Genomic DNA, 144,179 nt, shown 5'->3' on the forward strand with positions numbered 1-144,179 from the left:
TAATGGCACCACCTGAAACACGGAGGAAGGACGTTTGATACCTTCCTTGCGGTCCTTTCGTTCGAAGAACGAATACCGCCCTGAAGAGTCACAATTGTATCACGTTGTGAGGAAACACGTGTAGGATGTTTTTTTCATCTGTTTTGTTCAGGTTTGATATATAAATATCTTCACAAAGACTCTTCTTATGTAAACTTTCATATTTTCAGAACAACAAGTACTTTAATAGCAATTTATACTCTTAAACCATCTATTTTTAATGTGTGCACAGGACATGGTTCTAATCTCTACAGTGTGGGTCCTACCTACACATTCGCAGGGGTTGTTTTCTGTTTGGGTTTGTTTCACCTGACCTGGCAGCACCGTACTCATTTGTCACTTCTACAGACTCGATTGCGTACCTGCTTGAGTGCCATTTCTTCCTGTCCTTAACTAAAACCCTCCTCCAAACCTCAACTAATGATCATGTCAAAAGTGGTAATTATTTTGAGGATTCCAACTTCAGTCTACTGATCAAAAAAGGATCAACATTCCCAGAAAATTGGATTTGGTGTCCAGTGAAATGTTGTGCTAGGTTGTAACCAGTGGTGTCATGGTGCAGTGTCTGGGGCTCAAACTAGCTTGAAAATCTTTTGGGTGTCTAACTGCTTCGAGATTTGGAATTCTAGTACAATATATGGCTTTTAGATGACCCGTGGCATATGGTTATGGGGCAGCAATTATTAAGGATGCAGGGGTAAAGGATAGCTGTTTTTCGTGGGGGAGTGATGCAGACTTTTTGCATGATGCCAGAATGAAAAGCAGAGCTTATTTTTTTTATTGGAAAAGTCCCAATTGTATCATTCTCTATCCAAGTTATATTTGATGATTTTAACAGGGAGCTGGAGTTAATTCATTAGGAAGTCTTGTGTTGGGGTGGTGGTAGCGGGAGTGTGTCTGATTTAGGTGTTAATGAAGTGAGTGCAGTAGGGTAGTACAAAGGTAAATTAAGTATTCATTAATTCTTTTAGTTTATAAGACTTTGTCTATAAAGAAATTATTGAGTTTGAAGCAAAGATCTCGGGAGGTGGAATAATGGATCTCAGGCATCAGTGTTTCAGGAACCTCGTGCCATGAAAAGGAGCAGTACTTTTTCTTTGATCAATCTATCAAGCAATGAACTAACCAATTTAGGAAATGGTCAAAACACTGAAAACCAGTGAGGGAACCACAGTGAACTGACTCTAACTAAGAAGCTGAATGCATACATGCAAAACATTTGAGTTTGTATCTCTTTCCTGTAAGCAGGAAGTTGATTGTATAGTTAATCTCCTAAAAAAGGCAGCTTGGTTAGGAAGGGGCAACTTTTGTGACTCTTCTACCAACTAACATTTTTGTGAAACTTTCAGGTGAGCTTTAAATAATATGGGACATTACCAATAAATAACTTATGTGTAAATGTGAGACACTTAACTTGAATCCTAAATGCCATATAGAGTCAGCGGAATTTCTTAAGGGTGGGGGAGATATGAAAATGCCTTGCTAAATTGGAGATAGCTGCAGCATTCTGTGAGGCTTATAAGGTACCTATATTTGACATAGAGATCCCAGAAAGAAGAGAATTCCTATCTATTTTGGTCCTTTTGAAAGCCCTAGTAAATGCAGCCCTATCAATCTGTGAGAGCAGATGACATATACTACACAGAATCTTTAGATGGTACTTAGAGGCTATTTTGTTCTTCACCTTGTTGCACATGGACAGCTGGGAGTCAAGAATGGCTTTAAGTATATTTTCTTTGTTCTTTACTACCATCTTTGAATGTTCTCATTAAAAAGACCCATGCATAGATCTCATTTTTAAGGGTGTCCTATGCCTATTCAGCTCAGTTTCATCCAATTTTGAATCTCAAAAAATACATCTGCTTGTTCTTTGTGGTCTTTAGTTTGGTCTGATGAGAGGTGAAATTCACAAAAAACATTTATGTGTAAAGGTAGTAAAACTAAAGAAGTACTCTTTTCAGACTCTGACATGCCTTTGTGAATCAGTCATGAAACAAATATTCAATTACCATTTAGGAAAAGTGCTAAGAGTGCATAATATTTTCTCTATGTAATAAATGAATATGAATAGTTTCTGAATCTACCCATTTCATTCCAATTTTAGATGTTTTCGGCCCAAGTCACAAAGGCATGCAAGAGTATGTAAAAAATACTACAGGTGTACTACTTCAAATAATTCTAAATGCCTTGCGCATTGGACCTTATCTCTGCATTATCTACATAATTCTGAAAATCAACATCGAGCTATAATTGACGTTCATGTAAAGGTCTTTGAACGACAGGTACCTCCTGATGTTTTAAAACTTGAGATTTCTAATTAGAAAGAAAGTACTCAAGCCAGCATCAACAATCAACTAACACTCCTGCTATCTCCTCCACTATGCTCAAGAGTGTGGGTTAATCGAGGGGATTGAAAGCAGCAGATAGATCAAGGAGCATCAGTAGTGCTTGAGTACCCTTTATCAACTGACTGTTGATGTTTCCATTTCTACCAGGGCTGACTATGGGCCCTCGTGAGGGTGAACCATTAATGTTCTATCTCCCAAGTTCTTATTTTCCATCATAACATTTTCTAGGTGAATGGAACTGCCATTTAGACTGGTTGAATGCTTAATATCATTAGCAAAAATATGTTCTTACATAAACGCTGTGCACTAAATAGAACTTACACAAATATATCCCATTGCTCTAGAATACCTATTATTAACTCTAATGCCGTTATGATTTCTAAACAATATTTAGTACACTGTCTTTTTGTCACACAATATTTTACTTGAGATATTCTGATATCATACCATTTTGTTCAATTTCTGCAAGCAGTCAATATTAGTTTTTCAGTTAGAAAGCATCTCAAAAGGGCATTTTTAGAAGAGGAGGAACCAAAGTTTGTTTAAGCACATAAAATATACCCTCAGTTCTGAATGAGCCATTAATAATTTCACTAATAAACAGGGCTAACTCTTTTGGCCTGTCTATTTATATGCTAACAGTGCAAGATACACCTAGACAATTGACTTAATTAGTGCAATAAGCCTGACTAAGCTAATCCTAAGAGCAGATCTAAGTTGAGGATTTTCTTTTGCCAATAGTCCTTCAACACAGTACACCAGTCTTTATATAGATCATCAGTCTTATTAATGGTTGTTAGGCTAGTTAACTCCTTTACCACATTAAATACATATTTTTGTAGAATTAGTTCACTATTAATACTGCAAAAAAACACTCTCTCTTATTTTTAGTTATACCTTTTAAAAAACGTTTTTCTGGCTTCTTGCAGCTTCAGTAGGTATAAACTTAAAATCATTTTGAGATTATGCATTCCAAGCTGTTGCTTTCTCTGTCCATCTGTGAAATAGGCAGGACATATGTTAATTCCCTCCCTCTGGAGTTTTATAAATTCAGTAGAAAAGGGAAGACAGTGTCCTGTTTTAACAGTCCACTATAATATTAAAATTCCCATCACCAGGTCATTTACATTGTTCCTTGGGTAAGGTCATCCGTATCATATCTAGGGGAAGGGTTTTTGAGTGGCATTGTCTACTTACACCTGCTCTTTCTTAATTCTTTCTTAAACAACAGCGAATACTAATAGTCTGACCAAGCAACCCAAAAGGTGGTAAGATAGCAGATATGACTGTAGGTGAATACAAATGACCTGATTTAAAGTTTGGAAGGAACTTGAAACCATTCTGTTTTTGGAGGAATCTCTGAATACGGAGTATAATCCATCAGCTCTATTTCCTCTACTATAGATTTATTATTATGGAGAACATTTGGCTAGTGGATTCTCTCTATTTACAGTTTCTTGGAGAAGTTGGAGTATATTCGGTCCCCTCTATACTCTAAATGAGTCCCTCTATGTAATATGTGGCCTTTCATGGGTAATACTGTTTTTGTTCAAAACGCAATATCACCAAAGTAGGTTAGAGTCAAATCTTCCATGAAATTAATTTTTGCAGTTGGTTTACAATATTATCCAGTAATCCCTTCAAATTCAAATAAGGTATTTGAGGGACAGATTCACATTCGATTTACTGTTACAGGTTTGCATGCATAAAGACAAGGACAAGTTGGTATTATTGAAATATTTCTTGAATTCCAGTGGAAAAGATTGGTAGTATCAAAGGTTGTATTTCATTTGTCTTTATTTTCTGTAGTAAGCCAGAACTCCATTGTGATTCTTTAAGGTCGGAATCACAAGTTCTAAAAGCACAGCCCACACTTCTTTTGCCCACTAATTGGTGCTTTTTTAAGCTGTTATGAACCAAACCAGGAAATTGGACTAGTTGCTGGTAGGCTCATTAGTCTGAAGTGTGAAAGCACAGCATGTAGTATCCTTCGGTGGGCGCCAAAGAATTCTGAATGGTCCAGAGGATCAGTATAACATGCTGTCCGTATTCAGTGTGGGTCCACTGATTGTTACAGGATTGCACTTTTAATCTACTGTCAACAATAGCTGTACCCCTCCCCCACGACCTGTCACATTCACTTGTCAGCTCTCAATATATCATAAAATTCAGGTAATATTCAATCTAATAAAGGTGGTTTTGGTCTTCGAGTCTAGTAACACTTTTCTGGCTCTAAAATGACCCTGCAGCAGGTGCAGCGGGGAGACATTGGGTTAGGATAAAGACTTTCACCAGGCCACACTGAGTCAATTTCAGATTTGTTTATTCTGGCTAAAAGAGGGTGGAACCAGTAGAGTTGAAGTCTATTAAGTTTGTGATGCAGTTATCAGTCATGTTATAGCCCAGGTTACTGGTGGTCATGGTAGGAAGAGTAATGCATTAGCAGGTTGCAGACCTTTCTCTGTGGAAGGCTAGAGCCAGGGAATGTGCTTGATGTGTCAGAGAATGGAGAAGTGAAGGTTAAGGTCATATGCTACAATGGTGTCTTGAAACTTGGATGCTCCCAAAATCAGGTGATGTGCAGAGGCAAAAGTCTAGGTACTCATCAGGTTTGCAAGTGAGATGAGGAAAAGGTGTGACTGTAATATGCCATGCCATCTGTGACATTGTGTGTGAGGTAATGTGTAGTTTACTTGGGTAGTTATAGGTGCTCAGCTCTCCATAACTGACAAATTCAAAGGTTTGTAGGATTTGGATTGAAGTAATAACAGTACTTGAACTGAAGTTATCAAAGGGAATGTTAATGTTTTTATATAATGTTGTTACAATTCTGATCTCACTACTTGATTATAAGGGTTGTTGCCACAGTTTTTTTAAGTTGATATTACTGGGCATTATTGTGATATGCTTAAGCAAATTCTTCGAATTGGGTAGAATGAGTTCCCACCATGTTCCTTTGGCCGTGTTCAGTGTGCTTTGGGTCTCCGGCCCTGCATTGTGCTTGGCATCCATGCTTGCAAGGCGAGCCTAGGTCCATTTAGTTCAGGCATAGGCCCTCCTGGTGTCGGAGCACGCAGGACATGGCCATTGGCTGTGCTGTGTGGGCTCCAGGTGCAAGGCATATAATTTGGGAAAGCCCTCTGCTCGGTTTACCTGACGCAAGAACTTCATGGATATGAATAGTAGGCTTTAGGAGTAGAGCAATGGAAGGTTAGTGTAATGCTGTAGTGTAGTTCCTATTATCCCAATAGGCTCTGCGTATTGGAATAATATCTTCAATAGTATAGATCTAGGGCAGAGGTTAACTAGGTCTTTTACTGACGATATTAGACTTAAAGTTTTTGGTTTTGCCAGCTAGCTCAGAGTTCACTAGAAACTTTCTCGAATAGACAAGGAGGAGTTTAACTTCCCTGGATAGACAAGAAGGGATTTAGTTTCTGACAACCATAGAACATGACAACTTTGCTCTCCCCCAATCAAGAGTGTATCTCTAGAGTCGTGTGAAAACAAAAGACAACTTATTTTACTCAGTCAGTACGTGCATTCTTAGTTTCACCAGTTTGTAGAGAAAAGGAAGAGACGGGCGTGTTCAATAAAAGATGTTATTTATTGATCAGTCTCTTTTCTCGTACAAGAGAAATGAATCGATATTATTGCGATACTTATGGTTAAGTAAAGTGCATACAATAAAAGCAGAAGTATAAAATAATACTGCAGAAGCATTGATATGGTTTCTAAGCCATATGATAGTTAAAATTGATAAAATAGATACATACATATATACATTTGACTAACCGTACTCAACTGGTGCTTCTAACCACGCCTACCCCAGTGTACCTGACCTAAGCCTAATACGTGGGCGGGAGTAGATAAGTAGCAGTTTAAGTTAAGTTTGTTTTGCCAAGTGACTGACTCAAGAATTCTCTGCAAGGGGTTGTTCAGTTCTGTACCTGAGATCTAGAATGGTTGAGGGCTGGTATCTCTCGTCTCTGGTCTTGATATTCCAGCTGCCTGCGAGGGCTGCTTGGAAGCGCCGGAGCTGGATTTCTCGGCAGGAGAAAAAACAGCTTCTCGTTCTCAGCGCGTCAGGAAGGCGGGGCAGTGCGCGTGGGCTTCGCTCTCTGCTGGGCTCCTCAGCGCGTCTCGCTGCTCCGATCTCGTCACCACCGCGTGTGTTTGCTTAAGGCAATGTCGGTAATATTTATACCTGTAAGGTGTCGAGATTGACGTAAGGATGGACATGGATACGTCAATAAGGATGTCATACGAACGGGCTTGTTCGCACATTCTTTTGCTGAAGTTCTCGGTGAAATCAAAACAATGGCCGCAGGGATTTTCCCAAGTTGTCATAGGTTTGATTTGTTTTGAGAACTCCGTATGCCTTATCAGGGGCTGGAGGAATAGTGCTTGTCTAATTAGATGGCATGCGTTACTACCTAATCAGATAACACGTTTCTGTGCCGTGGTGTGGCTTAATCAGATAACGGTTTTTGCACCGTGGGTCGGCTGCTAGTTAAGTATTAACCAGAACAGGGCCGGGAATAGGGGAATCGATACAGAACCTATAGGAATACATCACTCCCACTCCACGCTGACTATGTCCATATTTACAAGATCTAGGCATAGCAAATACACTAGTAGAGCATGTGTATACCGTACCACCCCAAAATACATCCATATGCATTTTGAAACATGAAATATACGAAACGATATATATATACATTATATGCACTCAAGCAGTATATTAATGCTAAATATCACGCATATTCCTACATCATAACTAATAAAATATGAAAATTACACATGAAATGGCTCTTAAGACAGAAGAAAAAAATGCGAGACCATTTCATCACAAAATAAAATATTTATGAACAGGCTAGAGGGCAGCTAATGATTCTAAAGTTCCTAAAATAGAAATATAGTTCTCTAAGAATAGTTTCTACTTTAAGCAGAAGATAAGTGTCCCGAAAAATTGTAAAATATTTTTGGGGCCGCTGAAAAATAATGTTCCGCTGTCCGTAAACTGGAGAAAATTGTTCATGATACTTTATTTTCAAAGTTGAAGGCCAAATTCATGGTGTTGGGAACGCCTTGTGTTAGCTTGTTCAAAAGTCATTATTTCTGCTCTGGTGAGAACATCATATCATTTAGACTCTCGAAAAAGCTGTCAACAGCTTCCTGTGAAAGTTCCATTAACTCGGAAAAAGATGTTACCATGCATTCGTGAGCATGATTGCCTTCATTTATGTTTGGATCAGCATAGCTGACAGAAGGTCGTACCTGATCGATGCTGCTTTCATCTTGAACCTCACTACCCCTTAATCGTAGTGGTGAAGTCTCCACGAATGCCGTCATCAGGATTGGTAGCCGCTGGGGACAGCACAATGCATGAGCCGTGACCGGACCCAACAAAGTTTCTGCATCCATTGGCGCATCCGATTGTAGCGTCAGACAGGTGTCTAACACGCATTCTTCTCCGCATAGCAAGCACCTTAGTACAGGTAAAACACAGCTTTGCCACATAGGTCTAAACGAAAGAAACCAAGTCATGTTCAGGTCTCTAAGCCGGGACAGTCCAAGGATTCTAGATATCTGGTCCCGGTATCCAATGGCTAGGATTGTTTCTTCCCTTGTCGCAGGTGTCTTGTCTGTGACACGGTTTGCCATAGCGAAATAACAGGATCAAAAATAGGATTCCTGCCACTAGTCCCAAAAGGAGAGGAAGTCCACCAAAGACGGAATGGACAAAGTCTGGAAAAATACCCAGAATGGCTTTAAATGGTGTTAGAGCCCCTGAAAACACTGTCTTAAATACATTTGAGACCCCACTGGTATCAGAAATATTTAAGATTTCGTTCAGGATTTCTGCGAAATGTATGGGGGAATTAGTTGGTAACAATGAATGAATCTCTGCCGTTGTCCTTGCAACTTGGAGATCATACGTTTCTTTTGATGACGTGAGCCTGGTTGGCGTCTGAAGGAGCACTGTTTTCATTCTGCTTAAAGTATCAACTCTAATGGAAGAAATTTTCAAATTCGGCCATAACCTTGCCTCCCTGTCTGGCATTGCGCTGGGGAACAATACTCGTTCACAGCACATGACCTTCGCAGTCGTACTTATGAGATAAGCTACTCCGGGCACCAAGCTACAACATCTGCGGTCTACGATTATAATGTAACTCCCGTTCGATAGTCTCCTAAAGAATGGTTCTATTTGTGTCGCAGGTGTGCCTAGCTGGTGACATGAAAGGTTATTTGAGGACCCTTCACAGGCTCCGTGTAAACTAATACCATTACACAGAAGTGTACCGCTTAGTGACATGGCACAATTATTGCCACTAAGAAACACTTTCCGGCCTTTATTACTGACACAAGCATGTGAATAGGGCAAGTTCCATGTTGACTTAATGTACCCTTTACCCAATTTTTCGTACATGCCAGCCTGTATATATTTTTGGCAGTATTGAAACCTGAAAGTAGATATTGGAATATTAATTATTCCATGTATTATCCAGTCACTGACAGGTCGTTCTGACATTGTCAATGGTAATCTCTCGAGTTTCTCAATGCTCAGGATTGTATAATCAGCACCCTTCTGTGCCATACTGATTTGTTTATCAGTAAGGTTAAAGATATTGAACAGTGACGTTTTGTTGATTAAACGCCAAGGCACATAGCCTGAACGCAGATTTTGTAACGTCCAGCCAAGTTGTACAATAGAACGCAATTGGGACTGACCATGTTGTAACAACAGTAAGTCTTGCGATATTATGTCGATTGCTGAAGACACAATGCTGTCCAAAGAGTATATTCTGGAGGACAGAGTCATTAACCCATTGTCCACTACAGAAAGTGATTTTTCCAAATTAATACGGTCAATTTCCCGTATTCTCTCTGATGTTTCAATTTGAGTTATTTTCCAGGCTTCATTATAAGCTGCATATACAGAGGCTGCTATGAAGCGTTTTTGACGCTGTTTGCGTGGTCCCATAATGAAATCACGCAAGTCAGCACCATCAGTAAGTAAAGTTAGGTGTTGCTTAATTTCTGCCAGTGTGGATGTTTGTAGCCATTGAAGGCAGAGCTTGCCCACACTGTACGTGGTAATTATCCCTGGGTGTTGTCTTTGGGAATATCTAGGGTCTGGCCTGGTCAATTTGAACCCCTGGATTTTGTTCAGGAATCTGTCTTGACAGTTATTAGTATCTGTGGGCCAGATCAACCACTTTTTCCAATCTGGATGTGTTCTGTTTTGGCTTAATATATGGTTTACGTCTATCTCCTCATCTGTCGAGCTATTACTGTTTATCGTTGGCTTTGGAATAGACGGTTTGTTTAAATCTTTGATTTTGGCTAGGCCAAGACAGGTAGTTTGTTGAATAGTGTCATTCAAAAATATCATTTGTTCTGGGATCATGCAGGCTCTAAACAATGATTCTATACCTTGTACTTGCCATTCCTTTGTACCCCAAACACTTTTTACTTCAACATTTTTGTCCCAGTATTCAAAACCAAACGTACTCATTTGTTCAAAAAACGAGTCTGAATATATCAATTTAGTGTTTGTAAGCATGGTTTTTGTACCTGTCTTGTTTGATAATTTGAAATAAAACGTTTCTGCATTACTTGTGTTGAACCCTGAAAAATATGAATATTTGTCATAAAACGTTCTTGAGCTACCTTTTGGAGGGGTTGCACAGTGTTCCCATTGATTATAATTTAAAACATTTCTAGGTTGTGCAGATTTATGCAGATAATGATTACTATAGTGATTATAGCAGAGCATTTTATCATAATTAGACGAACCCTGCAAATAATCATGTTTTGTAAATTTAGCAGACATCACTAGGTCAGACATCATATTATTAATGCTTTCCACGTCCCAATCATCAGCAACTGAGCTTGGTTTTACAAAGTCACTCAATGAGATCTTGATTTGGTGTGGATATTTCAGGATTTCAACCGGACCATAGATTTCATAATCAGTATTGTCCCATGCTACCCCACCGGGTATAGGATTGGCTGTGAAGTTGACTGAAGAAAGTTCCCTTTTCTCGATGTGTGAAGATGTGTGTGGTTTGAGGACCAAGTTGATTTTCTGGCTTGCTGTGTCCATTTTAGCATATTTTCCCTCAATGAAGTGTCCCAAACATAGTACCATGATGAGCCAAAGTATGAGGATAAGTGCACCTAAGGCCACCCAGAATTCAATCCATGGAGAAATCAGATAGGTTTCTTTCAGTTGTTGAAAAAGTTCCTTAGCTTTGTCTTTAAAGGTTTTTGTTGATGTTTGTTCCTTTGATTCACTCAGGTTTTCAGATGAATCGCTGAAGTTGATGAAGTAACCGGATGCCGTTCTGTCTATTGTTCCAATAGTTTCAGGATTGATATTTGCTTTATCCGTGTGTTTTGTTGCAGCAGCATAGTCATTTATTACTTCATTGTAGATTGGTGTGTCTCTGCTAAATGTTTTTATTTGGGTTTGTAGAGGTTTAAGTTCCATAGCATTGTTGCATAGACCTTGTTGTTGTTCTTTTGGCATTTCAAACGTGAGTAGATTCTTAGATTGAACCTCTGTGTTTGTAGCAAACCTTGGTGTTCTACTACTTATCGGGAGTCCACTTGGCCTACTGTTTGTTATCGGCCACATGATTGTGGTTTAACCAGGTCGATGGATACAACTCAGTTCTCCTTTTTACCAGCAAGGGGCGGTAGTACTACTGATCTTGTCCCGTTGATAGACAAGACAGGAACTGCTTTTCTGTAAGAAGGCCCAAATTCCTTCTTTACCGCGATCTTTTCTCTGACTAGATCCCCGACTTTTGGAATCCAGACAGGTCTTGCTGGGACAGGTGGTATTTCTTCAGTGGTCGTTGGCTGTTGTTTCAACTTTATGTTGCTCAGGTCTTTCCTTGTTTCGTTTAAGTCCTGTAAAATAGCCAAACGATCTTTGATATCAAAGCTTTTTTCTTTAACCACTGAAGTCTGACTGTCAAGATCTAAGACCATCATTCTAGTTCCAAACAATAGTTCGTACGGACTGAATCCCCTCAGAGAATTTCTTGGCAGGTTATTTAGACTACGTTGGACACTTATTAGATGTTTGACCCACCCAGCTCCCGAACCTAATACCTTCGCTGTTATAGATTGCTTAATGCCTTTGGTTTTTTCTTTACACCATCCCGTTCCCTCAGGTAGGAAGTGAGAAGAGTCCCGCTATGCTATGCTCATTTGGCAATGTTTTTCATACGCTTTAGGGCAAGAAGAAAAAACATTCAGCCAAACGTAGTATGCTTCTAGCGTATATGCCATTATAGACTCGCAAATCTTTTTCTAACAGTCCAGACGTCAGCCGAGTGCTGGGGTCTACATCACAAGTGGAAACTAGTCTTTATATGTTAATTGGACGCATTAGTTTTTATTGTTGATCAATTCTGGAGTGAAACGCCATGCTAATATACCGTTTCTCTCGCCACTGCGATCTCTATTGCAGTCTGGGCAGTCCTTTACAAAGATGTGATGATGCAGGCTCATACCTGGTCACCAGTACACTGATTGTAATTCTTCCTGAGAATCTTTTTGTTTAAGGTGTCTGAGACCCTCACCCATATGTGCGTCTGCTATTAACAAACCTCTCCTGTCCATGTTTGGAATCACTCTGTCCCCCACTCCAGGGATTTGAGCAAAAGGAACGGAGTTTGCATCGATTATGTATGTATAATTGAGTGGATAGTTGATCGGTAGTGCTGAGCAGTCGCCTTTTGATGACGTTTTCACCGCCAGCATAGTTTCACCGTCAATGTGTTTTACTGTACGCTTTTTCTTGACTACGGAAGTCGATTCAGTTGCTGCCGTTGTGGCTTTCTCAGCCAATGAATTCCCTCCAACGTGAACGCCATCACGCTGATGACTCACTGAATGTATCACGTGAGTTTTTGGTAGTTCTTTCTGTAAAAGAGCTACTTGTTCCCAAAGCACTTTTTGCTTTATTGTTGCACCTGTGTCATCTTTGTAACCGTTTTGAATCCATTTCTGTAAATCGTTATTGTATGATTTGACGCAGTAATACGAATCGCACACAATAAGTGTCGGGAATTCGCGATCGGCATTATCTAGCGCCATTTTTAACGCTATTATTTCAGTTTGTTGTTCTGAATTATTTTCCACTGAGTGTGTTTTTGTAAGTAGAGGTCTTAATTTACCTCCGCGCCACACTTCTTTTACAATTTCGCATGTGGCCTTGTAAGCCAGCTCTCCCCAAACTGAGGGTTGAGCATGCCCGTCTGTATGTATTACACAGGCGTACTGTCGTAAAGGCAGAATGTCGATTGGCAGAGGGTATATTATTTCATATTCTAGATATTTTAATTCCTTTAATTCTGGATCAAAGTAGTATTTTACTTTGTCCGTTGCAATTGAATTCACCCATTGTATCCATTCTGGATTCAACGCTGTTTTTGGTAAATTACATGGGGTTGTTAATGCCTCAAAGGCTGACTCCGCTGTTCTGACTGTGATATGTCTACCGTCGGCGTTGTCTTTTTCTCTTGCTATAGCCGTTTGAACTGCATGAACAATGTTGTCTTTAATACTGAACTTCTTTTCAGCTTCTGTGTACAAGTGTGATTTGTATGCAATTGGTACCTTATCTCCCTCATTAGAGGTCAGGTATGTGAATCCGCATCTTCCTGGGATGACTCGAATCACAAGATTGCGTGAGTTATCACGTGTTTCTAATTTTGTTTTAATTAGCATGTCTGTTTGTAAAGATCTCAAAATTTCTGTGTGTTTTTGAGTCCAACTGATTCTTTTAAAATCTGGTTTTATTAGATCATAAAGGGGTTTGATCCTTTCTGCGTAATTTGCAATGTATGTTCTTCCGAAATTTAGGAAGCCTAGAATTGATTGTAAGTTTTTTAGTGTTCTAGGAGCTTGGAGTACTGTACATTTCTCTAGGAAATTGTCAGCCAGGCTTTTGCCTTCACTTGATAATTCATATCCTAAAAACAGGACTGTTAGATGGGCAATTCTTGATTTTTTAAAGTTGAATTTGTAACCCTCTGCTGCGAACCCAAGTATTATGGTGTTCACTCTCTTCAAGTGAGTATCCAAGTCATCATCTGTTAGGTAAATGTCGTCGACATATGATAATGCCTCGTCATCGTATGTTTGTAGTAATTCTGTTACTCTCTTTGAGAATAATCCTGGGCTATTCTTGTGCCCCTGGGGTAAACGGCAGAAACTTTTTTGTGAGCCATTTACCGAGAACGCAGTCAAATATCTGCTCTCTGGTGCTATATTTTGACAAAAGAATCCATTAGAGATGTCTAATGTTGTTTTGTATTTTTTGCGTACTATGTTATTCATTAGTGCAGCACTATGTGAGTTTTGTACTGCAAAAGTTTTGCAACATGAGTTAAGGTGTCTGTAATCCAAAACTAGACGATATGAGTTGTCTGGTTTGGAGACAGGAAACAAAGGATTGTTCATTTGTGAGGTGCAAGTTTCAATCACCCCCTGGTATTCAAGTTGATATAGGATTTCTTTTACCGTTTTTTAGCTTCTTGCTTAATTGGGTACTGCCTCTGTGCAGTAGGTTGTGATTTTAACTGGATTTTGTGAGGAGGAGAGTCCTCATCCCATCCTACATGATTTTTATATAAAGCAGGAGCTTGAGCTACTGCCCACTTTCTAGCAAGTGTATATTTTTTATGAATTGGAATGTGATTTGAGAAGGCAGGCATAATTATTTCTTCGCCATGAGGGCACTCTCTGACGAACTCGGGTGGCCAGTCTTTTTCAGCTAGAAGGATGTCATAGCCCTGGGAGAGATTATCCCAAAATAGTCCCCTTATTTTTCTAGTCTTACCCCCCTCTATACGCAATGTAATTTCATATATTTTGTGAGGTTTGCTAACTCTGGTGTCGGCAGTTTCCACTTGAATATATTCATTCGTGTCCACTGTCTCCAGATGATTCATAAGGGCTTTGCGAGCTATGCTCACTTCTGCTGCGCTGTCTAGCATTGTCTGAGCCCATTCTCCGTTTTTCAGCTGTGTCCTCAGTATTCTCGGCATCTTTGATTACTTTAATACTGGCTACCTTTTTTTTTGGAAATTGTAACTTTTTATTCGGATGAGCAGGTTCCTTGTCTTTGGACTTGACGTGCTCTTCCCTGTGTTCTGATCGTCCTCTTCTTTCCGATTTCTGCGAGGAAGTCTGAAAAGATTGAGAGGGACGTGTATCATTATCTTGATATCTATCAGGTTTCTTTATATTATCCCTATTTCTAAGGTTGTATTTTTTCCCAGAGGGCTCACTTTGGGGAGACCTGCGTCCTTGGTTCGGAGATCTTTCTCTCCGCCGAGGAGACCTTCCTCTGGACTGGAATCTTTTTTCTTTAGGATTGGATTGTTTGTTTCCATCCCAGCTCTTTTTTTGAGTGTTTAAATTATTTTTAATAAATATCTTTTCAGGACTTTCAATCAGTTGAGGTTTTACCGGTATTCCACCCAGACTATCTCTTCCTAGTTCTTCATAGGATTTCTCTATGATTCTGGCAATTTCAGTTGGTTGGTCTGCTATATCTGTCTCTTTTAACCTTTGGCGGATCGCCACGTTTGCTGCTTCTCCCTTTATGTTGGCTAATAATATAGCCGAGACCTGCTTAAAGTCCTTCAGTAATTTCATACCGAGAGTTAAAGCGGGTTCTGGACCATATTCATCTTGAATTTGTTTTAGCACATCTGGTATTACTGACATGGATGGTACACCATGTGTTTTTGTGTATATGGAAGCAAAGACTGTACCCCAAGTGTCACAGTCCTCCACGTGTGGTGCGATTCCCATTGGAAGACAGATAGTCAGAATCCTGTGTTTTTCTACCGGGGTGGTGTCTGGAAACACCGCCTCTATTTGAGTGATTTTTTGTGCTAGCCAGAAGTACTTTACCCAGACAGGACTGTATGTTCTGTGGTGTAATTTTATTTGTGTTACCCTGATGAGGGGTCAGCTGTGGAATTTTATTTGCTGGTTGGATTGTTGAAGTCCGCATTACATATTGGACTAATTGTCTATGTATTTTGATTAGTTGTTTTAGCTGTGCTAAAAGATCTGGTGCAGACATTTCTTCAATGTCTGGATGTGGTGTATATCCGGCTAGGACCGGCCACGTTGCTCCTGGTCTACCTAGTGGACCGAGCCTGGTGATGTGATTATTATGTTTTAGGGCGCCATTAAACAAGAGCAGGTGCTCTTGGAATTTGAGTGGTACTTCCACCTCCTCGAAAGGAGTGTAGGTATCCGGTGGTTCCTCTATTTTATAATAGTGGAACTCTTTTGTTACAGCGTTTGCTGCTGGAAAGTTTATCCATGAATAGAAAACCTCTGTCTGCCGATATTCGTGTGCCTCAATTACGAATATGACTGTACCACCTCTCGATGTCAGTCCATTTTCTATAAGTTTTAAAGTTATAGATTTTCTTATGTTGACCGGGATGAGTTTTGCATCCGGGTCATTTTCCAGCAGAGTATTGTCTGCTACTAGGAGTTCAGCTGCTATTCTAGCTGTCTCCCTTTCTTCATCACTGTCTATCATTTTACCGACAGGAAGGTTATTCTGTTTGTTTGCAGATCAGGTTTCTATGGAAACAAAGATTAGATGCACAATATTTTGGAACAGTGTATCCTTCAACGTTGAATAAACCAAGAACCATACATAGGAGTCTCCTCCTGCGAGGTTTGGCGGATATGACCTTTTACCCACTCCAGACGTCTTTGGAGTATTATGGGAAAAAAAGGGGTTCTGTGTGAAAAAGCACGACTGAGTTACTCTAATGTCTTGCGTTAGTTTTATCGCCTATCCAAACGTTTGGGCGCCATGTAGTGTAGTTCCTATTATCCCAATAGGCTCTGCGCATTGGAATAATATCTTCAATAGTATAGATCTAGGGCAGAGGTTAACTAGGTCTTCTACTGACGATATTAGACTTAAAGTTTTTGGTTTTGCCAGCTAGCTCAGAGTTCACTAGAAACTTTCTCGAATAGACAAGGAGGAGTTTAACTTCCCTGGATAGACAAGAAGGGATTTAGTTTCTGACAACCATAGAACATGACAACTTTGCTCTCCCCAATCAAGAGTGTATCTCTAGAGTCGTGTGAAAACAAAAGACAACTTATTTTACTCAGTCAGTACGTGCATTCTTAGTTTCACCAGTTTGTAGAGAAAAGGAAGAGACGGGCGTGTTCAATAAAAGATGTTATTTATTGATCAGTCTCTTTTCTCGTACAAGAGAAATGAATCGATATTATTGCGATACTTATGGTTAAGTAAAGTGCATACAATAAAAGCAGAAGTATAAAATAATACTGCAGAAGCATTGATATGGTTTCTAAGCCATATGATAGTTAAAATTGATAAAATAGATACATACATATATACATTTGACTAACCGTACTCAACTGGTGCTTCTAACCACGCCTACCCCAGTGTACCTGACCTAAGCCTAATACGTGGGCGGGAGTAGATAAGTAGCAGTTTAAGTTAAGTTTGTTTTGCCAAGTGACTGACTCAAGAATTCTCTGCAAGGGGTTGTTCAGTTCTGTACCTGAGATCTAGAATGGTTGAGGGCTGGTATCTCTCGTCTCTGGTCTTGATATTCCAGCTGCCTGCGAGGGCTGCTTGGAAGCGCCGGAGCTGGATTTCTCGGCAGGAGAAAAAACAGCTTCTCGTTCTCAGCGCGTCAGGAAGGCGGGGCAGCGCGTGTGGGCTTCGCTCTCTGCTGGGCTCCTCAGCGCGTCTCGCTGCTCCGATCTCGTCACCACCGCGTGTGTTTGCTTAAGGCAATGTCGGTAATATTTATACCTGTAAGGTGTCGAGATTGACGTAAGGATGGACATGGATACGTCAATAAGGATGTCATACGAACGGGCTTGTTCGCACATTCTTTTGCTGAAGTTCTCGGTGAAATCAAAACAATGGCCGCAGGGGTTTTTCCCAGGTTGTCATAGGTTTGATTTGTTTTGAGAACTCCGTATGCCTTATCAGGGGCTGGAGGAATAGTGCTTGTCTAATTAGATGGCATGCGTTATTACCTAATCAGATAACACGTTTCTGTGCCGTGGTGTGGCTTAATCAGATAGCGGTTTTTGCACCGTGGGTCGGCTGCTAGTTAAGTATTAACCAGAACAGGGCCGGGAATAGGGGAATCGATACAGAACCTATAGGAATACATCACAATGCCATTGCCAGCAAAAAGATGTGTTACCAAAAATGTCATTGCTGATGCCATTACAGGCAGCATCCATGTATAAAGAAATGCAAAACGTTTATGGATATCTTTTTGCAAATGCACTCACAACTAATGAATATACTCATAGGTAGAAGGATGCAAGACCACTTTCAACAACTAGGCATCCATGCAATGTTAAAATATACAAGAACTCGCAGAACAAGTCACACATCCAACTGACACAATGGTATTTTTTAAGCAAAATTTGATCTGGGAGTTTGAAAGGGATTGCCCATTTTGGGATTTGCTCCCATTACCCCGCAAACAATCTGAAAAAAATGTGCCAGGACAAACGTAAGAGCACATCTTCTCAATTTTGAAAGTTTTGTCAAAAGTGATTTTCAAGGTAAAGTGTAGGATAACTATAGCTATCCCACCGCTGCCGTCACTTGTGGAAGGGGTAACTGCGATGGCAATTACAGACTGAAGGCCCAATTTATGAAGGCACTAATGTGTATTAAAGTTACAATTTAGGAGTCTCCGTACTAGTGGTAGAGTTTCCACACCTGGGCGTAATCTCCGCACTGAGAAATACAGTGCGGAGTTTCCATCCACAGAGCGGAAATTCTGCCATAATTGAGGAGGCTCTGAACTCGTAACTTTACTACATGTAAGTACCATCATGAATCAGACCCTCTATAATTATTTTTTGGGTGTTTGAGGAGTTGAATGATGTTGCAATTGAGCGAGTGGAGTCAGATAGAATCGAAATGATGACTGCACATTCTTATACATTCTTTAAGGTGTTAGTATTTTGTGAAGTGTGTGTTTTTTATGCAATTCTGCCTGCCATAAACAACAATTTCCTGCCTAAAAATCCAGTTTTCTGCCTCTCCCTCTGCAGTTCCCCTCTTCCTACCTGCTCTGCAGACACAGCTTGTGGATTAGGGAGTAGTACAAACCCCTCCTCCAGGTGAACTCACTTTCCTGTTGTTAGGCGACCACTTGGCTGTGCCTGCAGCTGAGCGTAAGAGGCTGAGAGAGAGTCAGCTGACCTCACCAACAGCTTTTACAAGCCCTCCTCCTGGAGCATCTCAGGCTGGGTGTCGGGGCTAAGGGTGAAGAGGAGAAGGACATTGTCTGTTTGGGTCTGTTCAGGCTGCGTTAGACCTAGGACCAGAAATGCTGTTATTTTTTCAGAGGTACGGTATGCTTATAGACTACAGCTGTAAATCTGTCAGGCCTTGGTGCCTTCCCCGGTTTGAAGTGTGTCATTCCGTGTAGCACTTCTGACATTATGATGGGTTCATCAAGGGTGTCTCTGTCCTCTTGGGTAAGTCATGGCGTGCCTGTAGATACGCACGCTGTGGTCCCGCATCCGGAATGTCTGCCTCGTACAAGGTGCTGTTGAACTCATGAAACGCCTCTGCATTATGGTCCTCAGAGGTGCACAAGTCCCAAGCTGAGGTCTTTACTTCCCAAATTTATTGCCTGGTATGTTGGCCTCAGAGTTTGCTGGTGAAGAGGTACCAACTTTGTTGCCCCCCTTGCAGATTCTATCCCCCATGTGTGCCAGTATATAGCTGGTTCTATCTCCCCAGTGTGATTGTGTCATAGATATTCCTGGACAGCAGTCGTTACTTCATGCCATACCACAGGGTCTCGGAGGAGGGGGTCATTCAGTCTCTAAGACCCTTGCTTGTGCTCCAGGTCAGGGGACGGCCAGGCTAGGGCAATCTGCACTGGGCCATGATCTGAGATACTCATTAGCCACTGGGAGATGTCCTCCACCAGAGAGAGCAGCCAGTGATAGATCAGGTGGTAGTCAATCCTGGCATCTGTGTTATGTGCTGCCGAAAAGTGGGAGTAATCTATCAATAACGGGTGGCGATGGCCCCATGCATCCACATGACCTAAGTCTGTGAGGAGCCCCTGACTCGCAGCTGACAGGACAGGTGTGCCTCCTACTCACTTTTGAGACTTATCCAATGTAGCATGCATCACACAGTTGAGGTTGTCATCAAGCAAAAGAGGGTAGTCAGTGATGCTGCAGAGCCTTTGTGCTACTGTGACCAAGACGGCTTCCTACGCATGTTCAGGGAGTAAATGGTGCCAATCACGATAGGCGTACCCTTTCAAACTCCTGTCATCAAGAGCCACCTCCCCTGGTCGTCTATCAAAACCTGTTGCTGAAGACATTTTGTGTTATCCCTAATGAGGATTGTAATCCCTGCAGTTTTAGTAGGAGGGGAAGCATGATACTGAAGAAGGAATACTCTAGATTGGAGACGAGGCTGGTCGCTTCGGAGCAGGTACATTTCATGGAGGAGGCAGATGTCAACCTCATATCACTACAGTTTGGCCAGAATACTAAGTTACTTTGTGGGGTTGTTTAAACCCCTCATGGTATATTTGAGGACACATGGTGTAGGTAAGAACTGAATTACCTATGGTGTATGGTGGATGTCCACCCAGTGTCTCTCTGTCGCCTAGCCATGATAGGGTCCGTGGTTTTCTGAGTAGAAAAGGTGATGACCCCCCTCCTGTGAAGCCCAACTAAACAATACAAGCACAACTAACAGTCTATAGAGGCAAACAGGCAGCAAGCAATATGTAGGGAGAGCCCATATGAGCCCAATCCCCCATAATCTGCACTCCTATGAGGGGTGCAACATGAGTTAGCCTATAGGGGTCATAGGCCTTGTGTGTACACCTAGTGAGCTTCCCTGGGGTTCACTGACCCCTCCCTCCCACAGTAGTAGACAAAAAATAAGACCTCCATTGCCACTTTACCAGCTTAGTGTGAAGGTTAGCTGCAAGGTAAACAGCAGTACGATGTTATGGGGCTGCAGAGTCCTGATGCCTCTGGGCTTTCTCCTGTAGCCTGCCACAGCTGTGAGAGGAGACTTTATCTGCTGTCCTGAATCTCTTCATTGTCTGGCTTTGCAGCCCTGAATCTCCAGTGGACCTTGGTCCAAACTGTGGAACTGCTCTGTAGGTTGCATACTCCTCTGGGCCTGCCTCAGGGAGCGAATGGCCCAGGAACTTTCCAGCTACCTCCAGTGAGGTAAGATACATGATCCTGCCCTCCTACTGGAAGAGGAGGGATGGAAGGGGTGTCCCCATTGGTGTTCAATTATAGGAAATCTGTGGGGTGCTTAAAGGATCTGCGTTTTGCTAAAGTGAGCTGAGACAGGTTCTGGAAGAGTGGTAATATGATAACATTGAAGGAGACCTGGCCCCTTCTCTATTCTCTTAGCCATGAAACCCTCAAGAGGCTACTCTATGCGTCAAGTCAAACTGGACTCCTGGGAAGCCTTGGGTCCTCCTGTGTAGCGTCAAATAAGTTCTGCACATAGGCGGTAAGGTCCACCAGCCAGATCTCCATCGGGATGCCCCAGCTTTGAAGTCCTCGCACTTGTCCTGGAGTAGTGCAAATTGTTGCTTCAAAACTAGCACCTGTTGATGGAACCTGTCACAATCATCCACCTGTTCATGCAGTGCCCTCTCCATATCCTCCACTCTCCCACCAAGGTTCATCACCGCTCTATGGACCTCCTGCAGATCACCACAAATGTCTATTTTGGTGGTCTGAATTTCAACCTTCTGGACCTGGATGGCTGCCTGACGGAAGTCCCTGTGGTGACACCCAGGTCCGACCTGCTGGAATTCTTGCTGCTAGACGCTCTTGGGGGATCCGAATCACACAGCTGATCCAGCATAGGTTGGTGTGTTTGGGTCCACTGGAGCAGTGCCTTAATGGAGCCGTCTTCCGCCACCTGCGCTATGGACGGGCTTGGTGTAATGTGGGCTCCTAGATGCAGAGAAGTTGGCCTATGAGGGGGGGGTCAAGATTGCCATCGGGCACCCCAACAAGTGTGGACCTATAGATGTATTCCACACCAGAGTGTACCATTCAGGAGGATAGAGAAGAAGGACAGGGTGGGCCCAAGACAGTTCATATGCAAAATCTCACCAGTGTCCCTCCAGGGGGTGCCACAGCTCCCACACCACCTCCGCTGCCATCACCGGATGCAGGGCTGTCGCTTTCCTTCCAGACTGAGAGCTCCACCATTGCGTGTCGAAGGGCCACATTAGCTACACAATCCCCCCAAGAGGCAGTGATGGTACTGGGAGGGTCACTCAGCCAAGCGCTCACAGTCTGTGTGCAGGCCGGCCTCCAAAGTCATCGGTCCCTGTGGCGAGTCTGCAGTTCAGGCAGGGCTACTCTAGCAAGTGTGTACTGCCTGGTGTGCCTCTAATGCAAAGTTCAGGCAAGGCCACAATTCAGCTGATTCACTGCCCATCATCTCAAGGCAGCCCTGGAGCATCAGTCTTGACCACACTCACACTGGAGCCTTTATGGGCTTTGTTCAGGGTCCAGTAGTGCTGGGCCCTGTGGCAATAGGATGGAGGCCAACGGGGAACCCTACTTGGAGTTCCGAGATCAGGCGTCCGCCATATTCGGCACCTTCTTACATCTTTCTGGATTCCTACTTAAAACAAAATTAAACCACAGGCCCTTGCCCTTTTCCAACAATCCCCCCCCCAAGGGTAAGTTAGCCCACCATCTGCATTCTTTCAAACAACGATCAGAAACAGAATTTATGGATCTCGTCAAAACAAGCAGGCCAGCCTGCTGCTCCTCTGACCCTTGTCCACCACAAATCTTCAAAAGCATTATTTTAACAACCTCTGCTGCACCCCAGTCAGTACAATCATCAATAATTCCTTGACAACAGGAGTTTTTCTCAAAGACATCAAAAGATATACATATGCTTATTGTTAAAGAAAACAAACTTGGACCCTCAATACCCAAACAACTAGAGACCCATTGCAAATGGACCATTCCTCAGCAACCTAATAGAAAGTTTAACATTCACCCAGATGTCTCAATTCATTGAAGATAACGCCATACTTTTCAACTCCCAAACAGGAATCCGTCCAGAAAGAGGCAAAGAATCTACCCTAATTGCCATCTGGGATAACTCTAAAAACACAGTAATCCACAAAAGGGTTGCTGCTCTACTTCTCTTTTCAGCTGTCTTTAACACAGTTGAACATGACACTCTAATCCAAAGACCCCGTGAAGTAGGCATAGAGTGGATTGCTCTCAACTGTATTACATCTTACCTTTAAAAGAGAGCAAATGTCATCCATACTCCTCCTTTCTCATCCAAACCCTACATCATTAAACAGGGGTCCCTCAAGACTACCATCTCACCCATGCTTTTCAACATCTACATGAAGTCATAACAAGCAATGACCAATTAATTTTAGATCACTTGCTTTAACTACGCAGATGACACACAAATGCTTCTTCAACTGGAAAGCCCCAAGGACGCAGAAAACTGAAAAAATCTTTAGTTAAAATTCTGCTGTTGACTCTGAGCCATTGATCAGTGGATGACATGGAGCCATATCAATGCGATGTGATGTCATCAGTGATGTCACTGACCATGTCATGAATGATGTAATATGTGGCATCATCAGCAGTGGATCGCGGGCGCGTGAGTTATAGTTAGTAGAACTAACTATAACGGAGGAATTTCAATGGTTTTGTACGAGGGAAATGTCCAGCTAACTATAACACCCCTGTTCAGTGAATTTCTAAGGTTTTTTTAAATGCTAATTCCTAACTATAACATGTCTGAAACCTATTAAAAGGTTTTTTAAATGCTAATTCCTAACTATAACATGTCTAAAACCTATGGTTTTTTCAGTGAATTTCAAAGGTTTTGTAAATGACAATTTTTAAATGTATTAATTGTTATATTTATTTTTTTATACTGATTTACTACATTTTTTAAACTAGATATTTTTAGATATTTTATTTTTTAAATTACATTATAATTACATTATACATTACATTACAAAATATACTTTCTCAGAATAAATTACTTTAGTTTAAATACTTTGCACATAGACATTAGACTTTTAAGTACAGTAGTTGCAGTTGTTGCAATGGGCAACACAATTTCAAACACAATGCAACATTGAGCTCAATGTGAATTTCTAGTTAAATGCAATTAGTTACTTTATGGATTACTTTTCTAACCACAGGACTGGATCCTAGATTCAGTCATGGGACATCTCCTGTAAACAGCTGAGTTAAAGTGTTTTGGTTACAGTAGTTGTTTTTAAGGAATATTATTGTATTTTAAATGTTGACACTTCAAAATGTCTTCACATGCCATCACCAATGTTGTCCTATGGGAGGAAATTCATTTGCAGGTAAGTAGCATTATCGTTATTTTTTCTTACTCAGTGGTGGATCCTGGATTCAGCACTGGTGCATCTCCTGTAAACAGTTGAAAGAATGTGTTTAAGTCATACAGCCGATTTGTAAGGAATATTTGTAGTTTGTGAAAATAGACACTTAGAAACTTTTCTAGTGAAAACCAGACAATGGATTCCTATGGAAGAAAATACAAGTTACTGGTAAATACGGTTCAAATTACTTTTCAGGGTCAGTGCTGGGCTAAAAGATGCAGCACTTTTGTATTCTCTCCTGATAACAGGTGAGTAAATTGGAATTCGTTTTTGGATGATTTTAGGTGAATATTTTAAACTTCCAAAACTCCACACTTAGAAGAATTTCCCAAGTGAAACCAGTCAATGTTAGCCTATGGAAGGAAATTCAAGTTACTGGTAATTATGGTTAGAATTACTTTTCAGGATCAGTACTGGGCTCAAAGATGCAGCACTGAGGTCTCTACTGATAACAGGTGAGTACATCGGAATTCGTAGTTCGGCTGATTTTAGAGGAATATTTTAAAGTTCCAAAACTCCACACTTAGAAGAATTTTCAAGTGAAACCAGTCAATGTTAGCCTATGGAAGGAAATTCACTTAGCAGGTAAGTAGTGTTATCATTTCTTTTTCTTACTCAGTGGTAGATGCTGGATTCATCACTGCTACATCTCCTGTAAACAGTTGAAAGAATGTGTTAAAGTCATACAGGCGATTACTAAGGAATATTTGTAGTTTGTGAAAATAGACACTTAGAAACGTTTCTGATGAAAACCAGACAATGAATTCCTATGGAAGGAAATTCAAGTTACTGGTAAGTACGGTTAGAATTACTTTTCAGGGTCAGTGCTGGGCTAAAAGATGCAGCACCAAGGTCTCTCCCAATAACAGGTAAGTAAATTGGAATTCGTTTTTTGGATGATTTTAGGTGAATATTTAAAAGTTCCAAAACTCCACACTTAGAAGAATTTCCCAAGTGAAACCAGTCAATGTTAGCCTATTGAAGGAAATTCAAGTTACTTATAAGGACGGTTAAAATTACTTTTCAGGATCAGTACTGGGCTCAAAGATGCAGCACTGAACTCTCTCCTCATAACAGGTGAGTAAATCGGAATTCGTAGTTCAGCTGATTTCACTTCGGTCCAGTATATATAGAGCCACTTTCGTACACCATCCCCTCCCTTCACCACTGTGCAAATACACTCTCTACCGCGTTTTAAGTTGGGGAAATAATTCCCCATCAATCCTAAGGGTCCCTAGAGTCCAACTAGCTAACTAGTTACATCCAGTAAGCGCCACAGAGCTGCGTAGCAGAGAGATGTAAAAAGGGGCACGGCCTGAACCACCTCTCTGCAACGCAGCGCATTGCGGCTTCCTGGAAGCACCTGGTGGGCTAATTGGCCCCCATGGTCCCTCAGAATTGAACGGGAATTTTTTCCCCAACTTAAAATTAGCCACAGGGCGTGTTTGCACACATCACCTCAGGACCCGTCCCCTCCCTTCACCACTGTGTAAACGCGCCCTGTGGCCGTTCTAAGTAGAGAAATTAAGTCCCCTTCAACCCTAAGGATCCCTAAGGTCAAACTAGCCACCTAGATTTCCACAATAGGCGCTACAGAGCTGCGTTGCAGAGGTGTAAAAAGGGGCGTGGCCTCTGAACAGCTGTCTACAACGCAGCTCCCTGGCGCAAACTGGAGATACCTGTTGGGCTATTTGGCCCTCAGGGACCCTCAGTATTGAAAGAGAAATAATTTCCCAACTTAAAACGCGCCACGGGGCGCGTTTGCACAGTAGTGAAGGAAGGGGGCGTGGCATGAAGTGACATGTCTGCAAACACACCCACTTTTTAAGTTAGAGAATTCATTTCTCCTCAATCCTGTGGGTCCCCAGGGGCCAACTAGCCCACCAGGTACCTCCAGTATGCGCCAGGGGCCTGCAATGCAGAGAGGTGTTCAGAGGCCATGTCCCTTTTTACAACACTCTGCAACGCAGCTCTGTGGCGTTAACTGGAGGTACCTGGTGGGCTAATTGGCCCCCAGAGACCCTCAGGATTGACAATGAATGAATTCCCCAACTTAAACAGCGCCACAGGGTGTGTTTGCACACATGTGAACTCAGGTCCGCCCCCTCCCTTCACCACTGTGCAAACGCACCACATGGCGCATTTTAAGTTGTGGCATTAACTCCCCTTGAATACTGAGGGTCCCTGTGCTGCAACTAGCCCACCAGCTACCTCCACTAAGCGCAACAGAGCTGCTTTGCAGAGAGGTGTAAAAAGGTACGTGGCCTCAGAACACCTCTCTGCAACGCAGCCCCCTGGCGCATACGGGAGTTTCCTGGTGGGCCAGTTTGTCCCCAGGGACCCCCAGTATTCAAGGGGAATTCGTTTTTCTTCTTTTTTTAAGGAGGGAGGCTGCGTTGCCCCCCTTCCTTTTATTTTTTTGGGGCCCTGGGGACCCCATCCCCCAGGGCCTGTGCCCCAAATTAAAATTAAAATTAAAAATAATTTATTTACGGGAAGTGGCTGTGTGGCCCCCCTCCCTTGGCCAATTCCGGGCACCGGGGACCCCATCCCCCGGGGCATGGCCAATTTTAAAAATATTTTTATGGTGGGGCTGCGTAGCCCCCCTCCTCAGGCCACTTAAGACCTCATCCCCCAGGGCCGGCCATTGTTTTGTATTTCTTTTAATGGAGGAGGAGGGCCGCATGGCCCCCCTTCTGGGCCGCTTCTCGCCCGGGGACCCCATCCCCCATGCCTCTCATTGAGGACCATGGGGGGTCCCAATCTCCCCAAGGTCCCGCAGGCTCCCCGCCTCCTGCGGGTGCCGGCATTGCTTTTCCACATGGGGAGCAGCTAACATGCTGCACCCCATGTGGAAAAGCAATCTGCTTTGCTTCATTGAAGGGAGAGCAGGTTTCCCTGCTCTCGCTTCAATGAAGGAAAGCAGTTTGCAATGACAGGGCGGGAGCCGCGAGGCTCCTGCCCTGCCATTGCAAAGAGCAGTGTCCCGGGGGTGGGCACCCCGGGACACTGCAGGAACCGGTCCTGGGGGATGGCGGTTCCCAGGGCCCTCAAGGGCTCCAGGAGTGAGGCCGCACGGCCCCCCTCCCACCTGTTTCAAAGACCGGGGGGGTGGTGGTGGTCCCCAAATATACATATTTAGAGCCCTGGGGAGGTGGCGGTCCCCGGGGCATGTGGGGGGCAGTGTGCCCCCCGCAATGTCAATTACAGTGAGCCCTGGGGGGGTGGCTCGGGGGGGGCCTTAGAGGCCAAAATTATATTATTAAGCCCCAGGGAGTATGCCCCCGCCTATGTTATGTTAAAGCCCCGGGGCTATATATATATATATATATATATATATAAAATGTTATCATTATATCCATACATAAGTAGATGATGCATCAATAACATATAAGGTGATGAGTGCGTACTCATTGGTTTATTTTCCTATAATAACACATATCTGTCACACTGTGTAAATATGATTATAACTGTTGTTATGTATATGTACTTCACTATTGAAATATTGAAAGACAAATATATTATGAAAGAAAACAAAAATAAAAATTATGAACGGAAAGAAAGAAAGAAAGAAAGAAAGAAAGAAAGAAAGAAAGAAAGAAAGAAAGAAAGAAAATATCCTTAATTTAAAAGTGGAAAGCTTAAGTTTGTAAAGATGAATCCATACAGGTAGATATGGGACTTTATCTAGTACAATTTTTTACGTCTCCTGTTAAAATCCCTACATATTCATACCTCTTATGTGTGGTTATGTATTTGCATATTTGTATATTTTAGTCCCACTGCAGAGAAGAAAGAAAATAATTAAAAATAACTAGTCTCACCAAACCACCACTCTATGACTCATTCTATTCCTCTTCCAAAATACCCCCCACCTCCTCTCTCTGACTCATCCCAAACCTTTTTTACTATTATGAACTTCCAAACAACCCTTTCCAAACTCATCCCTCCTCTTTCCATCGAATTGTAATAATTGATCTAGCTGAGTATGACCGCTTGTACTGCTAGGATACAATATAAAGTACTGAAAAATGGAAAAATCTTTTGTAATAGTTTTATGTGGAAGAACCAAGATGGCAAAATCATATTGACTTGTATTCAAAAAGAGAGGTCCTGATCAGAATAGATCTCGAGATCTCAGACTAAAAGGGCAGTAAGGAGAGAAGTTCTCTCTCAGTTGAGTAGGCCAAAGGTCAGTTGGCCAAGATAGATGTTTGCTATGTCCACTGACCTGCTACACAAATCATAACTAGCCCCCCCCCTACCATAAAAACCATAACTTTTCTCCCAAGTATTCATAAACGCACAGGGGCAAATTAACAAAGAAATTTATGAGTATGTGATGCAGAAATCATACATTTTTTAATGAATTGGCCGAAGAGTTTGGGGACTAGAAGAATCTGGAACATGGTTTTCATATGTTTAAAAAAGAGTGACCATTAAAAAGGTAATCCAGAAAAGCCGAAGCTTTAATTTAGAGGTAGACTGACGATTATGGAGCCAATTCACAAACACATTTATTAGTATGTGAAGTAGTACTACAGAAGTAATCTTAAATGTATTCGTGTATAGAGACCACAATATTTATAAAAATAAATAACTGTACTTAACAAACCGTTATTATTAAATATTAACACATATCCAAATTAAAGAAAATATGATGTGTCCATACCCCAGTAATGTAAAAGTTATTGGTGATCTGTAATGTCAACACTGATGGAATCTGTCACATCATGTGCAAGGTCAGACGTAGTCAGCACCAAGGTTCAGGACTATCACATCCGATCCTGCATTCGCAATCCCCATGACTCATGAGGGCCTTGCGATTCCAACTCTGTGGTTTGTGAACCCTGCAAGAAAAAGGGTCTCTCTTTCAGGTGACCCTACTAATCCTGGGGTTGAGTGATGCTCCTACTGCCTCTGTCCAGGCTGTTTCGATTTATTTTCATTATGAGGAAACCAAACTCTGCGCTGTTTAATGGTGGCTTTTTCAGTTGCAACTAGGCAGTCACAGTGTTTGGGTTCACTGTCTCAACTTTAGGTTTGTGAAACTGCACTGGACGACAATAGGAAAAGTTCCATGGCATCTTCTCAAACCTGGGTTTGTGGCCTGTCAGCAAACTAACAGTACCAATTGCTCTTCACTTTAATCTTTCAATGCTCACCTTATGCCATTCCAAATACTAACATCTCAACAACTACTGAATGAATACACCAAACAACAAAAAGAAAACTGAGTGAAATTTTATTTAGCTGCCACGTTTCAATTCAGTTTTTAGCTGTAGAGGACAGCAACATTTCCTCTAGGGGCAAAATAGAATAGGGGTTTTGTTTACCTCCACTTGGCTTTTATTCTCTTACAGGTATTTGCATTAAAGGTGGAATGATGAAACATATTAAATTTTACTAGGGATGAGCCATATTTTGTCATAAGCAAAGCAAAAAAATCATGTTCAATGGAAAGTGCGTCTAAACCTTAAGTTCAGAGCTGTTATTGCCAAATCTAATATATATATATATATATATATTCACTGAAAAAACCATAGGTTATAGACCATATATAGTTAGGAATTAGCATTTAAAAAACCTTTTTTTTACTCACACAAAACCATTGAAATTCCATATATAGTTAGTTGTACTAACTATATATCGCGCACCCGCAATCCACTGCTGATCATGTCACATATTACATCATTCATGACATGGTCAGTGACATCACTGATGACATCACTGATGACATCTCAAATGACATCACTGATGACATCACTGATGACATCTCAAATGACATCACTGATGACATCACTGATGACATCTCAAATGACATCATTGATGATATCACTGACGACATCACTGATGACATCATTGATGACATCTCAAATGACATCACCGATGACATCACTGATGACATCACTGATCACATCTCAAAAGACATCACTGATGACATCACTGATGATATTAGTCATGTGATAATACGATGAATCTCTTCAGACTCTAATAAAAACTTAGATACACTCAGTGTAAACAGACACTCACAGACTGTCACTCATCCATGGAGTTACTCACACACCTAGTCAGTCATGCAAAGAATCACCTCCATTTCCTCAACTATACAGTTATACACACCTTACTTATTCAAACATATACTAACACATATTTACTCTCTTATACAATCCCTGATACAAGTTCACAATGATCCATACAGCCACTCACACATTCACTGGCTCTTATGCATAGTTATTTATATATGTCAACTCTCACATGTACTGTGTTTTACATATGTACTTACTTTGACATGTAGCACTTAGATATCCATTCACTCACCAATACACTCATGCACACAGTCCACCGCCCATACAGCTGTTTCCACATGCACTTTTGAACCCATACATCTAGTGAATCAACTGCTCACACATCTATGCACAGAGTTATACACCTCCCAGCCACCCACACACACACTCAGTCTCCCATACAAATACTTAGGCAATCAACCAATAACACATATAGTTACTCATATAGCTACTGATCAACACATGCAGCAGTTTACAGAACAACAGACATAATGATGCACAAATTAAAACAGTTTAGTCACTAACCCATGCACTCAGTGAGACACATTTAATCAGTCACTCATACAGTCAGTCATGCACCTAATAAATCCTTCATCCAGACACTTATAAATCCACTCATTCTTCAATATGTAAGACATATTTTAACTTTACAGAAACATACAGTCACTGGATGTTGTCATCAGTGATGTCATCAGTGATGTCATTTGAGATGTCATCAGTGATGTCATCAGTGATGTCATTTGAGATGTCATCAGTGATGTCATCAGTGATGTCACTGACCATGTCATGAAGGATGTAATATGTGACATGATCAGCAGTGGATTGCGGGTGCGCGATATATAGTTAGTACAACTAACTATATATGGAATTTCAATGGTTTTGTGTGAGTAAAAAAAAGGTTTTTTAAATGCTAATTCCTAACTATATATGGTCTATAACCTATGGTTTTTTCAGTGAATTTTCAAGGTTTTGTAAATGCTAATTCCTAACTATATATGGTCTATAACCTATGGTTTTTTCTGTGAATTTCAATGGTTTTTTAATAGCAAATATCAAAAGCTTTAAAATGTATTCTTCTTTAAATCAAAAAATATATTTTATATGTTTATTAATAAAAAAAAAAATTATTATTATGTTTTGGTTCGCTCCCGGTCCGCGAACCGGGTAGCTTCCCGTTAGCTCAATTTGGTGCCGCGACTCGGTACGCGAACCGGTAAACGTTCCGTTAGCGGTACTGCCGCGTTAGAAATCAACATCGTGACGCGTCGCGGAAGCGCGACGTATCGCGTTGTCGCGTAATGCGTCTTATGACGCGCCGCGTTAGCGCACCCGGAAGTGCTCCGGTACGCGAACCGAGGCGCGTAGCGCAGCTCCCCGGAAGCGATCCGGGGCGCGGCCCGCAGCGCGTAACGTAAGCGTAACAGGTCATGTGACTTGTTAATAAAACTTTTCATTGGTTCATTTCACTTTTGGTTTCCTAATGATGTACGGCTAGGTCATGTGACCTAAAAATAACACTTTTCATTGGTTTAGAACTATTTTTGTTTCCAAAATGATGAAAGCCCCCACCTTTTTTCTCACTCTGACTTTCAACTTTGTGAAAGGAAGACCTATTTTGCTTAGTAGAAAATGGCTTCAGTAGTAGCTGCAGCTGGTGCACCCCCACCACCACCACCACCACCAAGAAAGAGAGGACCACCTCCACAGTTCCTTCCCAACACAGAGGAGGAAGAGGATGAAGAAGAGGAAGAGGAAGTACAGCCAAGACAGTTTTTACGTGAGGAGCCCCGGATATCTCACCACAAAAATAGTTTTATTTGGCAGTTTTTTTCTTTTCCTCAAGGACAAAAAAAAGTGAATGCTCGCTATGTGACATGCCTCATATGCAAAGAAGATTTATCTAGAGGCACAAATAAAAAGTATAGTTTCGGCAACTATACTATGCACCGTCATATGCAGAGGTGGCATCCACTGAATTACAGCATGGCAGAGATGCGTGACCTCCAAGACAACCCACCAACTCCTGTGGCCAGTACATCGGCACAGGTAACTCTGTCGGGGCCAGAGGCACGGGAAACAGTGCCAAACATTCAAGAAAATTTTGTGCACATGAAGATAGTGTGTCTTTATTGTGGTAACTTACTCTCATGTGCAAATATGAGCATCAATTTGATAAACAGAGCATATGAAAACCACAAATGCTCAAAACGCCCCCCAAAAAAATTTTTTTTTTGCTCCTGTTGAGCCCTTTCTAATGCCTGTTTTTCGTTGTTTCCCCCCAAAAAACCAAAAAAAAAACATAAAATTGTTCAAAAAATAAAAAAAAACAAAAAATTTTCAGAAAAAATAAATATATATATAAAACAACAAAAACATTAAAAAAAAGTTCTTTTCAGAACTACCTCCCCTTTATAAAAAAATTGCTAGAATGTTTAGCACTCTGGCAACCTCTATTTCTTTTGGTTCGCTTCCCGGTTCGCTCCCCGGTACGCGAACCGGGAGCGAACCAAATTTTTTTTTTTTTAAAAAGAAGAGTAAGTATAAGGGAAGTAAACAGAGAGTAATGTTAAAAGAAAGACAGCTATAGGGACTAAACCAGATATACTGTTTAATAGATCTATTTACCGAAGAAAAGATGGAAGAGGGTATAATTGTGAAAAACAAAATAGATAAGGAAGTGAAAGAAAAAAAGGAGAGTAGAAGAATAACAAAGAAGAGTTTCTTAGAGAATGTGAGTGAATGTTCAAAATAAGATTAAAACATGTGGAATAACAGAGAGAAAAAACAGAAAGCAGAAAAGAAGAAGTAACAGAAAAGGAATAATTGAAACAGCAAAGAAATGTAAATAACATAGGGGCATATTATCAACATAGGCAATAAAAGTTTCTCAGCTTTTGTTGGCAGAAATGTGTCGCTAAAGCCGCTTTTGCGGCAGAAAACTGCCGATAAAAGCAGCAATAATTTTATTGGCTGTGTTCATAATATGCCCCTTAGTGTGCTTCAACTACACAGAGAAAGCATAATGAACAAGTAGTGAAAGAGTGATCAGTCAGAGACAGTGAGAGTAATAGAGACGGAGTGAGTGAACAAGAGTGAGGAACTATGAGAAGAGAGGGACTGAGAAAAGGAGTGGAAGGAGTAGAGTAAGTAAGTAATAGAGAAAGGAATGAGGGAAGTAGCAAAGGCAGGAAAGTGAGGGTTAAAGAAATAAAGCAGTGGAACTAATAGAAGTTAAATGTGATAGAAATGTAACGAAAAGAGTACAAAACACTTACCTTATAATTGTCGTTAACTTAGTCACTTGTTATTTTTATACTTTCAATCTGTGAAAGAGAGAACAAACATTTGAAAAATATTAAAACATGTATTTAAAAATTAGAAAAGACAAGGGAAAAGATTGAAGGACAAACAGTTTTTCAACAACTTTGACACTTACAGAAGCCTCTGCTTCTCCAGGCCCCCTACACAGTCCTAAAGATATACATTTTAAACTAACAGTATCTTGATGCAGATGAAGTGAGGCCTATCTTGGAACATGGTGCATCTTTTGCACTGCTGTTGTCTCACAAAAGTGACGCAATGGCAGCGCAAAAGAGGTGCACAATCATCATAAAACTGTTCCTAACATTTTAAATGATTATTTCAGGATGGCAATAAGGTGTGTCCTATCCAGACGTTTGTTTCAGGTGAGGCCTACTCAGGGTTGTAGATGAAATTTAGGCTTGTTGAAGAGTACAGAGGAGATAATGCATGTGCAGGCCTACCAATAAAGTTCAGACCTCCTCTGTTTCCCTGGACAAGCCTAAACTTCATCTGCACAATGTGATTCGTAATGTTAGGAAACACAGGTAATGTATTTGAAAAACGTGCAATTTCTTTTGCTCATTTCACAATCACATCACTTGTGTTTCCTTTGGTTAGGTATCTCATTGTGCAGATGTAGTCCAGCATATGAAAGAGTACGCACTGCATGCAACAACTTTGACACTTACTGAAGCCTCAGCTTCTGCATGCCCCCTACACAGTCCTAATTATATACATTTTAAAGTGACGGTATCTTGCTGGAAATGAACTGAGGCCTATCTTGCAACATGGTGCATCTTTTACACAAAAGTGACGGAACAGCGGCGCAAAAGAGGCACACAGCCTTCATAAAACTGCCCTTAACATTTTAAATGATTGTTTCTAGATGCTGATAAGGTGTAGCCTATCCACAGATTTCTTTCAGGTGAGTCCTACTCAGTTTTGCAGATGAAATTTAGCTTCTTGAAAAGTACAGAGGAGATAATACATGTGCAGGCCTACCAACGAAGTGAGTCATGTCCACTGCACTCTTGAACAAAGGCCAGACCTCCTCTATCTCTCTGGACAGGCCTAAACCTCATCTGCACAATGTGATTCGTAATGTTAGGAAACACAGGTAATGTAATTGAAAAATGTGGAGTTTCTTTTCCTCATTTCACAATCACATCACCTGTGTTTCCTTTGCTTAGGTATCTCATTGTGGAAATGTAGTCTATCATATGAAAGACTACGTAGAATGTGAGCACTGTATGAAACAACTTTGACACTTACAGAAACCTCAGCTTCTTCATGTCTACTACACATTTCTAAATGTATATCATAAATACAAAAAGTACAGAATTAATTATACATGTTAAATGGTTTATTTTTGCTGTTCTCAGAATTTAACAAATTTCACTAAAAACAGTGACTTGAAGGTATTCATCATATAACAGCGGGGGAAAAAAAACACAAACAAAATGATTGTGTTTAAAAAACCCATACAACATGACAAATCAGAAATCAGAACTCCTTAAAATTAACTTACTTTCCATGACGTCGAATGATGTCCTATGAACAGCTTACACTCTGTTGTGCTGCTATTATTTTCAGCCCGCCACTTTCTGAAAGAAAACCTCCATCGTTTTGAAAAATATGTTACATACAATAAATGACTTCTCGCTCTCTACCACACGTTTCCACAAGGCCAAATCGTGTAAGAGCCATTTATAACTCTTGGAATTCTTCTAAGCAAATCCCGTCATTTTGTATTTCCGCAACTTTGAGAAAGAAAACGTTCAAGATCACTTTCACAATCCTGGACTAGTAATATCTTACCCTTCTTGCTCACTCATGTTCCACATTTCCTATGACACTGATACTGCTTACTATGAAGCAGACTTACACTACCTCTATGACTACTACAATTATTTAATTCTCTACATCACTTTTAATCACAAAGCAATTTAAAACAGTAGATAAAATTATATCAACCCCTAGAATCATTATAGACCAGTTACCTACCCTAAGTTCTCTTTTCTGAAAACAGAAAGTAAGAATATTTTTAAGTAAAAAGGCAACATTGTATCGTAGTCAAATAGGAATCATTTACGAAACAGCAGATTTTTTTACATTTTCAATAAGCTGTGTAATAAGCGGATCTTGTCAAAGGACCATCATGTCATATAATAGCTGCAGTTAAAAATGTTCTCCCTAAAATAAACGACTGTGTAGCCACAACATTTGTAATTAAAGTTGAAGACTTACTTTCATCAGGTTTATATAGTTGGAATTTTAAAATGACATTATAACCAAAAGTTTGGTCAAATAATCTAGACAGCATTGCAGACTTACATTACCTCTACTCCATGTTTTTATTGGCTGCTTGAATTAGCTTATAAAAAGAAACAGTTTTTCTGAACTCATTCAAAGTGCAGCTATTTTTCCATGACGTCAAGTGTTATGGTATGAACACCGTTTGCTTTGGGAAATACTCTGTTGTCCTTTAACTAATCCGTGCCCACCACTTTCTGTAAGAAAACCTTCTTTTTTTCCAGGAACTATTTAAAACTCAAAAATAACTTTTGACTCTGTACTACACTTATCCTCAAGGCCAAATTGTGTAGGAGCCATTAGAACCTCTTGAAATTCCTCAGAGCAAATCCTGAGATTCCTTCCCTAAAATTTTGGTTTTAAAAACACCAGGTAAGAATTTTTAAGGTCAAAAGGCAATTTTTTTTTAAAAGTTAAAACAGAATCATTGCAGAATGACCAGCCATTTCTAGACTTTAAATAAGCTGTGTAATGTCCTGATGTTATTGAAGGACCAGCTAAGATATCTTCAATAAAGTTTTTTTTCAATAAAGTTTTTTCCACAAATTCAATGTTTTTCCTTTTGTATTTTATTCATACTTGTAGGTTTTATCATGATTCATGTTGATCTTCATTGTGTGAAATTATTCATATTCCATACATGCGTTTATGGTATCCAATTCATTTTTTGAATAAACAAAACAATATATTCCAATGCATTTCGGCTTTGGGCCTTCGTCAAGGGAATCTATGAAACAAGAAATTGAATCTATCACGATTTTGTTCAATAATGCAGCCATATTTACAAAATATTCATTGTGATAACTGTGACTTTAACAATCGTTCTAACACACTATTGCCTATGGCGCTCACTACGTTGTCAAATAGTATCTACTTTTCTGTCCGTGTAAACACCCTATGTCCACACTTTAGCTGTGCGATGCGTGCATTTTAGTGAAGCCATCTGTGACTATTTAGTTAAACACGCAGTTCCATGTTTAAATCTGTGGTTAACTTCCATGGTTTTAAAACACAAATATGGTCAAAGCGAGGAGATACGAGTCAACGCGTGTAAAACGCGGTAGCATTTTACCCAAAGTGTAACTGTCTGCATACTCGACTGCCATGGTTTTAGCTAGACGGATGTTTTTTAAAAAGCGAAAAACTGCAAATCAACGCGTATAACACGCGGTGGCACTTTACCCATAGTGTTGAGGTCTGCATGCTTCGAATTCGGGGGAGATGCTATAACGTAATGTTGTTTTAAACTCGACCAATAGTTAATGTTAACCATATATAGGTGAAGCGCATTTAAACAATATCACAAGACCGCTAAAAGCTTAGTTCTTACCGGGATACACCGCTACAAAGTATCAAGCTCGGGTTTGAAGCCGCCGTTCTTTCTGTTACTAAACTGGCGTGTGACGTGTGTAAGTTGGGTTGTTCCTTAAATTAGAGCGCGCTGCTCTTAAAGGGCCAGTAACTGAGATAATGATTGTTGCTATAACTTGGTGTTTACCTAGACGGTATTCTGAAAGGTTACAAAATGCTACAAAATACATGCACAGCACAGTAGATCTACAAAATTAACTGGAAAATACCAACATTCACAAATAAATGCTAAATTCAGTTCGTTCATTAATTCCATGTGGACGTAAAGTTTGCAAATGATAAATCCAATGATTCTCACGCTTCAACAAGGCTTTTCTATTGTCCATTTCCTCATTTTTGTCCACAATTTCTAGTATGCATGCCTTGATCTGATTAATCTGATGTTTCTGTTCAATGAAATGTGTGGCAAGGGCTGATTTTACTGCTTTAGTTCTTATATTGCTTTTGTGTTCTGTTAACCTGACTTTAAGTTTGCGTTCTGTCTGTCCAACATAGGCTTTGCCGCATGGGCATTTTATCATATAAATGAGATTCTTGGAGTCACATGTCCCATTGACTTGGAGTCTAATTTTATTGCCTCTCATTGGGTGGGTAATTGTGTTACCTTCCAAAATGTTATTGCAGTTACTGCAATTTCTGCAAGGAATTGTACCTTTATATATGGCTGGGTGTTTTACTACCATAGGTTTCTTAATGATCTCTCCAATGTTTTTTGCTCTCGTGAAAGCAAATATGGGTTCTTCTCTGAATATGTCGTTAAAGTCGGGTTCAGATTGTAAGATACGCCAATGCTTTTTGATGGTTTTCTTGAATTGTGGACTAATTGTAGAATATTTACTCACACATGTTGTTCTGTTCTCTTTTTTCTGTCTTTAAGTTATCAATAAAGTTTTTCTCTCCTTAGTATTGGATCAGTAGCCTTGGTATGTAAGGTGGTCTCAATTTTGCCATCTTTCATTTTGATGGTTACATCCAAATAGTTGATTTGACTGTCATGTATTGTATAAGTAAATTGAATTCTTTGATCAACCAAATTCAGTTGTTGGATATTTGAAATTAGGTGTTCTTTAAGAAACCTATGGTCATTGGGACATGTGACTCCAAGAATCTCATTTATATGATAAAATGCCCATGCGGCAAAGCCTATGTTGGACAGACAGAACGCAAACTTAAAGTCAGGTTAACAGAACACAAAAGCAATATAAGAACTAAAGCAGTAAAATCAGCCCTTGCCACACATTTCATTGAACAGAAACATCAGATTAATCAGATCAAGGCATGCATACTAGAAATTGTGGACAAAAATGAGGAAATGGACAATAGAAAAGCCTTGTTGAAGCGTGAGAATCATTGGATTTATCATTTGCAAACTTTACGTCCACATGGAATTAATGAACGAACTGAATTTAGCATTTATTTGTGAATGTTGGTATTTTCCAGTTAATTTTGTAGATCTACTGTGCTGTGCATGTATTTTGTAGCATTTTGTAACCTTTCAGAATACCGTCTAGGTAAACACCAAGTTATAGCAACAATCATTATCTCAGTTACTGGCCCTTTAAGAGCAGCGCGCTCTAATTTAAGGAACAACCCAACTTACACACGTCACACGCCAGTTTAGTAACAGAAAGAACGGCGGCTTCAAACCCAAGCTTGATACTTTGTAGCGGTGTATCCCGGTAAGAACTAAGCTTTTAGCGGTCTTGTGATATTGTTTAAATGCGCTTCACCTATATATGGTTAACATTAACTATTGGTCGAGTTTAAAACAACATTACGTTATAGCATCTCCCCCGAATTCGAAGCATGCAGACCTCAACACTATGGGTAAAGTGCCACCGCGTGTTATACGCGTTGATTTGCAGTTTTTCGCTTTTTAAAAAACATCCGTCTAGCTAAAACCATGGCAGTCGAGTATGCAGACAGTTACACTTTGGGTAAAATGCTACCGCGTTTTACACGCGTTGACTCGTATCTCCTCGCTTTGACCATATTTGTGTTTTAAAACCATGGAAGTTAACCACAGATTTAAACATGGAACTGCGTGTTTAACTAAATAGTCACAGATGGCTTCACTAAAATGCACGCATCGCACAGCTAAAGTGTGGACATAGGGTGTTTACACGGACAGAAAAGTAGATACTATTTGACAACGTAGTGAGCGCCATAGGCAATAGTGTGTTAGAACGATTGTTAAAGTCACAGTTATCACAATGAATATTTTGTAAATATGGCTGCATTATTGAACAAAATCGTGATAGATTCAATTTCTTGTTTCATAGATTCCCTTGACGAAGGCCCAAAGCCGAAATGCATTGGAATATATTGTTTTGTTTATTCAAAAAATGAATTGGATACCATAAACGCATGTATGGAATATGAATAATTTCACACAATGAAGATCAACATGAATCATGATAAAACCTACAAGTATGAATAAAATACAAAAGGAAAAACATTGAATTTGTGGAAAAAACTTTATTGAAAAAAAACTTTATTGAAGATATCTTAGCTGTTTCTTCAGCACATAAGTACCAGTGCCCTAGGAGACACTTGCACATCACTGTGCCAGTGCTATCTATGTAGATTTCTATACTCCTGAGCGGGGAGTATCCATAGGAGCACGACAAACGCCGTAATCAAGAATAACGTAACGCAGTGCACGGCCACCCCCTTATCAGTTATTGAAGGACCGTCATGATATATAATTGCTGCAGTTACAAAAGTCCTTCCTGATATTGACAACTGTGAAGCCACAACATTTTTAATCAAAGTTGTCAATTTTGTTCCATCAGGCCTACATCGTTGGAACATTAAAATAACATACTGGCCATATGTTCGTATAAATAATGTTGACAACATTTCAGACTTACATTGGCTACACTCCATGTTGTGATCAGCTGCTTTTACTAGCTTATTAAAGGACACTGATTTACTGTCTGGCAAAGTTAAATATATACATTTTTCTGAGTCTACACTAGTAGTACTTGATACCCTACAGTTCTCGCAGTCATGCTGCCATTGATAAGAAAGCCCAAACAGGTGATCTACATCTACACCTTCATCATGCAATACATCAAGCATATACATTAAAAACTCCTGACAATCTTGCTGAATGTTTTGAGAGAATTGTGTTTGACCTGAACATCTGTCTAACAGATTTCGAATTTCAGACACACTTTCTATTTTTGTTCTATCAGTGCTACATTTCTCTAACACAGAATTCAACAAACTGCAAAATCTCTGATCCGAATTGACCACAATCTCTTGTTTTAAAGTTTCTAGAGAAAACAAAACATTAACCACTACATTAGCATAGCAGTTGACACCAGAACTGTTTTCAAATTGAAAACCAACAACATCTTCAACAAAATCCTTTTCCTTTCTGCTTATAATTTCTGGTTCATCGACTTTTCGTCTTTTTGCTACAACCTCCCTACTATTGGTCACATTTCTTCGTTTCCGGCCTACCACACGTTTCTCAAACAAAGGATATTGAGGCAAATGTGGCGCATACTCTCTTCTTAACCTATTGTATTCCTTAACACAGTCTAGATCCGCACAAATGTTTGTGACATCACACTCAATCAAGTACAATCCCGATAAAGTTCTGACTCGTGACAATGCCACATATGCCATACCCTCCTTGAACACAGAACTGCCAATATTCACCAATGCACTGTCTACACTTAAACCTTGCGATTTATGGATTGTCACCGCATATGCCAAGCAAACAGGAAACTGCTTACGGCGAACATATAAGTCTTTCACAAGCAAAAACCTAGCAGAGCAACGACCAATTAGCTGTACTTCGTCAATGCCATCAAATTTAATTTTTAAAAATTCAATTTCATCCCTATTTCTGTATTTCACAAAATCAACAACATTACCCATTGATCCATTTACCAGACCTCTTTCAACATGTAAATTCCTTCTTAAAATTATACGGCAATTTAAGCACACATTCAGAGTCTTTTCAAAACCCGCAGTTTTAGATATACTCTTCTCTAATGAATCCAATTTTGATTTCAAATTCTCAGACAAAATAATTGTTGATCCCATATGCTCTACTCTGTCAATAGCTTCCAGTTTCACAATATCTTGGTTTTCTAAATACAACATTTTGTTGTTGAAGATGGCACATTCTGCAAGAGTTGGCATCAAACATATTCCAGATTTCTTCTCAGTAATTTTCTGAAAAATATTCTCAGGCACAACGTCTTGTTCTGGATACAAATTTGACAGTAATCGTGCATGTAAAGCTTCTTTCCCATGCTCGGTCACTTTTTCGATTCTAACATCTTGTAGAATATTCTTGTAATCTTCATCCTTCGCCTGACGCATATTTTCATGCAGTTCAGCATAATTGAAGTTTATCCATATATTGACGTTGCCAATGCTCCCTAGGCACTTCCTGGTATCTTCATGCGTGAGCATTTTGAACACAGGTTGTCCTTTCACTGGTGTCAGCTGCAGAAGATCACCGAAAACAATGATGTGTTTGCCACCAAATAACACATCATACTCTGTTTTGAGAACTTCTTGCATTCTCAAATGCACAAAGGCAAGCATGACATTGGAAACCATGCTTACTTCGTCAATGATAAGAAGTTTCATTTTCTTCAAGACTCTTGAAACTTCACAACAAGCATCTCCAGATAACTTGTGGTATTGTAATTTCTTATCATGCTCCACTGGCAGCATCAGTAGATGATGCAAAGTAATACCTTTAATGTGATGTGCTGCCAGTCCAGTTGGAGCGGTGACAACACAAGACAGCGATGACTCAGTCCTTTTCTGCAAATAACATGAAATTGCTTTAATGAGGAAACTTTTTCCAGTTCCCGCTTCTCCACTCACGTACAGTCGGACAGGTTTCAACGACGTACATGAGCACTCTTTCTTCTCATGACTTAATCCATGATCAATTTGGTTGGTAACTTCGTCATATATTTTCCTCTGCTCAATGTTGAGTTTTCTTTCCAAGTCTTCTAAGTTAACCGCATCCTCCTGAGCATGTGCCATGGCTCTTTCCACTTCAATCATGGCAGTGGCAGCTTCATTTTCGATAACTGGTCCTCCTAGTGGATCCTGACTCAATGAAACAGAACTCTGACTGTCCTGAGAACTGTCTCTAGCAATCTCGGCTGCAATCGTTGCTTCCTGCTCGATTTCCGCATTCAACATTTCTAGATATTTGAGAAAAACAGGACATTCTATGGTCTCCTTGGCGGCATTGAAAGAGTCTTCATAACAGAGGAAATCTCCAAGCAGTTCCTCTTCTGCACGCCAAGGCTTGAAAAGTTGCAAAAGTGCTAAATAGAAAAACTTTTTTTTCAGGAGATTCGCCACTCAATTTTCGATGGTTTACCAAGTGGCATTTTCTTTGCTTGACGAGACATCCCTCACTTCCAATTACAGCATACACTCCTTTATCAATATCTTCTTTGATGTTCCTCTTGAATATGTAATTTTGTAGAACCTCATACAGACAAACATTCTCGAGGTGTCTGCTTCTATTTGGATAATATGTATCCAACATGTTGGTCTTCAAAATATCAGTACTGTTTGGCTCCTTTTCCGCCAAATACTCAATTTCCTGCACAGGTTTCAGAACTCGATTACGCGTTGCAGCAAGACCAAGACTCGCCCAAACGATACTCCTGGATTTGGCATAGAGACTTGCTGAAGACAACCGGTCAGAACATTCGTAAGCTCCGATTTCTCGATGTGACAACATCTTCAGACTGAAACTGTACAACTTCTTACTGAGGCTCTTTTCATGGGAAATGTCCTCCCACATATCCTTCAATTCTGTCTTTTCTTTTTTGGTGATGTAAGATGTCACATACCGAGCCACAGCCATACAGTTATCAGCCACGAACTGTATATCCATGTTAGCATTCCACATGGACAAAATCACTGGGTTGTAGTCGTTGATATACTTGGACTCTTCGTTCCTTTTCAAATTGTATGTGTTTTTAGGTGATTTCTTCATCACATTATGTCGCAGCGAAGACATCAAACTGTTCACTCTTCCTTTAGAAATCACCGGTCGTGGAAAGGCGAAACGACATTTGGTGTAGAACTTGTCCTTGTTTCTGAATGTACGACGACAGTACTTTCCGCAACGATGGCTTTGGAAGCGTAGAACTTGTTCTCTTAGGCTTTTGTCCTCCTTTGCGTTTGGAACAGCACATGTAGAATACTGTTCTATGAAACTCATCACTAAGTCTTCTGGATCTGTTCCAAATTTAGGTGCATCCTTGATCCACAGCAGCATATGTATATGAGGAGCACCTCTTGCTTGGTACTCCTTTCTCCAGAAGAAATCCAACACCTCTCCAAGAGGTGGATTTCTCTTGTTCATGATGAAAGACATCATAGCTTCAAATCTATGATTGAAGTACCTGCATACATTCACTGGATCCAAAGAGCACAGTTCTCCGGGTGTCTTGAATTCGATATTTTCAAGGTTTCCATTTGCCTCTCGTAGAAATTCAAGTAAGTCTTCCCAGCCATACTCGGCACAGCTGAGAGTGAGGAACCATGTGGGAGTTCCTAAGTTCCTCAGCATACATTTAAAATCACCATGACGACGGTACCAGTACTCATTAGTACCACGCTGACACGCCATGAGATTAATCAGGTGAGAATCCAAAATACTGTCTTGCACATTGACTTCATCCATAAAGTCACTTGCCGAGATATTTTGCAGCTGTACACCACTTTTCAAGATGTGGTTCACTGCATATGACAGTCCAGACAGATCGCTTTCAAACAGGAGATGAAACAAATAGGGAATGCATTGTCGAAACCTAGGATCTTCTGCATACAATCGTAAAGTCCGGTATTCAGAAGCAGGAATTTGATGAGTTCGCTCATCATATCTTCCTCCTTGACCTGTTGGAAATAGCTGTGGGAAACACCGACCTTCCAAACTTTCCTCCCAAACACTAATGGGACTCCCTTTGGCTTGTTTCATTTGAAACAATTCAATAGCATTCCCCATGACTTCCTTGGAATGCAAAGGATGAACACTATAATGTTCATATATTTCTTCACTTTTAGAGGGTTCTACTTTCTCAATTTGACCAGCACACACATCGCTATCCTCTTCTTCACTTACTTCCTCTTCTGCAACATATACATTCTTATAGTACTTATTGTTTTTTTTCAAATACAATGTTGCCTTTTTGACTTTCCTAACATCCACTAAATCTTGCCATATTTTCTTACTCTTTGTCAGAACCCCATTAACTAAGATAACCAGAGGTTCCTCTTCCACTTTTTCTACTCCAATTGTATTAATGTTTTTCTTCAAATCTAGAGGCAAATAAACAACTCTTCCCTTTAATCCTCTCTGTAAATCTGATGGAGGCAATTTCCCTGTCTTTGGCTCCATTCTTACAATAGCCTGAAAGGGATGGATACTTTGAATCAAAATAGATTCATAAGTATTTAAATCCTTCAATTCAGAAGGAATCTCAACCAATTCCAGATTATTATGAACCGCTCTAGCAGGCATCTGGTTTTGATTTAATTTGTTACAACAATAAGTACACACACGTTGATCCAATCCCAAATCAAAACAATTTTCTACCATCAAGTATGTTGCAAAATCCTTCCATTCACTATTATTTTCCCTTTCACTTTTTGCATATAAATCCACTAACTTAGTCTGATTCTTATAATAAGTGCGTCGACAACACACACAAGTGAAATTAGGCCTCTCACTTGATTTCACCTGAAACGTGGCAATTTCCTTCTGAACATTATCTGTACTGGAAACCTGTACACTATCTTCCACATTACCCTCTTCTTCTGGGTCAATTTCAACATTCTCCTCTTTACTTCCAAAGTAACAAAACTCAATTTCTTCACAAATATTCTTCACATCTATTTCAGAACCATGCAAAAGAGCAGTGCATAATTGTTTAAGCATAACTGCTGGACTCTTAGCATAATACAACATTCTAACTAATTTCCTCACTTTATTATGATGCACTGCTAGCATCCTGAAATGATGAAAAACACTCTGGCATACTCTCCTGGAAAGACAAGCCAGTGAATGACCATGCAAACCTGTCACTTCTCTCACTCTGCAAGGATCTAATTCTTGCAACAACTTCATTTTCTGCTTCAAACTTTTCTTATTAAATGTCCGTACAAAATCACAAAGCAAATTGATGGAATCCTGTCGCACACTGCAAATACTACTACACTTCCAGGTGTACACAGGTCCCTTAGGACGTCTTCCTAAAACCTCATTACCTAACACCTCTTCTGCCTCTGTTGTCACAAGTTTTTCTTTTTCAACTGGACAACCATCTTTCACCTCATAAGCTCGACCACTGATGTCAACTGCATGCACCAAATCATTATCCTGGAAATAACTCTCCTCATTAAAAAATGCCTCACAACTTGAACTATGCATCCATTCTCCTGAAAAAACTTCACAAAAATTACTACGATTAACTGTTCTCTTCCATCTACTATTTGTTTTGAAATCATAAATTGCCTTGTTTAGCTTCCTAATTCTATTGATTATCAAAATAAATAACTTTTGCTTAATTTCAAGTGCCTGATCAATAACTTTCTCATTTTTTTTCTCTCTTATAAAAAACCACTTTCTGCTGACCTTTCTTAATATTTTTTAACAAATTGCCAATTATCCTGTTGCGGAACATTCGTCTACGAATGTCCCTAAACTGATTTTTCCTTCTACTACCATGCACAGAGTTATCTCCTGCTCTAGCAGTAACATTTTTGATTGGCCTTCCCTTTCCGTTTAAATTGCTTCTCTTTTTCTGGACTAAAACATTTTCTGTAGTACTACTTTTTTTTCTACAAATGTTTCTTATGAATGATTTCTTTATCTTACCCGGACCTTTCTTGGTGACTTGACAAGTTTTTATTGTAGAGGTCTGCTGCAATAATCTTTTAAGCTGCTGTCTTTGATGTTTGGTAGCCTTTCGCCTTCTGTCCTTCGAAGGCATTCTTTAATTTTGAAATGATCTGCAGTTGAATCTGTGGTAAAATATAATAAAAAATGTTATTAACCACTATTAGCAAACAGTAAATCAATAACAGTCATCAAAAATTTAACACACTACTTGTCATTTTTAGTGCATTGGCAAATTTAGAAATCACAAATAGTAGCAAAGAAATGGAATGCTTCTACATTTTACCTGTGCTGTTTTATATGTGAATCTGATCTAATTTTATGAGCATATTTTACTATTTCATTAAAGACACTACACATAACCTGTTTTTGAAGTTGTGTTCAATTTTAAATGAAACGGTTTACATTTTTACTTTTCATTTCAAGTAAATTTTAAAAATAAATGTTTATAGTTCCATAGGCTCAAGCAGGTCAGCTTCCCACTCTATGTCATACAATTCTGACAAATCGGCATCCTCATCATGTTCTTCATCATCCTCAGGATTTAAATCATCCAAGGGATCTACTTCCACTGACGTTTCAATTACAAGTTCAATGATAAGGTCGAGATCAACTGATTGCTCATTATCACTCATGGTTGATGTTGTCGTTATCTTTAAAGAAAGAGAACAACAATGAGATGTTGCAGAGTAAGAGACAAATCTCAGAGATTATAATAGTAATTTTTTTTAACAAGAGTAACATTTTGCAGCTATTATTTAGCCATGTCCAGCGATGCTGAGGAGGTGAGGCCTATGTCCAAGTTTTCAGTGAACAGGACTCATCTCTTCTTAACCTTGGATAAGCCTCACCGACTCTGTGTCCCCTGCTCATACTTAAATGTAAAGGGGCAGATTTATGTTAACTGGCGCATCCCCACGGATGCACCAGTTAATGTGCACCGCTGCTCTGCCACCCATGGTGTGCCGCATTTACAATGTGGAGCACCATTGAGCAAAAACAGCACAGATGCGTCACGCATCCGTGCTGCAAAAGCAGCACATTGCAGGAATCACGTCGTAAGTGCGACATGTCTACTGCAATGCACAGGAGGAAGCCTCACATTGCATTGTGCATCACTCCTTATGCCTGTTTCAAACAGGCGTAAGGATTTGATTCAGCAATGCTATAAAGCTGACTCAGTGAAATCTTCTAAATTTCACTGTGTTAGTTTTACAGGGCTTTCATGCAAATAAATGCATACCCTGCAACAAAACACCTATATGAAAACTGACACAGGTTTCATGTGGCACAGGACTTTACAGCATGACACATCTGCCTAGATGCATCAAGTTGTAAATATGTCGCCACATAGGAAATCTTTTGCACCGCCGCTGCGTCACAAAAGTGAATCACAGTGACGCAAAGAGGCACACACCTATCATAAATCTGTCCCTAACATTTTAAATGGTTGATTCAGGATGACGATAAGGTGTGGCCTATCCAGAGGTTTGTTTAAGGTGAGGCCTACTCAGGGTTGCAGATGAAATTTACGCTTGTTGAAGAGTACAGAGGAGATAATACATGTGAAGGCCTACCAATGAAGTAAGTCATGTCCACTTCACTCTTGAACAAAGGCCAGACCTCTTCTGTGTCCGTGGACAGGCCTAAACCTCATCTGCACAATGTCATTCGTAAATTTAGGAAACACAGGTGATGTAATTGAAAAATGTGGAGTTTCTTTTCCTCATTTCACAATCACATCACCTGTGTTTCCTTTGCTTAGGTATCTCATAGTGCAGATGGAGTCTAGCATATCAAAGAGTACACAGAAGTTCAGCAGTGTATACAACAATTTTGACTTTTACAGAAGATTCAGCTTCTTATCTTGTTGGAGATGAAGTGAGGCCTGTCTTGCAACATGGTGCATCTTTTGCATCACTGCTGCATCGGTTTCATGTGGCACGGGACTTTACAGCATGACACATCTGCCTAGATGCATCAAGTTGTAAATATGTCACCACATAGCAAATCTTTTGCACCGCCGCTGCGTCACAAAAGTGACGCACAGTGACGCAAAAGAGGCATACACCTATCATAAATCTGTCCCTAACATTTTAAATGATTGATTCAGGATGACGATAAGGTGTGGCCTATCCAGAGGTTTGTTTAAGGTGAGGCCTACTCAGGGTTGCAGATGAAATTTACGCTTGTTGAAGAGTACAGAGGAGATAATACATGTGAAGGCCTACCAATGAAGTAAGTCATGTCCACTTCACTCTTGAACAAAGGCCAGACCTCTTCTGTGTCCGTGGACAGGCCTAAACCTCATCTGCACAATGTCATTCGTAAACTTAGGAAACACAGGTGATGTAATTGAAAAATGTGGAGTTTCTTTTCCTCATTTCACAATCACATCACCTGTGTTTCCTTTGCTTAGGTATCTCATAGTGCAGATGGAGTCTAGCATATCATAGAGTACACAGAAGTTCAGCAGTGTATACAACAATTTTGACTTTTACAGAAGATTCAGCTTCTTATCTTGTTGGAGATGAAGTGAGGCCTGTCTTGCAACATGGTGCATCTTTTGCATCACTGCTGCATCGGTTTCATGTGGCACGGGACTTTACAGCATGACACATCTGCCTAGATGCATCAAGTTGTAAATATGTCACCACATAGCAAATCTTTTGCACCGCCGCTGCGTCACAAAAGTGACGCACAGTGACGCAAAAGAGGCATACACCTATCATAAATCTGTCCCTAACATTTTAAATGATTGATTCAGGATGACGATAAGGTGTGGCCTATCCAGAGGTTTGTTTAAGGTGAGGCCTACTCAGGGTTGCAGATGAAATTTACGCTTGTTGAAGAGTACAGAGGAGATAATACATGTGAAGGCCTACCAATGAAGTAAGTCATGTCCACTTCACTCTTGAACAAAGGCCAGACCTCTTCTGTGTCCGTGGACAGGCCTAAACCTCATCTGCACAATGTCATTCGTAAACTTAGGAAACACAGGTGATGTAATTGAAAAATGTGGAGTTTCTTTTCCTCATTTCACAATCACATCACCTGTGTTTCCTTTGCTTAGGTATCTCATAGTGCAGATGGAGTCTAGCATATCAAAGAGTACACAGAAGTTCAGCAGTGTATACAACAATTTTGACATTTACAGAAGATTCAGCTTCTTATCTTGTTGGAGATGAAGTGAGGCCTGTCTTGCAACATGGTGCATCTTTTGCATCACTGCTGCATCGGTTTCATGTGGCACGGGACTTTACAGCATGACACATCTGCCTAGATGCATCAAGTTGTAAATATGTCGCCACATAGCAAATCTTTTGCACCGCCGCTGCGTCACAAAATTGACGCACAGTGACGCAAAAGAGGCATACACCTATCATAAATCTGTCCCTAACATTTTAAATGATTGATTCAGGATGACGATAAGGTGTGGCCTATCCAGAGGTTTGTTTAAGGTGAGGCCTACTCAGGGTTGCAGATGAAATTTACGCTTGTTGAAGAGTACAGAGGAGATAATACATGTGAAGGCCTACCAATGAAGTAAGTCATGTCCACTTCACTCTTGAACAAAGGCCAGACCTCTTCTGTGTCCGTGGACAGGCCTAAACCTCATCTGCACAATGTCATTCGTAAACTTAGGAAACACAGGTGATGTAATTGAAAAATGTGGAGTTTCTTTTCCTCATTTCACAATCACATCACCTGTGTTTCCTTTGCTTACGTATCTCATAGTGCAGATGGAGTCTAGCATATCAAAGACTACGCAGAAGGTGAGAACTGTATGGAACATGGCTATGTAAGTCAAATAATCAAAATCTAAATTTGCCAAGCACACATGGGGGTGTATTTACAAGGACCTTCCACCACGGGGAAATGTCTTTAATTAAAATGGGAAAAATAACATCAAAGGGACTCAAATGCCTTTTAAATATACTCCAAGCAACCTATGAAACTCTAGCACTACATATCAAGAAACCTAATTGATTTCAAAAATCGTTTTTAAACACATCATCTAAATCAATTATATACCTACATTCAAGGGGAAATGACTTAAAATGGCCTAAGACACATGAAAGCGTTTTTTTAAGGCCCTTGCACCATTTTTGGGTCGTTTTTAACATGGCTATGTTAGTCAAAGAATTAAAATCTAAATTTGCCAAGCACAGATGGGGGCATATTTACAAGGAACTTGCACCACGGGGAAAGGTCTTAAATTAAAATGGGAAAAATAACATCAGAGAGACTCAAATGCCTTATAAATATGCCCCAAGCAACCTATGAAACTCTAGCACTACATATCCAGAAACCTAATTGATGTCAAAAAACGTTTTAAAACACATCATCTAAATCAATTATATACCTACATTCAAGTGGAAATGACTTAAAATGGCCTAAGACACATGAAAGCGTTTTTTTTTAAGGCCCTTGCAACATTTTTGGGTCACTTTTAACATGGCTATGTTAGTCAAAGAATTAAAATCTAAATTTGCCAAGCACAGATGGGGGCATATTTACAAGGACCTTGCACCACGGGGAAAGGTCTTAAATTAAAATGGGAAAAATTACATCAAAGGAACTCAAAAGCCTTGAAAATATGCCCCAAGCAACCTATGAAACTCTAGCAGTACATATCAAGAAACCTAATTGATTTCAAAAAACGTTTTTAAACACATCTTGTAAAGCAATTATATTCATACATTCATGGGGAAGTGAGTTAAAATACCCTAAGACACATGAAAGCATTTTTGTAAGACCCTTGCACTATTTTTGCGTCACTTTTAACATGGCTATGTAACACAAAGAAACAAAATCTATTTGTAAAACACTTGACACAAAGCAACATTTAAATACACAACTTTCTTCATAATTTTCTCCCTAAACCATACTATTCTCTATCTAATTTAAATGAATCTTTTCTGACCTTAGCAAATACTTTAAGAGTTTCAAAACAGTCTCAGAAACACACCAATTTGTCTTTAGCAGAGCAAAAGGTATGCACTCCAGAGTCTGCAGCCATAAAAAGCACAGAAAAGCTGTAATTCATCACACATATCTCTCATGTCACCCAATCAAAACTCTTCCCTCACTTTTTTCAAATCAACACCCTTCCCCCCTCTGCCCTTTCTGCCTTTTTTGCATAGCAACCACCTCCTGAAAGACCTCTCATGTTTGCAAGTTCACACAACAATGTTTCAATTGAACTCTGAACTCTCAGTACACCTGCATATCCAGTGCAATCTTTCATAAAATGATTTTTTCTTGACCATTCAAATTACATCTTTCAAAGAACTCATCCATGCACCCTAACTTTCTGTTTTCAGCAATCAAAATCCACCAATCACTGCTACTGCTTCATTAACACAGAAACTCCACAGTTTTTTTCATTTTAAACTCTTATTTTTTCAAGTGCCATTTCATTGCCACACTTCATCTGACTGCAGCAGAACCTCCTCTCACCATGTTTTCTGTCTGGATTGTTGGACATAGTTACATCTACTGGGCTCAAAGGTATGCTGATAACAGAAATTTACCTAACCTCAATTTACAAAATGTGGAAATAAAGTGGATTGCCCACAGAGGATTAAAATGTCACCAATTGATACCATTGGTGAAAACCTTTTTGCATTTGCCAAAACCTGACCTGTTAATTGTGCTCTGTGGAGGTAATGACTTGGGCACTTTGACTGGGGTAGGTCTGGAAATGCTTTTAAAGGACACCTTTGAGCAATTGATGGCACTTTTTCCTCAAACTGCCTTGGTATATTCAAATATATGCCAAAGACAGAAATGGAGGTGGTCGAACCAATTTTGTCCACAAATTGAGAAATCGAGGAAGCATGTAAATAAGTCTGTTTCAGCTTACATGAGAGACCATGGAATGGGCTCCATGTACAACAATAACTTGCGTTACTACATGCAAGATATCTACAGAGGAGATGGAGTTCACTTCTCAGATGAGGGGAACAGAATTTTCATCCTCAATTTAAGACTGTGCATTGGTACCTACTTGTAGGTACCTACATCAGCCACAGGACCCAAAAGCTCTTTTCAGAGCTACCCTACATCTGATCACTCACAATTATTATTTTACTCTAACTTTTTTCACTAATTTTCAAAAAAGTACGCTCCCCGGAGCGCTACCCGGTACGCGCACCGGACGCTAACCGTGCGAAATTTTTTAAAAAAATGTTTTTTTTCCGCACATATGGGCCTCCTCAGCCACCCTCAGAAAACCTAGGGGGTCAAGATACGTCTACCGTGCCCCCTTCTACCCATTCTGAACATTATTTGCCCTCCATCTTGTATCTTAATTCGACCGAAACACAAAATGGTGGACTCCCGTAACGCTGCCGGTTCGCGTACCGGGGCGCGCACTGGGAAGCGCTCCATTAAAAAAGGTGGGAAAGTAATTTACAGAAAAAACCCTGGAGACAATGTCACCAAATCTCTAAATACCCTGAGGTAAATTACTTCACAAAACACATCTGAAGTGTTGGAATTGACAACCAATTAAAATGTTACTTTCATTTTCTACTTTTTTTACCTGACATTTGATTGGTTATATACCTGAATATATATAAAAAAAGAGAGAAAAACACAGCCATTTTGACTACTACTTTCTGAACTACATTGCAAGATCATTTTCACTCACAACTTAAACTTGTTTTTAAAAGGTAAGATATTATTTTATAAATTTGAAAACATTTTCAGATAGTTATATACTATCCCTCTGTAAGAGTTAGACATTGAGAAAGGCTTGTTTATTATAATTATGGATTGATTTAGGTTTCTGTGGTATAATTATGAATTTACATAGGCTTTTTCACAGGCACTTTTTAATAGTACTACTTCATGCCTCAAAAGTACCTGTCTGAACTTAAACCCAACAGTGCCCTATCTCTACTGATATATTTATTTTTTATTCAAATTTCAGCACAAAAATGCAAGGAGAACAGAATGTTTCCTTTGAAATTGTCCTAGACATGAACAATGAGGAAATAATTGAACCCATTGACTTGGAATTCATGGATGAATCACGAGACCATAAACTTCTACAATGTGTAGAATCTGTGGATTGTTTACTTCATTATGATGACGGTCAAATGTGGGAAGTTATGTTCACTCAACAAGAGGACATATCGGACAGTCAAATGTTAGACGTTCTATTAAATTTTGAAAAACAATCCGAAAAATAAAATTATATTTAATATTAAAAAATTGTTTGAGTCTTTAATCATTTTTATATGTAATTCATAAACTAGTACCAAATTGATTATAATGTAAATTCATACTTATAGTATACTGTGCACAATTCCAAAAATACATTTATATTTAATAATCATTAATACTGCTACTTAAATAAAAAAAAACAAAAAAACAACAAAAAGAACAATCAATAAACATACAATATTTCAAAATATCATAGTCTATCATTCTTTTTTCCTTATAGTACGCTCCCCAGACCGCTTCCCGGTGCGCGTACCGGGCGCTCCCCACGGGGCCCTTTTAAAGCCTCCACATCAAACCTAGGGGGTCAGGGAGGATCTACTATGCCCCCTTATGGTCATTTCCCCCTTTGTTTTGGCCTCCTCTTGTCTCTCGATCATACCGAGAGACAAGATGGCGGCCGCTCCGGACTGTTTAGAATGTTGACAGACACCGGAGAGCCAATCAGCTTCGCTTCGCGAAGTTCCGTTACGCGTCAGGTACGCGAACCGGGGCGCTGCCCGGAGCGCGCTTACAGATATATATATTTTTTTGAACGTTAATTTCTCAAAATCCACTGGAGCACATATATTGAGACCTAGCAAAGGCACATCGGGCTACCAGTCCCTACAATTTTGCCAAGTTTCGTTCAAATCCATTCAGCCGTTCGGGCTAAAAGTGAGGCCAACCGCCCTATGGAAATTAACATGGGAAAAACGCGTTTTGGGACCCCCTTTTTTCTCGGCCCCCCCTTGACGACCCCCCCCCAAAATTTCAGTGGCTGCTCAGAAACAAAATGTTCCATTTTCCTGAAAATTTCAGCCAATTCCGTCCACAAACGCCAAAGTTATTAGACATAGAATTTTCAAAAATCCCATAGAGAAAAAATCCTAACTATATATACCTACTGGCGACCGCCAGTAGGTAATATATATATATATATATATATATATATATATATTACCTACTGGCGATAGCCAGTAGGTATATATAGTTAGGATTTTTTTCCTATGGGATTTCTGAAAATTCTATGTCGAATAACTTTGGCGTTTGTGGACGGAATTGGCTGAAATTTACAGGAAAATGGCACATTTTGTTTCTGAGCAGCCCTTGAAAATTTGGGGGGGTTTCGTCAAGGGGGGGCCGAGAAAAAAGGGGGGGTCCCAAAACACATTTTTCCCATTCATTTTTCCATAGGGCGGTTGGACTCACTTTTAGCTCGAACGGCTGAATGGATTTACACGAAACTTGGCAAAATTGTAGATATGGTTTGCCTGACGTGCCTTTGCTATGTCTCAATATATGTGCTCCAGTGGATTTTGAGAAATTAACGTTTTAAAAAATATATATATCTGTGACAGCGCTCCGGTTAGCGCCCCGGTTAGCGTACCGGACGCGTAATGGAACTTCGCGAAGCGAAGCTGATTGGCTCTCCGGTGTCTGTCAACATTCTAAACAGTCCGGAGCGGCCGCCATCTTGTCTCTCGGTAGGATCGAGAGACAAGATGTGGTGAAGAACGAAGGGGGAAATGAAGGAAAGGGGGCAAGGTAGACCCCTCCTGACCCCCTAGGATTGATGAGGGGGCTATTAAAGTGCCCCGCGGGGCAAAAAAAAAAAAAATGTTTGCGATTTCCCGGTACGCGAACCGGGCAGCTAACCGGCAGCGTAACGGGAGTCCGCCATCTTGTGTTTTTGGAGCGTCCGGTTCGCGTACCGGGTAGCTCCCGGTAAGCGTAACAAGGGGAAAACCAAGAGAAACAGTAAAAAAAAATTTAATGGAATAGATTTCCACCAAACTTGGCAAAATTGTAGGGACTGTTTGTTTGATGTGCCTTTGCAAGGCCTCAAGATATGTGCACGTGTGGATTTTGTCTAATTAAGGTTAAAAAAAATATATATATCTGTAAGCGTGCTCCGGCGCACTTACGTTACGGGTTTTGTTTGCGCTGCAGAGCCGATACATCACGGTTATGCGACGCGTCATGAGGCGTCTCACGTGGCTACGTGATACGTCACATAATAAAGAATATATTTTACAGCTATAGATATTAGCTTTTAAAAAACCAATGAAATTCACTGAAAAAACCATAGGTTATAGACCATATAGAGTTAGGAATTTGCATTTACAAAACCTTGAAAATTCACTGAAAAAACTATAGGTTAGAGACCATATATAGTTAGCTGGACATTTTATTGATATAAAACCAATGAAATTCCATATATAGTTAGTTGCACTAACTATATATTTCGCGCATCCGCAATCCAATGCTGATGATGTCACATATTACATCATTCATGACATGGTCAGTGACATCACTGATGACATCACTGATGACATCTCAAATGACATCACTGATGACATCACTGATGACATCTCATTTAACATCAATGATCACACCACTGATGATATACTTCATGTGATAATACAATGCACCTCCTTACACTCTAATATAACCTCTGTTACACCTAGTGTAAAATACAGAGTATCATTTTTATATTCAATTCTGTTTTATTTTGAACACAGCGTTAAGCCTACAACCTCATGCCGAGGCCGGCCGCGTATGAGATATCTCTTGTGATTCAGTCCCAGTGTGGACGGGAAAGGAGCTTTAACACAGCGCCTTGCCTACAACCCTCTCGGGAGGGCCGGCCGTGTGGCTTAGGGGTGCATTGTGCAGGGACTTGTCGTATGCGAGAGTATATCCGCTTTTGCAAGTAGGGTATGTGTTCATGTGATAATACAATGCACCTCCTTATACTCTAATATAACCTCTGTTACACCTAGTGTAAAATACAGAGTATCATTTTTGAAACCATTGACACACGAATACCATTTACTACATACGCACTCACTGATTCCTACGTCTACACACACATTCACTCATTCACCCATACAATCACTCGTACATACAGTCACTCATCATTACAACACTATCATATGCACTCATACACCTATGCAGACACTCACACACTGCCACTCATCCATGGAGTTACTCACACACCTAGTCAGTCCTGTAAAGAATCAAACACACTTTCATTTCTTCATCTATACAGTTAAACACAGTTAAACACAGAACAGCTTACATTTTCACAGATATACTAACACATACTTACTCACTTATACAATCAAATCCTTCATCCATACTCTTATACATCCACTCATTCTTCAATATGTAAAACATATTTAAACTTTAAAAAAACACACAGACACTGGATGATGTCATCAGTGATGTCATTTGAGATGTCATCAGTGATGTCATCAGTGATGTCACTGACCATGTCATGAATGATGTAATATGTGACATCATCAGCATTGGACATCACTGATGACATCACTGATAGCATTACTGAGCACATCACTGATGACATTATTCATGTGATAATACGATGAACCTCTTCAGACTCTAATATAACCTTAGATACACTCAGTGTAAACAGACACTCACAGACTGTCACTCATCCATGGAGTTACTCACACACCTACTCAGTCATGCAAAGAATCAATCACACCTCCATTTTCTCAACTATACAGTTATACACACCTTACTTATTCAAACAGATACTAACACATATTTACTCTCTTATTCAATCCCTGATACAATTTCAGAATGATCCATACAGCCACTCACACATTCACTGGTTCTTAGGCACATTTATTTATATATGTCAACTCTCACATGTACTGTGTTTTACATATGTACTTACTTTGACATGTAGCACTGAGATATCCATTCACTCACCAATACACTCATGCACACAGTCAACCGCCCATACAGCTGTTTCCACATGCACTTTTGAACCCATACATCTAGTGAATCAACTGCTCACACATCTATGCACAGAGTCATACACCTCCCAGCCACCCACACACACACACTCAGTCTCTCATACAAATACTTGGGCAACCAATCAATAACCCATATAGTTACTCATATAGCTACTGATGTAAATGTATGTAAATGTATAGGCATTTATATAGCGCACTACTTACCCGTAGGGTCCCAAGGCGCTTCGACCGCTGCGAAACCCTTCCTGGCTTCCCTGAGAGATGGTCCCTTAATGGGTATCTCGAGGGTGAGACCAGGCATCCCCGGCGGTCTGGTGGGGCCGTTAGTGAAGATGAGGCAAGCTAATGCCCAGAGTTGCCGAGTGTGATCGCTGATCAGAGTGGGCACCGAGGCGAGAGAATTATCGAGTCTGCTGACCCTGGTCCAGAAACCTGCCGCGCCGGGAATCGAACCCTGGTCCCGGGCCGTCCTCTGCTCTCGGGTCTGCCGCCTCTAACCAGTGAGCCACACTACTTCACTGATCAACACATGCAGCAGTTTACAGAACAACAGACATAATGATGGACAAATTAAGACAGTTTAGTCACTAACCCATGCACTCAGTGAGACACATTTAATCACTGACTCATACAGTCAGTCATGCACCTACTAAATCCTTTATCCAGACACTTATACATCCACTCATTCTTCAATATGTAAGACATATTTTAACTTTACAGAAATACACAGTCACTGGATGTTGTCATCAGTGATGTCATCAGTGATGTCATTTGAGATGTCATCAGTGATGTCATCAGTGATGTCATTTGAGATGTCATCAGTGATGTCATCAGTGATGTCACTGACCATGTCATGAATGATGTAATATGTGGCATCATCAGCAGTGGATCGCGGGCGCGTGAGTTATAGTTAGTAGAACTAACTATAACGGAGGAATTTCAATGGTTTTGTACGAGGGAAATGTCCAGCTAACTATAACACCCCTGTTCAGTGAATTTCTAAGGTTTTTTTAAATGCTAATTCCTAACTATAACATGTCTGAAACCTATTAAAAGGTTTTTTAAATGCTAATTCCTAACTATAACATGTCTAAAACCTATGGTTTTTTCAGTGAATTTCAAAGGTTTTGTAAATGACAATTTTTAAATGTATTAATTGTTATATTTATTTTTTTATACTGATTTACTACATTTTTTAAACTAGATATTTTTAGATATTTTATTTTTTAAATTACATTATAATTACATTATACATTACATTACAAAATATACTTTCTCAGAATAAATTACTTTAGTTTAAATACTTTGCACATAGACATTAGACTTTTAAGTACAGTAGTTACAGTTGTTGCAATGGGCAACACAATTTCAAACACAATGCAACATTGAGCTCAATGTGAATTTCTAGTTAAATGCAATTAGTTACTTTATGGATTACTTTTCTAACCACAGGACTGGATCCTAGATTCAGTCCTGGGACATCTCCTGTAAACAGCTGAGTTAAAGTGTTTTGGTTACAGTAGTTGTTTTAATGGAATATTATTGTATTTTAAATGTTGACACTTCAAAATGTCTTCACATGCCATCACCAATGTTATCCTATGGGAGGAAATTCATTTGCAGGTAAGTAGCATTATCATTATTTTTTCTTACTCAGTGGTGGATCCTGGATTCAGCACTGGTGCATCTCCTGTAAACAGTTGAAAGAATGTGTTTTTTTCAGTGAATTTCATAGGTTTTTTAATAGCAAATATCTATATGTATGAAAGTAATAATTTTTATTAGAAATTTTAAAATGTGTAAATATTTATTTTTTATTATTTGCCCCGGTACGCGCCCCGGGGCGCTCCCGGGGCACGTACCGGTGAACGTACGGGGGAGCGTCCCGTGAGCGCTTTTCCCGTGAACGAAAACAACATCATGACGTTTCGCGTAGTCACGTGATGCGCAGCGTAAACGTGACGCATCGCGTAACCGCGTGATGCATTTCTTCGGCGCGCTCCGTAAACGTACCCAGAAGCGCTCCGTGGCGCGACCCGGAGCGCGCAACGTAAGCGCTCCTGTGCGCGTAGCGTAAGCGCGTCGGGACATGTGACCTGAAAATAACACTTTTCATTGGTTCTCAACTTTTTTTTCTACAAATGATGAAAGCCCCCTCCTTTTTTCCTCATTCTTACTTTTTTGTTTGAGAAAGCAAGAGCTATTTGTGAGACATGGCTTCAGTAGTAGCTGCAGCTGGTGCACCCCCACCACCACCACCCAGAAAGGAAGGTCCACCACCCCAGATCCTTCCAGGAGTTAAAGAAGAGGAGGAAGAAGATGATGAGGACCAACAAACCAGAACATACTTGCCTGAAGAACCAAGACAAGGCCATGTCAAAGTTCATTATATATGGCAGTATTTTTCCATCCCTGCTGGGCAAAAAAAAGTGAATGCCCCGAAGGTGACATGCTTAATTTGCAACGAGGTCATGTCCAGGGGCAACCCAAATAAAAAATATTCATTTGGGAACTACACAATGATCCGCCACATGCAGAGGTGGCACCCTAACAATCTGGCACAAGCTGAGGTACGGGATCTGGCTCAGAAAAAAAGAGACCATCAGGCCAGCACCTCCTCAGGTGAATCTTCATTTGCAGCACCAGAAGGGCGCGAAACAGTACCAAATATACAAAAAAAATTTGGTGTAATAAAAATGGTCTGCATTTTTTGCGGAAAGACCCTCTGCTACGGGGAACTAAGCATTCACCTTATTAATGATTCCATCGACAACCACAACTGCAGCAAGAGAGGAAAGCAGTAGTTTTTTTTTTTTTTTTTTGCTCCTCTCGAGCCACTGTTAATTCCCAGTTTTTTGTTTCTTGTTTTTTGTTGAGCCCTTTATAATGGCTGTTTTTCGTTGTTTCCCCCCAAAAAAACAAAAAAAAAATAAAATTGTTCAAAAAATACAATAAAAACAAAAAATGTTCAGAAAAATGTAAAAAAAATATAAAACAACAAAAACATTAAAAAAAAGTTCTTTTCAGAACTACCTCCCATTTTAAAAAAATTACTAAAATTTTTAGCACTCTTGACTTAATTTTTCTCATTGGTGCGCTTCCCGCTACGCGCACCGGTACGCGAACCGGAAGCGAACCAAAAAAAAAATTAAAAAAAAAAAAGAAGAGTTGGTATAAGGGAAGGAAACAGAGAGTAATGTTAAAAGAAAGACAGCTAGAGGGAGTAACAGAGAGACACTGTTTAATAGATCTATTTACCGAAGAAAAGATGGAAGAGGGTATAATTGTGAAAAACAAAATAGATAAGGAAGTGAAAGAAAAAAAGGAGAGTAGAAGAATAATAAACAAGAGTTTCTTAGAGAATGTGAGTGAATGTTCAAAATAAGAAGAAAAATAGTAAAGGATGTGGAATGAGAGGTGGGGATAGAACCGGACTAAAAGAACAATCCTGAGGGAAAGTGTTAAGAAAACAGTGACCAAAAGTAAATAGAATAAAACAAGATGTATGATAGTGACTAAGGTTAAAACATGTGGAATAACAGAGAGAAAAAACAGAAAGCAGAAAAGAAGAAGTGACAGAAAAGGAATGATTGAAACAGCAAAGAAATGTAAATAACATAGGGGCATATTATCAACACAGGCGACAAAATTTTCGCTGCTTTTATCGGCAGAAAACTGCCGCTAAAGCCGCTTTTGCGGCAGTAAACTGCCGCTAAAGCCACTTTTGCTGCAGTTTTCTGCCAATAAAAGCAGCGATAATTTTATCGCCTGTGTTGATAATATGCCCCTTAGTGTGCTTCAACTACAGGGAGAAAGCATAATGAACAAGTAGTGAAAGAGTGATCAGTCAGAGACAGTGAGAGTAATAGAACAGGAGTGAGGAACTATGAGAACAGAGGGACTGAGAAAAGGAGTGGAAGGAGTAGAGTAAGTAAGTAATAGAGAAAGGAATGAGGGAAGTAGCAAAGGCAGGAAACTGAGGGTTAAAGAAATGAAGCAGTGGAACTAATAGAAGTTAAATGTGATAGAAATGTAACGAGAAGAGTACAAAACATTTACCTTATAATTGTCGTTAACTTAGTCACTTGTTATTTTTATACTTTCAATCTGTGAAAGAAAGAACAAAAATTTGAAAAATATTAAAACATGTATTTAAAAATTAGAAAAGACAAGGGAAAAGATTGACAATCATCCAATTTTACAAAGAAATAAAGTTAGAGATAAACATGCAGAAAAAAAGAGAAAGAAACGTGATAGACAGTCAGACACAAAAAGAAATTGAAATAGAGTAAATTACTAAGAGAAAAAAAAAGAAGATACTTTCAGTGACAGAAAAGAAGGATAGAAGAGAAAACTAAATTGAAGTTGTGTAAGCTACTAAAAGAAAGTGAGTAAGGTAAACTATATAAGGAAAGGGTGAATAAGGAAAAGAGAGTGAGGGAGAGAGGAGACAGAGGAAGTGAAGGAAAGAGTGTCAGATACAGACTGAGTGAGGCATCTACACAATGTGATTCATAATGTTAGGAAACACAGGTAATGTAATTGAAAAACGTTCAATTATTTTTGCTCATTCCACAATCACATCACCTGTGTTTCCTTTGCTTAGGTATCTCATTGTGCAGATGTAGTCTAGCATATGAAAGACTACGCAGAAGGTGAGCACTGTATGCAACAACTTTGACACTTACAGAAGCCTCTGCTTCTCCATGCCCCCTACACAGTCCTAAATATATACATTTTAAACTGACGGTATCTTGTTGCAGATGAAGTGAGGCCTATCTTGCAACATGGTGCATCTTTTGCACTGCTGCTGTGTCACAAAAGTGACGCAACGGCGGGGCAAAAGAGGCGCACGGCCATCATAAAACTGCCTCTAACATTTTAAATGATTGTTTCAGGATGCCGATAAGGTGTGGCCTATCCAGAGATTTGTTTGAGGTGAGGCCTACTCAGAGTTACAGATTAAATTTAGGCTTGTTGAAGAGTACAGAGCAGATAATACATGTGCAGGCCTACCAACGAAGTGAGTAATGTGCACTGCACTCTTGAACAAAGGCCAGACCTCCTCTGTCTCCTTGGACAGGCCTAAACCTCATCTGCACAATGTGATTCGTAATGTTAGGAAACACAGGTGATATAATTGAAAAACGTGCAAATATTTTTGCTCATTTAACAATCACATCAACTGTATTTCCTCAGCCTAGGTATCTCATTGTACAGATGTAGTCTAGCATATCCAAGAGTACGCAGAAGGTGAGGACTGTATGCAACAGAGCAATGTACATTACTCACCTCCCTTGACACTTACAGAAGCCTCAGTTTCTCCATGCCTCCTACACAGTTCTAAATGTATATCATAAATACAAAAAGTACAGAATTAGTTATACATGTTAAATGGTTTATTTTTGCTGTTCTCAGAATATATCAAATTTCACTAAAAACAGTGACTTGAAGGTATTCATCATATAACAGCGGGGGAAAAAAAACACAATCAGAATGATTGTGTTTAAAAAACCCATATAACATAACCAATCAGAAATCAGAACTCCTCAAAAGCAACTTACTTTCCATGACGTTGAAGGATGTCCTATGAACAGCTTATACTCTGTTGTGCTGTTATTATTTTCAGCCCGCCACTTTCTGAAAGAAAAACTCCATCGTTTTGAAAATTATGTTACATACAATAAATGATTTCTCGCTTCTTCTAAGCAAATCCCGTCATTTTCTTTTTCCGCAACTTTCAGAAAGAAAACGTTCAAGATCACTTTCACAATCCTGTACTAGTAATATCTCACCCTTCTTGCTCACTCATGTTCCACATTTCCTATGACACTGATACTGCTTACTATGAAGCAGACTTACACTACCTCTATGACTACTACAATTATTTAATTCTCTACATCACTTTTAATCACAAAACAATTTAAAACAGTACATAAAATTATATCAACTCCTAGAATCATTATAGGCCAGTTACCTACCCTAAATTCTTTCTTCTGAAAACAGAAAGTAAGAATATTTTTAAGTCAAAAGGCAACATTGTTTCATAGACAAATGTGAATCATTTCCGAAACATCAGCTTTTTTTACATTTTCAATAAGCTGTGTAATAAGTGGATGTTGTCAAAGGACCATCATGTCATATAATAGCTGCAGTTAGAAATGTTCTTCCTAAAATCAACAACTGTGTAGCCACAACATTTGTAATTAAAGTGGAAAACTTACTTTCATTAGGTTTATATAGTTGGAATTTTAAAATGACATTATAACCAAAAGTTTGTTCAAAAAATGTGTACACCATTGCAGACTTACATTACCTCTACTCCATGTTTTGATTGGCTGCTTGAATTAGCTTATTAAAAGAAACAGTTTTTCTGAACTCATTCAAAGTGCAGTTATTTTACCATGACGTCAAGTGTTATGGTAAGAACACCGTTTGCTTTGGGGAATACTCTGTTGTCCTGTAACTAATCCGTGCCCACCACTTTCTGTAAGAAAACCTTCTTTTTTTTCAGGAACTACTTAAAACTCAAAAATAACTTTTTACTCTGTACTACACTTATCCTCAAGGCCAAATAGTGTAGGAGCCATTAGAACCTCTTGAAATTCCTCTGAGCAAATCCCGAGATTCTTTCCCTAAAATTTTGGTTGTAAAAACACCAGGTAAGAATTTTTAAGGTCAAAAGGCAATTTATTTTTAAAAGTTAAAACAGAATCATTGCAGAATGACCAGCCGTTTCTAGACTTCAAATAAGCTGTGTAATGTCCTGATGTTGTTGAAGGACCGTCATGATATATAATTGCTGCAGTTACAAAAGTCCTTCCTGATATTGACAACTGCGAAGCCACAACATTTTTAATTAAAGTTGTCAATTTTGTTCCATTAGGCCTACATCGTTGGAACATTAAAATGACATACTGGCCATATGTTCGTATAAATAATGTTGACAACATTTCAGACTTACATTGGCTACACTCCATGTTGTGATCAGCTGCTTTTACTAGCTTATTAAAGGACACTGATTTACTGTCTGGCAAAGTTAAATATATAAATCTTTCTGAGTCTACACTAGTAGTACTTGATAACCTACAGTTCTCGCAGTCATGCTGCCATTGATAAGAAAGGCCAAACAGATGATCTACACCTACACCTTCATCTTGCAATACATCAAGCATATACATTAAAAACTCCTGACAATCTTGTTGAATATTTTGAGAGAATTGCGTTTGACCTGAACATTTGTCTAACAGATTTCGAATTTCAGACACACTTTCTATTTTTATTCTATCAGTGTTACATTTCTCTAACACAGAATTCAACAAACTGCAAAATCTTTGATCTGAATTGACCACAATCTCTTCTTTTAAAGTTTCTAGAGAAAAGACAACATTAACCACTACATTAGCATAGCAGTTGACACCAGAACTATTTTCAAATTGAAAACCAACAACATCTTCAACAGAATCCATTTTTTTTCTGCTTATAATTTTGGGTTCATGCCTTTTCGTCTTTTGGCTACAACCTCCCTACTATTGGTCACATTTCTTCGTTTCCGGCCTACCACACGTTTCTCAAACAAAGGATATAGAGGCAAATGTGGCGCATACTCTCTTCTTAACCTATTGTATTCCTTAATACAATCTAGATCCGCACAAATGTTTGTGACATCACACTCAATCAAGTACAATCCCGATAAAGTTCTGACTCGTGACAATGCCACATATGCCATACCTTCCTTGAACACAGAACTGCCAATATTCACCAATGCACTGTCTACACTTAAACCTTGCGATTTATGGATTGTCACCGCATATGCTAAGCATACAGGAAACTGCTTACGGCGAACATATAAGTCTTTTACAAGCAAAAACCTAGCAGAGCAACAACCAATTAGCTGTACTTCCTCAATGCCATCAAATTTAATTTTTAAAAATTCAATTCCATCACTATTTCTGAATTTTTCTAAATCAACAACATTACCCATTGATCCATTTACCAGACCTCTTTCAACATGTAAATTCCTTCTTAAAATTATACGGCAATTTAAGCACACATTCAGAGTCTTTTCAAAACCAGCAGTTTTAGATATAGTCTTCTCTAATGAATCCAATTTTGATTTCAAATTCTCAGACAAAATAATTGTTGCTCCCATATGCTCTATTCTGTCAATAGCTTCCAGTTTCACAATCTCTTGGTTTTCTAAATTCAACATTTTATTGTTGAAGATGGCACATTCTGCAAGAGTTGGCATCAAACATATTCCAGATTTCTTCTCAGTAATTTTCCGATAAATATTCTCAGGCATAACGTCTTCTTCTGGATACAAATTTGACAGTAATCGTGCATGTAAAGCTTCTTTCCCATGCTCGGTCACTATTCCGATTCTAACATCTTGTAGAATATTCTTATAATCTTCATCCTTCGCTTGACGCATATTTTCATGCAGTTCAGCATAATTGAAGTTTAACCATATATTGACGTTGCCAATGCTCCCTTGGCACTTCCTGGTATCTTCATGCGTGAGCATTTTGAACACAGGTTGTCCTTTCACTGGTGTCAGCTGCAGAAGATCACCGAAAACAATGATGTGTTTGCCAACACATCATACTCTGTTTTGATAACTTCTTGCATTCTCAAATGCACAAAGGCAAGCATGACATTGGAAACCATGCTTACTTCGTCAATGATAAGAAGTTTCATTTTCCTCAAGACTCTTGAAACTTCACAACAACCATCTCCAGATAACTTGTGGTATTGTAATTTGTTATCATGCTCCACTGGCAGCATCAGTAGACGATGCAAAGTAATACCTTTAATGTTATGTGCTGCCAGTCCAGTTGGAGCGGTGACAACACAAGACAGCGATGACTCAGTCCTATTCTGCAAATAATATGAAATTGCTTTAATGAGGAAACTTTTTCCAGTTTCCGCTTCTCCACTCACGTACAGTCGGACAGGCTTCAACGACGTACATGAGCACTCTTTCTTCTCATGACTTAATCCATGATCATTTTGGTGTGTAACTTCGTCATATATTTTCCTCTGCTCAACGTTGAGTTGTCTTTCCAAGTCTTCTAAGTTAACCGCATCCTCCTGAGCATGTGCCATGGCTCTTTCCACTTCAATCATGGCAGTGGCAGCTTCATTTTCGATAACTGGTCCTCCTAGTGGATCCTGACTCAATGAAACAGAACTCTGACTGTCCTGAGAACTGTCTCTAGCAATCTCGGCTGCAATCGTTGCTTTCTGCTCGATTTCCGCATTCAACATTTCTAGATATTTGGGAAAAACAGGACATTCTATGGTCTCCTTGGCGGCATTGAAAGAGTCTTCGTAACAGAGAAAATCTCCAAGCAGTTCCTCTTCTGCACGCCAAGGCTTGAAAAGTTGCAAAAGTGCTAAATAGAAAAACTCTTTTCTTTCAGGAGATTCGCCACTCAATTTTCAATGGTTTACCAAGTGGCATTTTCTTTGCTTGACCAGACATCCCTCACTTCCAATTACAGCATACACTCCTTTATCAATATCTTCTTTGATGTTCCTCTTGAATATGTAATTTTGTAGAACCTCATACAGACAAACATTCTCGAGGTGTCTGCTTCTATTTGGATAATATGTATCCAACATGTTGGTCTTCAAAATATCTGTACTGTTTGGCTCCTTTTCCGCCAAATACTCAATTTCCCGTACAGGTTTCAGAACTCGATTACGTGTTGCAGCAAGACCAAGACTCGCCCAAATGATACTCCTAGATTTGGCATAGAGACTTGCTGAAGATAACCGGTCAGAACATTCGTAAGCTCCGATTTCTCGATGCGACAACATCTTCAGACTGAAACTGTACAACTTCTTACTGAGGCTCTTTTCATGGGAAATGTCCTCCCACATATCCTTCAATTCTGTCTTTTCTTTTTTGGTGATGTTAGATGTCACATACCGAGCCACAGCCATACAGTTATCAGCCACAAACTGTATATCCATGTTAGCATTCCACATGGACAAAATCACTGGGTTGTAGTCGTTGATATACTTGGACTCTTCGTTCCTTTTCAAATTGTATGTATTTTTGGGTGATTTCCTCGTCACATTATGTCGCAGCGAAGACATCAAACTGTTCACTCTTCCTTTAGAAATCACCGGTCGTGGAAAGGCGAAACGACATTTTGTGTAGAACTTGTCCTTGTTTCTGAATTTACGACGACAGTACTTTCCACAACGATGGCTTTGGAAGCGTAAAACTTGTTCCCTTATGCTTTTGTCTTCCTTTGTGTTTGGAACAGCACATGTAGAATACTGTTCTATGAAACTCATCACTAAGTCATCCGGATCTGTTCCAAATTTGGGTGCATCTTTGATCCATAGCAGCATATGTATATGAGGAGCACCTCTTGCTTGGTACTCCTTTCTCCAGAAGAAATCCAACACCTCTCCAAGAGGTGGATTCTTCTTGTTCATGATGAAAGACATCATAGCTTCAAATCTATGATTGAAGTATCTGCATACATTCACTGGATCCAAAGAGCACAGTTCTCCAGGTGTCTTGAATTCGATATTTTCAATGTTTCCATTTGCCTCTCGTAGAAATTCAAGTAAGTCTTCCCAGCCATACTCAGCACAGCTGAGAGTGAGGAACCATGTGGGAGTTCCTAAGTTCCTCAGCATACATTTTAAATCACCATGACGACGGTACCAGTACTCATTAGTATCACGCTGACACGCCATGAGATTAATCAGGTGAGAATCCAAAGTACTGTCTTGCACATCGACTTTATCCATAAAGTCCCTTGCCGAGATATTTTGCATCTGTACACCACTTTTCAAAATGTGGTTCACTGCATATGACAGTCCAGACAGATCACTTTCAAACAGTAGATGAAACAAATAGGGAATGCATTGACGAAACCTAGGATCTTTTGCATACAATCGTAAAGTCCGGTATTCAGAAGCAGGAATTTGATGAGGTCGCTCATCATGTCTTCCTCCTTGACCTGTTGGAAATAGCTGTGGGTAACACCGAGCTTCCAAACTTTCCTCCCAAACACTAATGGGACTCCCTTTGGCTTGTTTCATTTGAAACAACTCAATAGCATTCCCCATGACTTCCTTGGAATGCAAAGGATGAACACTATAATGTTCATATATTTCTTCATTTTTAGAGGCTTCTACTTTCTCAATTTGTCCAGCACACAAATCGCTGTCCTCTTCTTCACTTACTTCCTCTTCTGCAACATATACATTCTTGTAGTACTTATTGTTTTTCTTCAAATACAATGTTGCCTTTTTGACTTTCCTAACATCCACTAAATCTTGCCAGATTTTCTTACTCTTTGTCGGAACCCCATTAACTAGGATAACCAGAGGTTCCTCTTCCACTTTCTCTACTCCAATTGTATTAATGTTTTTCTTGAAATCTAGAGGCAAATAAACAACTCTTCCCTTTAATCCTCTCTGTAAATCTGATGGAGGCAATTTCCCTGTCTTTGGCTCCATTCGTACAATAGCCTGAAAGGGATGGACACTTTGAATCAAAATAGATTCATAAGTATTTAAATCCTTCAATTCAGAAGGAATCTCAACCAATTCCAGATTATTATGAACCGCTCTAGCAGGCATCTGGTTTTGATTTAATTTGTTACAACAATAAGTACACACACGTTGATCCGATCCCAAATCAAAACAATTTTCTACCATCAAGTATGTTGCGAAATCCTTCCATTCACTATTATTTTCCGTTTCACTTTTTGCATATAAATTCACTAACTTAGTCTGATTCTTATAATAAGTGCGTCGACAACACACACAAGTGAAATTAGGCCTCTCACTTGATTTCACCTGAAACGTGGCAATTTCCTTCTGAAAATTATCTGTACTGGAAACCTGTACACTCTCTTCCACATTACCTTCTTCTTCTGGGTCAATTTGAACATTCTTCTCTTTACTTGCAAAGTAACAAAACTCAATTTCTTCACAAATATTCTTCACATCTACTTCAGAACCATGCAAAAGAGCAGTGCATAATTGTTTAAGCATAATTGCTGGACTCTTAGCATAATACAACATTCTAACTAATTTCCTCACTTTATTATGATGCACTGCTAGCATCCTGAAATGATGAAAAACACTCTGGCATACTCTCCTGGAAAGACAAGCCAGTGAATGACCATGCAAACCTGTCACTTCTCTCACTCTGCAAGGATCTAATTCTTGCAACAACTTCATTTTCTGTTTTAAAGTTTTCTTATTAAATGTCCGTACAAAATCACAAAGCAAATTGATGGAATCCTGTCGCACACTGCAAATACTACTACACTTCCAGGTGTACACTGGTCCCTTAGGACGTCTTCCTAAAACCTCATTACCTAACACCTCTTCTGCCTCTGTTGACACAAGTTTTTCTTTTTCAACCGGACAACCATCTTTCACCTCATATGCTCGACCACTGGTGTCAACTGCATGCACCAAATCATTATCCTGGAAATAACTCTCCTCATTAAAAAATGCCTCACAACTTGAACTATGCATCAATTCTCCTGAAAAAACTTCACAAAAATTACTACGATTAACTGTTCTCTTCCATCTACTATTTGTTTTGAAATCATAAATTACCTTGTTTAGTTTTCTAATTCTATTGATTATCAAAATAAATAACTTTCGCTTAATTTCGAATGCCTGATCAATAATTTTCTCAATGTTTCACTTTCTCTTATAAAAAGCCACTTTCTGTTGACGTTTCTTAACATTTTTTAACAAATTGCCAATTATCCTGTTGCGAAACATTCGTCTACGAATGTCCCTAAACTGATTTTTCCTTCTACTACCATGCACAGAGTTATCTCCTGCTCTAGCAGTAACATTTTTGATTGGCCTTTCCTTTCCGTTTAAATTGCCTCTCTTTTTCTGGACTAAAACATGTTCTGTACTGATATTTTTTTTTCTGCAAATGTTTCTTATGAATGATTTCGTTGTCTTACCCGGAGGTTTCTTGGTGACTTGACGAGTTTTTATTGTAGAGGACTGCTGCAAGCATTTAGTAAGCTGCTGTCTTTGACGTTTTGTAGCCTTTCGGCTTCTTTGCTTCGATGGCATACTGTATTTTTTAAATGATCTGCAGTTGAATCTGTGGTAAAATATAATAAAAAATGTTATTAACCACTATTACCAAACAGTAAATCAATAACAGTCGTCAAAAAATTAACACACTACTTGTCAATTCTACATACAATAATTTTTAGTGCATTGGCAAATTTAGTACTCACAAATAGTAGCAAAGAAATAGAATGCTTCTACATTTGACCTTTGCTCTTTTATATGTGAATCTGAACTAATTTTATCAGCATATTTCACTATTTTATTAACGACACTTCACACAAGCTGTTTTTGAAGTTGTGTTTAATTTTAAATGAAACGGTTAACATGGTTACTTTTCATTTCCAGTAACTTTTCAAAATAACTGTTTATAGTTCCATAGGCTCGAGCAGGTCAGCTTCCCACCCTATGTCATACAATTCTGACAAATCGGCATCCTCATCATGTTCTTCATCATCCTCAGGATTTAAATCATCCAAGGGATTTAAATCATCCAAGGGATCCACTGATGGTTCAATGACAATTTCAATGATAATATCGAGATCAACAGTTTGCTCATTATCACTCATGCTTGATGTTGTCGTTATCTTTAAAAAAAGAGAACAGCAATGAGATGTTGCAGAGTAAGAGACAAATCTCAGAGACTATAATAGTAAAATTGTTTAACAAGAGTAACATTTTGCAGATATTATTAGGCATGTCCAGCGATGCTGAGGAGGTGAGGTCTATGTCCAAGTTTTTAGTGAACAGGACTCATCTCTTCTTAACCTTGGATAAGCCTCACCAACTCTGTGTCCCCTGCTCATACTTAAATGTAAAGGGGCAGATTTATGTTAACTGGCGCATCCGCAGGGATGCAACAGTTAATGTGCGCTGCTGCTCTGCCACCCATGATGTGCCGTATTTACAATGTGGAGCACCATTGAACAAAAATAGCACAGATGCGTCACGCATCTGTGCCGCAAAAGCGGCACATTGCAGGAATCACGTCATAAGCACGACATGTCTACTACAATGCACAGGGGCAAGCCACACATTGCATGGTGCGTCACTCCTTATGGCTGTTTCAAACAGGCGTAAGGATTTGATTCAGCAATGCCATAAAGCTGACTCAGTGAAATGTTCTAAATTTCACCGTGTTAGTTTTACAGGGCTTTCATGCAAATGAATGCCCACCCTGCAACAAAACGTGCACATGAAACCTGGTTTCATGTGGCACAGGACTTTACACCGTGACACATCTGCCTAGATGCGTCAAGTTGTAAATATGTCTCAACATAGCGCATCTTTTGCAACAGCGGCGCAAAAGAGGCGCACGTCCATCATAAATTTGCCCCTAACATTTTAAATGATTGATTCAGGATGACGATAAGGTGTGGCCTATCCAGAGGTTTGTTTGAGGTGAGGCCTACTCAGGGTTGCAGATGAAATTTAGGCTTGTTGAAGAGTACAGAGGAGATAATACATGTGCAAGCCTACCAATGAAGTGAGTCATGTCCACTGCACTCTTGAACAAAGGCCAGACCTCCTCTGTCTCCCTGCACAGACCTAAACCTCATCTGCACAATGTGATTCGTAATGTTAGAAAACACAGGTGATGTAATTGAAAAACGTGCAAATATTTATGCTCAATTCACAATCACATCACCTGTGTTTCCTCAGCTTAGGTATCTCATTGTGCAGATGTAGTCTAGCATATCCAAGAGTACGCAGACGATGAGGACTGTATGCAACAGAGCAATGTACATTACTCACAATAAAGCATTTCTTTTTTAAAAAAAAACGATTTTCTGGTCATAATTTGAAAACACAACACAGCTCCTATGTAGAAGCACACCCTGTCAGTACTTAAATTTGCCAAGCACACATGGGGGCGTATTTACAAGGACCTTGCACCACGGGGAAATTACTTAAATTAAAATGGGGAAAATAACGTCAAAGTGACTCAAAGGCCTTGTAAATATGCCCCAAGCAGCCTATGAAACTCTAGCAGTACATTTCAAGAAACCTAATTGACTTCAAGAAACGTTTTTAAACACATGAAGTAAACTATTTATTCACCCACATTCATGGGGAAGTGACTTAAAATGCCCTAACACACATGAAAGCGTATTTTTAAGGCCCTTGCACCATTTGTGTGTCACTTTTAACATGGCTATGTAACTCAAAGAAACAAAGTCTAAATTTGCCAAGCACACATGGGGGCGTATTTACAAGGACTTTACACCACGGGGAAATGTCTTAAATTAAAATGTGGAAAATAACATCAAAGTGACTCAAAGGCCTTGTAAATATGCGTCAAGCAGCCTATGAAACTCTAGCAGTACATATCAATAAACCTAATTGATTTCAAAAAACGTTTTTAAACACATCAAAAAAACAAATTATTTTCCCACATTCATGAGGAAGTGACTTAAAATGCCCTAACACACATGAAAGCGTATTTTTAAGGCCCTTCCACCACTTTTGCGTCACTTTTAACATGGCTATGTAACTCAAAGAAACAAAGTCTAAATTTGCCAAGCACACATGGCGGCGTATTTACAAAGACTTTGCAGCACGGGGAAATGTCTTAAATTAAAATGGGGAAAATAACATCAAAGTGACTCAAAGGCCTTGTAAATATGCCTCAAGCAGCCTATGAAACTCTAGCAGTACATATCAAGAAACCTAATTGATTTCAAAAAACGTTTTTAAACACTTCAAGTAAATCACTTATTTACCCACATTCATGGGGAATTGACTTAAAATGCCCTAACACACATGAAAGCGTATTTTTAAGGCCCTTGCACCATTTTTGCGTCAGTTTTAACATGGCTATGTAACTCAAAGAAACAAAGTCTAAATTTGCCAAGCACACATGGGGGCGTATTTACAAGGACTTTGCTCCACGGGGAAATGTCTTAAATTAAAATGTGGAAAATAACATCAAAGTGACTCAAAGGCCTTGTAAATATGCGTCAAGCAGCCTATGAAACTCTAGCACTACATATCAAGAAACCTAATTGATTTCAAAAAACGTTTTTAAACACATCAAAAAAACAAATTATTTTCCCACATTCATGAGGAAGTGACTTAAAATGCCCTAACACACATGAAAGCGTATTTTTAAGGCCCTTCCACCACTTTTGTATCACTTTTAACATGGCTATGTAACTCAAAGAAACAAAGTCTAAATTTGCCAAGCACACATGGCGGCGTATTTACAAAGACTTTGCAGCACGGGAAAATGTCTTAAATTAAAATGGGGAAAATAACATCAAAGTGACTCAAAGGCCTTGTAAATATGCCTCAAGCAGCCTATGAAACTCTAGCAGTACATATCAAGAAACCTAATTGATTTCAAAAAACGTTTTTAAACACTTCAAGTAAATCACTTATTTACCCACATTCATGGGGAATTGACTTAAAATGCCCTAACACACATAAAAGCGTATTTTTAAGGCCCTTGCACCATTTTTGCGTCAGTTTTAACATGGCTATGTAACTCAAAGAAACAAAGTCTAAATTTGCCAAGCACACATGGGGGTGTATTTACAAGGACTTTGCACCACGGGGAAATGTCTTAAATTAAAATGTGGAAAATAACATCAAAGTGACTCAAAGGCCTTGTAAATATGCGTCAAGCAGCCTATGAAACTCTAGCAGTACATATCAAGAAACCTAATTGATTTCAAAAACGTTTTTAAACACATCAAAAAAACTAATTATTTTCCCACATTCATGAGGAAGTCACTTAAAATGCCCTAACACACATGAAAGCGTATTTTTAAGGCCCTTCCACCACTTTTGCGTCACTTTTAACATGGCTATGTAACTCAAAGAAACAAAGTCTAAATTTGCCAAGCACACATGGCGGCGTATTTACAAAGACTTTGCAGCACGGGGAAATGTCTTAAATTAAAATGGGGAAAATAACATCAAAGTGACTCAAAGGCCTTGTAAATATGCCTCAAGCAGCCTATGAAACTCTAGCAGTACATATCAAGAAACCTAATTGATTTCAAAAAACTTTTTTAAACACTTCAAGTAAATCACCTATTTACCCACATTCATGGGGAAGTGACTTAAAATGCCCTAACACACATGAAAGCGTATTTTTAAAGCCCTTCCACCACTTTTGCGTCACTTTTAACATGGCTATGTAACTCAAAGAAACTAAATCTATTTGTAAAACACTTGACACAAAGCAACATTTTAAATACACAACTTTCTTCATAAATTTATCCCTAAAGCATAATATTCTCTATCTAAATTAAATGAATCTTTTCTCACCTTAGGAAATACTTTTTGAGTCTGAAAACAGTCTCAGGCACACACCAATTTTTCTTTAGCAGAGCAAAGGGTATGCACTCCAGAGGCTGCAACCATCAATGGCACAGAAATGCTGTAATTCATAACACATATCTCTCATGTCACCCAATCAAAACTCTTCCCTCACTTTTTTCAAATCAACACCCTTCCCCCCTCTGCCCTTTCTGCCTTTTTTCCATAGCAACCACCTCCTGAAAGACCTGTCATGTTTACAAGTTCACACAACAATGTTTCAATTGAACTCTGAATTCTCAGTACACCTGCGAATCCAGTGCAATCTTTCATAAAATGATTTTTTCTTGACCATTCAAATTACATCTTTCAAAGAACTCATCCATGCACCCTAACTTTCTGTTTTCAGCAATCAAAATCCACCAATCACTGCTACTGAATCATTAGCACAGAAACTCCACCCTTTTTTTCATTACATACTCCTACTATTTCAACTGCCATTTCATTCCCACACTTCATCTGACTGCAGCAGAACCTCCTCTCACCATGTTTTCTGTCTGGATTGTTGGACATAGTTACATCCACTGGGCTCAAAGGTATGCTGATAACAGAAATGTACACAACCTCAATTTACAAAATGTGGAAATCAACTGGATTGGTCACAGAGGATTAAGATGTCACCAATTGATACCATTGGTGAAAACCTTTTTGCATTTGCCAAACCCTGACCTGTTAATTGTGCACTGTGGAGGAAATTACTTGGGTACTTTGACTGGGGTAGGTCAGGAAATGCTTTTAAAGGACACCTTTGAGCAATTGATGGCACTTTTTCCTCAAACTGCCTTGGTATATTCAAATATATGCCAAAGACAGAAATGGAAGTGGTCCAACCAATTTTGTCCACAAATTGAGAAATCGAGGAAGCATGTAAATAAGTCTGTTTCAGCTTACATGAGAGACCATGGAATGGGCTCCATCTACAACAATAACTTGCGTTACTACATGCAAGATATCTACAGAGGAGATGGAGTTCACTTCTCAGATGAGGGGAACAGAGTTTTCATCCTGAATTTAAGACTATGTATTGGTACCTACTTATAAGTACCTAAATCTACCACATACCCAAAAGCTCTTCTCAGAGCTACCCTAACTATGATCACTCTAAACAAATTTTAAATGTAACTTTTTTTTACTAATTTTCACGATTTACGCTTTGCGGAGCGCTACCCGGTACGCGCACCGGACGCTAACCGTGCAAAAATTTGAAAAAAAAATGTGTTTTTTTTCACACATATGGGCCTCCTCAGCCACCCTCAGAAAACCTAGGGGGTCAGGACACGTCTACCGTGCCCCCTTCTACCCATTCTGAACATTATTTGCCCTCCATCTTGTAACTCAATTCTACCGAAACACAAAATGGAGGACTCCCGTAACGCTGCCGGTTCGCGTACCGGGGCGCGCACCGGGAAGCGCTCGCTTAAAAAAGGTGGGAAAGTAATTCACAGAAAAACCACTGGAGACACTTTCACCAAATATAGATTAGCTCATACTACATACCAATCCCTACCATTTTCACAAATTTGATTGGAATTCCATTTAGCCATTTAGCCTGTAGACCTCTCTAAATACCCTGAGGTAAATTACTTCACAAAACACATCTGAAGTGTTGGAATTGACAACCAATTAAAATGTTACTTTCATTTTCTATTTTTTTTACCTGACATTTGATTGGTTATGTACCTGAATATATATAAAGAAAGAGAGAGAAACACAGCCATTTTGACTACTACTTCCTGAAGTACATTGCAAGAGCATTTTCACTGACAACTTAAACTTGTTTTTAAAAGGTAAGATGTTATTTTGAAAACTGAAGTATATTGTGCACTTTAAGTTAATATGGAAAACTTTTTCTGATAGTTATATACTATCCCTCTGTAATAGTTATAGATTTAGATAGACTTCTCTGTTATAGTTATGGATGGATTTAGGCTTGTCTTGTATAATTATGAATTTACTAAGGTTTCATCACATACACATTTTTATATTTCTACTACCAGTCTGATACCATACACTGCCCAAAGATAAATTCACTGTTAAATTTATCCCAACAGTGCCCTATCTCTACTGATATATATATATTTTTTAATGCAAATTTCAGGCAAAATGGAAGGAGAACAAAAAGTGTCATTTGAAATTGTCCTTGAAGAGACCAATCAAGAAAACATTGAACCAAATGACATTGAATTCATGGATGAATCACAGGACCATGAACTACTACAATGTGTACAATCTGTAGATTTCCTCCTTCAAATGAGGACATTTCAGACACTCAAATGTTGCAAGTTATGTTCACTGAAAATGACGACATTTCGGACAGTCAAATGTTAGACGTTCTATTAAATTTTGAAAAACAATCACAAAAAAAAAAACAACAACAAAACGAACAATCAATAAACATACAATATTTGAAAAGTCTATCATTCTTTTATCCTCATAGTACACTCTCCGGACCGCTTCCCGGTGCGCGTACCGGGCGCTCCCCACGCAAAAAAAACGAATTTTCTTTTTTTTTTTGCCCCGCGGGGCCCTTTTAAAGCCTCCACATCAAACCTAGGGGGTCAGGGAGGATCTACTATGCCCCCTTATGGTCATTTCCCCCTTTGTTTTGGCCTCCTCTTGTCTCTCGATCCTACCGAGAGACAAGATGGCGGCCGCTCCGGACTGTTTAGAATGTTGACAGACACCGGAGAGCCAATCAGCTTCGCTTCGCGAAGTTCCGTTACGCATCAGGTACGCGGACCGGGGCGCTAACCGGGGCGCGCTTACAGATATATATATATTTTGTTTTGAACGTTAATTTCTCAAAATCCACTGGAGCACATATATTGAGACCTAGCAAAGGCACATCGGGCAAACCATATCTGCAATTTTGCCAAGTTTCGTGGAAATCCATTCAGCCGTTCGAGCTAAAAGTGAGTCCAACCGCCCTATGGAAAAATGAATGGGAAAAACGCGTTTTGGGACCCCCCTTTTTTCTCGGCCCCCCCTTGACGAAACCCCCCCAAATTTTCTGGGGCTGCTCGGAAACACAATGTGCCATTTTCCTGATAAATTTCAACCAATTCCGTCCTCAAACGCCAAAGTGATTCGACATAGAATTTTCAAAAATTCCATAGAGAAAAAATCCTAACTATATATACCTACTGGCGACCGCCAGTAGGTAATATATTATATATATATATATATATATATATATATATATATAAAGAACCTCTCTTCTCAATCCTCGTGTGTGGCTCCTTCCTTCGGTTTCCCTGGAGGTGGATTTGCATATTTCCGTGTCATCCAGAGACGCGGTAAGGAGCTCTCGTTTTTACAAAGTTGGCTGCCTTTCTTCTGGTGTCTGCGCAAGCAGTTTCTTCCGCCAAGGTATTGGCCCAAGACAGCCCACCTACAGCTCTACAGGAAAGCACGGGACGCTGCATGAGAGCAGTCTGTGACTTCACAGATGGCATTGGTGTACTTTTGCCGACCCACGACCTGGCGGACCTGTATTCTGTGGGTTGAAGCGGTACTGCGGGGACTTGAGGGGTTCTTAGGTTTTTAAACAAGACTGTTGGAAGTTCGCCAAGCACGATATACGCCTGAAAATACAAAAATGATCTTTGGTTTTCCCCACGTATCATCAGTCCAGATTGAAGTATGCTGGGAGTTGTAGTTTCAGCAGATCGACACTGCAGCTAACGATCACATGGTTGGGGCAGGCGTGCACCAATCAATTAAGGAGTGCTGCAGAGAGAATAACAGAGCTGGGCGCACGTTCTAGCAGTTGGGCAGTGGCGTCTGAGGAAGGCTAAACGCCGAAATGCATCACGCCTTACCTGCTTAACAAATAAAGAACCTCTCTTCTCAATCCTCGTGTGTGGCTCCTTCCTTCGGTTTCCCTGGAGGTGGATTTGCATATATATATATATATATATATATATATATATATGTATGTATGTATGTATGTATATATATATATATATATATATATATATATATATATATATATATATATATATATATATATATATATTACCTACTGGCGGTCGCCAGTAGGTATATATAGTTAGGATTTTTTCTCTATGGGATTTTTGAAAATTCTATGTCTAATAACTTTGGCGTTTGTGGACGGAATTGGCTGAAATTTTCAGGAAAATGGAACATTTTGTTTCTGAGAAGCCCCTGAAAATTTGGGGGGGGGGGTTCGTCAAGGGGGGGCCGAGAAAAATGGGGGGTCCCAAAACGCGTTTTTCCCATGTTAATTTCCATAGGGCGGTTGGCCTCACTTTTAGCCCGAACGGCTGAATGGATTTGCACGAAACTTGGCAAAATTGTAGGGACTGTTAGTCCGATGTGCCTTTGCTAGGTCTCAATATATGTGCTCCAGTGGATTTTGAGAAATTAACGTTCAAAAAAATATATATATCTGTAAGCGCGCTCTGGGCAGCGCCCCGGTTCGCGTACCTGACGCGTAACGGAACTTCGCGAAGCGAAGCTGATTGGCTCTCCGATGTCTGTCAACATTCTAAACAGTCCGGAGCGGCCGCCATCTTGTCTCTCGGTAGGATCGAGAGACAAGAGGAGGCCAAAACAAAGGGGGAAATGACCATAAGGGGGCATAGTAGATCCTCCCTGACCCCCTAGGTTTGATGTGGAGGCTTTAAAAGGGCCCCGCGGGGCAAAAAAAAAATGAAAATTCGTTTTTTTTTGCGTGGGGAGCGCCCGGTACGCGCACCGGGAAGCGGTCTGGGGAGCGTACTATAAGGAAAAAAGAATGATAGACTATGATATTTTGAAATATTGTATGTTTATTGATTGTTCTTTTTGTTGGTTTTTATTTTGTTTTTTTCATTTAAGTAGCAGTATTTATGATTATTAAATATAAATTTATTTTTGGGATTGTGCACAGTATACTATAAGTCTGACTTTACATTATAATCAATTTGGTACTAGTTTATGAATTACATATAAAAATGATTAAAGACTCAAAGAATTTTTTAATATTAAATATAATTTTATTTTTCTGATTCTTTTTCAAAATTTAATAGAACGTCTAACATTTGACTGTCCGATATGTCTTCTTTTTGACTGAACATAACTTCCCACATTTGACCGTCCTCATATTGAAGTAAGAAATCCCAAGATTCTACACATTGTAGAAGTTCATGGTCTCGTGATTCATCCATGAATTCCAAGTCAATGGGTTCAATGATTTCCTCATTGTTCATGTCTAGGACAATTTCACAGGAAACGTTCTGTTCTCCTTGCATTTTTGTGCTGAAATTTGAATAAAAAATAAATATATCAATAGAGATAGGGCACTGTTGGGTTTAAGTTCAGACAGGTACTTTTAAGGCGTGAAGTAGTACTAATAAAAAGTGCCTGTGAAAAAGCCTAAGTAAATTCATAATTATACCACAGAAACCTAAATCAATCCATAATTATAATAAACAAGCCTTTCTCAATGTGTAACTCTTACAGAGGGATAGTATATAACTATCTGAAAATGTTTTCAAATTTATAAAATAATATCTTACCTTTTAAAAACAAGTTTAAGTTGTGAGTGAAAATGATCTTGCAATGTAGTTCAGGAAGTAGTAGTCAAAATGGCTGTGTTTCTCTCTCTTTTTTTATATATATTCAGGTACATAACCAATCAAATGTCAGGTAAAAAAAGTAGAAAATGAAAGTAACATTTTAATTGGTTGTCAATTCCAACACTTCAGATGTGTTTTGTGAAGTAATTTACCTCAGGGTATTTAGAGAGGTCTACAGGCTAAATGGCTAAATGGTATTCCAATCAAATTTGTGAAAATGGTAGGGATTGGTATGTAGTATGAGCTAATCTATATTTGGTGAAATTGTCTCCAGTTGTTTTTCTGTAAATTACTTTCCCACCTTTTTTAATCGAGCGCTTCCCGGTGAGCGCCCCGGTACGCGAACCGGCAGCGTTACGGGAGTCCTCCATTTTGTGTTTCGGTATAATTGAGATACAAGATGGAGGGCAAATAATAATCAGAATGGGTAGAAGGGGGCAAGGTACACGTATCCTGACCCCCTAGGTTTTCTGAGGGTGGTTGAGGAGGCCCATATGTGCGGAAAAAAAACATTTTTTTTAAAATGTTCGCGTGGTTAGCGTCCGGTGCGCGTACCGGGTAGCGCTCCGGTGAGCGTACTTTGGTGAAAATTAGTGAAAAAAGTTAGAGTAAAATAATAATTGTGAGTGATCAGATGTAGGGTAGCTCTGAAAAGAGCTTTTGGGTCCTGTGGCTGATTTAGGTACCTACAAGTAGGTACCAATGCACAGTCTTAAATTCAGGATGAAAATTCTGTTCCCCTCATCTGAGAAGTGAACTCCATCTGCTCTGTAGATATCTTGCATGTAGTAACGTAAGTTATTGTTGTACATGGAGCCCATTCCATGGTCTCTCATGTAAGCTGAAACAGACTTATTTACATGCTTCCTCGATTTCTCAATTTGTGGACAAAATTGGTTCGACCACCTCCATTTCTGTCTTTGGCATATATTTGAATATACCAAGGCAGTTTGAGGACAAAGTGCCATCAATTGGTCAAAGGTGTCCTTTAAAAGCATTTCCAGACCTACCCTAGTCAAAGTGCCCAAGTCATTTCCTCCACAGTGCACAATTAACAGGTCAGGTTTTGGCAAATGCAAAAAGGTTTTCACCAATGGTATCAATTGGTGACATTTTAATCCTCTGTGGCCAATCCACTTGATTTCCACATTTTGTAAATTGAGGTTGTGTAAATTTCTGTTATCAGCAAACCTTTGAGCCCAGTGGATATAACTATGTCCAACAATCCAGACAGAAAACATGGTGAGAGAAGGTTCTGCTGCAGTCAGATGAAGTGTGGCAATGAAATGGCAGTTGAAAAAATAAGAGTTTAAAATGAAAAAAACTGTGGAGTTTCTGTGTTAATGAAGCAGTAGCAGTGATTGGTGGATTTTGATTGCTGAAAACAGAAAGTTAGGGTGCATGGATGAGTTCTTTGAAAGATGTAATTTGAATGGTCAAGAAAAAATCATTTTATGAAAGATTGCACTGGATACGCAGGTGTACTGAGAGTTCAGAGTTCAATTGAAACATTGTTGTGTGAACTTGCAAACATCAGAGGTCTTTCAGGAGGTGGTTGCTATGGAAAAAAATGCAGAAAGGGCAGAGGGGGGAAGGGTGTTGATTTGAAAAAAGTGAGGGAAGAGTTTTGATTGGGTGACATGAGAGATATGTGTGATGAATTACAGCATTTCTGTGGCATTGTTGCTTGCAGACTCTGGAGTGCATACCTTTTGCTCTGCTAAAGACAAATTGGTGTGTGTCTGAGACTGTTTTGAAACTCATAAAGTATTTGCTAAGGTGAGAAAAGATTCATTTAATTTATATAGAGAATTAGTATGCTTTAGGGAGAAAATTATGAAGAAAGTTGTGTATTTAAAATGTTGGTTTGTGTCAAGTGTTTTACAAATAGATTTTGTTTCTTTGAGTTACATAGCCATGTTAAAAGAGACGCAAAAATAGTGCAAGGGTCTTACAAAAATGCTTTCATGTGTCTTAGGGCATTTTAACTCACTTCCCCATGAATGTATGAATATAATTGCTTTACAAGATGTGTTTAAAAACGTTTTTTGAAATCAATTAGGTTTCTTGATATGTACTGCTAGAGTTTCATAGGTTGCTTGGGGCATATTTACAAGGCTTTTGAGTTCCTTTGATGTAATTTTTCCCATTTTATTTTAAGACATTTCCTTGTGGTGCAAGGTCCTTGTAAATACGCCCCCATGTGTGCTTGGCAAATTTAGATTTTAATTCTTTGAGTTACATAGCCATGTTAAAAGTGACCCAAAAATGGTGCAAGGGCCTTAAAAAACGCTTTCATGTGTCTTAGGGCATTTTAGGTCATTTCCCCTTGAATGTAGGTATATAATTGATTTATATGATGTGTTTTAAAACGTTTTTTGAAATCAATTAGATTTCTGGATATGTACTGCTAGAGTTTCATAGGTTGCTTGGGGCATATTTATAAGGCCTTTGAGTCTCTCTGATGTTATTTTTCCCATTTTAATTTAAGACCTTTCCCTGTGGTGGAAGGTCCTTGTAAATACGCCCCCATCTGTGCTTGGCAAATTTAGATTTTGATTATTTGAGTTACATAGCCATGTTAAAAATGACCCAAAAATGGTGCAAGGCCCTTAAAAAACGCTTTCACGTGTCTTAGGGCATTTTAAGTCATTTCCCCTTGAATGTATGTATATAATTGATTTACATGATGTGTTTAAAAACGTTTTTTGAAATCAATTAGTTTTCTTGATATGTAGTGCTAGAGTTTCATAGGTTGCTTGGGGTATATTTAAAAGGCTTTTGAGTACCTTTGATGTAATTTTTCCCATTTTATTTGAAGACATTTCCTTGTGGTGCAAGGTCCTTGTAAATACGCCCCCATGTGTGCTTGGCAAATTTAGATGTTGATTTTTTAAGTTACATAGCCATGTTAAAAGTAACGCAAAAATGATGCAAGGGACTTAAAAAAACTATGTCATGTGTCTTAGGGCATTTTAAGTCATTTCCCCTTGAATGTAGGTATATAATTGATTTACATGATGTGTTTAAAAACGTTTTTTGAAATCAATTAGGTTTCTTGATATGTAGTGCTAGAGTTTCAAAAGTTGCTTGGGGTATATTAAAAGGCATTTGAGTCCCTTTGATGTTATTTTTCCCATTTTAATTAAAGATATTTCCCCGTGGTGGAAGGTCCTTGTAAATACACCCCCATGTGTGCTTGGCAAATTTAGATTTTGATTCTTTGAGTAACATAGCCATGTTCCATACAGTGCTCACCGTCTGCGTAGTCTTTGATATGCTAGACTCCATCTGCACAATGAGATTTCTAAGCAAAGGAAACACAGGTGATGTGATTGTGAAATGAGCAAAAGAAATTCCACATTTTTCAATTACATCACCTGTGTTTCCTAACTTTACGAATCACATTGTGCAGATGAGGTTTATGCCTGTTCACGGACACAGAAGAGATTTGACCTTTGTTCAAGAGTGCAGTGGACATGACTCACTTCATTGGTAGGCCTGCACATGTATTATCTCCTCTGTAGTCTTCAACACGCCTAAATTTCATCTGCAACCCTGAGTAGGCCTCACCTCAAACAAACCTCTGGATAGGCCACACCTTATTGTCATCCTGAATCAATCATTTAAAATGTTAGGGACAGACTTATAATAGCCGTGTGCCTCTTTTGCGCCGCTGTGCGTCACTTTTGTGACGCAGCGGCGCCGCAAAAGATGCGTTATGTTGCGACATATTTACAACTTGATGCATCTAGGCAGATGCTGTAAAATCCTGTACCACATGAAAGCAATGTAGCAGTTTACAGTTTAAACGGACGATATCTTGTTGGAGATGAAGTGAGGCCTGTCTTGCAACATGGTGTATCTTTTGCATCACTGCTGCATTGGTTTCATGTGGTACAGGATTTTACAGCATGACACATCTGCCTAGATGCATCATGTTGTAAATATGTCGCAACATACAGTCCTAAATGTTGACGCACAGCGGCGCAAAAGAGGCACACGGCAATTATAAATTTGTCCCTAACATTTTAAATGATTGATTCAGGATGACAATAAGGTATGGCCTATCCAGAGGTTTGTTTGTCGTGAGGCCTACTCAGGGTTGCAGATGAAATTTAGGCTTGTTGAAGACTACAGAGGAGATAATACATGTGCAGGCCTACCAATGAAGTGAGTCATGTCCACTGCACTCTTGAACAAAGGTCAGATCTCTTCTGTGTCCGTGAACAGGCCTAAACCTCATCTGCACAATGTGATTTGTAAAGTTAGGAAACACAGGTGATGTAATTGAAAAATGGGGAATTTCTTTTGCTCATTTCACAATCACATCACCTGTGTTTCCTTTGCTTACATATCTCATTGTGCAGATGGAGTCTAGCATATCAAAGACTACGCAGAAGGTGAGCACTGTATGGAACATGGCCATGTAACTCAAAGAATCAAAATCTAAATTTGCCAAGCACACATGGGGGTGTATTTACAAGGACCTTGCACCACGGGGAAATGTCTTTAATTAAAATGGGAAAAATAACATCAAAGGGACTCAAATGGCTTTTAAATATACCCCAAGCAACCTATGAAACTCTAGCACTACATATCAAGAAACCTAATTGATTTCAAAAAACGTTTTTAAACACATCATGTAAATCAATTATATACCTACATTCAAGGGGAAAAGACTTAAAATGCCCTAAGACACATGAAATCGTTTTTTTAAGACCCTTGCACCATTTTTGGGTCACTTTTAACATGGCTATGTAACTCAAAGAATCAAAATCTAAATTTGCCAAGCACAGATGGGGGCGTATTTACAAGGACCTTGCACCACGGGGAAAGGTCTTAAATTAAAATGGGAAAAATAACATCAGAGAGACTCAAAGGCCTTATAAATATGCCCCAAGCAACCTATGAAACTCTAGCAGTACATATCCAGAAATCTAATTGATCTCAAAAACGTTTTTAAACACATCTTGTAAAGCAATTATATACCTACATTCATCGGGAAGTGACTTAAAATGCCCTAAGACACATGAAATCGTTATCTCCTCTGTACTCTTCAACAAGCCTAAATTTCATCTGCAACCCTGAGTAGGCCTCACCTCAAACAAACCTCTGGATAGGCCACACCTTATCGTCATCAAGAATCAATCATTTAAAATGTTAGGGACAGATTTATGATAGCCGTGTGCCTCTTTTGCGCCGCTGTGCGTCACTTTTGTGACGCAGCGGCGGTGCAAAAGATGTGCTATGTTGCGACATATTTACAACTTGATGCATCTAGGCAGATGTGTCATGGTGTAAAGTCCTGTGCCACATGAAACCTGCGTCAGGTTTCATATAGGCGTTTTGTTGCAGGGTGGGCATTCATTTGCATGAAAGCCCTGTAAAACTAACACAGTGAAATTTAGAAGATTTCACTGAGTCAGCTTTATGGCATTGCTGAATGAAATCCTTACGCCTGTTTGAAACAGGCATAAGGAGTGATGCACCATGCAATGTGTGGCTTGCCCCTGTGCATTGCAGTAGACATGTCGCTCTTACGACGTGATTCCTGCAATGTGATGCTTTTGCGACACAGATGCGTGACGCATCTGTGCTGTTTTTGCTCAATGGTGCTCCACATTGTAAATGCGGCACATCATGGGTGGCAGAACAACAACGCACGTTAACTGGTGCATCCTTGGGGATGCGCCTGTTAACATAAATCTGCCCCTTTACATTTAAGTATGAGCAGGGGACACAGAGTTGGTGAGGCTTATCCAAGGTTAAGAAGAAATGAGCCTTGTTCACTGAAAAATTGGACATAGGCCTCACCTCCGCAGCATCGCTGGACATGGTTAAATAATATCTGCAAAATGTTACTCTTGTTAAAAAATTGTACAATTATAGTCTCTGAGATTTGTCTCTTACTCTGCAACATCTCATTGTTGTTCTCTTTCTTTAAAGATAACGACAACATCAAGCATGAGTGATAATGAGCAATCTGTTGATCTCGATATTATCATTGAAATTGTGATTGAAACATCAGTGGAAGTAGATCCCTTGGATGATTTAAATCCTGAGGATAATGAAGAACATGATGAGGATGCCGATTTGTCAGAATTGTATGACATAGGGTGGGAAGCTGACCTGCTTGAGCCTATGGAACTATAAACATGTATTTTTAAAAGTTACTGGAAATGAAAAGTAAACATGTAAACCGTATCATTTAAAATTAAACACAACTTCAAAAACAGGTTGTGTGTAGTGTCTTTAATAAAATAGTCAAATATGCTAATAAAATTAGTTCAGATTCACATATAAAACAGCACAGGTGAATGTAGAAGTATTCCATTTCTTTGCTACTATTTGTGACTACTAAATTTGCCAATGCACTAAAAATTATTATATATGAAAAAATGACAAGTAGTGTGTTAAATTTTTGACGACTGTTATTGATTTACTGTTTGCTAATAGTGGTTAATAACATTTTTAATTATATTTTACCACAGATTCAACTGCAGATCAATTCAAAAGTACATAATGCCGTCTAAACAACGAAACCGAAAGGCTACAATACGCCAAAGACAGCAGCTTACAAATTTTTTGCAGCAGTCCTCTACAATAAAAACTCGTCAAGTCACCAAGAAAGCTCCGGGTAAGACAACGAAATCATTCATAAGAAATATTTGTAGAAAAAAAAGTAATACTACAGAAAATGTTTTAGTCCAGAAAAGGAGAACGAATTTAAACGGAAAGGAAAGGCCAATCAAAAATGTTACTGCTAGAGCAGGAGATAACTCTGTGCATGGTAGTAGAAGGAAAAATCAGTTTAGGGACATTCGTAGACGAATGTTCCGCAACAGGATAATTGGCAATTTGTTAAAAATATTAAGAAAGGTCAACAGAAAGTGGTTTTTTATAAGAGAAAAAAAAAGTGGAGAAAATTATTGATCAGGCATTTGAAATTAAGCGAAAGTTATTTATTTTGATAATCAATAGAATTAGGAAGCTAAACAAGGCAATTTATGATTTCAAAAGAAATAGTAGATGGAAGAGAACAGTTAATCGTAGTAATTTTTGTGAAGTTTTTTCAGGAGAATGGATGCATAGTTCAAGTTGTGAGGCATTTTTTAATGAGGAGAGTTATTTCCAGGATAATGATTTGGTGCATGCAGTTGACACCAGTGGTCGAGCTTATGAGGTGAAAGATGGTTGTCCAGTTGAAAAAGAAAAACTTGTGACAACAGAGGCAGTAGAGGTGTTAGGTAATGAGGTTTTAGGAAGACGTCCTAAGGGACCAGTGTATATCTGGAAGTGTAGTAGTATTTGCAGTGTGCGACAGGATTCCATCAATTTGCTTTGTGATTTTGTACGGACATTTAATAAAAAAAGTTTAAAGCAGAAAATGAAGTTGTTGCAAGAATTAGATCCTTGCAGAGTGAGAGAAGTGACAGGTTTGCATGGTCATTCACTGGCTTGTCTTTCCAGGAGAGTATGCCAGAGTGTTTTTCATCATTTCAGGATGCTAGCAGTGCATCATAATAAAGTGAGGAAATTAGTTAGAATGTTGTATTATGCTAAGAGTCCAGCAATTATGCTTAAACAATTATGCACTGCTCTTTTGCATGGTTCTGAAATAGATGTGAAGAATATTTGTGAAGAAATTGAGTTTTGTTACTTTGCAAGTAAAGAGGAGAATGTTGAAATTGACCCAGAAGAAGAGGGTAATGTGGAAGAGAGTGTACAGGTTTCCAGTACAGATAATTTTCAGAAGGAAATTGCCACGTTTCAGGTGAAATCAAGTGAAAGGCCTAATTTCACTTGTGTGTGTTGTCGACGCACTTATTATAAGAATCAGACTAAGTTAGTGGATTTATATGCGAAAAGTGAAATGGAAAATAATAGTGAATGGAAGGATTTTGCTACATACTTGATGGTAGAAAATTGTTTTGATTTGGGATTGGACCAACGTGTGTGTACTTATTGTTGTAACAAATTAAATCAAAACCGGATGCCTGCTAGAGCGGTTCATAATAATCTGGAATTGGTTGAGATTCCTTCTGAATTGAAGGATTTAAATACTTATGAATCTATTTTGATTCAAAGTATCCATCCCTTTCAGGCTATTGTAAGAATGGAGCCAAAGACAGGGAAATTGCCTCCATCAGATTTACAGAGAGGATTAAAGGGAAGAGTTGTTTATTTGCCTCCAGATTTGAAGAAAAACATTAATACAATTGGAGTAGAAAAAGTGGAAGAGGAACCTCTGGTTATCTTAGTTAATGGGGTTCCGACAAAGAGTAAGAAAATATGGCAAGATTTAGTGGATGTTAGGAAAGTCAAAAAGGCAACATTGTATTTGAAGAAAAACAATAAGTACTACAAGAATGTATGTGTTGCAGAAGAGGAAGTAAGTGAAGAAGAGGATAGCGATTTGTGTGGTGGTCAAATTGAGAAAGTAGAACCCTCTAAAAATGAAGAAATATATGAACATTATAGTGTTCATCCTTTGCATTCCAAGGAAGTCATGGGGAATGCTATTGAGTTGTTTCAAATGAAACAAGCCAAAGGGAGTCCCATTAGTGTTTGGGAGGAAAGTTTGGAAGCTCGGTGTTTCCCACAGCTATTTCCAACAGGTCAAGGAGGAAGATATGATGAGCGACCTGATCAAATTCCTGCTTCTGAATACCGGACTTTACGATTGTATGCAGAAGATCCTAGGTTTCGTCAATGCATTCCCTATTTGTTTCATCTCCTGTTTGAAAGCGATCTGTCTGGACTGTCATATGCAGTGAACCACATCTTGAAAAGTGGTGTACAGATGCAAAACATCTCGGCAAGTGACTTTATGGATAAAGTCAATGTGCAAGACAGTATTTTGGATTCTCACCTGATTAATCTCATGGCGTGTCAGCGTGGTACTAATGAGTACTGGTACCGTCGTCATGGTGATTTAAAATGTATGCTGAGGAACTTAGGAACTCCCACATTGTTCCTCACTCTCAGCTGTGCCGAGTATGGCTGGGAAGACTTACTTGAATTTCTACGAGAGGCAAATGGAAACATTGAAAATATCGAATTCAAGACACCCGGAGAACTGTGCTCTTTGGATCCAGTGAATGTATGCAGGTACTTCAATCATAGATTTGAAGCTATGATGTCTTTCATCATGAACAAGAAAAATCCACCTCTTGGAGAGGTGTTGGATTTCTTCTGGAGAAAGGAGTACCAAGCAAGAGGTGCTCCTCATATACATATGCTGCTGTGGATCAAAGATGCACCCAAATTTGGAACAGATCCGGATGACTTAGTGATGAGTTTCATAGAACAGTATTCTACATGTGCTGTTCCAAAGGCAAAGGAAGACAAAAGTCTAAGAGAACAAGTTTTACGCTTCCAAAGCCATCGTTGCGGAAAGTACTGTCGTCGTAAATTCAGAAACAAGGACAAGTTCTACACAAAATGTCGTTTCGGCTTTCCACGACCGGTGATTTCTAAAGGAAGAGTGAACAGTTTGATGTCTTCGCTGCGACATAATGTGATGAAGAAATCACCTAAAAACACATACAATTTGAAAAGGAACGAAGAGTCCAAGTACATCAACGACTACAACCCAGTGATTTTGTCCATGTGGAATGCTAACATGGATATACAGTTTGTGGCTGATAACTGTATGGCTGTGGCTCGGTATGTGACATCTTACATCACCAAAAAGGAAAAGACAGAATTGAAGGATATGTGGGAGGATATTTCCCATGAAAAGAGCCTCAGTAAGAAGTTGTACAAATTCAGTCTGAAGATGTTGTCGCATCGAGAAATCGGAGCTTACGAATGTTCTGACCGGTTATCTTCAGCAAGTCTCTATGCCAAATCCAGGAGTATCATTTGGGCGAGTCTTGGTCTTGCTGGAACGCGTAATCGAGTTCTGAAACCTGTGCGGGAAATTGAGTATTTGGCGGAAAAGGAGCCAAACAATACCGATATTTTGAAGACAAACATGTTGGATACATATTATCCAAATAGAAGCAGTCACCTCGAGAATGTTTGTCTGTATGAGGTTCTACAAAATTACATATTCAAGAGGAACATCAAAGAAGATATTGATAAAGGAGTGTATGCTGTAATTGGAAGTGAGGGATGTCTGGTCAAGCAAAGAAAATGCCACTTGGTAAACCATCGAAAATTGAGTGGCGAATCTGCTGAAAAAAAAGAGTTTTTCTCTTTAGCACTTTTGCAACTTTTCAAGCCTTGGCGTGCAGAAGAGGAACTGCTTGGAGATTTCCTCTGTTACGAAGACTCTTTCAATGCCGCCAAGGAGACCATAGAATGTCCTGTTTTTCCCAAATATCTAGAAATGTTGAATGCGGAAATCGAGCAGGAAGCAACAATTGCAGCCGAGATTGCTAGAGACAGTTCTCAGGACAGTCAGAGTTCTGTTTCATTGAGTCAGGATCCACTAGGAGGACCAGTTATCGAAAATGAAGCTGCCACTGCCATGATTGAAGTGGAAAGAGCCATGGCACATGCTCAGGAGGATGCGGTTAACTTAGAAGACTTGGAAAGACAACTCAACGTTGAGCAGAGGAAAATATATGACGATGTTACCAACCAAATTGATCATGGATTAAGTCATGAGAAGAAAGAGTGCTCATGTACGTCGTTGAAGCCTGTCCGACTGTACGTGAGTGGAGAAGCGGGAACTGGAAAAAGTTTCCTCATTAAAGCAATTTCATGTTATTTGCAGAAAAGGACTGAGTCATCGCTGTCTTGTGTTGTCACCGCTCCAACTGGACTGGCAGCACATAACATTAAAGGTATTACTTTGCATCGTCTACTGATGCTGCCAGTGGAGCATGATAACAAATTACAATACCACAAGTTATCTGGAGATGCTTGTTGTGAAGTTTCAAGAGTCTTGAAGAAAATGAAACTTCTTATCATTGACGAAGTAAGCATGGTTTCCAATGTCATGCTTGCCTTTGTGCATTTGAGAATGCAAGAAGTTCTCAAAACAGAGTATGATGTGTTATTTGGTGGCAAACACATAATAGTTTTCGGTGATCTTCTGCAGCTGACACCAGTGAAAGGACAACCTGTGTTCAAAATGCTCACGCATGAAGATACCAGGAAGTGCCTAGGGAGCATTGGCAACGTTAATATATGGTTAAACTTCAATTATGCTGAACTGCGTGAAAATATGCGTCAGGCGAAGGATGAAGATTACAAGAATATTCTACAAGATGTTAGAATCGGAAAAGTGACCGAGCATGGGAAAGAAGCTTTACATGCACGATTACTGTCAAATTTGTATCCAGAACAAGACGTTGTGCCTGAGAATATTTTTCAGAAAATTAATGAGAAGAAATCTGGAATATGTTTGATGCCAACTCTTGCAGAATGTGCGATCTTCAACAACAAAATGTTGTATTTAGAAAACCAAGAGATTGTGAAACTGGAAGCTATTGACAGAGTAGAGCATATGGGATCAACAATTATTTTGTCTGAGAATTTGAAATCAAAAGTGGATTCATTAGAGAAGACTATATCTAAAACTGCAGGTTTTGAAAAGACTCTGAATGTGTGCTTAAATTGCCGTATAATTTTAAGAAGGAATTTACATGTTGAAAGAGGTCTGGTAAATGGATCAATGGGTAATGTTGTTGATTTTGTGAAATACAGAAATAGAGATGGAATTGAATTTTTAAAAATTAAATTTGATGGCATTGAGGAAGTACAGCTAATTGGTCGTTGCTCTGCTAGGTTTTTGCTTGTAAAAGACTTATATGTTCGCCGTAAGCAGTTTCCTGTTTGCTTGGCATATGCGGTGACAATCCATAAATCGCAAGGTTTAAGTGTAGACAGTGCATTGGTGAATATTGGCAGTTCTGTGTTCAAGGAGGGTATGGCATATGTGGCATTGTCACGAGTTAGAACTTTATTGGGATTGTACTTGATTGAGTGTGATGTCACAAACATTTGTGCGGATCTAGATTGTGTTAAGGAATACAATAGGTTAAGAAGAGAGTATCTGCCACATTTGCCTCAATATCCTTTGTTTGAGAAACGTGTGGTAGGCCGGAAACGAAGAAATGTGACCAATAGTAGGGAGGTTGTAGCAAAAAGACGAAAAGTCGATGAACCAGAAATTATAAGCAGAAAGAAAAAGGATTTTGTTGAAGATGTTGTTGGTTTTTAATTTGAAAACAGTTCTGGTGTCAACTGCTATGCTAATGTAGTGGTTAATGTTTTGTTTTCTCTAGAAAATGTAAAAGAAGAGATTGTGGTCAATTCGGATCAAAGATTTTGCAGTTTGTTGAATTCTGTGTTAGAGAAATGTAACACTGATAGAACAAAAATAGAAAGTGTGTCTGAAATTCGAAATCTGTTAGACAGATGTTCAGGTCAAACACAATTCTCTCAAAATATTCAGCAAGATTGTCAGGAGTTTTTAATGTATATGCTTGATGTATTGCATGATGAAGGTGTAGATGTAGATCACCTGTTTGGGCTTTCTTATCAATGGCAGCATGACTGCGAGAACTGTAGGGTATCAAGTACTACTAGTGTAGACTCAGAAAAATTTATATATTTAACTTTGCCAGACAGTAAATCAGTGTCCTTTAATAAGCTAGTAAAAGCAGCTGATCACAACATGGAGTGTAGCCAATGTAAGTCTGAAATGTTGTCAACATTATTTATACGAACATATGGCCAGTATCTCATTTTAATGTTCCAACGATGTAGGCCTGATGGAACAAAATTGACAACTTTAATAAAAAATTTTGTGGCTTCGCAGTTGTCAATATCAGGAAGGACTTTTGTAACTGCAGCAATTATATATCATGACGGTCCTTCAACAACATCAGGACATTACACAGCTTATTTAAAGTCTAGAAACGGCTGGTCATTCTGCAATGATTCTGTTTTAACTTTAAAAACAAAATTGCCTTTTGACCTTAAAAATTCTTACCTGGTGTTTTTAAAACCAAAATTTTAGGGAAGGAATCTCGGGATTTGCTCTGAGGAATTTCAAGAGGTTCTAATGGCTCCTACACTATTTGGCCTTGAGGATAAGTGTAGTACAGAGTCAAAAGTTATTTTTGAGTTTTAAATAGTTCCTGGAAAAAAAGAAGGTTTTCTTACAGAAAGTGGTGGGCACGGATTAGTTAAAGGACAACAGAGTATTTCCCAAAGCAAACGGTGTTCTTACCATAACACTTAACGTCATGGAAAAATAACTGCACTTTGAATGAGTTCAGAAAAACTGTTTTTTTTATAAGCTAATTCAAGCAGCCAATCAAAACATGGAGTAGAGGTAATGTAAGTCTGCAATGCTGTCTAGATTATTTGTCCAAACTTTTGGTTATAATGTCATTTTAAAATTCCAACTATATAAACCTGATGAAAGTAAGTCTTCAACTTTAATTACAAATGTTGTGGCTACACAGTCGTTGATTTTAGGAAGAACATTTGTAACTGCAGCTATTATATGACACGATGGTCCTTTGACAAGATCCGCTTATTACACAGCTTATTGAAAATGTAAAAAAAGCTGCTGTTTCGAAAATCATTCCCATTTGACTACGATACAATGTTGCCTTTTTACTTAAAAATATTCTTACTTTCTGTTTTCAGAAAAGAGAATTTAGGGTAGGTAACTGGCCTATAATGATTCTAGGGGTTGATATAATTTTATCTACTGTTTTAAATTGCTTTGTGATTAAAAGTGATGTAGAGAATTAAATAATTGTAGTAGTCATAGAGGTAGTGTAAGTCTGCTTCATAGTAAGCAGTATCAGTGTCATAGGAAATGTGGAACATGAGTGAGCAAGAAGGGTGAGATATTACTAGTACAGGATTGTGAAAGTGATCTTGAACGTTTTCTTTCTGAAAGTTGCGGAAATACAAAATGACGGGATTTGCTTAGAAGAATTCCAAGAGTTATAAATGGCTCTTACACGATTTGGCCTTGTGGAAAAGTGCGGTAGAGAGCGAGAAGTCATTTATTGTATGTAACATATTTGTCAAAACAATGGAGCTTTTCTTTCAGAAAGTGGCGGGCTGAAAATAATAACAGCACAGCAGAGTGTAAGCTGTTCATAGGATATCCTTCGACGTCATGGAAAGTAAGTTACTTTTCAGGAGTTCTGATTTCTGATTAGTTATGTTATATGGGTTTTTTAAACACAATCATTTTGATTGTGGGTTTTTTTCCCCGCTGTTATATGATGAATACCTTCAAGTCACTGTTTTTAGTGAAATTTGATAAATTCCGAGAACAGCAAAAATAAACCATTTAACATGTATAATTAATTCTGTACTTTTTGTATTTATGATATACATTTAGAACTGTGTAGGAGACATGGAGAAGCTGAGGCTTCTGTAAGTGTCAAAGTTGTTGCATACAGTGCTCACATTCTGCGTAGTCTTTCATATGATAGACTACATCTGCACAATGAGATACCTAAGCAAAGGAAACACAGGTGATGTGATTGTGGAATGAGCAAAAGAAATTACACGTTTTTCAATTACATTACATGTGTTTCCTAACATTACGCATCACATTGTGTAGATGAGGTTTAGGCCTGTTCCAGGAGACAGAGGAGGTCTGACATTTGTTCAAGACTGCAGTGGACATGACTCACTTCGTTGGTAGGTCTGCACATGTATTATCTTCTCTGTACTCTTCAACAAGCCTAAATTTAATCTGCAACCCTGAGTAGGACTCACCTGAAACAAATCTGTGAATAGGCCACATCTTATCAGCATCTAGAAACAATCATTTAAAATGTTAAGGGCATATTTATGATGGCCGTGCGCCTCTTTTGCGCCGCTGTTCCGTCACTTTTGTGACACAGCAGCAGTGTAAAAGATGCACCATGTTGCAAGATAGGCCTCACTTCATCTCCAACAAGATACTGTCAGTTTAAAATGTATATAATTAGGACTGTGTAGGGGGCATGCAGAAGCTGAGGCTTCAGTAAGTGTCAAAGTTGTTGCATGCAGTGCTGCACTTTCTGCGTACTCTTTCATATGCTGGACTACATCTGCACAATGAGATACCTAAGCAAAGGAAACACAAGTGATGTGATTGTGAAATGAGCAAAAGAAATTGCACTTTTTTCAATTACATCACCTGTGTTTCCTAACATTACGAATCACATTGTGCAGATCAGGTTTAGGCCTGTCCAGGGAGACAGAGGAGGTCTGGCCTTTGTTAAAGAGTGCAGTGGACATGACTCACTTCATTGGTAGGCATGGACATGTATTATCTCCTCTGTACTCTTCAACAAGTCTAAATTTCATCTGCAACCCTGTTTAGGCCTCACCTCAAACAAACCCCTGGATAGGGCACACCTTATCGGCATCCTGAATCAATCATTTAAAATGTTTGGGGCAGATTTATGATGGCCATGCGCCTCTTTTGCGCCGCTGTTGCATCACTTATGTGATGCAGCAGTGATGCAAAAGATGCACCATGTTACAAGATAGGCCTCACTTCATCTGCAACAAGATACTGTTAGTTTAAAATGTATATATTTAGGACTGTGTAGGGGGCATGGAGAAGCAGAGGCTTCTGTAAGTGTCAAAGTTGTTGAAAAACTGTTTGTCCTTCAATCTTTTCCCTTGTCTTTTCTAATTTTTAAATACATGTTTTAATATTTTTCAAATTTTTGTTCTTTCTTTCACAGATTGAAAGTATAAAAATAACAAGTGACTAAGTTAACGACAATTATAAGGTAAATGTTTTGTACTCTTTTCGTTACATTTCTATCACATTTAACTTCTATTAGTTCCACTACTTCATTTCTTTAACCCTCAGTTTCCTGCCTTTGCTATTTCCCTCATTCCTTTCTCTATTACTTACTTACTCTACTCCTTCTACTCCTTTTCTCAGTCCCTCTGTTCTCATAGTTCCTCACTCCTGTTCTATTACTCTCACTGTCTCTGACTGATCACTCTTTCACTACTTGTTCATTATGCTTTCTCCCTGTAGTTCAAGCACACTAAGGGGCATATTATCAACACAGGCAATAAAATTATCGCTGCTTTTATTGGCATAAAACTGCTGCAAAAGCGGCTTTAGCGGCAGTTTTCTGCCGCAAAAGTGGCTTTAGCGGCAGTTTTCTGCCGATAAAAGCAGTGAAAATTTTATCGTCTGTGTTGATAATATGCCCCTATGTTATTTACATTTCTTTGCTGTTTCAATCATTCCTTTTCTGTCACTTCTTCTTTTCTGCTTTCTGTTTTTTCTCTCTGTTATTCCACATGTTTTAACCTTAGTCACTATCATACATCTTGTTTTATTCCTATTTACTTTTGCTCACTGTTTTCTTAACACTTTCCCTCAGGATTGTTCTTTTAGTCCGGTTCTATCCCTACCTCTCATTCCACATCCTTTACTATTTTTCTTCTTATTTTGCTCTCCTTCTCTTGTTTTTTTTTTGTTTCTTTTTTTATTGCGCTAACGGGGCGCTCTCCGGTGCGCGCACCGGGAAGCGCATTAATGAGAAAAATGAAGTCAAGAGTGCTTAAAATTTTAGTAATTTTTTTAAAATGGGAGGTAGTTCTGAAAAGAACTTTTTTTATGTTTTTGTTGTTTTATATATTTTTTTGATTTTTCTGAACATTTGGGTTTTTTTGTATTTTTTGAACAATTTTATGTTTTTTGGGGGGAAACAACGAAAAACAGCCATTATAAAGGGCTCAACAAAAAACAAGAAACAAAAAACTGGGAATTAACAGTGGCTCGAGAGGAAAAGAAAAAAAAAACTACTGCTTTCTTCTCTTGCTGCAGTTGTGGTTGTCGATGGAAGCATTAATAAGGTGAATGCGTAGTTCCCCGTAGCAGAGGGTCTTTCCGCAAAAAATGCAGACCATTTTTATTACACCAAATTTTTCTTGTATATTTGGTACTGTTTCGCGCCCTTCTGGTGCTGCAAATGAAGATTCACCTGATGAGGTGCTGGCCTGATGGTCTCTTTTTTTCTGAGCCAGATCCCGTACCTCAGCTTGTGCCAGATTGTTAGGGTGCCACCTCTGCATGTGGCGGATCATTGTGTAGTTCCCAAATGAATATTTTTTATTTGGGTTGCCCCTGGACATGACCTCTTTGCAAATTAAGCATGTCACCTTCGGGGCATTCACTTTTTTTTGCCCAGCAGGAATGGAAAAATACTGCCATATATAATGAACTTTGACATGGCTTTGTCTTGGTTCTTCAGGCAAGTATGTTATGGTTTGTTGGTCCTCATCATCTTCTTCCTCCTCTTCTTCAACTCCTGGAAGGATCTGTGGTGGTGGACCTTCCTTTCTGGGTGGTGGTGGTGGTGGTGGGGGTGCACTAGCTGCAGCTACTACTGAAGCCATGTCTCACAGATAGCTCTTGCTTTCTCAAAGAAAAAAGTAAGAATGAGGAAAAGAGGAAAAGAGGAGGGGGCTTTCATCATTTGTAGAAAAAAAAAGTTGAGAACCAATGAAAAGTGTTATTTTCAGGTCACATGTCCCGACGCGCTTACGCTACGCGCCCCGGCGCGCTTACGTTTCGCGCTCCGGGTCGCGCCACGGAGCGCTTCCGGGTACGTTTACGGAGCGCGCCAAAGAAACGCATCACTCGGTTACGCGATGCGTCACGTTTACGCGGCGCATCACGCGACTACGCGAAACGTCATCATGTTGTTTTCGTTCGCGGGAGCAGCGCTCACGGAACGCTCCCCGGTACGTTCACCAGTACGTGCCTCGGGAGCGCCCCGGGGCGCGTACTGGGGCACATAATAAAAAATAAAAATATTTACACATTTTAAAATTTCTAATAAAAATTATTACTTTCATACATATAGATATTTGCTATTAAAAAACCTATGAAATTCACTGAAAAAACCATAGGTTATAGACCATATATAGTTAGGAATTAGCATTTACAAAACCTTGAAAATTCACTGAAAAAACCATAGGTTATACACCATATACAGTTAGGAATTAGCATTTACAAAACCATTGAAATTCACTGAAAAAACCATAGGTTATAGACCATATATAGTTAGGAATTAGCATTTACAAAACCTTGAAAATTCACTGAAAAAACCATAGGTTATAGACCATATATAGTTAGGAATTAGCATTTACAAAACCTTATTTTACTCACACAAAACCATTGAAATTCCATATATAGTTAGTTGCACTAACTATATATCGCGCACCCGCAATCCACTGCTGATCATGTCACATATTACATCATTCATGACATGGTCAGTGACATCACTGATGACATCACTGATGACATCTCAAATGACATCACTGATGACATCACTGATGACATCTCAAATGACATCACTGATGACATCACTGATGACATCTCAATTGACATTACTGATCACATCACTGATGACATCATTCATGTGATAATACGATGAACCTCTTCAGACTCTAATATAACCTTAGATAAACTCAGTGTAAACAGACACTCACAGACTGTCACTCATCCATGGAGTTACTCACACACCTACTCAGTCATGCAAAGAATCAATCACACCTCCATTTTCTCAACTATACAGTTATACACACCTTACTTATTCAAAAATATAGTAACACATATTTACTCTCTTATAAAATCCCTGATACAAGTTCACAATGATCCATACAGCCACTCACACATTCACTAGCTCTTATGCACAGTTATTTATATATGTCAACTCTCACATGTACTGTGTTTTACATATGTACTTACTTTGACATGTAGCACTGAGATATCCATTCACTCACCAATACACTCATGCACAGAGTCAACCGCCCATACAGCTGTTTCCACATGCACTTTTGAACCCATACATCTAGTGAATCAACTGCTCACACATCTATGCACAGAGCCATACACCTCCCAGCCACCCACACACACACTCAGTCTCCCATACAAATACTTGGGCAACCAATCAATAACCCATATAGTTACTCATATAGCTACTGATCAACACATGCAGCAGTTTACAGAACAACAGACATAATGATGCACAAATTAAGACAGTTTAGTCACTAACCCATGCACTCAGTGAGACACATTTAATCACTCACTCATACAGTCAGTCATGCACCTACTAAATCCTTCATCCAGACACTTATACATCCACTCATTCTTCAATATGTAAGACATATTTTAACTTTACAGAAACATACAGTCACTGGATGTTGTCATCAGTGATGTCATCAGTGATGTCATTTGAGATGTCATCAGTGATGTCATCAGTGATGTCACTGACCTTGTCATGAATGATGTAATATGTGACATGATCAGCAGTGGATTGCGGGTGCGCGATATATACTTAGTGCAACTAACTATATATGGAATTTCAATGGTATTGTGTGAGAAAAATAAGGTTTTGTAAATGCTAATTCCTAACTATATATGGTCTATAACCTACGGTTTTTTCAGTGAATATATATATATATACACACACAGGAGTTGCAGCTTCCACATTGGCTGAAAAAACACCAATCAAGACAGCGGATGGACAATATTAACCAACCAAATTTCCTGTGCCACATTGCTAGCAGGTTATGCATTGAGGAAGGCAATTACGCTGAAACGTACCTGCTGCTGCTATTAAATGATTGTTTACCCTGTGAATGCTCAGATTTTTTCAGTTGAGTAACAAGCAAGACCCTCCCTTTGCTCACGTAGACGAACCCGCCCTGAGTTCGGAGGTAAATGGTGGAGCATTATAGTTACAACCTAGTTTCCATATGAAGAGGTCATTTTCAGGTTCCGATATCTTTGGTGCTGCTTGATGAAGCTCCATGGAAGTATACAAACAATTTGCCCTGTAGTTGTCATGGAGTGTGGAAAGTTTCAGGGTGATCCGTCAAGCATGGGCCAAAAAAAAGGGGGTCACAAAATGTGTTTTCCCCATGTTAATTCCCATAGGAACTTTAGACAAGCATACAGTTGAACCGCTGAGCGGAATTACAGCAAATTTGTCAGGAAGCTAAATCTTGGCATGCAGATCATGCTTTTTGTGATATGGTGTAAATCCATTCAGTAGTTTGGGATATATTAAGTGGAAAACAAATTTAAATATCTGCGGACACTCATTATTTGCGGAGCTACCAGGGAATTATCCATAAATCAGGAGTTGCAAGAAAGACCCTGATTGGCTAGCCGCAGCTTGAAAAAAAAGTTGTGGCCACTATTTTGTTTCCTCGCATCAGCTTGGTGCATTGAATATACACTGTAAAACAGATAGAAGGGGGCTTGATACTGGTATCCTGTATATAGAGGTCCCTGAGGAACCCTTATTACCATAAAATTGTTTTTTTTATTTTTTATTCTCGCACATTACTAGCCACGGCTCCTCTGCAAATACTGCCCCAAAGAAAAAAAACCTGCAATTCACTGATAAACCAAATGTTACAAGGTGGTTATAGTTACGCTGACTTTTTACATATACAAAACCATAAAAATTCAGCAGTTATAGTTATACCTATAGTTATACTTCTCTGAAGAAACTATAACTTGTGTCATTAAGAACTTAAGGCAACGAGTCATAGTTTCTTAACATAAGTATAACTATAAGTATACCTATAACTGTTTAATTTCTATGTTGTTAGATGAGTAAAAATGCAGCGTAACTATAACGACTCTGTAACCTTTGGTTGTATCAGTGAATTTATATACATATATACGCACACACATAGTTGAATGATTTTATTGCACAGACTACAGTAGTATAAAAGTATATATTGTGTTGGTACCTGTGAATATGAATTTCATAATCTTTATGACAGCTAACAAACTTCTTTGCAGAGCATTGCCATTGACAGTACCAGTACAGTTATGCAGCAATTGAGGACCAAATTATGCAGCTGGATTATCTAAATTATGCAGCAAGAACAGACAAATTATGAGGCACATTTTCTGGCAGTATTTATTCGACCTATTTTAGCAGGAAACATTTTTGTTGAAATCTGCAAGTTATGTTGCAAATGATGGCACAAGTCCTATAAATCCATACAAATGTGGTAAACTTTGCAGCCACAGAACTATATACTTCCACCGGTCCAACCACTGTCCATTTTTTATCAACACTCTATTGATTAAATGTACACAAAATTAAAATGTTCTAATGCCAATCAGTGACCATGGTTAGCTGCATCTTGAAGAGAACAGCCTCAACAATTTCTTACTTCTACAAGAACATTGTCTTTATTTACAATACAAATATTATGTTTTTAATTCTAATGTCTTAACTATATACAGTTCTCTTCTGGTCAGACAAATAAACAGTTTAGTCAAGTACTTCACCTACTATTTCCAATAAACATTTCCCTGTTTGGAGAAAAACACCTTGGGGTAGATTTACAAACACCTTGCTCCACTTTTGCGTCATTTTTAACATGGGAAAAATTACACAAAAGTGGTGCAAGGGGTTTGTAAATGTGCCCCCTTATTCTAACTAACTGCCCAAAAATAGACCTGTAATATAAAAATATGTAATGGGTGAAGGCATAATATTTCACTGTAATGCAATTGCAGGCTGTAGTAATGTTTACAAGCCACTTGGCCTTTGACCTCGTTATTTCTGAAGTCAACAATGCCAATTTTGGACCACATTTGTTCCTTTTCTCATAACAAATTCTTTTTTGTTTGTAAGAGCCTCAAAGACTCAGGCAAAAAATACAGTTTGAGTAAAGTTATTGCTACAATACAAAATTTAAAAGCCATTTATATTCGCCAGTTATGGCAAGCTCCATGTGTCATGTGCTTGAGGAGCTCATTAATTTAGGCTTACACTCACTTCCAGGAAGAACTCTACACATGTGAGATGGGTTCGCAGCAAGGACTCTCCCTAGGAGAAGAAGCCTCCCATTCTCCCAGTGTGCAGTGGAGCAGGTAGGCCTTGACCCCACCCATGGTCAGGCAAGGGGCTGGAAGTAAACCCTGAAACCGCTATTGCCCTTGATACCTAACCAGCCGATTACTGGTCTGCTCCCAGTAGAGCACCGCTAACTCTACCCTTCTCTCCCCTGGACCAGGGCCAGGTAGACCAAGCGAAACCGGGTGCCCAGAGTGCCCTGTATCGCTACTATACTTAGGAGGGTCATTAGAAGTAAACAACAGTCTCCCACGAAAGATGTAGCTACCCTTTCCAAATTCCCATAGCTAGGTCGGTGAACCTTACCCCACCTGCATCATACTTCTGAATTGAGGAGAGAAAACCAAAGAAGGGGAAGATGCCATAGAAGCACTCACTGTAAGGAGCAGACAAGATAAACAGGAGGCAGTGAGGGCCCACCAATCCTTTACACCAATCCTTTATAGCTCTGGGTCACAAATGGAACCCTGGGATATTGTGCAAAGCGACTTACTAGGGCAGAAAAGGAAATCCCAATTAGAAAGATGAGACCTCCTGCAACAATTGTAAAACTTTTTTTTACAAGCAATCTCTCTCAAACAAGTCGTGGAACCTCTCTGAAGTGAGTTTGTAAAAAAAACATTCCTATGAGGCAAAATCAGGTTTTGAGCGTGAGGCGGCTCCTTTAACCCACGTAGTCTGGGTGAACATAGGAAATCATGTTGTAGCATGCGCAATGGAGCGCCGGTGCCCTTCTGTTATGGGGATCGATTCAGTCCTCACATCTGTGTAACACAATGCCGAAGGAGAAGCGGACATGTTTAAGTGGAGCATGAGATGAACTCTCGCTCTTTCAAGAATACTAGTACATTCCTGGAGCAACTTTGTTTGAGCCAGATGCCTTTCTGACATGACTCGTTTTCTATTTTATTTAGAAAAACAAACATACAAGAAGGAAGTAACACAATGCACTATTTTATCTGATAAACCACACGGCTGAAGTGGTTTAGTGTTCCATGAGTCCAGACAAAGCAATATATTACTATACTACATGCTACTTGTCATGCATTCTTATATCACATGTTTATAGGTAGCATAAAGATGATGTTCTTTTACAAACAGGGAAATGTTTATTTAAACAGTATGTGAAATACTGTTAAGTTTGCTTTACAGGGATGAAAAGAGAACATCTTTAATTATAGAATTTAGAATTTATGGTTTTAGAAAAGCATGTTTTACTTTGTTTAAGATACATTAGGTTTGATTAACAAAGGCAGGATTTTGTAAATGGAGAACTGGTCGCCTCCAGAGGAGATTTCCAGGAATCTTACCTTGATATTTGTGAAGTTACTTGTCTTGCATTGTAATTATATGTATCCATAAGACATTTGTAGTACCATCGAACTGTGATCTGATGAGTTGATAGCTGAGAACATTCACTAGGTGGCATTAAATGTTCAAAACTAAGCTACCCAATGGATCAAAGATTTGAGCAACTGCTATCACCGAGTCAAGGGAACCGATCCTGTCAAAAACTGGTGTTTTCAAATAATGGCATTGAGATTCTATTATAATTAGAAGGGTTTTCCAAACTACATCTCTGGAAGTTAATAGAGAGGGTTGTTGGGGAGGGAGGGGTGCATCCGCTGCCCAAACAGGTTCAGCTTTGTTTTTAGTCAACCGTACAGGGGGTGTTCATCGACAAATATTTTAACCGTTACATTACCAAAGACGTCTGAACCCAACAGAGCAAGGAGGGACAGAGTTTTCTTGTTAGATAAAAACAATACATGAATCATTAAATGTGACAATCTGTGGAAGACACGAGGTCTGATTGTGTGCTCACTTCCCATCAGCTACTCGGCAAGGGCAGGCGGCTCCATTACCAAGCTAAAAGCATTCCAGATGCTTATGTGGTCCTTTCTGAAATATCATTGTACATGTGCACCTATTTGGTCTGTGAAAAGTGAAGTGGGTCCCTTTGCATGGGGCTACGACCTATCTATGCAATTTCACTCCTCCATGCTCACTAGTTACTGGACCCCCAGCGGCTGTATAATGGACTGGCTTTATCTTGCACTATAATACAAGTCTCTACAACAAATCTATGACTCCTGTTCTCTGATTTTGTTTTTTATTTGACAATGCTATACATGGCAACAATACCATTGATTTACTTATGTTGAGTGCTTTGGCGCATTCGTTTCTCACCATTTAATGACAGACAGCAATAGGCAAAAAAGCTCTAGGAAGTTGCACTAGCAGAGCAAAACAATGAAGAGTAATTCAGAAAGGCCTAAAATGTGCCTAGCGGATTCCGTCAGATTAAAGCACACTTGTGCACTACTCCGAAGGCTGGGTGTAGCAATGAAGTGCATGAGTGCAATCAAAAATGTTGCCAGACAGTTAACAAAAATTGAAGCTACCTATTATGTTCACTCAGGCATTTTAGACTTGGAGATGTTCTGAACAGAATGTCCCATTGAGGCACTTCATCGTATGGATGATTTTAAAGTTGTGGAATATGTTTTCTTTTTGTTAGAGAAGGTACACCTGTCCAAGCAGACCAAACTGTAAATGAACATCACACATTGAGGTTCTGAGCTCAGATAGTCGTCAGATACTCTTTGCAGGGATGCAGCAATCTCCAAAGACCATTGGGCCTATACTAAAGAAATGGTATTTGCAGAGCAGTCACGGCCTGAGTTCAGACAGAGCACAAAACCCCCTTTCTATAAAAACTCTTTCAATAAGTCCTTTTGCCTAAGAGGAAAACACATCCTGAGCACAGGGCTTTGCGCTCAACTGGACCAGACACTCAAGCACAGATTTACTAATATTTAGTGGTGGATTTGCATTACAAAATGTATATATGTTGATCCACTCAATGAGAAATGGGTGAACTTAAGACCATCTGTCATCTCTCAGTTCTACCCTACTTAGTACTTTCTGCACATGAGCTTTTCTGTGCATAGTGGGCACTTTGTAGAGGACATGCCTTTATCCACATCTTGCTTCTAGTTGCCTGGTCAATTTCCAATGGGCATGGCCTTTAGACATGCTTAATTGTTGAAAAGCTATGTGGGATCTCTTTGAAGGTAACATGGGAGCCACTTTCGGGGCTCTGCGTTCAAGCATTGACTTTTGGAAATCGTTGCCGCTGTCGGTGGCCGGACTAGTCTCCCTTGCTAAGATGATAGCCTGCTTTATTTTTTTGTCAACTTTGCCACTGCTTGTCCATCGCAGTGTGTTTTGAGACCTTGAATCGCTAATGATTGAGCTTGTGTGGGGGGCTGGTAGGTGTTGGGTAGTGATGGCTAAATTGCAGAAACCAGTATGGAGGGAGGAATAGGGGCACCAGACTTGAAATCATTTTATCTGGCAGTGCAACTGCAGTGGTTTAGCCAGTGGGTACATAGGCAACAGCACCCTGAAGGGGTGGAGGACTGTGTGGTCTCTGAGGCCCGGAATTGTTTTGAATCCTTTTAAGCCCCCTCTGGCTCCTTCAAGAGGGCTCTAGGGTGCTACTGGTCCTGAAACATTGTTGGCTAAGTTGCTTACAAAAAACCCGCACATGATGCCCACACTCTCCTGACTTACCTATGCAGTGGCTGGGAGGTGAATTGAGGGGCACCCGGAGTGGGCGACCATTGGTATGTCCTGGGTGGGAGAGCTCTTATAATGCTGGGGAACTTCTCCCTTTTGAGGATCTGTGCCTGGAGTATGAACTCCCAAGCGGACATCTCCTGTTACATAGGGCAGTGGTAGAGATGGTTGAAAAACATTTGGGGGGCAGGGATGGCTGAGCCCCCTACACAGAAGAGCTGCCAGCTTATTTGCTCCTCCAACTCCAGAGGCAAACTGGGCACACATTCTGAAGCATGTTCCAAAAGTGTCTAGGGATGCCAGGTTTAAGTTATTTAATTTTTATTTCTGCCATATAGCCTACCTTACGCCCAGTAAGATAAATAGATCATACCGGACTGCTGGGGTGACATGCCCTAGATGTGGTGAGCTTGGGGCTATGATGTACCATATGGTATGAGCCTGTCCTACCCTCTCCAGACTTTAGGAAGAGGTCAAAGATTATGCTAATGAGGTTACTCATCTTGCAATTCATTGCCTCCAGACTTCATGCTTACACTGTGGTTCCCTCGCCCGTCCAAATAAAAGGCCACCAATAGATTCACTGATCTGGCTATGATCCTTGCAAGACAGGAAGCTATGATGGATTGGAGAGTCAACTGGGATCCATGGGTGGCTAAATGGCGGGATGAGCTTGTTAAATGGGGGGGATCGAAAGTAGTGTGCTGCTCAAAGAGGCGACAAGAGGGCGTGGCTCAATTGACAGCGCATGCATTGGAAAATCTGGTTGACTGTTTGAAATAACTGGACCCGGACTCACCAGATGTTTTCCCGCAGCCTGTGAGCATGTCAGATGTTGGCAGTGCATATGGCACACTGGGCAGATGAAGGGTCATAGGATTAGAGAGAGCCCTAACTGACCCCAGCATAAAAAGGGCTAGGAATGTGATTGCTTGATGGTCTACAGAGTGGGGCTTCATGGATGGAAGGTACAAATGTAGTTGAAAAGAATAGCATTGGTCAAGGGATTGAGAATGAGGGAGGGTTGTTGTTGAATGGGGCTGGAGAGCCTGGTACGCGCAATAATATGTGAGGAGCTCAGTTGTTGCTTGATCGATCCATATTTGTTCAATTGAATGTGCCCTGCTTGTGCTGGGGAGCTGTAATATTGTAATGGGTGTACAGGCCATTTATGGTTGAAAATAAAACATTTTGGTTACAAAAAAATATTTGTTGAAAGACTATAATTAAAATGCATTACAGCATCTTAAAACAGCAGCTATTTGACGCCAAATTGTTGTTGTGGTCTGCAAACCCATTGGCAAACATTTGGAATACATTCCCCAACCCATAACAGTGTCCCTTGACTTCAGATGGGGTAATCATACAAACAAGTATTTTAAATATACATGTGCACTAATAGGTTCTACCTATGCTTGGGATAACTACATCAAGTGTCATGACTAAACACTCTAGTGAAAGATGAGTTACAGCTTCTACTTGACCTCTGTAAAACTGGAAGGATAACAAAACTGTTACACTGTTGTTCTTTAATCTTAGAAATAGTATGTGCTTATTAACCTATAATGCCTCAAACATGAAATTGGTATACAAATTTGCATTGAGGCACTTTAAAAGTTATCTTTGTTTTCTCACAGTGTATCTTAATCAAATTTGATTACAGTCTTTACAGGTCAGAAGAATGTTGGAAGCATAGTCCAAACGGATTTTGCCAACAACACATTTTCAAAATACTTCCCTGTAATCCTTCACTAGACTATAGCTTCAGTCTTAGCAATGCAGGTAACTGTTCAAACAAATATTTTAAAGTGTGATTGTATTAACAAAACAACTTCAGGATTCTTCACTGTGAGCCACTGAGTAAGAAATTAGGTTATTGATTGAGGGGGTTGGAAGCCTCACTCAAGAAACAATCACAATCCTTGTCAGGGCAAACTGCAAAAGTCACTAAATAAACCACCCTCTGGGAGCTTGGCACAAAAGCATCCAGTCTTAAATTAGAGGCAATGTTTAAAGTATTTATGCAGTACACAAACAGTAATAAAGAGAAAACACAGCACTAGAAAATTCCAAACCATTTTAGGAAAATAGAGCAATTGTTTATAAATAAAATTATACCGGAATGACAGAGATCCAATCAGTAGAGTCAGAGATATGTCATTTAAATTTTTTAAGTAAAAATAGCTCTTAGAAACACAAAGTGCCAACTGCGGTTATCTGATCACACTGGACTGGGAGAAAGTCACAAGTTCAGCGGACTGTAATGAAGCATGGGCCAGATACAGGGACCAGGTTTTTTCCATTGAGAATTGTTTCTTAAGTCCATGATGTGAGGTGTTGCACTGCACTGCGTAGGTTCAAATGACGAGCTGCAAGGGCTGAGGTGCAAAGTTTTGCATTGAGTTGCATCGCTATGCGTCGGTTCCAATGTGGGCACAGATCAAGTGTTGTGGTACGAAGTCTTACCTTGAGTTGTGTTGTGCTGGGTCAGTTCTGGTCATGTGGTAGGCATGCGAGAGAAGCATATGCAGTGTTGGGAAGAAAATCAGGCACTTAGCCACAAATTACCCAATGACTTTTTAAGTCATTTAATGTGTAGGCATAAATAACAATGTTAAATGACATACTTAATGTCAACATGATATGCCTCACAATTCCTTGGTAATTCACCACCAACATACCTAAGAAACTAAACTTGCAGTTAAGCGTGGGCGTAAAATCCGTTTCGCGGGCGAATTTGCGGATTTTTGACGATTTCGCGATCCGCGAATCGCGCGAAATTGCCCAATAATCTGCAAATTCGCAAGCTACGAAATATTTTGCTTGGTCGCGCTTGAAAAATACAATATCGCGCGCGCAGCGTTGACTCTGAGCCTGCCGAGTTGTTTTTCTCCCATTTTTGATCTTGCTACGTGATCGCGCGAGAGTTTTTTTAACGCAATTACGTCATCGTGGCTTGCCATCTTGCACAGCGAGAGTTTGACAACGCGAGTACGTCATAAATGCCCGCGACGGCGCGCAGCTGACTTCCGGCGGGAGATTTTAACAGCTCGCGTTCGCGAAATTGCAAAAATTGCAATTCTGCACAAGAAATCCACCTCAGGAAGCATAAACCTTGTGAAAATGATGATTTTGATTATAATAACTCCTCAGATTGACATTTGGCTGCACTTTTTGGTGCAGGAGTCCATTTTTTGGGGTGGGGTGGGAGGAAGGAAGTGCCCCAGAGTCTCCAACTTCCTGTTCCTGTCCAGCAGGCTCCTCCCAGTGCTTTGTCCATGTACTGGCCACTTTTCATTTGGCTGTTGAGCTGGAAGGATTACTTTTTCTTGCTGCTGGTGGATTTTAGTATTTGAGGACTTTTTGGACTTTGGAGTTTGGATCACTTTTGGATTTGAGATTTTACAAGTAAGTTGGTGTTGTTTGTTTGGGGCATTGCAGTTGAGGCAACTCCAGTTCTAAAACTTTTTTCACAACTTTAACAAAATATATATTGTGGTGGTAGCTAGCCACAGTATCTAGTAGGCCAAGGGTTAGTGATGGGTGCATGATACAACTGTTTCTCTGATTTTTTTAACTTAATTCTCATTTATGTCATGGAATTTTAGCTCACTGTTATATGTTTTTTTATTTTTTTATTTTGGGTTGCCTGTAAAGCCTCACTAGCCAGTAGGCCCAGGGGTAGTGAGTAGTGCATGGGTCTAGTCTTTCTGTGGGGTGTCTTGAATTTAATCATCATTGACGGTATGGATGGCATGGGATTGTGGTGATTTTTGTGTGTTTTTTGATTTTTTGGGGCGTTGATGGGGCATGGCCATGTGGGTGGGGGCCATTTTGAGGACTGGTACAGGCAGGGCCTGGCCATGTGGTGGGGGTCAAGGGGCCATTTTGAATCCAGGCAGTGTGCTTTGTGCCATAGGCATGCATCCAATGTGCCTTGCTTTCATCCATTATGCCCAGGGGTACTCAGTGGTGCATGGGCCTAGTCTTTCTGTGGGGTTTCTATAAAGTAAACATCATTGAGGGCATGGATGGCATTGGATTGTGGTGATTTTTATGTGTTTTTCGATTTTTTGGCTGTTGTTGGGGCCTTTTGCCCAGGGGTACTCAGTGGTGCATGGGCCTAATCTTTCTGTGGGGTGTCTTGAATGTATACACCATTGAGGGCATGGATGGCATTGGATTGTGGTGATTTTTGTGTGTTTTTCGATTTGTGGGCTGTTGTTGGGGCCTTTTGCCCAGGGGTACTCAGTGGTGCATGGGCCTAGTCTTTCTGTGGGCTGTCTTGAATGTAAACCTCATGGAGGGCATGGATGGCTTTGGATTGTGGTGATTTTTGTGTGTTTTTCGATTTTTTGGGGTGTTGATGGGGCATGGCCATGTGGGTGGGGGCCATTTTGAGGACTGGTACAGGCAAGGCCTGGCCATGTGGTGGGGGTCAAGGGGCCATTTTGAATCCAGGCAGTGTGCTTTGTGCCATAGGCCTGCATACAATGTGCCTTGCTTTCATCCATTATGCCATGGGGTACTCAGTGGTGCATGGGCCTAGTTTTTCTGTGGGGTTTCTTTAATGTAAACATCATTGAGGGCATGGATGGCATTGGATTGTGGTGATTTTTGTGTGTTTTTCGATTTTTTGGGGTGTTGATGGGGCATGGCCATGTGGGTGGGGGCCATTTTGAGGACTGGTACAGACAAGGCCTGGCCATGTGGTGGGGGTCAAGGGGCCATTTTGAATCCAGGCAGTGTGCTTTGTGCCATAGGCCTGCATCCAATGTGCCTTGCTTTCATCCATTATGCCCAGGGGTACTCAGTGGTGGATGGGCCTAGTCTTTCTGTGGGGTGTCTTGAATGTATACATCATTGAGGGCATGGATGGCATTGGATTGTGGTGATTTTTATGTGTTTTTCGATTTTTGGGCTATTGTTGGGACCTTTTGCCCAGGGGTACTCAGTGGTGCATGGGCCTAGTCTTTCTGTGGGGTGTCTTGAATGTAAACATCATGGAGGGCATGGATGGCATTGGATTGTGGTGATTTGTGTGTGTTTTTCGATTTTTTGGGGTGTCGATGGTTCATGGCCATGTAGGTGGGGGCCATTTTGAGGACTGGTGCAGGCAGGGGTCAAGGGGCCATTTTGAATCCAGGCAGTGTGCTTTGTGCCATAGGCCTGCATCCAATGTGCCTTGCTTTCATCCATTATGCCCAGGGGTACTCAGTGGTGCATGGGCCTAGTCTTTCTGTGGGGTGTCTTGAATGTATACATCATTGAGGGCATGGTTGGCATTGGATTGTGGTGATTTTTATGTGTTTTTCGATTTTTGGGCTGTTGTTGGGGTCTTTTGCCCAGGGGTACTCAGTGGTGCATGGGCCTAGTCTTTCTGTGGGGTGTCTTAAATGTAAACATCATGGAGGGCATGGATGGCATTGGATTGTGGTGATTTTTGTGTGTTTTTCAATTTTTGGGGTGTATAACTGATGTTCCTCTGTCTTCCATTGCTTTTAGGTGCACAAGAGAACCACCAGTGCCGGGAAGAATTCCTGCAGCGGTGTGTGCAGCACAACGTCACGCGACGTCACGTATGTATGTATGTATGTATAGGCATTTATATAGCGCACTACTTACCCGTAGGGTCCCAAGGCGCTTCGACCGCTGCGAAACCCTTCCTGGCTTCCCTGAGAGATGGTCCCTTAATGGGTATCTCCAGGGTGAGACCAGGCATCCCCGGCGGTCTGGTGGGGCCGTTAGTGAAGATGAGGCAAGCTAATGCCCAGAGTTGCCGAGTGTGATCGCTGATCAGAGTGGGCACCGAGGCGAGAGAATTATCGAGTCCGCTGACCCTGGTCCAGAAACCTGCCGCGCCGGGAATCGAACCCTGGTCCCGGGCCGTCCTCTGCTCTCGGGTCTGCCGCCTCTAACCAGTGAGCCACACTACTTCACGTGTGGCCACAGACAAGACAACTCTGCAACTCGTGCAACTGCGGCCTGCTGTTCTGACATCTGAAGAAGATGGGCCCAAAGAAAGGTGGCCATAGCGCCTCTGCGAAGAAAGTTGCCAGTGCCACTGCCAGTAAGAAGGAGCAGAAGAAGCAAGTGGCACCACCTACCAAGGAGACGGGTGTGCCCACCGACACCTTTTTTGGGATAAAAAAAAACTACGCCTGCAGCAGCAGCGGTGTCCGCCGGGGACCAAGCTAGAAGCAGCACCTCCGCCTCATTGGGGTCAGTGCCACCACGCCAAGTTAGGTCCAAGACCAAGAGTGCTGCTGCGGCAGCTACTTTGGTTGTTCAATCACCATCGACCAGTGATGTTGGCTCATCACAAGAAAGTACCATCCAATCAACGCCGAGTGTAACTCAGCTGGCGAGTGTCCAACAATCACAGCCGCAACGACAACCACAAGTGCAACTAGTACAAGCGCAAGTACATGGGCAAGGAGAGGCGCAAGTACATGGGCAAGGAGCGGCGCAAGTACATGGGCAAGGAGAGGGGCAAGTACATGGGCAAGGAGAGGTGCAAGTACATGGGCAAGGAGAGGCGCAAGAACATGCACAGGAGAGGCGCAAGTAGAGGTGCATGGAGAGGTGCCACTAGAAGTTCATGAAGCGGTGCAACTGCCTACAACGCTTGTTCCTCCAGAAGTAGGGGCACATCAGGAAATTGATATTCAAGTGGAAGAATCGTCCGAGGAAGCCACTCCTCCTGAGGATGATCCATTGTCTTTCAGATCCCCAGCAAGAAAAAGGTTAAGGAGGGCTGCTACTACTACAAGTTCTTCTTCAAGCCCCCTTCATTCTGATGACCTTGATCCTGATTGGAACCCACCAATGCAGTCTGACAGTGAGGCACGCCATGAGCCGACAAAGGTAGCTAAGCCGAAAAGGAAGGTTCCCGCAAGGCTTCGACTTATGGTTGCTGACGATGAACAAGAAGTGGTGCCTTCTGCTGCTGATGAAGAGTCTGACGATGACCCAGTCATCACAGATGTCACTCCAGCCACATCGGGCATGCAGCAGACAAACATTTTAACCCTAGCCCGAATGGCTGCAGAGCAGGATGTGGGCGGCGCGGCACTGGTGGTACCACCACCCACACAGTTAACTACAACACCAACGTGACCTACAGCTTCCATATTTTCTTGTCAGAAGGGCCGGCAGGGACCTCCATCCAGCTCGACCCCCATTACCTCAAGTAGTGGTGCTGTAAGTCAACTACAGGAAAAAATTCAGCCACGCACAACCTACACTTCATCTGGCATTGGAAGTCAAAGTAGCTCCTGCACCACCAGCAGACATCTCCAGTCCCCAGTTTGGGACTTCTTTACTGTTAGCAAAAAGGCGGAAACCATGGTTGTTTGTTCAATTTGTAAAGCATCAGTTAGTCGGGGTAAGCTTGGTACCAACTATGGTACCGGAAGCCAGAGAGGTCATCTCAAAAAACACCACGCTATCCAGTGGTATAAGCACTTAAGTGACATCGATGAAGCCAAAACAAATCAAAATGTATCCCTTGATATTGCATCTGATGATGATGAGAGGCTGATCGTGCAGGGGGGAAGTGAAGAAGGTACACACAGTACCCCTGGCAGCAGCACTGCAGTGGTAGCGCCCACACCCTCTACCCCTGCAACATGTATGAGGCACACTAAGAGTCTGGGACACACACCAATGCAAAAAAGTAAATCAATGAGCCTAACTGGTTTGAAGTCTGCATCATCATCATCATCACGTAAAACGGTTCAGCGCACCATTAGCAGCATGTTTTGGTCGGATCCGCCATTTGAACGCAACCACCCAACGGTGCGTCTCTATAACGCAAAGCTGGCGAAAATGCTAGCGCTGGACCTTCTCCCTTTCTCTTTCGTGGAAGGGGTGGGTTTTCGTGAATTGGTGGCAACAGTCTGCCCTAAATGGAAGGTTCCTAGCCGGTACTATTTTGCAAGGGTTGCTGTTCCAGCACTACATCAAGATGTGCTGGAGGTGATTGGCGCAGCTATTCTGAAGAGTGCTGTTCACACTATCCACATGACAACAGACATGTGGACCAGTTGCCAAGCCCTTGATTACATGTGCATCACTGCACACTGGGTCTCTTTTGCAGGGGTCGAAAGACAGTTAAAACACAAAGATGTTGACACGGAGGAAGTTTTTCAAGCTACTCGCAAACATGCAACAGTAGGCATGTTTGCCATGGAGAAATCTCACACTGCACCTAACCTTTTGGAGGAGTTTAACAGGAAGGTCAATAAATGGCTGCATCCAAGAAACCGCACAGTTGGTTATGTTTCCACGGATAATGGCAGTAATATAGTTAAGGCCATGCAGGAAGGTTTCTATTTCAGAGTGCCGTGTTTGGCGCACAGTATTAACATCGTGGTGCAAGCCTTCTTGAAAACAGAAGAGCCAGTCGTCAAAGTACTGACCATCTGCCGAAAAATCTGCGCACATTTCAACCATTCTTTTAAGGCCCGGAAGCAGCTGAGGGGCCTTCAATATGAACGTAAACTGACAGTCAAAGGACTAATCCAGGAGGTGGCAACACGTTGGAACTCAACCTTTTACATGCTTGAGCGTCTGTCTGAGCAGTGGGAGGTAATACATGAGTTAGTCTTTAAACTGGGTTCTACTCACAAAGACTTCATGCTAGAGTTGGAGGAATGGAAGCTAATTGCAAGCCTGACAGACATGCTTCGTCCTTTTGAGCTCTTTACGCGTGAAGTCAGCAGGGAGGACTGCTCTTTGACCAAAGCTATCCCATTGTTGCGCATGCTAGAGCACCAACTGAAGGAGGTGTCTTCAACGTTCCGAGATGATGGTGAAAAGCGAGAAGCATATGGTTTGGCGCAGAAGTTATTATGGCGCCTACTTGACAATGAAAGGCTTAAAAAGATACATACAGAACAACATTACATTTGTGCCACTATTCTTGATCCATGGTACAAAAAGGCACTGCCCACCAATACTTTCTTTCCTTTTTCGGAAGCAGAAGTTTCAAAGTATAAACATTGGCTAGCTGTGTCAGCCACTCGGTTCGAAAGAGAGTGGCAGAACATTCAAGGAGGCAGCACAAGTACAACTGAATCAGCAGGCCATCCGGCGTCAAGTTCCACTTCTCAATCCGTGGCCGAAGGGAGTCACTTTCCCTCACAGCCGTTAACGACACCAGCAACCATATCATCACCCTCACCTGCACCAGGCCGCAAACAAATATTGTCGTTAGGGGATTGGATAACTCAGCAAGGGTTAGCTCGGTCCACTGATGAAAAGGTCGCAGATGGTACGCAAAGTGGATCAACCCTGGAGAACCTTGAGTCGGTGGTGCAGGCCTATCTGGATGACCCAACAGAGGTCTGTCATGATGAGAACCACTGGGATATTGGTATACGAAAAGCTCAAAATGGCCACTGATCACCAACCTGGCTCTAAATTATTTGTCTTGCCCACTCGCAAGCGTGTCTTCTGAATGTGTTTTCAGTAATGCTGGTGCCATTGTTACTTCAAAAAGGACCCGCTTTTTGCCCACAAATGTGGAGAAGTTAACAATAATCAAGATGACTCTGCACTTCATACCACCCGATTACAAAATACGTGAATGCACGCAGGAAGAAGAGGACACCGACTTAGGTGATGACGACGACGGAAGTTCTTCTCGGTCACCAGACCTACTCCCGTCTCAATTCATAGACTTGGAGGACGAGCTCTGCTTCCCTGACAACGAGGACTGAAAATTACTTCCTTTTTTCCATACTTATTCACTTTTATTCCTGTGTGTCTTTCTTTGTTTTGCTACTTTTACCACAACAAAACTCTAATCAACTAATCACAATAAGTCCATCATCAGCACTGTCTTCATCTTATTTTCCGTATTGATTTGAAGGTGCCGCAGTCTGCATTCAGATGTTCACAAGTTCACAACTCAATCCTGCTCCTCTATCCTCCTCCTCCAGACTCCCCCTATCCATTTTCCTCAAGGCAGATGGATGGATTATGGAGAAAAAACAAACTTTGTCTTCGTGGACGAGTCCCCTCAAGTGGGACTGAAATAACTGACTGACTGACTACATGCTTGCTGATTGTTGACAGACCTACTTCTGAAATTTACAGGAGAGGCTGCCCTGTGGGCCCTCACTTTCCGAAGAAGATGCAGACATAAAGTAGAACAGGTAATGAATAATGAAAAGATGGCATGCAGTGGACAGCAATGGCTGTCTGTCTCTGTTGAAACCAATTGCTGTTTGTTTTTTGTGAACAGCGCAATTTGCCATGTTTTCAATTTACCAGTATTGCAGGTTTTTGGGGGGTTATTTGGGGGTGTTCTAGATTTGCGGTGCTGGGTCGGGGTCTGGGAGCACTGCTGGCACAGTCTAATGTTGATTGCATTTGTTTTTCAGGAAATCCATGGTGGAAAACGGGAGTTATGGCCTAGCTGCAGAGCGCGCCTGGAGTGATTTTGGAATGAAGCCTAAATATTTCTAAGTGTGAGCTTTTCCGGTTTTGCTTTTTGCCTGTTTGGGGGTCTTCTACTTGTTTCCGCCTAGGTTGATGGGTCTGGGGCCATTGCTGGGAAGGTCTAATACCGGATAAAAGTGTTTTGGATAAAATACATGGTTAAAACGTTTTTCACTTTTTAGCGTTTTCTCTCACTTTCGTGTTTTCGGGGGCCTGCTTGTGGGGGTTCCTGGTGTTTGGGGTTGGGTTTTGGGGTCTTGGAACAACGCTGGGTATGGATACTTTTGATTGCAAGAGGTTTGAAGCAAATCCATGGTGGCAAAGGGGAGTTAGGGCATAGCTGCAGAGCGCATGCTGAATGATTTTGGAAATTTGCCTGAAAATGTCTAAGTCCCCACTTTTGTATATTTGCTTTTTGCCTGTTTGGGGGTCTTCTACTTGTTTCCGCCTGGGTTGACGGGTCTGTGGCCATTGCTGGGAAGGTCTAATACCGGATAAAAGTGGTTTGGAGAAAATCGGAGTTGAATTTCTTTTTTGTGTTTTTGCTCACTTGCTTGTCTTTGGGGTGCTGTTTGGGGGGGTTCCTGGTGTTTGGGGGTGGGTTTTGGGGTCTGGGAGCACTGCTGGCACAGTCTAGTGTTGATTGCATTTGTTTTTCAGGAAATCCATGGTGGAAAACGAGAGTTATGGCCTAGCTGCAGAGCGCGCCTGGAGTGATTTTGGAATGAGGCCTAAATATTTCTTAGTGTGAGCTTTTCCGGTTTTGCTTTTTGCCTGTTTGGGGGTCTTCTACTTGTTTCCGCCTGGGTTGACTGGTCCGGGGCCATTGCTGGGAAGGTCTAATACCGGATAAAAGTGTTTTGGAGAAAATACATGCTGAAAAGCGTTTTGGCACTTTTTTTTAACTTAGGGCTCGTTAGGGTTAGCACTGGCAGCAGTATTGCATGTGTTTGAGAGTGTTCTAGATTTTTGCAACTGGGTTCTGGGGTCTTAGAGCACTCGTGGGAATGTGTAATTTTGGTTGCAAGTAGTTTGAAGAAAATCCATGGTGGGAAAGGGGGGATTTGACCTAGTTAAAGAAAGCGTTTGCCACTATTCTTAACTTAGGGCTCGTTAGGGTTAGCGGTATTGTATTGCATGTGTTTGGGCGGGGGTTCTAGATTTTTACGACTGGGTGGGGTCTTGGAACACTTGTTGGAATGTCTAATTTTGATTGCACGTGGGTTGAAGATAATCCATGGTGGGAAAGAGGGGTTTTGGGCATACTTTCTGAGTGCTTTTTGGCACGATTTGAAATTAGGCCTCTGCGAGGTAGCAGCAGTATTCTGCACGTTTTTGGGAGGGTAATGTGGGGTGTTCTAGATTTTGGGGATTGTCATCTCTGAAAGTGACAGTATAATTTTTGCACTACACAGCGTGCCTTATATATTTTTTTTTCTCCGAGTTGTCTTTAACACTTACTGTTGTGTTTTTCCATCATCAATTACAGGCAGGCTTTTACCCTGTGCCATCGATGTACTACTCAGGCTTACAATTAGCGATCCGCAAATCCGCATCAGGCAGGCAGTGGACAGTCAGTGTGTCTGGTCACCAAGATTGATCGACGGAGCATCCGATGGAATGAAGGAGTACCGCGAATAAGAGGAATGGCTGGATGCATCAATTTCACAAATTCAACGGGACAACTACAAAAAACAGTAACAGTATCCAAAATTCTCCTTATCTTTTAAATGATATTCTTGTGAACTTGAACTTACTTCTACGAGTGTGAGTCTGTGCGTTTGTTTGATCTCTGCTTCAAATTCATCCCTCCAGCTATTTGATACGTCTTTACTATGTTTAACACTAATTTAATGTTCTAAGTGTTTATTGTCTGAGGGCAGAGAGGCAAGTGAAATTGCGTAATGACTGCAGCCCTGTACTGCCAACTTGTTCCTTCGTAGTTACTAGTAAGTTGCAGTAAGTAGTAGTACTACTTTTCAGTAAGCTAACCATCCATTTACTAAACAACTTCTGGCATGCAGTACTGCACTTCATTTATGTCCCTTTAAAGGTTTATCGATATCTTCAAATCCAAAGATTTGTTTCTCTTCATTTGTTGTTTGACTGTCCATGCTGTGTTTTTTTCCTCTCTACCAAACTTTCCCAAAAACCCCCATTCCCATCCAATTTTCAAACCCTAACCCTCTTCCCCCGGGCTGTGTGGTATTTCATTGATGTGTGACTGACAACAACAATAAATTACACACACTTGCTGGGGAGGATAAGGTCAAAGCAACCAGACGTTCATGTGCGCCATCGTGGATTGATAATAAGAACATCCTCCTCCTACACGACGTGAACAATCTAATGCTTAATGCTTACCTTACGTTGGCACTGTTCTGTACCGTACTATCTATTGTACTGTTTCTAATGCTACGCTCAGGCCACTCAATGTTTAATTTCCTCTTTTTTTCATATGGTGATACTGCAAGTGTGTACCACTACTGCTACCAGCACAACAATGATATTGCATCCGTCGAGGATTCAAGTCAACAACCAACCTTAATCACCATTTGCAATGCAGCCAGCCCTGGGGCTACCCCGATTCTCAAACACGAATCACAGGTAAGATAAGCATTTTGGAGAGGTAGAATAATGGGCTAGGACTGGGAGGAGAGCAGGGATTGCCAGTACTACTAGTAAAGTACTAGTAGGGCTACTGAATTCACTAACTCGGTTACTGGCACTTTGGTACATTTCAGGACTAGATGTTTCATTCATGCTGGTAAGTTGGAAGAAACCAAACCTCCAGTAACCACCGCCCACCCCCACACAAAATAATATGAACGCTTATACTATGTTTTGGTATGAAAAATAATTATTAAGAAATATATTGAGGTAGTCAAAAAATGAAATAAATTAACCCAACTCACCCCCCTACCTAACCCCAACAAATGTCCAAAAGTCCCCTTTCCCAAACACCCAATTCCCACCCCCCCAACAGTCTTTAAAAAGGGGCAAGGGACAGTCACTTCCTCCAGTGGTGTAGTTTTGCAAGCTGTTGCTTCATGTCCCGCTGCTCTTTGCGGAGGTCCCGGAGCTGGCGCTGATGTTTCTCGCCAACCGCTCCAGGTAGTCCACTCTTTTGCGTAGTCGGCGCACACGAACGATCCAGGATCTGGGGGGCCGCTGATGTTGTTGCTGCTATGGGGGGCGGCGGGAGGCTGTCGGGCCATGGCTCCGTTTGGCTGGAGGCTTCTGGCTGGTGGACCCGGGGCAGTGGAGGAGGATGTAGATGTTGATGTCTCCTCATGCTCCCGAGCCCACCACCGCCGATACTCGACACAAATAGCCTCCAGCTTACGGGCCCTGGCCCGGACAGCCATCTCCTTACGGGTGAGCTTGTTGGGAGTAGCATCTATGAAGAAAGAAAGAAAAATACTGTAGCCAATAGTCCTTAACATAAAGTCAAAATAATTCAACGGAAGGTTGACACTCAGTAACACCAGCAAGTAGCAAGCACAGTATAACATTTTGGCCTCTATCTTTCTGCCGTCTTTGTAAGCCTGTGACACTGTGAGTTTCAGGAATTCCACTAGCAGCACTATAGGTGGACTCACTACTAGTACATACATAGTCAGATAGTACTAAAAAATGCCTTTTTTACTTTTTTTCTCTTGTTTTGCAAAAGAAATTACTGGTACGTGAACTTGTGGTAGCCGCCATAATGGCAGCTCACTCAGCTTTAACCCAAGAAATACAGACACAGGTCATGATGATGCAGACTCGCAGTACTTTAAGCAGTACATGCAGGTGGGAATAGGAATGTCTTACTTTTCTATAGGGGTGGCACTGCCACTGGCCATACTTCATCCACTCAGCGTCTGCTCTACTACATCATACACCTCTGCTATCGACGAGGAGGATAAAGAAGATAACATCCAGGCTTCCAAAGTACGTCTATGATTCTTCTTAATGTCTCAAATGTACCAAAATTTCTTTTTGTCAACAACCAACTAACACCCTTTTCATTTTATTTTGGAAACCGCCGTGTTCTTTCTTATGTTGAATTGCATTCAACAAAACCATTCTTTACAGTCATAAATAAATATTAGGACTCGCTCGTCCTTCGTTTCACCCTTCTTTAACTTTTCGTTCTTCACATCCCTAAACTACATCTGATCTGATATGACTTGGCTTCACAATAAAAATGTGCCAGCTGAGTTCAAGTGAAATAGAGGGGGCCATTGGTTACCAGAGAAGTACCGCCGCTAATGCTATTACAAGTCAAGGTTGACTGTCTTCTCCGTGATAGCCCAAAAAGTAGTTATAAATTAGTAAATGTTCTTGACAGTACAGTGTACTTATACTAGTGTACTGTGTACTACTGTACAGTACATTATACACTCCTTTACGAGCCTACTCAAAAAAATTTCAATAAGTAAGGAGTATAATAACTTACCACCATCTGCCGCCGCTGAGTCTTCCCCCCCAGCTCCTCCTGTTGGCGCCGCCACATCCAGAGTGGACCCCTCCGCACTGCTGGCCCCGGCACTGGTGGCCATCTGTGCCGCATCAGATGTTGTGACGTCTAGGCAAAACATGTCATATTTTCAGATGCCATACACAACCCCCTATTTTGTCTCGTAATGGAAGGAAATGTTACATAACACATTTTTTATTACTGGGATTAAAAAAAAGTAACGGTTTTGGGGAGGGTGTTAACCTTTTAGATGCTTATTCCATTAAATGCTACACTTCTTCTTATGACAACTGATGAATGCTTGCTTAATGTGCACCATTCTTCTCATTACAGAAAGAAGATTCCATTGCCCTTCTGCCAGACGATTCACCAACTACTACTGAGTCACCACCAGCAGTACTTTAAGTACTTTAAAGAAGGTGGGGGCTCACGCACAGTTATTCTACTAATTTCCTGTGTCTGTTAGTGTTAACTAATATTAAGTTTGAGTCATACTAATTTCATTCATGGGAATGTTGTTTAAACTTTAACGTAATTTTCATCCATAAGAATACTACGCTATTAAAAATAAAGAAATAATGTTTTCATTTCTCAATTGAAAATAAAACTTTCAAACTAACAAACACTGTGTGGTTTTTGTTCTCGAGTGAGTGAGCGGAAAGGTTTGAACTACTGCACTTGGCAGTCATGTTTCAGTGACTCAGATAGGCCGGGACTCGGAGGTAGTCTTCTTCTGTTCTTCTCGGTTGTAAAATCATTGGTCAGACATTCTAGATAGTCGGTCAGGGGAATGGGGGTTCAACTTCTGGTCAGACTGAGGTATGTCGAAAGTCGAACTGCACCTATCATCAACAATGTCCTATTTATCTTGTCCATACTTCTTTGTGTGCAGACTAGTCCCTGAAACACTAGCGGTATGGGATGTGCTCCTCTCAAATCAAAAAGGCAACTGCTACCTTTTACTTGGTGTAAACAATGACATTTTGTTGTTGGAAATTGTCAAAGCACTTACATTAAGAAGACTGGAATAGACAGCAAGGGCAACCCAGAGGACTGCACTCAATGCCTAGAGCTATTGCTGTATCAGAATTTTGTTTCACACCGTTTGCCGAATGGGCAAGCTTAGCTACCTAAACAGACCGACTCATAATTGTAAATAGTAGTAGCACCGAGAGTGATGGTAGAGGCAGGATAAGAATGTAGAAAGTAGTCTACAATAGAAGAAGATCAAAGACTATTTTGTAAAACATAGAATTATTAGGAACCAGTTTGTAATGAATAGGAGCTGTAAAAGTTAGGGAAGTATAAGTATTAATATAACAATAGAACAACTTACTGGGGCCAATAGAAGAGCCTGCAAGGAACTGAGCCTCTCCACCTTCTGCCACCGGAGTCTCTGTCGTCGCCGCCGCCTTGCCCCTGGGAGGTCCTGGTGATCATGAAATAATGAAACACAACATGGATGATTGTTTTTTTGGAAATATTTGATTTCTTTGTACTCAATCTAAAATTATGTCGGGGAAACAAATTAACATCAATTGCATCTGATCTGGTCAACTAGGAGGATAGTAGTACATTATTGCAGGATTCGCAGACCATCTAATAGGAAAGTTATGTAATTCATTAACTACATCAACAACAAAAAGGTTCTACTACGACTGCCATCACTCAGCAGCACGAGACGTCGCGTGACAGACACAGTCCGTCATCATGATTGCAGACCACTAACAAATGTCCTATAACAAGTAAAAAATAATAAACTCAACGTATCAATCCACCACTATCTCATCAAAGTGGCAGCAGCAGGACTACAAAGAAGGACTAGACTTGAGTCTACTGTCTCTAGCATTACGCAGTAATGCTCTCAAATGACAAAAAAGTTGCAAACAAGTAAGCATAGTAGCAACGCTAATAACCAGGCCAGCACCTGCAATGACAGAAGCTATTTAAACATTAATTTACCTGCAATGTAATCGAATCAGCAGCATTCGTACTCTTCAGGAAAAAAATAGATTAGCAATATAACAGAGCAGAAGGAAAAAAAGTAGTTATTAATTAGCTACTTACCAAGGCCAGGGATCTCCACACCGAGCAGGTCGACCATGTCATGCTCCCGGTCCAAGATGTCACTCCACCGGTGCGTCACTTGCTGGTAGGTGCGCCGCACCCCAGACTCCTTGTACATGCGCCAGCACACCTTCTCCCACAGCTGGCGACGCTCCCGGTGGCCGTAACCGGAAGCAATCCGCTCACCTGCTGCCACGGTTTTAGGGAGGTGGACTTGCACAAACACCATCAAGGCGGCCACCTCCACCGCGGAGAAGATCTCCCTGGCCTGGACTTCCTCGCCCCTCAAACGCCCGCAAGGGAGCCCGGTACGGGGTGCTGGGCCCTTCCCCTTGCCCTTGTCGCCTCCCTTAGCCATGGTCCTGGGCACAAGAAGAAGGAAAGAAGAATAGGTGTGAAAAAAAAGAGAGAGCGAAAGAAATAAAGTAGGTAATAAAGTAACAAAAAGTTAAAAAAAACACAAAATATAGATGTAGGAAATTGAAGAGAGAGATAATAAGCAAAAAAAGACAAAAAAAAGTTCAGAAAAACATAGGATTACGAAGATGTGAGATGGATAGAAAGGTAGCATGCCCAAAACCATAGCAGTGAATGAAAAACAAGATGGCCGCGCCCGTAGAGGACCGCGTGGGTAAGTTTGCGCGATATTTTCCCCGCGAGTACGCAAAAACGCCCATGAACACATAATCGCGCGCCGCATATGTCGCGAGTATGCAACAAGCGCCCGGAAACGGAAACACGTCACGCAAACAAGATGGCCGTGCCCATACACGGCCGCATGGGCAACCTCGGGGTCGGTGCACTGCAAGCGGTCCGCGAATAAGCAGAAAACCGCGCGAACACGCAAAAAAAAGAAATCAGCAAATTCGCAAGAATTTGCGGATTGCAAGTTCGATTTCGCACGAATACGCGCCCTGCAAATCTCGCGAAATGGCAGAAAAACGACTTTTGGAAAACTGAAAGCACTTATGGATTTCATTGGGGGATTGCCTATTGCAAGTGTCGTATCCACCAGGGGTTAAGCAGAGTTCCACTGATTCTAATGTTGAGGCCTCATGCGGAGTGTGTTTATTAAGTTGGTATGACTCCCCCGAAGTTAATAACACCTTTTTTGACACCCTCTGTGAACAATTTACCAACCAATTATTGATACATCCTCACATATCGCCCCCCAACTTTTCTGATAACCCATCCCACGACTATTGATAAGTTTTGAAACACTTTTATTGTTATACTTTTTCAATAGCTAACATTTGTCCTTAGATTAGCCGGTGTGTCACCTGATGTGTACCTGTCCATAAAGAGGCATAAGTGGAACATTGAACATCAAGTCATAAAGCAACATACTAGTATACCTATGCAAGTATCCCCACACACATACATATCAGTTTTTAAACACATAGTTTTACAAAATGTAAAAAACATTAGAAGCACATGATTTGGGAATATTTCATCTGTCTTGGACAGGGGAGAAAGAACAAACATAGGCATACTTTACATGCAGGAATTGTAATTTTGCAGGGGAGCCCAATGGAAACATCTGGAACGTTAAGGAACTAGTCTATATAAAACATCAAATGAGTATGATACATAAATATAACAAAATTGTTCAAACATATATAGTCCAACAGTTCAAAAGTCAAAGAGTAATGCTGAAATTGAAAGTAAAAGTTGACCATCAAATAGAAAGTGAAAGCCAATCCCCCAACTCAGTAGAGTGTCTGACATGTTGCTCTGGATTTGAAAGACAAAGGGGCAGATTTACAAGCCCCTTGCGCCACTTTTGCATAATTTGTAACCTGGGAAAAGTAACGCAAAAGTGGCACAAGGGGCTTGTAAATCTGCCCCAAAGTTCCTGGCTTTCATCCAGTTTAGACAGAAGAACAGCCTACATCTTCTCCACAGGTTCAAGCATTTCATGTTGTGGAGTGGGACCAGATACCACCTGAGAATCTGGACAAACCATCACTTATTTTCCGGCCTTTTGTATATTTTTTGCTGATTTCAGAATTCTATGCATTTTTCCCAGTTAATTAGTAGAAAAGTGCTTGTGGTCACTCTTTAAACATGGTCGAAATGGCATATTCCTAATTGGTATATTTAATGTAAATATACCAAACATACCCAGGGTCTGTAAATTATATACCACTAGTGGACTGCAGCATCTATTGAGTCATCCACTACTTTAACAGTGTAAAACATGGCTTTAGGTCTACTTTTGTAGCCTGACTGTAGCAGTGTAAAATCTCTGATTAGACCTGCCATAATAAACATTTTTGACAGGTCAAAACCTTCCTTTTAGATATTAATAACCTACCCCTCCATATGCTTTGCTGCTCACAAGTAAATGTAGGATATGTAGAAATGTAATACTTTACTTTCTACAGGGACTAGCACTCAAAGCTATTTTTTATTGTTGAAGGTCTAGGTCTCCTATGCAGAAAGCCAGATTAGAAATCCTAACACTGTATCTCAGGATACTGACTAAACTCAGGCACTAACAAAAAAAACATTAACAAACTGTTTAAATAGTCATTCAAATCTAATCCAGTGATGAGTCGTATTTTAATAAATATTAAGGAAAACTTCATTTTTGAAAGTTAGTTTTCCATCCCTGACTAAATTGTGATTTGTTTTCTAACCCCTTGTAGTCAGTAATTAGCATTTCATTAGGTGTAGAAATAGGTGCACAATGTGTTCCAGGGGCAAAGAATAGACTGACCGGAATGGGCAGAGATGACTCCTTTGAACCTGAAAGGGTATCCAAGGATGGAGCTGTGAGCATCCTTTTTCAAATTACTGTGTCAAATCGTGCTTGAATTTCAAATCCTGCTTGACAGGTCTGCTCGGCTTACATATAACACTGGGAGTGCATTTGAAAAGAAGGGGCGCGGTATGCCAAAACATTTCTTGTATATCAACTGTTAGGCTGCTGGAAACCCCTACTTTGGTTCTACCACACTTCTGTCTCTGTGTTTATTGTGGATACAGTAACTCTCCCTACTGGATTTTCATGCTGGTTGTGGAAGGGAATTAGGATTTCCTTAATAGATGCCATATTCACATGAAGCCCTTAGAGTCTAAGTTTATTGTGACCAAAGACTTTCATCATTTTGAAAATGCACAAAGTGGGTAGTGTTGGCCCCAGGAACTTTTACCACATTAATTAGGGCATGCCCAGGAGTAATTCCCACCCACTAGCTCATGACAGGCATATATGCTGTATCTCCAGGCACCCACTTAAAAACAGTCCTGAACCTGAGGACGAACAGAAGAGGACTGGACCTGCTATCTGTTATCTGAAAGGATCCCTTAAGGACCTGCTTCCTCTAGATCCAAGGGGAAAAAAAGTAAACTCCTAGTGTCAGTTGCCTGGCCTACTGTTCAAGATACAAGAATAAAACGTGCATAATAGGCCTTTCCTGCAATGGCCCAGCAAATCAGTGGCAACTGGACCTGGACTGGAACTTGCCTGATACCCTATGAGTTTCTAAGTGCCCCGTCTGAATTCCAGGGAGGCTTTAGAAGTGTACTCCTCTGATGGATTGACACTTAAAGGACTAAAGTCAGAAGGTAAAATCTTTCACTACGATGAACATGGTTGGTGTATTTGATCCGCGCTCTGTCACTGTTAGCGTCAAATTGCATCAAGGGCCAGGTCTACCTCCACCAATGACTATCATTTCTACTTTATGTTCTTGGTGCTATTCCTACTTATAAAATGTTAAAATTGGATATCATCGGTTACCCGAATCAGATTGCTTTACATTAGGTGCGATTTTTTTTAGTATTTTACCTATTTGGATTGGGATTTGTATGGTTCTGCCTTTCAATTTTATTACTGTTTTGGTACAGAATAAGCACTTTACATATTGCCATAAGTTAAGCCTATCTACTTTAGTATGTAACCTTTACAACAAAACTTTTACAACGACCTACCATTACAACGCATTTTTTACAACGCATACTATTACAACGCATTGCTCTGGGGGGCGCTCTAGGATAGGGAATAGGTTAATTTACTATCCAATAACCTTCCCTACTATTCACGGGGACTGGAGTTGGAATAGTAAATTAAACTATTCACTATCCAGTACCCCAAAGCGCTATGCGTTGTAATGGTATGCGTGGTAAAAACCGCGTTGTAAAGGTAGGCGTTGTAAAAGTATGCGTTGTAACGTCATACATCCATCTACTCTTTGCCATAACATAAGGGGTTGAGTTCAGCTTAACATACTGGCTTAGAGGGTTCATCTTGAGAAGTGTTGTGACTGTTCCTTGAGGTGGGTAGTCACCCACAAGAAATAGTAATCTAATTTCTTATAGGTAGGTTTAGGGGTAGAGGGGGGAAGATTTACTGTGTGACACAAAATACCAGAAGGGTGAGTGGGAGACAGAGGGAGACGGATTTTCTTCAGTCTAGATGAACAAGAAGCAACAGAGCTCTTGGGGCTCAGCAGCCTACACCTCTAGATGTGTCTTTACCTCTGTTACCAACTCTTTGACATCTAGAGAGAGAGCATACTATGAAGCAATTAGCTACCTCATGGCCTTCGGGAAAGCAGCCATTGCAACATTGTCAGAGGGTTGGTGAGAGGCGCACTTCGAGTGCTCGGGTGCCAGGGGAAAATCTCACTCTTGGCCACCGATCTCCTGGGTGGGCACTTGCAGTAGAAGAAGATGTAACACTGGATTTTTTGGGAGGTCAATTGTTGTAGGAGCCACTTGCTTGGTGGAGGGGGTGGGTTCAAGCTCTGATAACATCACAGCCTGTTCTTGGTACACCACAAATGTAACTGGATGTTAGCCAGGCTAACCTCCTAAAGCCGCCACCTTCTGATATATGAAGCCCAAATCAATTACCCCTCGGTGGTCCCTGCAGCCTTTGCCCAGAGACTCTTTGATTGCGGGCGAGTCACTCTTCAGGTGGGTACAACCTCTCTGCTGGTAGTCGACTTGTTTTGTCCCTGATTACAAAATACAGATGGGATTTTTTTGTCAGTTCAAATGGTCCTGCTATCCTCAACCTGAAAAAAGACATGAAAACACACTGGTCGCAAGTTAAAAGGTACATTACATTAATTCAGCGTGGAAACACCACAAGTATAATTTAACTGGGTATCAAATGAATCTCAAGATCAATGCATCAAAATCTATTTATTTGTCACATCCTTTTTAATATAAAATAGAATTCCATTACCATACTACAAAAAACATATCATAGTTATATTTATGGAACATTATTCCAATATCACATAATACAGACTTCAAGGTTAAATGTTAGCAGACAATATCCCATAATACAGGCTTCACGGTTCGATGTTAACAACTGAAATTTCTTTCACAAGTGCTCCGTCTTGTTAATAAATATAGGTCTGAAGACAGCTCCTCAATTACATATTTCCAAAAATCAGATATTCTCATCCTGATATAGATAATATCGTAAAGTTTTTAGTTGAATGTGTTAGTCCATAGATGTATCCCATCAAAGTGAGAGAAGACTCTATTGTTCATTCCTTTTCTTCATAATGGTTACACTCAGTGTTAGACCTGGCATCCATGGTGTGGTTCCCCTTTCTTTCTGCATCTACCTCCTGTATTTTAGACTGTATTGTTATTGCTATTGTTATTGTTAACTACAGCTTATATAGCGCCAAATCACCTACAGGTCTCAAGGCACTTTTGACAGAAGAAGCTAAGCTAACGAAGGATCAGATACATGAAGCTATACCACTAAGTAAGGCTTAAAGCTTCTCTAAACAGGAGTGTTTTTAAAGATTTCCTAACCTGCAGAAAGTTGGATTCTTTGCGAAGGGATTCAGGAAGTTTGTTCCAAACTTGTGGGGCAACCGCCGAGAAAGATCTGCCACCTTTCGTAGCTAGTTTATAGCGAGGATAGGACAGCATTTGAGTATTAGAAGACCTTAATGATCGTGTCGGTCTATAGACTCCAATGCGTTCTTTAATGTAAGCCGGTGCTTGGCCATAGATACCCTTATGGGCAATGCACAAACTCTTGAACTCCACCCGTTGTTTTATGAGGAGCCAATGTAGCTTACATAACAGCGGCGATGCATGAGTGCGTCTAGGTAGCCGAAAGATCAGCCTAGCTGCATTGTTCAGGACTACTTACCGTCTATTTATCAAAGTTTTGGGGAGACCCAAATACAGGGCATTCCCGTAGTCTAGTCTCGAAATGATTGTAGCTGAGACAATTGTCCGGAGCGTAGAGGGGGAAAGCAAGGGGACTAACTTGCGTAACTGTCTGATTAAGTTAGTGCAAGTCCCAAACACTGAGGAGATCTGGCTGACCATTGACAGCTCATGGTCGATCATAATGCCAAGACTTTTTACGTTGGAGCAGGGTTTAGGGGTCGGGCCAAGGTCTTGCGGCCAAAACAAATCACCCCAAGGGGATGCTTCAGATGAAGCCACCAGGACCTCCGTTTTTTCAGGATTGATCTTCAGCGAATTAGCTGTCATCCAATTCACCGTATGACTAAGTATTTTTTGAGCATGGGTCTGTGCGGATGCAGTGATCTTGATGCTAAATAACAACTGAGTATCATCCGCATAGTTAAAGGTTTTACAGCCCATGCTAACTAAAGAGTCAATTAGAGGCTGCAAGTAAAGATTAAAAAGGAGTGGGGACAGGGCAGATCCCTGGGGGACTCCACACTTCAGGGTACCCAGATTTGATATGCAGTCCTCCAATTGAATCCTTTGAGATCTACTAGAGAGAAAGGATTTAAGCCATTTGTAGGCTACATCTTGTATCCCAAACGCAGCCAATCTGTCCAAGAGCAAGGTATGGCTGACAGTATCGAATGCCGCTGACAGATCTAATAGTATCAGGGCACTCGGTTTTTTACTGTCAGCCATACCTCTGAGCTCATCAAGCACCGAAAGCATCACCAATTCGGTGCTGTGATGCGCCCGAAAACCTGCTTGGCGTTCGTGGAGAAGATGGTGTGACTCCAGGAAAGATGATAGGGATATCAGAACATGTTGTTCCAAAATCTTGGACAAGAAAGGAAGCTGAGATATAGGCCTATAATTTTTTAGGTTGATGGGATAAGCCCCCGGCTTCTTTATTAGGGGCCTGACTCGAGCTTCTTTAAAACTAGATGGAAGCTGGCCGGAGTCTAATGATTTATTTAGTAGGGAGACAAAGTGACTACCAAAGGCGGGAAGCGCCATACGAAAAATACTGGGAGGACAAGGATCTGCAGGGGAACCGGATTTTGTTCTATTCATGAGCTGTCCTAAGACCGTAGAGTCGATCGGGGGAAACTTAGAGATGGTATGAATTGGCGGAGGAGGTTGGGGATGTGGGAGAGAGGGGTGATTACTGGAGGTGTTCTTAATATCAGTCAAAATGGTTTGTACTTTGTCGAGGAAGTAGTTTTGAAAGGTGTTACAATCAATAGGAGATTCTGATCTTTCTACTTTCTTACTCAACTCTGATAAGATCTTGAAAGTTTCTTTTTGAACATTGTCCGCATTGTTGATTCGGGATTCATAGTACTCCGCTTTAGTTGACTGAATATAGCTTTTATATAGTTTAAGAAACGATTTATAATGATCTTTATCAACGGAATCGTTTGATTTCCTCCAACGTATCTCTAACAGACGTAATTTAATTTTGTGTTCCCTCAGGGAGGAATTGAACCATGGAGCTCCCTTTGCCGTTCTGTTTATCTTTTGATTTCTTTCAGGTGCTATTTGAGCGATGGCCTGAACAAGATTTTGCATAAGATGGGTATATTCTTGATCAAGGTCCCCATGCATATCATGGAACTGTAAGTTATTAAGAAGGGTGTCCGACAAAGTTTCTGAATCAATTTTCTTCCATTGTCTAACTTTTTTGGATTTAAGGGGTGGAGGTAGAGGCGGAAGGCCATCTACAGGAATGTCACAATTTATCATGTAGTGGTCTGACCATATGCAGGGTATAATATCTGTTAGCACTACAGCCGGGTCAGAGGTCCAAATAAGATCCAGAGTGTGACCTTTGATATGTGTAGGTGCCTCCACTAATTGTTTAAGTCCAAGTGGGGTCATAGTATTTTCCAACAGTCACGTTGCTCCCTCTTTACATAATTTGTCCCAATGGACATTAAAATCTCCAGTTATTAGGACCTTTTGATAACGTGTGCAAATGTCAGAAATAATTGTGGTCAATAGGTCATTAAACATTACAGTGGATTTTGGTGGACGGTAAACTGTAAGGATGACCCAGCAGGTGTTTCTCAGTGTAATCTTCACCCCGAGTATGTCCGCTAAATCCACTGTTTCGGCCATTAGTTTAGTAGCTGTCAGATGTTTTTTTTAAAGAATGGCTACCCCACCCCCACGGGCATTGTTGGCGCGATTATGCCAAATTGCATCATAGTCATTAGGTAGAGAGGCAATAATATCAGGTAGGGAATTATCGCCCAACCATGTTTCTGTGAGGGATAAGATGTCGATGTCATTATCCTGAAGTAGAGTAAAAATTTCAAGGTGGTGTTTTTGTAGTGATCTAGTATTCAGGCAAGTTAACCTCAAGCTGGGGTGACGCCCAGTGGTACTCCTATCAGAGGACAATATACTAGACTCTTTTAACTTGGCTAAGGTAGTTGAGGGTAATGTGAGAGTACTAGTATGTAACAGGTGTAACTCACCCGAGGAGTATGTCAGTCGACAAGCAGAGGGATAGGCCCTAGTGCCCGGTTGTGCGCGGACGGGCGCAGACGGGCAGGACTCTGGCACGACTCCGGCGCAAGTCCGGCGCGACCGCTGTACGTGTCCGCTGCGCGGAGGCATGACCGTCCGCTTTTAAGCGCAACTAGAGCGCGTCCCCGCCCAGCCCACACCCAATATGGCCGCCAAAGCCAGAAACCAACCCTCGGCGTCAATGCTCGGCTGAGAGCGGTCTGGTAGCGAAGGGCGGGGGGGAGAGGTCACAGAGCGCAAAGGAAGTCTCAGGACAAAGTAACAAAAGCTTATTAAATCAAGCCACAAAATGCAACGTTTAAAATGCACGAAAGTAAAAATGCACAGAGTGGAGAGGAGAGACCTCCCGGCTTCCGCCTCAGGAGGGGGAAAAGAATCCTTCAGTCAATTAGATTGCCGGGCTCTCTAAGCCCCTTTTAAGCGCAACTAGAGAGCGTCCCCGCCCAGCCCACACCCAATATGGCCGCCAAAGCCAGAAACCAACCTTGGCGTCAATGCTCGGCCGAGAGCGGTCTGGTAGCGAAGGGAGGGGGGGAGAGGTCACAGAGCGCAAAGGAAGTCTCAGGACAAAGTAACAAAAGCTTATTAAATCAAGCCACAAAATGCAACGTTTAAAATGCACGAAAGTAAAAATGCACAGAGTGGAGAGGAGAGACCTCCCGGCTTCCGCCTCAGGAGGGGGAAAAGAATCCTACAGTCAATTAGATCGCCGGGCTCTCTAAGCCCCTTTTAAGCGCAACTAGAGCGCGTCCCCGCCCAGCCCACACCCAATATGGCCGCTGGACTTCGTTTTTGGTTTAGGTACTCTTGGAACTTTACCACTGCTAATCAGTGCTGAAGTGCAATTGTTCCCTCTGTAATTGTGATTCTGATTGGTTCTCCATGATTGGCATATTTGATTTATTGGTAAGTACCTAGTAAAGTGCACTTGGTGCAACCAGGGCCTGTAAATCAAATGCTACTTTTGGGCCTGCAGCACTGGTTGTGCCACCCATATAAATCGCCCTGTAAACTTGTCTCTGGCCTGCCACTGCAGTGTCTGTGAGTGCACCCTCTTGCCCGGCCCAATCTTCCCTTTAACTGCATGTAAGGCACCCCAAAGGTAGGTCCAAGGTACTCATATGGGCATGGTGCAGTGTATGTGAAAGGTAAGACATGAACTGGTGTGTTTTACATGTCATGATATTGAAATCGTGCCAACTTTCTTTTTCACTATTGTAAGGACTAGCTCTCTCATAGGTTACCATGAGAGCTGTCTTATAACATTTTACAAGTGTAACTTTCAATTGGGAAAAGCTAGAGATTTAGAGTCTTGGCTCTCTGAGCTCAGAATAAAAAAAACACACTTGTTAATGAAGGTGGTTTTCAAATTATATGTTTGAAAATAACACTTTTAGAAAGTGTGGACCATTGACTGGCAGCGGCGGTGCGTCCATTGGGGCGTAGGGGCGTAGCCCCACTAAGCCTGGACGCACCTCCGTGACAAGAGAGCACCATACACACAAATTGAAATAATAAAGCGCAGCGCTTCAATCCGGGTTCCGGGACACACCCGATGGAATAAGGAGTGCGCAGGGAGTGGGGCTGGCTGGCTGGTCTGTTGCAGCTTGAGTGACAGTCTGCAGCAGGCCAGTAGTACTGTCTCTGCGCATGAGGAATTTTGGGCTGTAACTAGCCCGAGCATGCGCGTTAGAGTGAAGTTCCCCTTAGAGACGCTCAGACGGACCGAAGGGGCCGGGGGTGCTGCTTTAGCCGGGCCCCGTGGTTTGAAAGGCGCCAGGGCGAGTAGTCAGTGTGCCCCCCATGCTAATCCTGGCGCTGCATGCAGCGCCAGGATTGGCTGGTCCACCGCACCGAAGGACAGGCAATCTATTATTGGATGCCGCGCGTGGGTGGTAGCACACTGGCTCAGGCTCAGCACTGCATATCAATCATGACCAATCACTGTGACTTCAGCATGTGAAGCAGCCATGCAGTGATTAGCCATACGGGACGCGCACGCTGTGACGTTGTACTAGTTAGTTCTTCTGGGCAAGGCGGAGCATGTGAGCCCAGGCCGGTGGTATTACTACCGGCATTCCGACATGTCCGCTGGATGGGCCCTGCCCCTGCCTGGGGCTTCCTAGATTTGAAACACTACTCTTCTAGAGTCCCCTCAAAAGTCACCTCTGACCCAACTTCACATGCCGTGGGAAGCAGTGTTTAGCGGCCAACCCTGGGTTCAGCACGGTGTGGCGCTGGGTAAATACAGCGCTGCCCTCCCCAAGACCTCTGATGCCTCCAAACACCGCACCAAGAGGCCTTTGGGTAAGCCAGCGCTATACGATGCTTACCATATCTGTATCACCTTGTTCTAGATCTACAAGAGTGCCTAAGCACGGTTGAGTACCTATCCCTCAATCTGCATCTTTCGTTTATGCATCTACTCATTCATTCATCTGCAGCCGCTGGATTGGAGCTAGCGGGTCCGTGCTTGTGTAGGGAATGTTCAATGTGGAGGACTGTGGTGGAAAAATACTTTAAAACCGAGATTGTATAGTTGCAGGGATTGCCTGGAGCACACAGCGCCTAGATGCTGTGTGTGTGTGGGGAGAGGGGGTGAGTGCGGTGTAAGTCAGCCCTTTCTGTCAGCAGGGTTGCGAGGTTAAAGGCGGAGAGCCAGACGGTGTTATAAAATGTGCGCTGCTGGGGGTGGGCTGGACAAGTATTTGTAATTCCGTTACCCTCGTGCATTCCTCGAGGCCTGCCGGGTGAGTGATGAGTCCCAGCGCATCCGTCTCGGTGCGGCCGCATGTCTGATCCTCTGCTCAGACACTGCGTCTTATGGCAGGATCTCCGTGTGAGCTGTTGACACAACACATAACAAGTCCTTGCAGAATTGGCTGGGCACCGCGCAGATCTCAAGATCACCCCCCCACACACACACACGCACACACACACACCCCGCGCACCCACTGTTCGTGAAGAGTGTGTGAAAGTTGACAGTACGGGCAACCGCACACCCAGCGCTTCATGCCGCATAAACTGTGTAGCTGCTCGGTGCAGGTACTCCCCACTGCAGAGTACCTGTTTGCTCCATTGGAAGTACTGTTGCTCTGTTGATGTTAGCGCTTGGCTTGCATATGTCACTGGGGCACACACCCCACACTTTTGTTCATGGTCTAGGACTGCCCCTAATCCCATCGGGTTTGCATCAACTGACAGGTGGGTGGCTTGTTGGGGTCAAACTATGTTAGCATAGTGTTGGCCGAGCGGACACCTTTCGTCTAATCGAATGCCTCATCACGCTGTGGGCCCCAAGTCCAGGTGGTGTTGGCCTTTGTGAGCTTTCTCAGAGGTTGGGTGAGCAGGGATGGATTGGGAAACTTTGTGAGCCCAGCCCTGTATGGCACATAGTGAGTGAAGCGAGGAAGCTGGATCACAACAAGGAGGGTTTGTGGGGGCTTGGGGGTAATCCACCTAACAACATTTGACAGAAATGTTGCATTTTTCAACACATTTTTCATCTCATCTATATGACAAGGACACGTGCACATAAACAACAGCTGAATTCTTGTGTTATGTATAGGTGCTAGTGCCTGGCCAGAAAGAATAACAAGGGAACTTGTTATTTGACCTTGTCTGTGGTGTTCAGACGTAATCCCAGGAAAAGAACAGAACACAAAAACACTTGCATGTTCCATTTTAAAGTATAATGTGGCACAAAAGCAAGCGTGTTTATGTAGTAATGTGTGCGAAGGAAACATAAGGCCAAATACACAGTTAGACTAAGATAGGGAGAACTACAGTGGACCATGCAGGAAACACAACAGTCTGGTCTGTGCCTGGGTATCACTCAGGCACAGAACACAAGATGCATAACCCGGCTCTTTCCTGCTGTTCCACGAGTTCTGAAGCCCCCCTGAGACAGTCTGCGCCGACTCACTGTGCTGGCCCTTCACAGAGCTCTTTCAAAACACCTCATCCCTGCACGCATGTTTGCCACGGGGCCTTTCTCCTCCGTTGCTGCTGCTGGCCGGCTCTTTCCTGCTCGAGAGCTGTTATTCCGTACACACCCCTATGCAGCTGAACCAGCTGGCGAGGATCACACGATGAAATAACTTGTAAATAAATTACTGAATAAACACTCGAAGGGTTTCTGAAGCCCCGCTGCACGCTGGATGCTTGAATACAATTAATGATGGTTCTAGGGGGCTTTATCGTGAATTCATTTACTCTCGCCCTCGCCCCCCACCTCCCACCTTCTTCTGCATACTCACCTTCAGCCAGAGGTGCACAACTTGCCTGGCGGGCAGTTGACTCATGATAACGTCCTTCAGGACTTTCGTTTGAGGATACATACACGCCCATCATACTGCTAGTGAGAGGCCCTTAATGCAAGCATGGAAAATGGCCCAGCTACCCTTAGGTGGTAAGTGAACAGCCGCCATATTTGAAAAACAGTGGGCGCCTCACACCCCGGCACCACTGCATCAGCTGCACCCCTGTTGGCTATGTACAGAGATATTGATCTTACACATATTACAGCAGTCTGTCTGTCTGTCTGTCTGTCTGTCCCACTAAGAACCTTCTGGTCTAAAACCTAAGACATTCCTCATGTTGTCCAGAGACGGAAGCCAGCCCTTGCTTTGTTTGGACGGTATCCTGTTCGATGCTAGGAGGCAGGGCTTCAAGAAGCAGAGGGTTGTATTGTAGACAATTAGTAGATTAGTAGTATTGTATTGTAGACAATTACCCTAATGCTCATTGTCAGACAATTAGGACAACTGCTGCACCAGCGATCTAGGTTTGTATTGTAGTGCTAGGCCCCTGACGAGTCCTCGAAAGCGCTGCAGGGCGGACGAGTAAGAGGTTACTGCTGTGCAACTTATGCTAGTCTTAGAGCTGAGATTTTCATGAAAGTCTTATAGTCTGAATTCAGCAGAGTAATAGGACGGAATGTATGAATCTCTGTGGTTATACTGAATAAGTAGCTACCTATGTTATGACATCTATTATTGTAATAACTGCACTTTCACAATTGCTTTTTAACCTTCCTGCTTTCTCAAATTTGCTTTAAAATGCACCATTTGTCCACGCTTTTTTCAAAATTTCCTCGGGGGGAAATCCCCCCGAACCCTCCTTAGGTGGTTCGGGCACGCTCGCTGCGCTCGCTCGCTACGGTGCAGCGGTGCAGTATGATTATCATTTTACGCCTCACCACTTTCAAATGTCACCAGCCGCCCCTGTTGACTGGCCATCCTAATTGAACAGGACAAACTTAGTTCTAAAGTAATTGTTTCTGTCTCTGCAAAACTGCTGTTTTGTATTCTGTCATAATTCCCGAAGTTCTGTGAGGTACTGGGATACCCTATTGATATTAATACTTGTAGAAAGTGGGAATTTTCTTGTTTAACCATCCAGTGCCTCTGCCTGCCTGTGGAATCAACATCTGGTTTAAACTGACAGGTCCTAGTTTGTGCATTCACTCTAGATCATGGGTACTCACAAACTTTCTCTCGGGGGCCAAATTTACAGTGTGGTATGTGGCTGAGGGCTGCACCGGTGGAGGTGGGATCAGTCGCCGAGGGGGCGGGGCTAGAGCAAAAATAAAACTGATCATGAGGTTGAACACAGGCCCCTGCAGTGGACGCCTTCGTCCACTGAGCCACCAGACCCGGCATACACACATCTCTCTCTCTCTCTCCCTCCCTCTCTCTATCGTTCTCTCCCTCCCTCTCTCCCCCTCCCTCTCTATCTCCCCCTCCCTCTCTCTCTCTTTCCCTCTCCCTATCTCTCCCTCTCTCTCTCTCTCCCTCCCTCCCTCTTTCTATCTCTCACTCCCCTCTCTCTCTCTCTGTCTTCCTCCCTCTCTTTCCCTCTCTCTCTCTCCCTTAGTCTCCCTCAGTCTCTCTCACTCTCTCTCCTCCCTCTCTCTGTCTCCCTCTCTCTGTCTCTCTCCCTCTCTCTCTTTCCCTCTGTCTCCCTCTGTCTCACTCCCTCTGTCTGTCACCGTCTGTCTCCCTCTGTCTGTCTACCTCCCTCTGTCTCTCTGTATCTGTCTGGCTCCCTCTGTTGCCCTCCTCCCGCTGTCTCCCTCTGTCTCCCTCCCTCTGTCTGTCTCTCTCCCATTGTCTCCCTCCCTCTGTCTGTCTCCCTCCCTCTGTCTCCCTCCTTCTGTCAGTCTCACTAGGTCTGTCTCGCTCAGTCTGTCTCATTCATTTTGTCGCCCTCTGTCTCCCTCCCTCTGTCTCCCCCCTCTCTCTGTCTCCCTCTCTGTCTCTCTCTCTCTCTCTCCCTCTCTCTCTGTATCCCTCCCTATCTCTCTGTATCCCTCTCTCTGTCTCCCTATCTCTGTCTCCTTCCCTCTGTCTCCCTCCTTCTGTCTGTCTCCCTCTCTTTGTCTCCCTCTCCCTCCCTTTGTCTCCCCCTAACTCCCTCCCGCTGTCTCCCTTTGCCTCTCTCTGTATCCGTCTCTCTCTGTCTCCCTCTCTCTCTGTCTCCCTCCCTCTGTCACCCTCTGTCTCCATCTCCCTCCCTCTCTCTCTGTCTCCCTCTCTCTGTCACCCTCTGTCTCCATCTCCCTCCCTCTCTCTCTCCCTGTCTCCCTCTGCCTCCCTCTCCATCTCCGTCTCTGTCACTCTGCCTCTCTGTCTCTGTCTGTCTCAGTCTCTGCCTCATTCTGTCTGTCCCTGCCCCTGTCTCTGCCTTTATCTGTCTGTCGATCCCTGTCTCTGTCTGTCCCTGTCTCCCTGCCTCTGTCTCCTTCTCAGTCTCTTTGTCTTTGCCTCTGTTTGCCCCTGTCCCTGTCTCTGCCTCTATCTGTCTCTGTCTCTATCTCTGTCTGTCTCTGTCTCCCTCTCACTCTCTCTCTCTCTCTGTCTCCCTCCCTCTCTGTCTCCCTCCCTCTCTCTCCCTCTGTCTCCCTCCCTCTGTCTCCCTCCCTCTGTCTACCTCTGTCTGTCTCCTTCTGTCTGTCTCCCTCCCTCTGTCTCTCTCCTTCTGTCTCCCTCCCTCTGTCACCCTTCTCCCTCTGTCTGCCCCCCTCTGTCTGTCTCCCTCTGTCTGTCTCCCTCTGTCTGTCTCCCTCTGTCTCCCTCTCTCTGTCTCCCTCTATCTCCCTCCCTCTGTCTCCCCCCTCTGTCTCCCTCTCTCTCTGTCTCCCTCTCTCTCTGTCTCCCTCTCTCTCTGTCTCCCCCTCTGTCTCCCTCCCTCTGACTCCCTCCCTCTGTCTCACTCTCTCTGTTTCCCTCTCTCTCTGTTTCCCTCTCTCTCTGTCGCCCTCTCTCTGTCTCCCTCTCTCTCTGTCTCCCTCTGTTTCCCTCTCTCTGTCTCCCTCCCTCTGTCTGTCTCCCTCCCTCTATCTCCCTCTGTCTGTCTCCCTCCATCTGTCTGTCTTTCTCCCTCTGTCGCCCCTCCCTCTGTCTGTCTCCCTCTGTCTGTCACCCTCTGTCTCCCTCCCTCTGTCTCCCTCCTTCTCTCTCTCTCCATCTCCCTCTCTGTCCCCCTCTCTCTCTGTCTCTCTCTGTCTCTGTCTCTCTCCCTCTGTCTCCCTCCCTCCCTCTCTCCCTCTCTCTCCCTCTATCTGTCTCCCTCTCTCTCTGTCTCCCTCTGTCTGTCTCTGTCTCCCTACCTCTGTCTCCCCCCCTTTGTCTTCCTCCCTCGAGCTTCCTCTGTCTGTCATCCTCTGTCACCTCCCCCCAGCTTCCAGAGCACACACACAGCCTCACCCGAGTACTTCCCAGGTCTTTAAAAGACCATTTACTTGTTAATGAGGCTTTGATGTGAATCGCCCGGCCCCCATAGAGCAGAGTGTCCCTAAAAATACCCTAGCCACCCAATACCCTTACCCACCGTAAACCCTAAAAATACCCTTACCACCTCATACTCTTGCCCACCCCTAAACCCTAAAAGCACTGTTACCACCCAATAACCTTACTCATCCAAACCCAAAAACTCGCTTACCACCCAAACCCCTACCAACCCTAAATCTTAAAAACCACATTACTCACCCTAAACCCTAAAAACATCTTTACAACTCAATATCCTTGCCCACCCCTAAACTCTAAAAATACCCTTACCACCCAAAACCCCTACCCATTTATTCTTAAGAAATTCATATCTGTGCTTCTGTATGTTGTTATTATTGTTGCTTGAACAGATAAATATTGGCTATTTTTCTAAACTGATGTGGTGTCCATTTTGTAGTGTTTTCACTTTTCACTGTGTTACTGTGTGTTTTGTACAAATACTTTACACATTGCCTCTGAGATAAGTCTGACTGCTCTTGCCAAGCTACTTAAGAGGTGAACAGGGGTTATCTTGGGTTTGTAATCCCCTTACCCTGACTAGAAGGAAGGGTTCCTACTTGGACAGGGTGCTAACCACTGTCAACTAGAGACCCCCATTCATAGCAGTCAATGCACCAAAAACAAACCTTTCCTATGTTAGAGGGAGGTTTCCCACGTCCAGCTCCAGCTCATATCTAATCGATTTTACTGCCAAGTTCAACAGTAAAGCTTCTCCCCCATTCATCTTGATGTGAGCGCAAAGCCCAGGAGTGCATATGTCCAATACTGAATGTATGTATAAAAATCTTTATATATTAGAGTATTATATGTGACAACGAATGGCAGTGTCACATCACTCACTCCCCTTTGGCATGAAATATTAGAATTTAAAAATACCAATTTAACTTTGGTAGACTTTGGTTACAATAGGTGCACATGATGCAAATAGTTTCCCAAAAAACATTATTATTTCTGAATGAAATAGAAACAGAAATGTTACTTGAACATATGGAATGCATTGATGTACTAACAGAAAGTCCGCTTCAAATTCGCTTATGATGGCAAAGAGGAGCATGAACATGATTTCAATGTCAAGATTTGATGATTGGTTGGTACAGCAGGCAAAGACATTATGTGGACCTGAGATACCTGATACTTTTAACTGCAAATTCTATGTAAGTACTATGACAATTAGCATTTTAAGTCTGTTTCTTTGTAAAAATGTCAAAGATGTGTGCTTCACAATGTCTATGTTTTGTGTTTGGCACAAACACAATGTACCTATGTTATTTGTAATTTGTAGGCCATATATTGCGCTACCCTTTTTGCATTCACAGAGAGTTTTTTTTTAAAGTTCCAGAGTGCCAACATAATAAACACTGAATTATGAGTAATTACAGGAATGAAAAATATAAGTTACAAATATTTAGATTAATAACAAGTTTTTATATTACATATTACTGGCAAGATGGACTTAAACAAACAAATTAAACACTGTACATGACACTTTGAACCTTTCAATCCAGACATAAACTTTTATATTTTCTGTACTGTAACACATACTACCTTGCTGCTGTTCGTAGGCTTCCAGCTAAGCTTGGAGGGTTGGTGAAGGGAGGTATGATGGAACCATCCATGCCATTACTACAAGCCATGCAATGCTTTTAACATGCATTGCCATATACCTTTACCATGCTTACCTTTGCAGCTAACATGTAAGTATATTACAGGTAAGTGAAAACCCCATATAGGATATATATCCTTATCATCCTCAGCTCCTACACTCAACCAGCCCTAAACCCGACATAGACCCTTACCACCAAATGTTCTTACCCACTCCTAAACCCTAAAAACACCCTTACCACCCTATACCCTTACCCACCCTAAACTGTAAAAATGCCCTTACCACCCAATACCCTTAACCTCCCCTAAACCCTAAAACACCCTTTCCACCCAAACCCCTTACCCACCCTAAACCCTAAAAATACCCTTGCCACCCAATACCCTAAAACCACCATTGCCACTCAATACCCATACCCACCCCTAAGCCCTTAAAAACACCCTGTCCACCCAATACCCTTACTCACTGTAAACCCCCAAAATACCCTAGCCACCCAATACCCTTACCCACCGTAAACCCTAAAAATACCCTTACCACCTCATACTCTTGCCCACCCCTAAACCCTAAAAGCACTGTTACCACCCAATAACCTTACTCATCCAAACCCAAAAACTCGCTTACCACCCAAACCCCTACCAACCCTAAATCTTAAAAACCACATTACTCACCCTAAACCCTAAAAACATCTTTACAACTCAATATCCTTGCCCACCCCTAAACTCTAAAAATACCCTTACCACCCAAAACCCCTACCCACCCTGAACCCTAAAAAATACCCTTACCACCCAAAACCCCTACCCACCCCTTCCCACCCAATACCCTCGCTGTTCCCTTACCACCCCATACCCTTAGCCACCCCTAAACCCTAAAAACACCCTTACCACCCAATACCCCTCCCCAACCCACATCCTGAAAATGTCCTTGCCACCCAAAACCCCTACCTACCCTTAAACACTAAAATCACCCATACCACCCAATACTTTTACCCACCCCTAAACTCTTAAAACACCCTTACCCTAATTCTATATATACATATGTATATAAAAATAACGTGGTTTCACTTACCTGCGAAATACTTACATTTTCTTTGTAAAGGTATGTGTGATAAAGGCATATGTGGCAAAGGCACTGCGTGGTAAAGTCATTGAGTGGTAATGACTGTGTGGCAATGGTAATGCATTATAATGACAGCATGGTAAAGGTTGTTTCCCTTGGCAAAGCTATTCTGAATGACTCTCCTGTGCATTATTAAGTACCTTGGGCTAATGTGTATTGAGATGGGAAGACGCCATCAGCACAAACTTTGCATTTGAATTTTCTCCACTCCAGAGAGCTTTCTACCTCTTATACTTCTGATCACTCACTGGTGTCCCCCTCGGCCCTGTAACTAGCGGACGACAACTTGTACTACCGTCCTATTTCCTACACCTATCGCCACAGCCTCTCCAAAATGGAGCTCAGCGGCAAGCACACTTTTAGAATTAACTACCCCCCCACTCCTCTCTCCAAAAATGCCACTAAGCGTTTTAAACACAACTTCTTGAGTTCGCACCCTGAAACACCCTTTGCCGACACCTACTTCTCACCGGGCTATGGAGCCCTGAATACCGATATCATCTTCCACACCGCACGCAGAGCCCAATGGAGAAAAACTTTCCTATCCCTACTCACAGTCTCCACCACCAGGAAAACACCTCATGGCCTAATTCTCACCATCACACCTTCCCACCTCTTCCCTGGCAGGTCTACCATTACTATCTACAATAACGGGATTGTCCTAATCCAATCCACAGACAAGAACCTGGAATTACTAGACAACCTGCTCCCCAAGTTCAAAGAGCACCTCTCCAAGCTGCTGACCCCCACCCAGAACTCCGTCAGCACTATCTCCCCTGACGTCGTAGCCACCACCTACCACACCTCTACCCCCAGCACCCTAGTAAATGGCCCACCTGCTGTTAACGCCCCCCACTCCCCAAAGACAGTCACAATTATCTCCACTGCACATACTAGCAGCCCCTCTAACATGACCCTGCTTATCCCCACCCATACCCCCACCATCCCTCTCCCCCCGGACAGAGCATCCCCCACCCACAACACACCACCATCTGAACTAGCCACCGCCCAAAGTTTATCCTCCCAACCCCCCACCCACAACACACCACCATCTGAACAAGCCACCGCCCAAAGTTTATCCACCCCCCCATCCCAGCCCCCTCACGACAGACACCTCTCCCTCCCCATCTCCCTCCCCACTCCCACCCACGAATCTCTCACACCTGACACAACAACTCCCACCCACAACACGCCTACATCTGCACACACCATCACTCGGAGTTTATCCACCTATCCCCCCCATCCCCCCCACGGCAGACACCTTTCCCGTCCCTGCTCCCTCCCCACTCCCACTCACAACGCTACCCCCCTCCCAACAAACGATACAGAACATACCTCCTCCCGCACCTTAGCTTCCCCCTCTCTCCCACCTCCTATTCTCAGCCCTCACTACCCACCTGTCTCCCCCACCGTCTTCAGCCTGCACTCACTCTTCTACTCACCGGCACCGTCCTCCACTGAAGTCACTACCTATGCTCCCCACCCACCGCCTGTCTCACCTACATCACCCACACCCCTCGCCCACAAACACGTTCACACTTTGAATACCATCCCACCCTTTAGCACCGCTGAACCCCTCAACAACGCCAGTATACCCCCCCCCCGATACCCTGCCTGCCCCCAGATCACCACTCAATCACTCACCAACGGCTCTCTCCACCAACACCTTCCCCAATGACCCCCCTGACCTGACTTTATCCACCCTCCAACAAGTCAAAGAGGAAATCTTACAAATCAAAAAAGAAGTCCACGCTATCAAAGACCTCCTCTCCTCACAGCCCAGTCTACCTCGCACCATCCCACTACCCTACAAACGACGCACCCTCCCTACATACCCTCGCCCCCGACGTCACCAGCAATGGCCTACTATCCCCGTTCGCAATAACTCCCACCGCCCCCGTCGTGTTCTCAACCCCTTGTCGGACCGCGACCTATGCTCTCTCCTTCACTCTTATGGCCCAGGTCCGGTAAAAGACTTTTCCAACTCACACATCACCATACCCACAATTCTTACAAACACTCGGAAGCTCCCAACACTCAACAACAGAGGCTCCGTCCCTAACAACCTCAGAAAAGTTCCCCTCACATTAGATAGCTCGACCACCCTACTCTCTCCCAAACTCAAATGCATCCTACTAAACTGCAGATCGGCCCAGAGACATTCCTCCGACATCGCGGATCTCGTCTCAGAAAGGGATCTGGACCTAGCCATTCTAACGGAAACGTGGCTCACTGAAGCCTCTACCCCGATTATGGACATACTAGTCCCCCCCAATTATCACATCATTAGGCTGGACAGGTCTCCTGGCAAGACGGGCGGGGGAATTGCATGCATCTTTAGGAGCAACCTCTCCGTTACTCAAGTCACCTCCCCTTCCCTTTCCTCCTGTGAACTCCTCTGCCTCGACATCACCAGTGAGGGCAAACAAGCCTGTGCTTTACATCTCATCTATCACCCGCCTGGTGACAATCTCATATTCACCCAACAACTCATGGACATGATCACTTCCAATGCCGGTCGGCAGACCACTCAAGTCTACCTGGGGGACTTCAATCTCCACTGGAACGATCAGAAAGACACCGTGGTGAACAGTCTCAAATCGTTCCTCAATGCGCTTGACCTCAGCCAATTATGCGATAAACCAACACACGACAAAGGCGCGATTCTCGATCTCATCATTGCCAAAGAGAACG

The sequence above is a fragment of the Lissotriton helveticus genome, chromosome 4_1, assembly GCF_964261635.1.
Source record: "Lissotriton helveticus chromosome 4_1, aLisHel1.1, whole genome shotgun sequence".
Lineage (NCBI taxonomy): Eukaryota > Metazoa > Chordata > Amphibia > Caudata > Salamandridae > Lissotriton > Lissotriton helveticus.